Source organism: Sphaerodactylus townsendi, linkage group LG04 (assembly GCF_021028975.2).
Source record: "Sphaerodactylus townsendi isolate TG3544 linkage group LG04, MPM_Stown_v2.3, whole genome shotgun sequence".
In the NCBI taxonomy this organism is placed as follows: domain Eukaryota; kingdom Metazoa; phylum Chordata; class Lepidosauria; order Squamata; family Sphaerodactylidae; genus Sphaerodactylus; species Sphaerodactylus townsendi.
In genome coordinates, this window is record NC_059428.1 from 30945590 (window position 1) to 31089768 (window position 144179).

At 43.6% G+C, this 144179-nt stretch overlaps 2 protein-coding genes across 6 annotated transcripts; one reads left to right on the plus strand and one right to left on the minus strand.

The window, feature by feature from the left end:
- Positions 1-2235: 2235 nt before the first annotated feature.
- On the minus strand, positions 2236-91303 carry LNX2 (ligand of numb-protein X 2). Of its 5 annotated transcripts, none has more exons than XM_048493323.1 (10): positions 91178-91301; positions 25114-25600; positions 20125-20372; positions 17254-17453; positions 15827-16195; positions 13863-14003; positions 12650-12827; positions 7257-7488; positions 5110-5268; positions 2236-4220 (listed from the first exon to the last, which is right to left on the minus strand). In XM_048493323.1, the coding sequence occupies exons 2-10, from the start codon at positions 25506-25508 to the stop codon at positions 4085-4087; spliced, it is 2058 nt and encodes a 685-aa protein (XP_048349280.1). In that variant the 5' UTR covers positions 25509-25600; positions 91178-91301; the 3' UTR covers positions 2236-4084. The 5 variants fall into 5 exon arrangements, with proteins under 5 accessions (XP_048349280.1, XP_048349281.1, XP_048349282.1 ...); XM_048493324.1 differs by lacking the exon at positions 91178-91301 and adding an exon at positions 90991-91158; XM_048493325.1 differs by lacking the exon at positions 91178-91301 and adding an exon at positions 56418-56504.
- A 932-nt stretch (positions 91304-92235) lies between these two features.
- Positions 92236-99472, plus strand: POLR1D (RNA polymerase I and III subunit D). Its single transcript, XM_048493329.1, has 3 exons — positions 92236-92404; positions 95968-96042; positions 97976-99472. The coding sequence occupies exons 1-3, from the start codon at positions 92379-92381 to the stop codon at positions 98256-98258; spliced, it is 384 nt and encodes a 127-aa protein (XP_048349286.1). The 5' UTR covers positions 92236-92378; the 3' UTR covers positions 98259-99472.
- The last annotated feature ends 44707 nt before the right edge of the window (positions 99473-144179 follow it).

Consider the following 144179-nt stretch of genomic DNA (forward strand, 5'->3'; position numbering starts at 1 on the left):
GTGTTATTGTTTGTTACTGTTGTCAGCATTAAGCACTATGTTTATTCACCAAAAATGTGTTTTTGGTATGTTTTTTGGAGTGCCTAGAACAGATTAATTGGATTTACATTAATTCCTATGGAAAAGTTTGCCTCGGTTTTCATCGGTTTCGGTTTTCATCTATTCTTTTCGGATGGATTACCAACGAAAACCGAGGTTCCACTGTATATGCTTCAGTACAGAAGAAGTTCAGACTCAAAATCTCAGAATATTTGCATTACTGCACTTGCTTATACTGGTGAATCATGGAACAGTACTGGCACCTCACATTTCTAGGTTCCACCTTAGCGCCAGCTCCCCCGTAACTGGGACATGCCGCATTCTGTGCTTGCAAGAGTCTGAGGATGACCCTGCCTTCAAGAAGATCCCATATCACATCCAAAGAGTGCCTATGCAAACTTGGGTTCTTTCAGTCTGCTCTTCCAGAACATGTGAAGCTAAATCTCCAAGTCTAATCCATGGGGGAATTTGGAGAAGTTCTTTTCTAAAGATTACCACCCTCCCCTGGGGGCCACGCTACAAGCTGCTTTTGAAAATCAGGAATTTTAAAAGCAGTTTAGCTGCAGGGGAGTCAGGTGTTCAAGACAAAATATCTAAGGGGCTCAATCTGTTCTGCAAGTTGTCGCTTTCTGGATTTGGGCATTTATATATGTCTGAGCATCTCTTCCACCAACTGAGCCTGGATTTGCATGGGTGTCTTCAGACTGGGCCAAAAATACTGGCTTGCAAGACAAAAATCTGACAGTAATATACTGTACGGAGCAACAGTATGAAAGCAAAAGGCTTCACATTATACAGAAAAGAAAACTTTGATACTGGCTGTGGACTTTTTTTAAATGCAAAGGATAGAAGCTTTATTTTCAACAAAGGTACTTGAAAACAGTGGCATGCTATAGTATCTCTATCACTTAAGTGTGTGTGGGGGCGGTGGGAAATGAAAACACACAAACCCCACAATTTATATATGTAGTGGTATTGAAATACATTCTCCGATCATTAATACTAGCATGATAATACATACTGTAGATTTTTCATCCAATTTGTTAACCACTCAGAAACATGGTTACATTTTTACGTAGGCAGGCCTTTTAAAACCGTGTGTAGGTTTGGATTCAGGTCAAAGCAGGCATTTGTGTGCCTCATAAAAGGGTGCCTGTCGTTTCAGGCCAACTGAAAACCTGCACAAAGCTGGTTCTGGTGGGTTTTCTGGGCTGTGTAGCTGTGGTCTGGTGGATCTTGTTCCTAATGTTTCACCTGCATCTGTGGCTGGCATCTTCAGAGGTGTATCACAGAGGGAAGCTGCCAGCCACAGATGCAGGTGAAACATTAGGTACAAGATCCACCAGACCATGGCCACACAGCCCGGAAAACCCACCAGAGCCAGTTGAATCCAGCCGTGAAAGCCTTCGACAATACACTGCACAAAGCTATCCGTTGATTTAGACATGTAAACACAATTCTGGGTATAAAATTAGCAAGTTAGCAATGCAACAATAGCTTGAGAAAAAGAAAATTATTCCGCATATGTGAACAGATTGTTTCGGCATCTAATGTGAAGGCATCTGGGCTTTTGTTAGCACATGACAGAAAAAATGTGCAATTCGCTCCATTTGGGAAAAAAAAAAGATAGAAAAGGTTTTTCCTTTGGGCTTCCTGAAACTATATTGTAGTATTCCTAACAACAGCGTGTCCCTTTTCTTAAAATACTCCTCTGATTCCACATCTGAGCCACACAAAAGAGCTTTAGACAGCTGCAATATAAACTGTAAAAAGTTTCCCCCCCTAGAAAAAAAAAAGGTTCATCAAAATTCTTATACAGTAAAACATTCATTGGATCAGTAACATCAGCAAAAGCTAACACTGTAGGTCAAAGGTCACCCCAGCTTTCTGTTGTTGTTGTTATCGTCGCCTGCATTGCGGGTCATCACGTCCTGTTTTCTCGCAGGGTACAAACCTATTTATACATTAAATAGTTTCCTAAGAAATAGTCCAATTATTGCACTTCATTTAGGAAAAAAAAAAGAAATCCAGGCTTTTGTCCTATTCAGTGAAGACTGGGGATGTGAAAATAAAAACTATGGGATGGAAAGGGTTTTGCATGAACACAGAATCCTTGACGAATATGAGAACACATGGCAGGTGAGAAGGAGGAGGATGTGCAGAAATGTTTGTCCCATTTAAGAGGGTTTTTTTAAAAAGTAAAATTAATTACAACATACTAAAAATGCTTCACTGCCATCAAAGCTCCTTTTCGGGGAAAGGAAAGCTGAACTGAGACGATCAATGTACTTTTGGCTTGGGAAAAAAATATTAAAGGGAAATTAAAATTAGGCAGTGAGCCGCATCTGTTGACTTTGCCAGGATACTAAAACCACTTAAACCCCTGCACCTCCAGCACAGGAAAGAGAACTAAGCTATACACTGTCACTCTTAAGGAGGGCACGGCATAGAATGAGTGCCACAGACTCAGTCTTTGAGCCAGAAAAGCCTCTCGTGTAGGGACACACGCCCACCTGCTATTCAAGCTGCTCGTTGGAAAAGATCCAGTCCACCGACAGCCAGGGCTGCGTGTATTCTGAACGCTCTATGGACATCATCACACAAGAACACAGGATCCAGCATCCTCAAAATCTCAGGTTTCATTCAAAGAAAAAAAAAGACATGTTTCTAGCCCTTATGGATGAAGAAGGAAACTGGGAAAGGTGCAGCTAATGGATAGTGAACTCTGGAAGAGGGGTAAGTGCTGAGCAGAGGCTGCGGCATTGTTGTGCTGCGTGATTTCTACGGCTATTGGAAGCAGAATAAATTATGCAAAATACAGAACCGTAGATGCATGTTTTCATAATTTATTCAGGTTACAGAATCTGGATTTCGTCAGCACGGAGGACACACAACCTTGTCCATAGCACAGTGCAGCATATGTGTGTAGGATGCATATGGGTGTCAATCTGATGCATAAACTGCCCATGAGATGTTACAGATCTTGGACTGGCAATGCACCAGCAGTGTGTCTGATGTAACCCTCACCTTGGGAGTCACGCTCGTGTTTACAACACCCTTGAATGACTGAAGGGCAAGGATGTTCTCACAAGCAAACACTGTGCTTGAAAATGCATATAGGGACTGTTGATTCTATGAGCAGATCCATATGCTACAATCCACTGGAGTAAATGCTGCAGCAAGTTAATATTGATTGCCCCCTTGCACAGAGAGTTTTCCGGTCAGTATAGTGTATTCCCATAGTGACTCTGTATCCAATGGGGCATTCCATGTGCTTTGCTATTTCACATAGCAGGATTATATTCTGTGGGACAGGCACTACATGAAGCTGTGCCCTGCTGCTTCTACATGACAGCCATAACATAAGAAACTGCCCTTGCTTGGAGAGACTACAAACACTTCCAAGGATAGAAGCAGCTTACAGGAGTACTCTATACTTTATTTTAGTAGTGACGACGGCGGCAAACTGAGAAGCAAAAAGAGGAAATGTCTCATGCCTGCTATTGGGAGATTTGATGCTACTCCCCACTGTAAGTTTGTTTGCAAGACAACTGCAATTTCCCCTGTACTGATTCTGTTTTGTGAACCAGGGGCGACCAACACAGGGGATAGTGTAGCTGGCATCAAGACTGGCAGGTGTCTGGCAAACTGGAACCTTAGCAGACTGGTCACCTGCATTAAAAAAGCACTACAATCGCCAAAGGGCAGACACCCTGAAAACACTCCTGGGATCCTACATGTGAATGCTTTGAGTGCCAATGTGGAAAAACACAAACCAAACCACAACATGGCGGGAATGGCGGTTTTGAGATGGAAAGATGCACACTGCGAGGTTGAGAATCTCCCTCCTGAACATCCAGTCTAAAATATGAATGTAGCGATTTTTGGCCCAGCTTATTACCAGCTGTATCAGTAGTAGGAAAGAAAGAAATCGGTCAAACAAACAAAAAACACAGCTTGAGGATTTTGAACCAGCCATCGAGAAAACAGGAAGCTGCTTGAAGCAAAAGTTTCTCTCTTCCTCTTCTTTTTTTTTTTTGCAGGTCTATACGAGACTTCCTGGCCAGCAAATAACTGTCAAAGTTACTTTGTTCCTCTGTTCCTTCAACATAGGAACCAGCGCTGAATGGCTCATGCCCACGGTTGAAAGTCCATTCACTGCAACTATCATATCACCGCACCTAAGAAGGGAAACGGAGAAGAGGGAGGGGTGTCAGTGAAGGATAGGAATCTGCTACAGCTACAATGTCCATGTACTTCAGAGCCCTAGAGTTTGGACTCAGACCCATAACTAAGATACTGGTTCATTTCTGGTGGGTTATACCAGGGACATGGTCACCATTTTCATCTTTCTTAATGCTTTTTATATATAGAGAGAGAGAGATGAGAAGAGATACGATAGTCTAGAACAGTGGTGGTGAACCTTTGGCACTCCAGATGTTATGGACTACAATTCCCATCAGCCCCTTCCAGCATGGCCAATTGGCCATGCTGGAAGGGGCTGATGGGAATTGTAGTCCATAACATCTAGAGTGCCAAAGGTTTGCCACCACGGGTCTAGAACTTCCACTTCCACTGGGTAGCAGGTAATCAGGTTTGTTGCTCTGCCTTGAAGGAATAGTGGCATGAAAAAATGTAACGAATCAGTAACTGAATTACTATATGAGGCATCCATCCATCCTCTTTCAAGCCTGTTATTCCCTGCCTTGCTCACTGGTCATCAGATCTTAAAGGTTATATTTGCTGAAATCTAATCTCAACAGAAAAGCAATTTACCTTTCCTTCAGATTTCCTTTTGGGCAGAACATCAGTTAAAATGTTAAGAGTGGGATCTTGGAGACCCAGGTTTGAATTCCCACTGTGCCATGCAAGCTTGCTAGGTGACCTTGTGCCAGTCACCAACCCAACCTAGCTCACAGGGTTATGAGGACAAAATGGAGGAACGCAGAATGATGTAAACCTCTTTGGGTCACTACTGAGGAGAAAGGTGAGGTGGAAATGAAGTAAAATAAATAAAAATGGTTGCCTCCTCTTTCAGGGAAGTGTAAAGGATGAAATGGCAAGGCTTACTTCAGTCTTCCGTCGAAGTATGCTGGTGTTCCCAGGACAATTGTTTTTATGAAGAAAGGCTGGTTTGTGTGGTTTTCCTCATAGCCACCCACAATGCTGAAGCCCCAGCTTGCTAAATTGCTTCTCCGTAGGACAACATCATGGCAGCTGTGCAGGCAGCTGTACAACAGAGAGCAAAGGATGGGGGTAGAACATTGATCCATCTCCCTGTGAGTTTCTAAAACATACAACCCTCTCTCTTTGTAAACTGGAGCCCCATCTGTTTAACAATATGGGCTGTCCCAAAAATCTCCCAAAGAACATTAAGAAAATACATAGAAAAATAATTACATTTAAAAAAATACATACAAACCCAGGAGGTCCCTGAAGCTGTGAGCAGTTTGGGAATATTGAGACAAGATAGTAGGTGCCACCACAAAATGAATACCAGGGGGGAATTGGTGGGATTAGTCACAAAATGGCTGTCCAGAATGTAACTACAAAAGGTTAGGAGGTTCCAGACCAAGAGTCCTCCTATGATGGGAGGTGGCACATTCTGGAAGGGCAGACACAAAAGTGATGCCTCCTGAAATCTTTTGAAGTGTCTCCTTCTATGAGGTGGAAGAAGGTCTTTGGTTTGAGGTAGTAGTGTCAGAAACCTACTTGATGAGTGCAATGGTAACGAAGGGTGCAATGCTGGGGGAAACCTCTGATGCTTAGAACATATTAATTAATTAGCTAGTTAGTTAGTTAATTAATTAATTAGTTTTTTTATACCGCCCTATCCCCAAGGGGCTCTGGGCGGTTTGCAACATAAAATCCAACACACTATCAACGAGGAGCAAACAATAAAAACAGATTACATGGCTCCAACAATTTAAATTACTAAAATAAGTACCGTATATACTCATGTATAAGTCGAATTTTTCAGCACATTTTTAATGCTGAAAAAGCTCCCCTCGACTTATATGCGGGTCATTAAAAAAAATTGTGTGTTTTTACTTTGCCGGCCAGCAGAGGGCGCAGTTTTTATGCTAGCGGCACCAAATTATCAGGGTACCCTCAGAAGACACTCCTGATGATACCAGCCAAGTTTGGTAAAGTTTGGTTCAGGGGGTCCAAAGTTATGGACCCCCAAATGAGGTGCCCCCATTCCCCATTGTTTTCAATGGGAACTATTAGTAGATGGGGCTACCTTTTTGAGGGTCCATAACTTTGGACCCTCTGAACCAAACTTCACCAAACCTGGCTGGTCTCATCAGGAGAGTCTCTTTATGATACCAGCCAGGTTTGGGTCAGGGGATCCAAAGTTATTGACCCCCAAAGGGGATGCCCCATCCCCCATTGTTTACAATGGAAGCTAATAGTAGATTTTCCATTTCTGATAATATCCCTCTTAAAATCTAAGTTGGGTTACATTTGGACATACAGATGATGATGAGGAATCCAGTTTTGGAGGATTGTAACTCTTGTGTTTTAGCTTGGTTGCTGGTTGAGCTAAGGTTTTTGTACTTTTAAAGTTATTGTTGATACCATATTGTTCTTGTTGACCCTCTTTTCCACTTACAGAGCCAGTTTACTGTTTTTCTTTGAAATAAATATTCAAAAACATTTAACCTACTGATGCCTCAATTGATGTAATTTTATTGGCATCTATTTTTATTTTTGAAATTTACCAGCAGCTGCTGCATTTCCCACCCTCGACTTATACGCGAGTCAATAAGTTTTCCCAGTTTTTTGTGGTAAAATTAGGTGCCTCGACTTATATGCGGGTCGACTTATACGCGAGTATATACGGTAATAAAATCCCATCTAAAACAGCGGCAATACAATAAAAGGCGCCCAATAAACCTAATAGATCCTCCCCTCAGAACAGAAAAAGGGGAGGACGGCGGGTCCCAAAAGGCGCCCAATAAACCTAATAGACTCTCCCCTCAGAACAGAAAAAGGGGAGGACGGCGGGTCCCAATGATATAGGTACCCCGATGTAAAAACAGAGCAGAGAGAGAAGAATGCTTGCCAGAAATGGAATGCTTATGGAATGCTTGCCAGAAAAAGTAGGCTACTGAAGCTAAATAAATTGCCCAGAGGGCCCTGCCATCACAAAAAAGGCTACTGCTACTGATGACAACACATATAAAGACAGGGTGTTCAGTGTCAAGCAGTACCTCGGAAGTCCCAGCCACATCACCCATGAAGGTGACCAACTGGCATCGTATTCATTCTCACTGATGGTGCTTGGCTGCTCATCAGTTGCCTGGGGCTGTTCTTCGGCAACCTGGACCTCCAGAGCTTTAAGGGAAACGACCGAGGAGGCAGCGCTGGCTTTGAGCATGGCCACTGCCTCGCTGTGACTTAAGTTGGTCAGATCGATGCCGTTGATATTCATCAGCACATCACCTGGATAAAAACGCAAGTGGACAAAAAACTTCTGTTAGGGGGGCTGACAGCCCGTAACTTCCCTGGGCAAATGGCAAGGCTGGGAATTTCTGCTCCTTGCTGGCACTTGGAGCCTATAGGGACACAGAAGGCATGAATAAGCAGTTGGTCGTGCTAGCGCTGTTGCTACAAGATTGTGAACAGCCACCCATGAAGTTTGTGGTGTCTTGCCAATGTTACCACAGCTGTGCTGCATGAGAGGTTCATCTCTAGTTCCATATAGTTTCATGCTCTTTTACTGTGATCACCAGAAGCAAGGAGAAGGAAATGCATGGGGAATATTTGGCCTGATGCAAATCACCTTGGATGTGCTTTATTTTTTTAAAGGAGGGGGGGGCTCTCCTTTCTGCCTGCAGGTATAAGGGCTGGGAGTGGCCAGAGGTACAAACTGATGGGCAAGGGTCACATGGGCCTGGGGCTACTGACCTATGGCTGACAACCTCAGGTCACACATCAGCCCCCCTAATAAAGAAGGACCCCATTCCAGATTGATGTTTTTGATTTTGACGGCATATCATTTACTTTGGAAATTCCTATAAGCCTCTTTGAGTCCTTTGGGGGGATAAACAGCAGAGAAGTGCTTACATAAATACAGAAAATGACCTCAGCAAAAGAAAGGCAGCTTTTTCTTAACTTGGCATGCAAGTTGAATGCAAGGTTTATTGTTTTGCTGCTTTGATTTCGCATACTGTAACATATGTCTTATTATTTTACTGCTCTGATTTTAAGCAATGAAATGCATGAAAATTTGGTTTTAGAAGAAGAGTTGGATTTATATCCCCCCCTTTCTCTCCTGTAAGGAGACTCAAAGGAGCTTACAAACTCCTTTCCCTTCCCCCCCTCACAACAATGTGAGGTAGGTGGGGCTGAGAGAGCTCAGAAGAACTGTGACTAGCCCAAGGTCACCCAGCTGGTGTGTGTTGGAGTGCACAGGCTAATCTGAATTCCCCAGATAAGCCTCCACAGCTCAAGCGGCACAGTGGGGAATCAAACCCAGTTCCTCTAGATTAGAGTACGCCTACTCTTAACCTTGGACTGTTGGAATTTATTCCAGTCAGCAGTTGACTTGCTTACAAAACACCCAAAGGTCACAACACAGTCTTTTCCTCAAGTTCCTGCAACATGATGTGAGGTACAGGAGGAATCAACCCCATTACTTTCATCTTCCATTTTGGAACACCGCTCTGTCTGTTAACATGGTGGGAAGGTGAAAGGAGCAAGTGGAAGTGAAAGGAACAAGTAATACAGCAATCTCAACCATATCAGACAGAACAATTCAAGAGGTTTGACATCAATTCTACTTTTTCAAAAACAAACCAAGAAACCCAAATTCTTCTATCTATGAATCCACTAGGATGGAACTGGCTCCTCAATGTCTTGACTGAATGGATCCAACTGGGACTTTTTCAACTCCACGGAACTGTCAACGTTATTTTCCCCCTTTGCAATATTTGCAAGGGATTCATGGCTTTTAAAGTCAGATTTGATGCTCCTCTGGGATGCTGACACCTCCATGATGGCACTATGTTTTGATTCCTCTTTGGGCACATTGACAGAGGCTGCCGAACTGGACTGTCTGAGGTTCACACTGGATGTCCTGCTCCCCTGCTTGCTAAGAGCAACCTCTTTTTCTGACTCACGCCTCGTCAAGAGGGGAACATGGCACGTGGGAGTGCCTACTCTTAACCACTATGCCACTGCTGCTCCCAGTAAAATTCCAGAAAGTGGTTTTTTTGTTTGTTTTAGGTGAAAATGTGCCCCTTCCCTCCCAAGTATACATCCACAAGAATAACAATGAATATAAACTTACTTAGGAAGATAAAATAAACCTCTAACAGTTGGCAGGGTTTGTGCTGAATAGTTTCCCCATTAGCAAGACTGACGTGTGTTTTCTAAAACCACTGTGAGAGATCAGGGCAACGACACCATTTATGGAGACCAGCAGGCAGTGTATGCAAAAACAGAGTTCAGACACACAGCCCATCATTGAAAGAATGCTTTGCAAACAATCTCCCTTCCCATTAAATGTCCTCCAAATAGCCAACTGCGCAAATGGCCAAAAGCAAGATGCATCCTTTTTTCGTGAAGCCACGAGAGAACAAATTCCCACATCCCAGTTGGATGATCGTCAGCTTGACAGAATTTGACAAATAACTTCCCATTTCTACCAGGAAGTGCTCTGCAACTCTCTGTATGAAAACAGCCATTTCCTTAGCATAGCTTTAGATGAACAGAATGAAGACCTCCATTAATAGGAGGATGATTTACTGCTCTGGAGTGTTCAAAACACTTCACCGTTTATTATCCTAGGAATCCTCCCAATAAAATCAACAGCAGCAGCTCTGCATTTATATATCTCCCCCAGTGTTTAAAGAGCTTCCACACACATTTATTTATTCATAACATTACGGCATTTAAGGTACCTCGAGGTTTTCCTTTTGTTTTTGTGGAAACAGGCTTTCACAGCTACCCACTGGAACACAATGGGTTGGATCCAGACTAAATGTTCCACTAGGAAGGAGAAGTGTAATTTCCGCTAATGGAAGGGGAGGTGTAATTTCTGCCAATTCCCCTTTTCTGCTGCAGCCCTCCCCCCCCCCAAAAAAAATTGCCCTTCTTGCCATTCCGAAGGGTCCTTTGTCCCCTAGGAGATATATTTTGGGGAGATCAATGGGCTACACAAGGAGCTGCAAGAGTTCTGTTTCAGATGATAGAAAAACCTTACGCTAGTGGAAAATGTAGTCTGGATCCAAGCTATTCTCTCATAACCTTCACACCGGTTGGGCAAGGCAGGCCAGTACTATTACCCACATGTTATGTATGGTGTATGGGTGGAAGAAAGTTATTTGCTTATTGGAAGAGAGTGATTTACTTATTGAGTGATTATTGCTTATTTGTGGCAGAGGCAAGATTTGAATCAAGGATCTCTTGGATCACCTCTCATCCACTGCACCAGATCAGCTCTGACTGTATTATTATTAAGAACTAGCGGGGCCCAGCCACGCGTTGCTGTGGCAATTGTCCTTCTCATCACAGTCTGCCACCCACACAGATGTCCATGCAGGTCCAATGATCCGCAGTATAGCCTTTTGGGATGGTCAAATGGAATCCCTCTTTCCCTTTTCAATTCACATTGTTATATGGTGGTGCCTTGTGTTTTTAGTATAAGGTAACCCTTTCCATTCCACAACGGAACTGTCCAGAGTGCGAATCCCACTGTCCATGAGGCTGGTTGACACACACAGTCCTGGCTTGGGTAAGGCAGAACTGGGGCAAGCAGGCTATCCCAGTCAGGCAGCAGAGGCAAGGTGGTGAGGCGCTCAGATTGAGGCCAGCTCCCTGCGTTCTTAAAGGGACATGTGCAAAAGAAGCGGAGCCAGTAGTGTTGGTTCGCCCCCACCCTGTGGATTTTCTTAGAGGAAAAAGGCAAACTCCAGCTCGCTTTTAGTAAAAGAGAGCTGTGGCGAATATGGGTGAGGAAGTGGGTAAGTGGTGGTTGGATGTGAGGGAGGGCAGAGTGAAGTGTGTGAGGATGAGCTGGATGTGTGTTGTATAGTAGCAGTGGGTGAGGCACAGAGAGTGACAGTTACCTGTGTGTAATGGGGGGGGAACCCCACCTGACGTCTCAAACGGCAAAGTGTGTATGTGTTTCACTTCCACTCGTATTACCTAACAGTATTACCTATTTACTGTTTTCACTGCTCATCTCTGGCCATCTGCGCGAACATTCTAAGCCCTCATACCAATCTCTCAGGCCACAGACAGACAGGCTGCACGAACATTCTAAGGGTGACAGTTGAACACAAACAGCTTCATGGCCTGGTGCGCCAGGAAAAAGACGTTTTACCTGGCTCAGGTATGGACTTTTGGTGATTTGAAGGTCCCATTACCTGCCCGCAACAGGGAGGAATGTCATGTGAAAATTTGGGGGCGATCCGTCCAGCCGTTTCGGCGTTAGGGAGTGACTAACAAAGTCACTGTTTGCTTTTTATATATATAGATGGTTGCAAGAGGTTGAATTATACATATTGCAAGAGGTATTGCACTATGCAATATTGCAATATTATGCATATTTCAAGAGGTCAGCTGAGGGTGCCAGAGGCATTGACCAATTCATGGCAGAGATGAGAACTTCCTGGTTCACCACTTGTGTTCTCAGCTGCTTATCTACAGCAGCTCTCCTGAACTATACAGGAAAGAAGATGCCAGGTGACAGATGTCTATTATTATTATTATTGAGTGATAGAAGTCAATTGTTGTAGAAAGGTTCAGCACAAAGGAACTCTGTGCTGAAAAGCAGAGGGGGGAAATGGTGCCCGGAGACAATTCCTTCTCCAGGCACCCCCCTGAGCACCGCCCCGCCCCCCCCCCCCATTCAGACCATGGGCAGGGGCTCAGCGGTGGGTGGCCCTGACGCGAGCACTGCCCCCCACGTCCGTGCAGGCCGGCTTTTGACCAAAAGCTGGCCTGCACAGAGGCCGGGGGGGGGGGGGGTAAGTGGTGCTCAGTGATGGCGGGCAGCCAGGTGGGCTCTGTGGCTATCCACCGCCAAGCTCTGCCCCCGCCTCCCTGAAAGCCGGCTCCTGAGCTGACCTGCAGGGAGGTGGGGGCCGCGGGGCTTGGTAGTGTACAGCTGGGGCGCATGGGAGCACTTGGTAGTGTACAGCTGGGGCACATGGGAGGGGGCACCTGGTGCCCTCCACGTGATCAAAAGACATGCACCTGGGGACATGGGTGACCCCTATAGGCTGTATGCCTCTGCTGAAATGTATGAAACCCATACAGTGATGTTGTTGTTTTACATGACAATAACGCTGTCACTTGTCACCTGTCATCTTTTCTTCTTTTTTAGTTTGCTGGCACACTGCTTGGGGTAGGCTCTATTTTTCCTTTTTCTCCAGTATAAGAAACATTTTCTAACAAATGCCTCCTGCGTTTGCATAGAAGCTACTGTGTTGCTAGGCAAGAGGCTTGCAATTCACTGCGAAGTTCTCCTGCGTAAGACACTCTATTGATATGAAAGGAAGCGCTTCTTCATTACAAAAGAACAAGACTTGTGGCAGAGAGCTTCCTCAGGGAATTGTGACCTTCCCTCATCATTAGGACCGTTTGGAGTTCCCACCTCTTTTAATCCTTCCGTCTCTCGCCAGGCAGCCATGGGGTTGCACACTTGTGACAAATATTGGTAATTCCCCACTTTTGCTGCCTCGGCCTCCGGCCACAGTCATGCCGAGGGATTCATGCGGCTCCTTCTTCACTGTGATGTGCTTCTCTTGACAAGTGACACACTGGGAAAGATCCTGCAATAAGATGGTGGACAGAGGGTTTTTTTTAAAGAAAAGGACATTCAAGTCAGTTGGATATTAACCCCGTGTTTAACCATTTATGGTTTGGCCTCCCCCCACCCCCTATCCCCACATGACATGCTTCCAGGACCATCCTTGGAAGTAAAAAAAGTGGTGTGTGGCAACAATCCTAAAAGGGCAGGTAATGCATTTCCTGTCACCAAGTGTATAGAGCTTGCCTGACTGACCTTGTACGGCTGTTCTTCATTTGTTCTTCATTTGTGATTATGTGGTGGAAAGGGCTGTCAAGTCAAAGGTGACTTATGGTGACCATGTAGGTTTTCAAGGCAAGATGTTCAGAAGTGGTTTGCCTAACTGCCTCTGCATGGGCTGAGAAAGTTCTGAGTGAACTGTGACTGGCCCAAGGTCACTCACCAGGCTTCATGTAGAGGAGGGGGGAATTGAAAACAGTTCTCCAGACCAGAGTCCGCTGCTCTTAACCACTACACCATATTATACACGGAAGCAGAAACTTATAGGAAGGAAAAGCTGCTGAGTAAGATTAAGAAGGGGGGGAAATGGCAGCGCAATCTCATGCAAAGTTACCCTAGTCCAGGGGTCTGCAACCTGCGGCTCTCCAGATGTTCATGGACTACAAATCCCATCAGCCCCTGCCAGCATGGCCATTGGCTGATAAGATTTGTAGTCCATGCACATCTGGAGAGCCGCAGGTTGCAGACCCCTGGCCTAGTCAGATGGGGTTAATTCTACATAGGAGGCCATTGTTCGTTTCTTCAGATTTTAAGTTTTGAATAATCTCATTCAAATCTGAATTTAGATGGAAGCTGCAGAGAGAGCTCCTGCCCCTGGGTCATTTAATACTAGAGTAAATGCTAGTCTTGGCAGGTATCTGATAAAGTACATTGTTTACATGAAGGTGCTGACCTGTGAGAGTGCGCTTTATTGACCACCCATACCCATGTCAGTAATTTATTGCATACCCCTTATCCAATGCTTGCAGTTGTAAAATTTGATCTCATTCAGACTCACCTTATGTGGGCTTGGCCTATTATGGTATAATTGATGAGACTGGTGTTGGCTGATGGGATGTGTCCCACCATCTCTGAGGATGCTCATGATCTGGGACTTGGCTGGCCTGGAAATAGCCAGACTCACCCTTTCACCACTGGCCTGGAGAATACATATGCAGGGAGGGAGGGAAAAATACCCAACATTATTGCTTGCACGTTGATTCATAAGAACCAAACACATCCCAGAGATTCTGCAATACGAAAAGGGTAATTTCATCAAACTGGACTAAAGTGTGCAATTTATATATTTAACTTTCAGATTTACACAATTATTGATGAAGACATATTTATGCTCAGGCCTGTATAACTACATTTGGGCATTGCTGGTATTTTCCATTTGTAAGTTATTGGATCTCTCTTAGGAAAGGTCTCTTGGCTGCCCAAATTATTTTCATTGGCCGACACTTCCAAGAGGGAAGGCCTTAGCATTGGCTAGGATCAGACCAGGATCTAGGAGGCCCAGGTTTGAATTTGCACTCTGCCACTGAAGCTCACTCGATGACTTTGAGCCAGTCACACCCTCTCAGCCTACCTCACGGGATTGTTAAAAAGACAAAATGGAGGAGGGGAGAATTATATGCTGCTCTGGCTTCCCACTAGGAAGAAAGGGAATGTACAAATCAGTGGTGTAGCTAGGGGGCATTGGGGGGGGGTGCTGGAGCCCAGGGCACCATTCTCCGGGATGCACAGCAGGGTAACAACCCCCACCCTCAAAAAAACCCGTGCCCCGTCCCAAACTCTGGGGAGTTCAGGACATGCAGTTGAATGCTGGCAAGCAGGGCTAGTTCCACCCCCAATCGCCATGGATGAAATGATGGCCCATGATGGGTCTTCCTCTTTTCCTACCGTCTTCAACATTTCTTAGAATTGTTATCTTTTCCAGTGAATCTTTTGCAGTGACTAACATACAATAGCTTCAGTTTAGGCATTTTAGCTTCTAGTAGCATAATTACCAGATAAAGCTTTCCTTGGGCTGTACTTAATCAAGCCGCGAAGGATTGTGAGGTATGACTGGTGTTTCCCATGTCAAAATTATGTGTGCTTCATTTTAAAAAATCATGCAAAAGGCTAGGCTAAAAAATGTTCTCCTTGGGTTGGGTTTTTACATATGCAAAGGGGTGGAGGGAATATTCAAACATTATAGATAGATAAAATAATGTACAGTGTAATTATTCATTAGAGTTGTTGATCATGCATGGTGATTATATATGTGTGTGTATGTGTATACATGTACATCTTTATATGTGTATATGTATATAATATGTGGGGGGTGTCATTTTGTACTCTCCCCCCCACCCAAAAATAAAAAATATAGATCTGGCCCCGAACCTGCCTTTGAGAATAAATTAGAAAACTTCCTTATATTGTCAATCTTGATTCAACTAGCTCAGTGTTGTTTGATATCACTGCCAGTAAGTAGCTCTTCAAAATCTCAGCCAGAGTAAAGGAACTGTGGCTACATAAGAGCCTTTCCTATTGGGAAAAGAGAGCCATAAAGATGAATGAGTAGCACTAAGCCAAAAAACGACATTGGTCTGTGAAGCCAGTAAAAAAAAAAAAAGGATGTCTATACATAGCCAGAGACTGTTCTGGCAAACCATTGCCCACCTCAGGATGTAGAAACAAACACACAAAAAATTGTCTTAACATGACAAGCAAATGATTTACAAGAAACCACTTTCATGTACAGTCTTATTATGGGAAGCAGCCTCATTGTTCAACAAAGTTCTGAGGAAAGGCATTGTTAAGGTTCAGCTCTCTGAAGATATGCCCTATTAGTCAGATATGCCCTATTAGTTACTGATGTCAACATGACATTCCTCCATTTATTCTCTTTCAGGTTTTAGTTTAATTGAAACTCACAACATTAACCACCTTGATTAGTTAGAGCACACCCACCCTATAGGATTGAATATAATTTACCTGGATAATCTGAGCCGCCAGTTCAGGTGTGCCATGCTTCAGGTCATGCCCATTGATAGCCAACACTTTGTCATTGCTGCAGAGTCGGCCATCTTGAGCAGCCAAGCCACCTTCCAAGAGGTCCAGGACAAAAACTCCTGGCTCGTCCGTTCTCCGCACCAGTTTAATGCCAAGCTGTTCATTGGAGTCTCTTTTATGCAAAGTCACGTGAAAACTGTCTTCACGCTGAGGAGGGCTGTCGCTGTGGTTGTGAGTTCGGCTTCCAAATCGCCTCTCTCGGAGGACAGTGAGGTGAAGGACCGTGCAAGGCTGGGAAAGGATGGCCCTTGCATGGTTGTGGGAGACGTTACTGATGTCAACGTTATTAACCTGAGAGGATTACCAAAAAAATAATAATAATCACATGTTGCTCGTTAAAATGCTCGTAGCAGAGACAGCCCACAATTTCCATAAATGTGTTAGGTGTTTCTACTTGTGAAAACAATAAGGCCAGCACTCAACTTTGGCTTTTGTCTGCACAGCTTCTGTAACACGTTCTGAACAGCTGCATATACTTGGTCGCTTGGGGAGGCTTCTAATTTTAGAGGTATTGTGCAGTAGGAATAAACCAAGACATGCACCCAATATCTTCTGTATTGTTTCAAAGAATGCTATATAATAATATGTCTCTTGGATTGCAGGTGGCAGCGTGTGGTGCAAGAAATGTGAAGTTGCAGCTTCTGTATGCGATTATTCTGCCATGCCCATTTTCTGGCATCTTCAAAACTGCTGCTGCTCCAAATGACCTTCCAATTACCAAATACACAAGCAAACTATTGCGTGTTCCCTCAAAAGGTGCTTCACTAGACTCCCCCATTGTACAAATATCCCATCTCCCGTTGTTCACACACAGACTCCAGAACACTTTTTTTTATATTTAGAAGGGCACGTTTACATTCATAAGAAGTAAGTAATTTTAAAATTCAACCTATCCTCTGTTGCTTTGGAGGTGAGGGGACCTCCTGGAAAAAAATTAGGTTAAAATGTAAAGTGATTTGTATAGGAAAAAAAGCTACACAAATGAACACCAGTGATTTTGTTCTGCACTAGATAAACTGTGTAAAAATCTAAAATAACCTCTTAGGGCTTATAAAGGTACAGGCAATGAAAGCATTTCCCTTTATTCACTAAAGAAAGAAAGAAACATTCTGCTTTTATATCCCAACTACAAGAAAACAGAAATATTTCTAGAGGGTAAAACAAGTACCACATAAACTATTGGTATGAAAACAGCAAATTCTACTTTTCCTGAATGATGTTTTCCGACTAGAACCTGATAAGGTAAAATCCACCCATAACCGAGAATTTCAACTGACTGCCATTATCTGATATAGCCTGTATAGTCTGGACAGATTCAAGTCAAGAAGAATATAAAATTAGATAATTGCCTGCAGTATTTGATCTCCAGCAAGGAGCCTTCCATCTCTGGCAATAATCCCATCTCGATAAACCTCTTGAATAACAATGTTGATCAAAGGTGTTTCGTTGCCACCCACGATGCTAATTCCCAGCTCGATATAAGGATTGGATCGATGGACTTCAATGGTTGTGATTTCGCCTTCCGGCAAACTTGGTGGCTGATGGGTTGCTGCCCAATTTCAACAAACAAACAAAAGCATGCACCTAAATATATTTGCAACAGAGCAAATTATTGAACAAACCAACAAAAGCAACCCCTGACATATCACAACGCAAGTAAATTAAACCAGGCGTGACCAACTGCTGAACTGCTGAATCAAATGCAGCCCAACTAGTGTTGGCTACCTACCAGCTACTGAGATTGGTAGGGACTTAACAGCCCCTTGTGTGTTTGCAGCCCCATGGAAACAACTGAGTCCTTGGCTGGCTACTGTTCCAGCATATGAAGCTGCAAAGTCGGACTACTGATCCATCAAGGTCAGAAAAGGAAGCAGAATTTTACTCTCCTCTTCTGCAAGCTCCCCTGTTGTTAAAATTATTAATTTTGTTCATTTGTACCCTGCCTTTCCATACCAATAGGGACCCAAAATGGCTTGCATCATTCCCTCCTCCAGTTTATCCTCATGAGAATCTTCTGAGGCTAGGAGCGTGTAACAGGCCCACGGTCGCCCAGCAAGCTTCCACGTTGGAGTGGGGATTCTCCCCGATCCTAGTCCAACAGAGTAACTACTACACAGCACTGGCTCTAGACACTCTGCCCTCTCTTGCTCAGTCTTTACATCTGAATAGGTGGGACTCTTGTACAAACAAAATAGGGTTCTCCTCTCCCTCTCATCACTTCTAGTTTGATCCACACATCTTGATAGAATTAGAAAGTCACTCTGGAAGTCAGGAGGACCACTGTCCTCTCTGCAGTTTGGAAATATTCATTTGGAAGCTTTGTTTTTAAACTCTGTTTGCAAAATGGAAGGATAGCTGGGAATTAATGAGTGGCGAGACACACACTGAACTCGGAAATAAGAGCGGAAAGGCCCTCTTCCTCTCTGATAAGGCATTTCTTCCTCTCTAAAATTCCATATGCTGGAAATGACACTGCCAGGTCGCCACATTACTCAGTCATTCCTACTGCAGCAGCTGGATAACATCCCATAGAGAGGAATTTGCATTAGCAGGGAATTGAATCTTTACAAACAGCTCGGTAAGAAAGAGGAATGCCTCTTCTCCGACAGTGTCTCCCATCCATAGACTTACAATAGAAATAAAGATTTTTTTTTTAAAAAATAAGCTTCTTCCTGCTTAATTAAGATGCCTTTTTAATTGGTTTAAATATTTCACAGCTATTAATGTAACTGATTGATTTACTAAAAGCTCCAGCCCCAGGAGTAATTTTTGTATTACTGTATTCAGTGGCGATGGGCTATCGTTTTGTTGTGGAGTATCTGCTTGAAGAGTATCTGCAGAAGGCCTCAGGACCTATCCCTGGCATCTCCGATTAAAACTGAGAGCCAGCGTGGTGTAGTAGTCAAAAGCTGGCGGACTTTAATCTGGAGAACTGGGTTTGATTCCCCACTCCTCCACATGAGCAGTGGAATATTATCTGGTGAACCAGATTTGTTTCCCCATTCCTACATTCCTGCTGGGTGACCTTGGGCTAGTACCAGTTCTCTCAGAACTCTCTCAGTCCCACCTACCTCACAAAGTGTCTGTTGTGAGGAGAGGAAGGGAAAGGAGTTTGTGAGCTGCCTTGAGTCTCATTACAGGAGAGAAAGGTGTGGTGGTGGTGGTGGTATAAATCCAAGCTGTTCTTCTTCAACGAAACTTCTTTCTCTTTTCACCCTGACTTGGGGAGAATATAATTGAGTATCCTCAGTGTTCTGTTTAAAAACCCCCAGGTCTGGACCCATTGTTCCTACTCCTTTCTATACAAACTACTTTATTGAAACGTCTAGGTTTTGAATGGCACATCCACAATTTTGCGATCACTAACCTGGCCCTTCTAAGGTCAAAAGAGTTACCTATAGACAACCTAAATAAATAAAAATAACAAAATGTGAGATTGGTGGGGATAAACAACTAGAGAAGGCCGTCTGCTGTATGCCCTGTTTGTGAGCTTCCAGAGGAACCTGGTTGGTTACCACAGGAAGACCCAGGCATGGACAAGATGGGCCCTTGTTCAATCTATCCAGTCTGTTCTTATATTCAATTGAGTGCGAGCAATTTATTGAAAGTGCTGATTGGAGGACAGATAACAAACTCTTCGGAAACTGCAGTGTGAAAGGTAATGTGAAAAATAAATGCAGAGGAGCTAAAATCGCTCCTATGCAAACAAATCTAAAGATAATTAGATGGTCACGTTCAAGCTGCTGCAGGAAAAGGCACTTCCCATATTGCCTATATATCAATCAGGAAGGATGGAAGATCTGTAACATGCTTCAGGTGTTCACAGGGAATCCAGCCAAAATAGGAATGAAAATCCATTGCCTTGCCAGGTTCACAATCAGTTTAAAAACTGGGTAACTGCACAGCTGAACAAGCATCACAGCAATTCATTTAATCATTTTATTCATAAGCAAATGAAGGATGGTTCTAATTGATTACTCAATTAAAATGCAAACAACAAATCAACTGTGATTTCTTTTAATAGCCCTAATGAGTTCACCAGATTGTACGAGCTAATGAGAGGAGGGTTTTTAATTTTAAAAAAAAAATAACTGAGGAAAAATTGGCTGCAGTCCTGATTTGCTTCTGTGGAAGAGAAAAAACCTAGCCTGAGACTTCCAAAAATCTAGGTTTTGATGCAGGCAGTTCAAACAGAATGACAAGAGAGAAACAGAACATACTGTCAGCCCCTGTGTTCTCCTCAAAGGCAGGGTTGTCAAGGCCGGACTCATCTGTCCACCCAGGAACAGTTGCTGCTGTAAAGTTCTGCTCCGCTGGCGCTGTGCCTGTCCCAGCATGCTCCGTGTCAGGCGACTGAGAACCTGGCCGATCTATCATACTGCTCTCATTCTCACTCTCCGCGTCTGCCTGCAATTTGCTATTTTTTCTCTTCTCCAAGGCTGCTCTGCGTTGGGAAGCCCCAGGACACCTAGAAAGGAAACACTATGATGCCTTCGCAGAAAAGAAGGAACATCTCATCGTGCTCAAACATAACAGGAAAGCAAAATTAATCTTTCTCCACTAGCATTATTACAATACAGTGATTTCAGAGGAAACACGTCAATGCCACACACTCATTCCAAATAGACATCTTTGCTAAACACTCACGCACGGCCACGTTTGCTTGTTTGAGTGGGTATCAACAAGTCATCCGTGAAATATGTTTGCTAAAAATTTGTCCACCTTAAATTTATTTAAGCTTGGAAAAGCATGACAGTCCCCCTAATTTGCTTGGTCCAGCCAAGGCAGAATCTTGCCTGATCAACGTTTCTTACTTGCTACCTTTTGAGTTATGTGCTTCCAACTCCCTGCTTTCCTCCTTCCTCACTGGTGCAACCCAAAGTAATCTACCATTACAATCCAGTCCAGTTTCTGAAGGGATTTTTGGATGTGGGAACAGGGAAAGAACTAGAATTTTTAAAAATCCTCAAGTTCTGTGAATTATGTGCATACATTAAGTTCTACACATGAGAAACAGCAGCTTGAAACTGGAAGAGGAAAACTGCTAAGTGAACTATACGAATATATGGAACCAGAATGTTCCTGCTAACTGGGCCATCCACACAATGACCCCAGACTCTTTATCCTTCAATACATCCACTCCCGCAATTTCCTCAATTTCCTCTTCTGCCCCTCCGACCACCACTGACAGATCTTTTCTGATATCACTGAGCAACCTACTGCATCCTTAGCAGGGGCTTGGGGCATTAATATTTTTAAATAATGTTTGTTTAAAAGTCCTGCATCATGGTTGATGTATTGCACTTCTGTTCCTCCATTGTTTCATCATGGGATTCAAGACACATTAAACCGTGTTGCCAGGAAGTGTCTCATCAAGGCACTGGCCAGATCCTGACCTACTTGACTTCAGCTAAATTGCCTTCCAACCTACTGTCATTATAGAATAAGGAGAAAGAAAAATAAAACAGAGACTAAGGGCCAGCTTCTGTGAAGCAGAATCCATTTGTGAGATTTATGAATGAAGACCTTAAAGCCAATTAAACAATATGTATAAAAAAAAAACAGCCCTGATCTGGTGGAAAAACAGACTGTACTGCTTCAGGATACAGGTGGAAAATCTCAATTTGGAGTGCTTCCCTAAGACTCCCAGAAGTAGGGAGCCAATGCACTGAGCGAAAAAAAAAAGCATCAGACCCTCTCTCCTCAAGTGTGCTAGTTTTCTATTTATGCAGAGGGTGGGTTTTTTTTTAATGCAAAGTAACATTCCAAGTTGGAATACACCAGCTGCAGTTTGAAGTAGTACAGTCTGTTCTGCCTTTTCACCCGACTCTCCTGCCCGCATGAACCAGGCTTTATTCCATGAAACAGAATCTCTTGGAGAACATCTTGTCATACATTAACTTGCTATCTTCTCTTTTGCAATTTTTGTGTGGGTGCGTGTCTCCTCTCCCTCCCCTTAAGGAGAATCAAATAAAAACGTAGCAAGGTTCAAATGAGTAATTTGGGACCTGTGTTCAATAAATGACTCTTGGTATAGAGTACATTTCTATTTATGCTTACAACTATTAAATATTAACAATGTTTCTCAATACCACCCGAGACTTGTGGCTATTGGTTACAGAAGAGCTTCCAAAGGTCTGTTGCTCTGAAGAGAATCTACTGAACCCGAAAAATCTGATAAATCAGGGGGATGCTAATGAAGCAACAGGGTAATATCAGGGCGGGGTTAGTGACCAGGAAATAATGACATTTTGTGCTTCATTCTTCTAATCGTCTTGTTAGCTCGCCCACAGATTTGCCACACTCTTCAAAGTTGCCTGCGGGGTTACGTTGACATTTTGTTCTGCTTTTATGCTCAAATGAAGCAGATTATTTCGTCAATGGAAACTACCCAGTCTGAGTCAGACTGTTTCAATGCTAAGGGTGGATGAGTCTATTTCAAGGTGGTGTGGTGTGGTCTGGAATAATAAGAGGATTGGCTGCCCTTGGACCTGGGAGGTGGACTTCAACCTTGAACTCAGACCTGGATACACTTGAATGAACTTGGACAAACCATGGTGTTTTCCAGCATTCATTCCCATATCTGCTTAGCTTTCGAGATCTGACAAGAGTGGGCGATACCATGCCATCTTCCCTCCCCGTAGGACTTTACACATTGAAAATGGGGTTGTAATGAGGACAATAGCATTGCATATCTTCAGTAAGACATTCAGCCCTGTCTAGGACAAATGGATGCAGGAAGAACAAATTTACCAAAATGGTGATTCTGATATCCCTGCAATCAGGCAAGCTTTACTGCTTCTTGCCCCAGAAAGTAGGGCTATCCCCATTGGGCATAGCGCAGTGATGGCGAACCTATGGCATGGGTGCCAGAGGTGGCACTCGGAGCCCTCTCTGTGGGCACGCACACACAGAGTTCATCATGTGGGGAGCAGAAAATCACACACACACACATCTAGACTGAGTACAACGTGTGTGCACCGCAGTGAGAAGGGAGGACTTGGCTGGCGGGCCTAGTGCCTGTGCTCCGGGTGGCTGCTGCCTGGGGGCGGGGTGTGTGCGCAGAGGAGGCAGAGATGCTAGAGAAGCACAGAGTGGTGCACGTGGGACTTGCAGGAGGCTAGAGCAGGCTGGCCCCTGCTTGAGTGGGTGGGGCGGAAAAAGAAGGAGCCAAATGTTTTTTTCTAAACTAAAACCTCAGCATTCAGGTTAAATTGCCAGATTGGCACCTTGGGATAAATAAGTGGGGTTTGGGTTGCAATTTGGGCACTCGGTCTCGAAAAGGTTTGCCCTGATTGTCACAAGCACTTATTGGACAGGGACTTATACCTCATTGCCAGATGTAGAATTGAACTTTCCTCCTGTCTTCTTATGCCATTTTGGGAACGTAAGGTTGGGGTTTTTTTGGTAATAGGAATATTTACAAAAACATAGATGACCTGTACCATCCTAGAAAAGTTATCCATGGACTACTTATGTACATATTAAATGGCCCTATACTAAATCAGACCACTGGTCTGTCAGGGTCAGCACTGTCTAGCTGGTAGAAGCTTTCTAGGATCTTAGGTAGAGGTCTTCCTATCTCCTACCTGATGTTTAAAATGGAGATGACAGGTCAGGGCAAACCACAGCTTGCCATTAAATCCCAAACATTAATGATCAGATCAGATCCCACAGATCTGCCCGCATCAGGAAAAGCGTTCCCATTTGCAGGAATGGGGGATCCAATCCTATGGTTCACAGTTACTCAAATCCTGGTATTCCCCAAGGTGCAAGTCACTGATTCCTGCTGCATAAGACCGAGAAAGAAAGGAATGTGTGAACAGAGTTGCCAACTCCAGCTTAGGAAATTTCTGGAGATTTGGGGGAAGTTTCTGGGGAGGGTGGAAGAGGTGGGCAGCTCATAGGGATGTGGTTCCTAACGTGGTGGTGCCCATGGGTAACGTGGTGCCTGCTGGCTCATTTCCTGAAACCTGCCAAGGTTTGTTTTGTTTTTTTAGAAAAAAAGGCAGAGCCAAGTGGGGGGTTTGCCCAACAGAACTTCCCATTGACTACTGATGGGCTGTACAGATTTTTTATAAGTTACTTCAGCAGAAGCTGAAACCATTGCATGAGGATCTCCACCATATGACTAAAAGTATGCTGTGTGTGTGCAAGAAAGTATTTGTAAACAATATGCTTGCAATGATCACTCTCTTATTTCTTTGTAAATTTATACGATGGTGCAAAATAATGCTTATTTTGTTTCTTTCCATATCTATATATCGCTGCCACAGGAACTTAATTCCAAACCTTTTTTAATTTGCTCCTAAAATAGTGTGTCCGAGCTTTATAGCAGTTTTAAAGGGCTATGCCAGTGATGGCGAACCTTTTCGAGACCGAGTGCCCAAACTGCAACCCAAAACCCACTTATTTATCGCAAAGTGCCAACACGGCAATTTAACCTGAATACTGAGGTTTTAGTTTAGAAAAAACGGTTGGCTCCGAGGCGTGCGTTACTCAGCAGAAAGCTTGGTGGTAGTCAGTGGCTTTGCTTTGAAGCAACCGCACAACTCTTCCAATGGGTGAATCATGACCGTTGGAGGGTTTGCTCAGAAGCAACTCCCATTGCCAGCAACCGAGCTTACTCCCAGGTAAAGGATCACGCTTTAGTTCTTTGCATGAAAATCAGTGGGGTTTAACAGCGCTTAACATGGTTACCTACACTGCTTCCCCAAAACTAGGTCTTAGGTTTAATGCTAATAATTGAGCCCAGGGGACCAGGCCAGCCTAGATGTGTGTGTGTGTGTGGGGGGGAACTCTGTTTGTGTGTGCCCACAAAGAGGGCTCTGAGTACCACCTCTGGCACCTGTGCCATAGGTTCGCCATCACTGGGCTATGCAATCCTGAGGAAATTACTAGTGTGGGATTCCAGGTTAAATTTAACAAATTAAAAGTTTATTTATAAACTTGCTTTAAAGGTTTCAAGAAATAAGTAATTAAAACAGTCTTAGGCAACAACTTCTGCTAAGGTGACTTTCACTTCCCATCAATTCACCTTTCACTGGTTTACATCCCCATTAGGATTTGATTCCATTTCTAGTCTTTCAGTTTTTCTACCTATTTCTTTGGGCAGTTCTACGCCATCCGCTCTTTCTGAGTCAGGAAGAAGAGGAGGATGCTTTGAAAGATTAGAGGCCTTCTAACATTGCCCCCTCACTGCCTCTCACCTGTTTTTGAGGTGCGCCTCCAGGTCACACCGTTGCATAACTTCCTCGCAAGCAGAGGAAAAGGGACATGACACAAAGAGTTTGTCAAGCAGCTTGTGAACGAGGATGCTGGATTTTTTGCACAACTTAAAGTGAAGCCTTTTGCGATCCAAAGGGCAGAAGTCCTTCTCCTGCAGGAAATTTCGTAGGCACTTATAGCAGAAAGTGTGACCACAAGGTGTGTCTAATGGCTGTAGCAAGGGTTGAAGGCAAATATGGCAGACCAAGTCATCGTCCACGTCATTCTGGTAATTGTACAAGTGGTTCTCTCTCGTCCAATGTTGCTGGCCACATTCAAAGCACAGAGGGTTCAAATTCTGCTCCACAGGAACCATCTCTTCATTTTTGGTGCCCATGATCAAGCAAGGGAAGGCAGGGCCGGTTTCCTCATCAGTGGAGGCCTGCTTGTAGGAGACTACTTCTTGTTCCTCAGCAAACGTTCATTGTTCTGAAACATAAATACAAACTATTGAAGTTCACTGAAGAAATGCATTATGATCAAAGAAGACCTGAAGGGTATCCCCAAACAAAACAACAAAGGAAAGTTTGTTGGGTATCCCCAAACCAAACAACAAAGGAAACTTTCTCACATGCTATGTCTAGCTCTGCAATGTAATAGCAACTAAAGCTCTGTTCCGTGAACAGTGCAAATTCTGCCCCAAGAAATGTTGATTTCGGCAACTTGAACTCATCATGCAACATGACACCATTTAAAGTGAGGGCTGTCATACATGCAAATGTATGTAAAAAAACTTTGATAGCCCCTTTAAAGAAAAGAAATGCTAGGGGAAGATGATTAGAACACCTTCCCAGAAAACTGCTTTTCTATAATAACCCTCTCACAGCACTACTTGTTCTAAGAAGAGGATGATGATGATGATGATAGTACTTTAGATTTATGCCCCATCTGTCTCTCCTGTAAGGAGACTCAAGGTGGCCTACAAACTCCTTTCCCTTCCTCTCCCCACAACAGACACCTTGTGAGGTGGGTGGGGCTGAGAGAGTTCTGAAGAACTGTGACTAGCCCAAGGTCACCCAGCAGGAATGTAGGAGTGCGGAAGCACATCTGGTTCCCCAGATAAGCCTCTGTCACTCAAATGGAGGAGTGGGGAATCAAACCCAGTTCTCCAGATTAGAATCCACCTGCTTTTAACCACTATACCACGCTGGCTGTCTTAGAAGAATGGGCCTTCAAGGGCCCATTACACATATCTGTGTAATGGAACAGTTCAATCATGGGGAATGTAGGCAACTGAACCTTCACAGACAACCCCTGGAAATCTCACTCAGTTGTTCCAAGATATTAAAGAAGGTTTTTATACCCCATTTTTCTCTACCTTTGAAGAGTCACAGAGTGACTTACAATCACCTTCTCTTCCTCTCCCCACAGCAAGCACCTTGGGAGGAAGGGGGGGGGGGGGCTGAGAGAGTTCTGAGAAAACTGGGACTAGCCCAAGGTCACCCAGCAGGCTTCTTGTGGAGTAGGGAAAACAAACCTGGTTTACGAGATTAGAGTCCACTGCTCATATGGAGGAGTGGAGAATCAAATCTGGTTCTCCAATTTAGAGTATGCTGCTCTTAACCACCATGCCACGCTGGCCCTCAGATCCAGAAACAGGCATCAGATCTAGAAATTTGCAAAATGTGAAGTATAGATTTTTGGGGAAGCTACATTCTGTACCTCGTATCACGTCTTGGATTTCTTCTATGCTCCCACAGAATCAGAGCACGTTCACAGTCTTGCTCATGGCAAAATTTTACATAGAAATACATGAACAACAGCCTCCATACAATGCAGTCATTTCCCCACATTTATGCACCAGTTATTTATATACTTATTGACAACAAAGGGTCATAAGGATAAAAACAGCTGGGGGATTCAAGCTCAGAAGAACACAATTCATCTTATCCGCTACCACAAAAGAAATGCTGTTTTTGTGCTGTAAAAACCAGAAGAGCCAATGAATCAAATCTGACCTTTAAAACAGGAGAAAATGTAAATACATAAGCATCAAAATGTACGTAGTTCCATTTTCCTCCATGCTTCCTTTTTCAGGTTTCTTATGCATATTGTGAAGTACAAAGACAATGTTCACGCAATTGCTAATCTTTTAAACAAATCATTAGTGCAGACCGCACAAAGGCCATCCTAATGTATATGGTGCTGATAGGTATTGCTGTTTTTTTTGAAAGAGTCAGTCATTCTGATACATGCATGCACCATTTGGGGAGCCAGGGCTGTGATAACAGTGACTCCCCATTAACCAAGGTTAGCAACCTGGAGGCCATTTTGCAAAGGTGCACATTCCTCCCTCCCAAAAATAAATATTCCTCTTAACTCACTGACATTACTGCCCTTAACCTAGAATTTATAACTTATATCAAACTGCTGTTTCACATCCTGTTTTAAAAGAAACCATGGTTAGCCTTAATTACGGACAATGTCAAACTAACACACACACACACACACACACACACACATGTCTGATCTGCAGAAGGACATGCAAGTCACATAGACAGGTTACTATTATAAATAGGTTTCATAATTAATAGCTGACATCCAATACTCCGACTTTTCAGTCTAATGAAGTCAAACAGTGTAACACAATGAGGCAGAAAGAAAGTCACACCAGTTGAGGATGATTAAAATGTCAATCCCAGACGGTGCTCAGTGTTTGCAGGTTTAATAAGGACGCCTCCCCCTGAACATGGTAAGCAAAGTAATCATTAACAAGACAAGCATTGCAGAAGACTAAACCGGCAAGGCCTTCAATTCAAGGAAGGAGGACATACATAGCTCAGTGTAAGAACACTTGTTTGGCCTGGGTATGGCTCAGACTTCAAGTCTAGCTACAAGAATCTCAGGTAGAATGCTGGGAGAGCATTTGGACATAGTATTCACATTACACTAGATGGGGTTTTCAGACTCCAGGTGGCAGCTGGAAACCTCCTACTGTTACAACTAATCACCAGGTGACGGAAATAAGTTCACCTGGAGAAAGTGGCCATTTTGGATGGTGTACTCAATGGCATTTATACCCCACTGAAGTTCCTCCCACCCCAAACCCCATCCCATAAGGCTCCACACCCAAAATCTCCAGGTATTTCCCAGTCCAGAGCTGGCACTCCTAGCACTAGGGAACAACAATGCCCACAGGTACTGTTTCTAGAAGGCTTCCGGAGAAAGGATTTGGTCACAAGTTATTTAAGACCTGTCTCATCATTCAAGTTATACTTGGGAAGCCACTATCACTCAAGGTCAAAATTACAGATCTGAACTTATGCCTGTTCCCTTAATCCAAGTGTTCCATTAGGTAAAGATAATCCCCTACGCAAGTACTGGGTCATTAATGACCCATGAGGTGACATCACATCATGATGTTTACTGGTAGACTTTGCTTATGGAAGGGGGGGGGGGAAGCTGGTTGCCATTGCCTTTCCCAATCATCTACACTTTGCTTTTAGGAAGGTGGGTGGTCATTTTACTGACCTTAGAGAATGGAAGGCTGAGTTAACCTTAAGATGGCTACCTGAAATGGACTTTTGTCGGGATTGAACTCAGGTTGTGAGCAGAGCTTTGACTGTTCTACAATTTACTACTCTGCCCCTTGGCATTCTTTTCACTCTGATTTTCATTCTATGATTATTATTTTCTTTAATCATTCTTGAGACTTTGATGACTGCTGTAAACATTTTCATTTGTAAAGTCTTTTACTTTCTCTGATCAGGCCTTTGGTTCTTTTCTGTTAATCGTGGCAACGGCACTCGTTGAAGCAAAATCAGGCACTTCCAAATGAGAGAATTCTCTTTATTTGTTCCATATAAAGATGCTGCATCATCCTTTTCAACCTAATGCGTGTTTTATTTTTATTTTTTTAAATAATAACAGCTTATAACACTTTTCAAGATTTGAGGCTCAGGGGGAAAATACAAAAATGAAAGGAAATCATTTTGTGTTATATTTGTGACAGTTCAAATTGCTTCACTTACATCCTTTTGGTAATTCTGACGGCTCAAATTGCTCCATTCATATTCTTTTGGTAATCCTTATATCAGTCTTATTGCCCACACATTGAAGGAGATGGGGAGAAATTGTGAAAATAGTGATTAGCCGAACACTACTTCATTTCAATGGGCTCTGACTGGCCTAATTCTGCATAGAAGTATACTGCAAATAAGAGCTCCAGATGGGTGATTTTGGGGGTTTTGAGGGTGGATCGTTGGGAGAGAAGAGTTTAGGGTGGGGAGTGTGGTATAATGCCATAGACACCGCCGCCCAAAAAGATTATTTTCTCCAAGTGAACTAATCTGTCAACTGAAGATCAGGGAGAGCTCCACCTACTACCTGGAGGTTGGCAGCCCTAACTGAAAGACTCTTAGAGAGCTGGCATGGTGTATGTTAAGAGAAGGTGCGCTCTAATCTGGAGAACCAGGTTTGATTCCCACTCTGGCACTTAAGCTGTGGAAGTTTATCTGGTGAACCAGATTAGCTTGTGCACTCCCACACATGCCAGCTGGGTGACCTTGGGCTAGTCACAGTTCTTCGGAGTTCTCTCAGCCCCACCCACATCACAGGGTGTTTGTTATAGGGCGGGAAAGGAGATTTTAAGCCACCTTGAGTCTCCTTACAGGAGAGAAAGGTGGGGGTGAGGGTATAAATCCAAACTCTTACTCCTCTTCCTTCTTCTTAAATGTAGTCATTAAAAAGAGAAAGACTGTAGCCTTCTTCCCAGGAAATTATTCATTTTACTTAAACGTCTGTCACTTTGATTGCTGGGTTGTTATAGATTATAACTTCATTTTGCTAAAGACAAGACTTTAGGTACATACCGCATGAATTTATGACATCCTTTGACGCAGAAAGGATTACAGAGCAAATGGTAATAATACAAAGTACCACACTGGTCTGGGAGCTGAGATTTCTCACTGCCCTACCTTGTTGCAAAGATAATGCCCTCCTTCCAGGAAGGATTACGTTGTGGAGATTCCTTGCGACTGACGACACAATTACGTAAAACTGACAGCATCAGTCATGTTTTCTCCCCAAGAGAGTGTATGGAAATTAGAAGGTATAAGAAGGAAGAGGCACCAGATATATCATTTCCTGCTCCATGCAAAATATACATCTATTACATCAAGTGATAATCTTAAAAATTTGCTATTGTTGTGTAGGATGTCATCCGTAAAAATCCATCAAACTCAGGCTGTTCCATTCAAATCAATGGAACACTAATGGTTTGGAAATTCTTTCTGTAAGAACAAGTACATGAAGAAAATCAATTAATTCAATTAATTTGCTGTATCCTTAAAATGTACATTCAAATATACGTTCAAATCTATACAGTTTATACGGCTGCTGAAGATTCCAGCCAGTACATGTGTTTATATTACCCCTTTTAAGGAATAGCAAAGCTTCTTAGTAAAAAAGCAAGACTTGCAGCAAAACCATTTTAAAAGGACCATGATCTGGAAGACATCAGCACCTCTCTTATTTATTCTGGCCTAGGCATGGGAGATCTAATGTGTGCAGCTAATTCCAATTCGATAGCACCTGCAATATAATGCTCATCTGGGCTCCAGTGAACGTGATGGATTCACCTTTGAAATGTGGAGAGAAATTCACGTGCCTATTTGGGGAACTGGTTATATGCTGCCAAGGTGGCCTGTACTCAGCAGTCTGGCCCAGTCAAGTTTCCCCAGGTGGTACCAGATCCTTGGCCCTGGGGCAGACCAGGTTTGGGGAGCTGGAGACGATAATGCAAAATGTGGACCCGGAAAGCAGGGCTTAAATAAACTAGGGCAGTGGTGGTGAACCTATGGCACGGGTGCCAGAAGTGGCACTCAGAGCCCTCTCTGTGGGCGTGCACAAACAGAGTGCCCCCCCCCCCCATCTAGGCTGGCCTGGGCCACTGGGCTCAATTATTAGCATTGAACCTAAGACCTAGTTTTGGGGAAGCAGTGCAGGTAACCCTGTTAAGTGCTGTTAAACCCCACTGATTTTCATGCGAAGAACTAAAGTGTGATCCTTTACCTGGGAGTAAGCTCGGTTGCTGGCAACGGGGCTTGCTTCTGAGTAAACCCTCCTAGGGTCGTGATTCACCCGTTCAAAGAGTTGCATGGTTGCTTCAAAGCAAAGCCAACGACTACCGCCAAGCTTACTCCCGAGTAACGCACGCCTTGGAGCCAACCATTTTTTTTAAACTAAAACCTCAGTATTCAGGTTAAATTGCCATGTTGGCACTTTGCGATAAATAAGTGGGTTTTGGGTTGCAGTTTGGGCACTCGGTCTCGAAAAGGTTCGTCATCGCTGAACTAGGGAGTAATATGGTCCAGCAGGTATTGGAGCTCCTGAGGCTGAGCTGTGCTCTGGCCAGGATCCTGTGAGGAAATACAACTCTCATTGTCCTGTAGATTCACAGTGGGTTTGCATGCAGCCAGTCGGGCACTTTGCCCCTTTTGTGCTACTTCATCCTGGGTCTTCTGCGGCAGCCATCCCTACATAGTAGGAGTGGTCCTTGGGGGTTACAGATCTGGGCTCATGACCTGTCTGGCAGAAGCCTGGTGGTTATTTCAGGGGCTGGTGGTGAGCTCTTCCTTGCAGTTTCTGGTAGGTTGGCCACTGGCACTGCTAGAATATTGTCAGGAGGTGCCTCTGCAGTGCCGGGCACTCCCGGGTGCCTCTGGTCCTCTTTGGCCACTGGACTTGGCACCTTGGTTTCTTCCCTTGAGAACTCTGAGTCTGAGTCACTGTGCAGTTCAGAGAGGGTCCTCACACAGGGCACCCTCACAGCATTCTAGACCCAACTCAATCGACATATGAAAACAAATCCTATCTATTACGCCACATAGCGTACGTATTGTATTGATTTCCATGGCCTTACTTTCTGATCCTGCAATCCCCCTGAGTCTGAACCATAAAGTCGGCCTATAAATCAAGTAAGAAAGTAAATGAATGGGCGTAGTCCCGATATGAAGGTAGTACATGGCTTTTGTTTTTGAATCTTTCTGAGGATAAAAGGAAAAGTAGTCAAGCTACTGTAAAGCTGGTACTGCCAAAGGTTCAAACAATCATGTATCTAAAAACAAAACTATTTGTGTCTGTGTGCATTTTTATGCATTCATCCAGTCAGAAATTTAGCCAGAATAGAATTCTTCCCTCCTAGGGTTGCCAGCTCCTAGTTGGGAAACTTCTGGAAATTTAGGAGTAGGGTCTGGGGAATGAAGAGGGGTTTTTTTTGGGGGGGGGGGGAGCTCAGCAGGGTATAATGTTCATACTCAAAAGCAGTTGTTTTTTTTCCAAGGGAACTTATCTCTGTAGCTTGAAGATGAGCTCTAATTTTGGCAGATCTCCAGGCCCGCCTGATGGTTGACAGCACTACCCTGTAGAAAAGCTCTGGATGAGGGGGATATAAACATGCCTTCCTCACATGCCTTACTTCACTGTCTCCTGTAGCTTTTAGCATACCCGCCCGCCCAGTCTGGCTCATTTTGAGTATTGAAATGTGTTGTCATGTCTAATTTGGCCTCAATTCTGTGCACATATGAGGACAAAATTAATTTTTTGCTTTCTTTCCTCCTCCTTGAGCTGCCAAAGCGTATTTGAAACTGAGAATTACCAAAATCAAACCAAACCAAGCCTTTTCTGCTTTCCAGGCACTGCTTGTATGTAATGGAATCTGCTTGGCAGCCCTTTTTTCATACGCCCCTATGGTTCAGCTACCCAGAGTATCTCATTACGCACATTAGCAACTTATTACAGGTATTCAAAAGAAAGATCAAATATGGAAGATGGGAAAGAATACTGAGATCAATTCCCTGCACAAGCAACACATTTTAGTTAAGGAAACCATTGTCGGAACAGGCTAAACAACAAAGACAATAATCTACTGAGGTAAAGGGCTTCAGCCTTATCTTGTCAATTAAAAGTAATTGCATGGGAAGGTGGGAAAGCAATTGTTTCGCTTAGTACAATGTGCTCTCTGCTCATTTACTGTCAGAGATCAGATTCCAGAGTAGCAGGTAGTTTACTGCAGCAAAGGAAATGAAAGGGGGGGGGGTGTCTTATGGCACCTTAAAGAAATAATTTATCGTAGCATAAGCTTTCATGGGCTACAGCTCACTTCACAGCATGCAAGAAGTGAATCCTCAGTCAGCAGACAGGGAAATATAAAACAAAAAACAAACCTGTGTGAACGATGGCACTGGAAAAGCGATGGGACAGAAGAGGTACAGGATGGGGTGTGTCTGTGCTAAGCCGACAAGTGTACCTGCTCGCATTTCTTTCTTTTTCTATGCCCTGTCCCCCAAATCAGTCATGCTATTTCCACGCAAGCTGATGCCACAATAAGCCTGTTATAGCTTTCAGATTCTGTAAAGGTCTGGGGGGGGGGGGGGGAAGGGGGGCAGGAATCAAGGAAAGCTTATTTAACAGATTACCCTTTCCTGCCCAGTGAAAGTGGAAAAGATTTTTAAAATTTGACCACTGCAGACTGTATTCTACCTGGGCACTACAATGCCTCCTCTTGTGCCATTACCTCAGTCCTGCACAATGCTATTATATATTATATTATGTTATGTTATATTGTATGCTGTGGAACACAGGATAGTGCTGCTGCAGCCATCTTGTTTGTGGGCTTCCTAGTGGTACCTGGTTGACCACTGTGTGGTAAGTACTCGTCACCAGAGGCGTTGAGGCGATTGCTGGAATTGCAGAAGACGGCCCAGAGGCAATTGGTCATTGTGATGTTGTCCTGCTCCTGGGTCTTGGTGCAGATGTCAATGTTTGCTGGGAGAGAGTGCAATTTCCTAGCATGCACACATTGAAGTTGGGCGGTGTGAAGGAGGACTTGATGGCACCAGCGTAGATGGCCAGGATGGAATCGATGACACAGGTGAGGAAGAGAGAGGCAAACTTGTTCACTTGGCGCACCCCCACAAACACTACCAGCACTATGAGCATGAGAAAGGCTGAGCCGTATACTCGCATGTTGTTCAGCATGGCCACCGGTGCCTTCAGAGGATCCTCACTGTAGAAGATCGCTGCCTCGGGGGCAATGTACATCAGGAAGATTTCAATGGCTCCCAGGAGATACATTGCAGCCACAAAAGTGGTGCCCAGGTAGAAACACAGTCCCACGACCCCTCCAAATTTATGCCTCCAGGGGTCATGAGATCATGAAGTATGCAAACAGGCTGCTAGACCTGATGGGCCTTGATCTCGACCAGAAAGGTGTTTTTTAATGGTGCGCACATAAAATCATGCAACAGGCTATTGCAGCAGAGGAGAGCAGAGCAAAGGCATTTGCAGAGGTCAATGAGTGAGGGAAGTCCACTTGGAACTAAGTCCTGAATCAACATGCCCAGTCTAATGCAGCTGACAACTGGGTCAACACAAGCATTGTGATTTGCTGGAAACCTGGGAATTCAGTGATGTGGGCTATTAAGCAGCTGAGAGGAGGAGAGAGATGATGGTGAAGTGTAGTGTATTTCATGCCATTTACTATTATGCTCCATGTTATCAGAGACCAGAAATGTCATTTCCTTCTTTCCTACCAGCTAGCTAAGGAAGGAAAACATATAAATATTAGAATTCATTTTAAAGAATTTGGAGGAAATGGAAGCGATGCTGTTAGTCACACGGGTGTTTCCACAATAGAGAACGCCCACTTAACACTCAAACAATTGGTGGAAAATACAGGGAGGCTCTAGCAAAACATTTCTAGGTTTTCCTCAATCTTTTGAATGGTTGTTTCTTGTCCTCTGTTTTGAAACCTATTCATTGAGCTATAGGGGAAAGACTTCAAAATATTACCTCTGATTTGGCTGTTTCCTTTTATTTCACTAAACTGGAATATATACGTATCTTATAAACGTACTAGCTTTTTTTTAGTATACCAGACATTTTAAGACAGCACAAAAAAACCCCTTTTGTAATTGCATACTCTTGTATAGCTCCCCTCTTGTCCTACCTCAACAGTAACGTAAAATTGCTAGAACCTCTGAAGTCATGATGTGGAGCTGGGAATGGAAATATGAAGAAAATGTTGAAATCTATGCAAACATAGCTTCTCATCATAAGAATGTAAGAACATAAGAACCTGCTGGATCTGACCAGAGTTCATCTAGTCCAGCACTCTGCTACTCACAGTGGCCCACCAGGTGCCTTTGGGAGCTCACATGCAGGATGTGAAAGCAATGGCCTTCTGCTGCTGCTGCTCCCGAGCACCTGGTCTGTTAAGGCATTTGCAATCTCAGATCAAGGAGGATCAAGATCGGTAGCCATAGATCAACTTCTCCTCCATAAATCTGTCCAAGCCCCTTTTAAAGCTATCCAGGCCAAACTTATTTGCTGCTTTAAACAACATATCACAACAGTCATCCAGGACGACAACTGCAAATATTAAACGGAGAGGTGCATACTTCTGTACCCTATGATGCCTTAGCACATGTACCTTAGCTTTTCCCACTGAAATGGGGAGGAGTTAAAAAATATAATCAGCGAAGAAACAGTAGTAATGATTCAACTAAAAAAGTAACAAAATTAGCAACAAGTGTATTGGAGAGTAACAAGTATGTGAAGGGGATGGCAAACAAAGATTTTTAATGGGACTGCGAGGCTTCTTGGAGATGCTTTACAGAAAGGGAAATGGTAGGGGTGAACAGTTACCAGTAACCTGAATGAGATCCATAAGCATGTTCATGCCATTGTACTAAAATAATTACACACTGTACGGCTGCCTATATTTATTACTTATTGCAAGACTTTGTACATGCTGCTTCCTAATAAATTACTCACAACCAGTGTTTGGCTGCAAAAATGTTATGGATTGTTAAGGTCAATTATCAGTAATGATACTTATAAAAGGATACTGACCCTTACTTTAAGTCCTGGTCAGTGGTTGGCAATGGGTCTTACTTTGGCCTGGACCCAGTTTATTGTTATCTCTGGAGGGGGAAAAAAAGGGGGGGGGGTCACATCTGAGCACAGAGACTTTCTTCCCCTTCAGAATTTGAAGCCCAAGCCTCCAAATGAACACAATTTGACATTGATACTTAAGAACATAAGAACATAAGAACTAGCCTGCTGGATCAGACCAGAGTCCATCTAGTCCAGCATTCTGCTACTCGCAGTGGCCCACCAGGTGCCTTTGGGAGCTCACATGCAGGATGTGAAAGCAATGGCCTTCTGCTGCTGCTGCTGCTGCTCCTGAGCACCTGGTCTGCTAAGGCATTTGCAATCTGAGATCAAGGAGGATCAAGATTGGTAGCCATAGATTGACTTCTCCTCCATAAATCTGTCCAAGCCCTTTTTAAAGCTATCCAGGTTAGTGGCCATCACCACCTCCTGTGGCAGCATATTCCAAACACCAATCACACGTTGAAGTGAAGAAGTGTTTCCTTACAGTGATCCTAATTCTTCCCCCCAGCATTTTCAATGAATGCCCCCTGGTTCTAGTATTGTGAGAAAGAGAGAAAAATTTCTCTCTGTCAACATTTTCTACCCCATGCATAATTTTGTAGACTTCAATCATATCCCCCCTCAGACGTCTCCTCTCCAAACTAAAGAGTCCCAATACTTGTCAGGACTACAACTCCCAGCATGCAACAGTTCCCGCCAACCTGGTCCCAAAGTGGGAACGCGACAGCCAATGAGAGCCAAGGGTGGGGAAAAGGGGAAAAGGTGATTGGACCACCGCTGTTTCGAACCTGCAATAAATGCTGGAACCGAGGATGGGATCCTTAGTTCCATTACCCTGTAGCTAGGGCGAGCCAAATCAATAAAGTTTTCCTTGTAAGTAAACTTTGTCCGAGTGATTTCAGACTTACAATCAATGTCAAGTTATATGAACTCCAATCTGTAAACTGGCCGTTTGGTCCAGTCACAAGCTTTATCAACTTCTGCTTTTCGAACCTGGACATTTATTTCACTAGTAATGGACCTTTGTTCTGTCATAAGGAGTCTTGCTGATGCCAGAGTTCTTGTATTAGAGGAAGGTTCCTATGTGGAGAAAAATGCCACCTCTAGTGGAACAGACTGAAGGATCTGGCTATAGGTCTGACAATCCAGTTTTGCTTATTTGTCTTGCAGAATTCCCAAGGACTACACAATAGCTAAGATAGCTTAATCACTACAAGAACAGTGTTGGCTGAAGAACTGCAAAGCAGATGGAAAACAAGAGTCAAGAGCAAAGGAAAAAGTGCTACAAGTCAGTCCTTCAAAACATATAATTCTCTTGGAAATAAGCCCCTTGGAATGTCAGAATGACAGTCAAACAGCGTAGGTGATGCCCTTGTCTGTCCTGCAAAATTATAGACCTTGGAAAGAACAGTCCATGATTGGATAGCTCAGTTGTGCAAAAAGTATTTCTCAGGTTTATTTTTCACCTAAACTTGTTTTTTGGCTTTCCATGACGTGCTCGTGATCCTACGTTTGCGTTCAACTACGTTAACAGACACATCACAGAGCAGACATGAATGTGGCTTCTAAATGTTCAAATCTTGCATTCCCCTCCCCTTTTGTCAGAAAAAGAAAAGAAAACAGAGGATCTAAGGGCACAACTGACTCATACGTTTCTTCCATGTAAATACCATATTTAGTGGGGTTGTACCAATAACTTCTGTGGAACCCCTCCCCCCCCATTAAAATGCCATGCATCACTTACAGCCTCAAACTGTTTCCACATGCCTTTACAGTGTTTGAATCTTTTGCATTTGATATCACTGGTGTGTGATATCACTGCTCAGTGGTTAAAGCATCAGACCAGGATTTAGAACAACCAGGTCTGAACTCCCACTCTGCCATGGAAGCTCATTAGACGAGCCGGACTTGACCCACCACAATGTCTCAGTCTAACCCACCTCACAGGGTTATTGCTATGAGGATAGCGTGGAAGTTAAAGAGAAGCGTGCTATGCTGCTTTGGGTCTCTACAGGGAGAAAAGCAGGATATAAATACAAAGAATGACCACTTCCGCAAATGGCTATTTACTTTGCACCTTAACTTTGACAAACATTCCATACATGTCCCATTCACTTCAAACACCATTTATGCCTAAATTATGTATCACAGCTGTAGGCTGTAAGTGATGTATTAGAGTCATAGGCAGGGGATTGAAGAATGTGGAGTGGGGAGTTATAGACTCCGAGCTTGAATGACCCCACAGGGGATATGAGCATGTGCACGCTGACAAACTCATATCCACTTTGCTGAATGCAATTGCCAAAAAAGAAGAGCTCACAAGAAGTGACCTTAAATTGGAAACTTGACAGACATGAGACAGGGATTTGGCCTGTATAGCATCACAAAGCCCTGGTCAAAACAGGAAACTACAGGGAGACTGGTTCCATCCACCCATAAGGCAGAATAAGTCAGGTAGTACTCTCTGGTCCCTATAAAGCTTCTAGATCAAGGCTTGCTTGCTGTTTTGACAGAAGCTGGGAGGATGTGCGGTGTGCCTTAGCCTTGCCCCCTCCCCCCCACAGGACCCTCACCTCTACAGCAACCTTGTCTGACAGAGAAAAATGAGAGCCACCTGACCTCAACCCGACTTACAGGTCAATCCTAAACAGAGTTACATCCTTTTAAGCCCACTGAAGGCGATGAACTTGAAAGGATGCAAGCTTGCTTAGGACTGAACTGTAAACCTACCAGCAGGATTGAGATTTAACTCTAATTAGTTCCTGGCTACCCAGCTCAGCCTAGCGTTCAGCAGAACTACAGTATCTAAAGTGGGGACTGAGCTCAGCAGAACTACAGCATCTAATGTGGGGATTTAGCCAGCTGTCTTAACTAGGCAGTGATGTAGCTGGATAATTAGAGATGACATAAACAGCTCCATATTTTGGTCTCGCCATATTTTTCATGACAAGCATCTGGCGCTATAAAGCAAAGTCTTTTACGTGCCATTTTTCAGATGACTTCACCCGCCATCAAACATGACCTGCCTCGAGGGGTATCTGCTCCAGTGACGAAAATGAAGTGTGTCGGGGTGGGTGAGACAAATAAATGACGTGAGACTACAGACAATTCTCCCCTCATTTTTTTTTTAAAAAAACCATTTTGGTTACATGTGTACAGCAATCCAGGGCTGCATACTTTGGCTTGGTTCTTTCTGCACTGTCATCAACCACAGTAATCTTTTCAGAGGGCAGGAAATTCTTACTCAGTCACTCTCTTAACCACATACCACTTACAAATGTGTTTCTTTACGTCAGAAAAAGGAAAACAAAAACAGCACCAGCCATCACAACTTGGGAAAATGCTGGTGTAAAGGGGCCTACTGATCAGTGCCAGTGACACTTGTAGAGACTAGTACAGTGGTTCTCAACCTGGGGGCCGGGAGCCCTTTGGGGGTCGAACGACCCTTTCACAGGGGTCGCCTGAGACTCTCTGCATCAGTGTTCTCCATCTGTAAAATGGATAAATATGAGGGTTGGGGGTCACCACAACAAGAGGAGCTGTATGAAAGGGTCGCGGCATTAGGAAGGTTGAGAACCACTGGACTAGTAAATATTCCTCCCCGTCCCTCTTGTGCATTTTGCAAAGTGTTATGTTTTAATTCATTTAATTTTCTTGTCTTAATGTTTTGTTTAAAGTTGAATGCCCCCCTGCTATGTCCTTTAGGCAGAAGTGCTTATCTGGCCCTCTGGAACAGGAAGCCCCCCAGCCTTCAGGTTATCAGTTCTGGGTTGGGAAATTCCTAGAAATTTAGGGGTGGAGTCTGGGGAATGCTGGGATTGGGGAGGGGCCTAATGCCCTGGAGGGTGGAGTCTGGAGAACGATTGTAGGATTTCTCTAGGCCAGGAGTGGCCAACCTATGATGCTCCAGATGTTCATGGACTACAATTCCCATCAGCCCCTGCCAGCATGGCCAATTGGGGCTGATGGGAATTGTAGTCCATGAACATCTGGAGCACCATAGGTTGGCCACCCCTACTCTAGGCTCTACCTGGGGTTGGCAACCCAACTTAATGAGCCTGTGGGCACTCTTAAGGATTCTGTGAATGGGAAATGGGATTTACTCTGCCATGACCTGGAAAGCCCCAGACTAGCTCAATCTTGTCAGCTCTGAGAAGCTAAGCAGGGTCAGCCCTGGCAATTTGGATGGGAGACCTCCAAGGACTATGAGAGTAACTACACAGAGGCAGGCTACAACAAACTCTGGACATCTCTTGCCTTGAAAACCCATTAGGGTCACCATAAATCAGCCATGATTTGATGGGATTTTTAAAATAAGAATCACCACAGGGCCAAGTACAGTCACGGGAGAAGCTTAGCACGATGGTAATACAGGGGAACCTGAAGTGCATTATCTTTTTTCTGTTTATTTCCAAAGCCTTTGGATTTTACTCCCAAGACTCAAGAAATGAGTAGGCACCAGAAAAGGCCCTATGATGGGAAATTTCTGGGAAACAAAGGGCGACATGGCAGTTCTCCCAGCTTGTGGGCATTTTTCTTTCCCCTGAATTATTGAGATATTTAAAGGTTAGACACTCAACACTGTTAATATACACACCACTCCATTCCTTTAAACACCAACAACAAACAGCAACAACAAACAAACAAGAGCAGTACAGGTCCAATCAGCAGCCTGAATGACCCAAACTATCATGAGTCTGTCAGAGCTCAGAAGCTAAGCATGTTTAGTTCTTGGATGGGATATCACCAAGGAAGACTGTGGTTGTTTTGCAGAGGAAGGCAACAACAAACCACCTCTGCTCATCTCTTGCTTTGAAAACACCCTGAGGGTGGCCAGAAATTGTGACTGAGTTATCAATGACAGATATGATCCAACTCCAAGTCTCTATCCTTGTGTTGCAATAGGGTATTTGCAGTGGGATCTTAAGTAGAGTGATACCTTTCTAAGGCCACTGACTTTCACAGACTTAGAAGGAGGCATTTCTGCTCAGTTTAATGCTTTTAAGGAAATATTTTTGCTTAGAATAGCAGCAGCAGAAGACAAGTTGCCATCTGAAAGCTGACCTCATTTTAACAGCATTCAAGAAAGCTGTACATCTTTCTTCACATATCATCATCTACTCTTCAAAAGAAGGACTCTACACAGCAGGTGAAGACAGTTCTGACGGTGAGCTATTCCTTCTGCCCTAAATTGCAAGCACAGAACCATTAGCTGGTCATCCTCGGCAGATTTTTTCCCTGGAATTAAATTAAACCTTCACGTTTTTTTCACCTTGTTCTTCTCCCCACATTCCACTCCTGTGACCCAAGAGTATCATGAAGACCCATTAATGTAATTCCAAAGTTCTTGTTAACCATCTCCAAATGCTCAGAATATAAGAACAAAATATAAAAACATGACATTTTGTGATTTTCTTTTCTTTTAAACCTTTGCACAAGTTGGGTTGGATCCCATGGAAGAGTTCCACATGCATGACATTTTTCATGGAAGTGGAAATGCTAATTGGGTTGGATCTCATGGAAGATTTCCACGAGCATGACATTTCTCGTGCAAGCGGAACTGCTAGGATTACTCCTCACAACCAGCTTGCGACCTTCCCCGCTATCTCTACCATCTTTTCAACATGTGCAAGACACAGCCCAATTATGCCATTTCAAAACTAAATTCAATAAAATCATCCTTGACATGCCATCTGTTGCCCTTTCAGCGGCCCCACATATGCACAATATTCAGGCTTTGTATGTCACCGCATGGGCAGTCTCCCTGCATTTGCGCCAGCCAGGGCCCGCACCAAGCAGATTCTCTGTCCTACTCATACACCGCTGGATTGAAGCCTTCATTCAACTCCAGACCTTTGCTTCATCTATGCTAATAAAACTGAACTTCTCTGGGCAGTAGCGGAGCTACAAGGGAACTGGGGTGCGCCGTGTACCGGGTGCACGCCTGGGGGCGGAAAATCGCCCCAGGCCCTCCCCCTTTCCCCCTTAGCACCCCCACCCCCTTTCCACACTTACCTTAGTTCCTTTCCTTTTCCTAGAACTTTTTCAGGCTGAAAAAAAGGCCTGTTCACAATACAGGCTAAAAATGACCTGAAGAACTACAGTTCCCAGGAGACCTTGGGCAGCAGAATCCACTGAGGTCTCACCAGGAAGATATAATTCCCATAGGAAAAGGAAAGGAACTGGGGCAGATATGGAAAGGCTCTGTGGAAGGGGGAATTGAGCAGGGTGAGGTGCCACTGGGAGACACTGGAGGCGGAAAATATAGACTGCGCACTGGGCGCAGTTTGGCCCAGCTATGCCTTTGTCTCTGGGGGGTGGGGTAGAAAGCACCATCATGTTGCAGTGAAGGGATGTCGAACTGATTTGTTATGAGGGCCGGATATGACATAAATGTGACTTGGCTGGGTCAGTTCTGAGGGGAGGGGGGTGACAGCCTTGCTTTGGTAGGCCCCGGCGGGCTTCTCCAAGCCCAGAGTCAACATGAGAGAATTAGGGTGGCTGCACTCAAGTTCATGGTGAGCCCTCTGTGGACACTGGGGGGGGGATGGTCAAGCCAAATTGGGAGTGGGGTGTGTGTGCCTCAGCTGGCTCACAAACCTGATAAGCCCTCTCAAGGAACCAAATCTGGCCCGCAGGCCACATGATTGACACCCCTGCCATAGGGTTTTCAAGGCAGGAGACATTCCGGAGGGTTTTGCATTGCCTGCCTCTGTGTAGTGACCCTGGAATTCCTTAGTGGTCCCATCCAAATACTCACCATAGCCCACCCTGCTGAGCTTCTGACATCTGACGAGATCGCACTAGTCTGGGCTATCCAGGTCAGGGCGAATTGCTCCGGCCCTTTAAAATTATCAGTTCACGGAAAGCACAGCAGTCATGTCTTCTTCCACCTAACTCTTCCAGCCCCTTTTCATCTTCCCTTTCATTCTGCCTGCTGCACACGAGTGCCTAGGATGCAATGTATTTCAGGAGGCACAGAAAGACCCCGACAAATGAAGTGCAGAATAAATGGGCAGGAGAAGTTGCAGCTGCTGTTCCTGCCACACCATCGGCAGTTTAAAATGGACACGCCAAAGCTCTGGATTTTGAGCCAAGAATGCCTTATAAGGCAGCGGCAGCTACATTTTGATATAGAGCCCAAACTTTCCGGAAGCCTAGGGCCATTTTTTCTCCAGTCGATTTGAAGTATTATAAATGTCCTTTCTGCAAGAAGCCCTTGTGCTCGCATCTGCAGCATAAGATAGTTAACCGCTGGGGGGACAAGGAAGCAAAGGATCATTTCAATCTCATGCACAGAGAGTATTAAGGCAGACTTAAGTACCGCACTGGAACTTGCATTTCATATTTGTGCAGCTTTAGGTTGCCATAGAAACAAGGAGCTTCAGGCTTTAATTACAGCAGTGACTTTTAAAAAAAAGAGTGGTAACTCTTCTCTCTCAAGGACACCTCTTGTACGGCATCTCGTGAAAAGCTAATATTGGGTTCTAGGATAAATTATATACAGAGCTTTGTGTGCGTCAGTAACAGGGGCGGTGGAAATTAACGCTGTGACCTCTCCAGCTCAAATTCTGCAGCCTGTATAAGACACGTGTTTCAAGCAAATGCATACATTTAACACTTGTTTTGTGAGGAGAGTGAGGTGGTGCCAGGGGAACCCGCAAGGCACTGAAATACTGCCTTGACCACTTGGCCATGCGTATCTGTGTAGCCATCACGACTAGCAACTTGTGGAATTCTCAAGTGAAGCGCAGTGCCCACGCTCGTACAGAATCGTAGGACATACACACATTTATTACGCTGATATACTAACCAGACAATCAGGCAGTATGGCAAACTGTAATTTGGTTACTTCCAGTTTCAGAATAGGCACATAACAAAACATTCCTATGGCAGTTTTGAGAGCCCCGTGATGCAGAGTGGTCAACTGGAGTACTGCGGTCAAAGCTCTCCTCAAAACCTGAGTTTGATGCCAACAGAAGTCGGTTCCAGGCAGCCGGCTCCAGGTTGACTCAGCCTTCCATCCTCCTGAAGTCGGTGAAATGAGTACCGAGCTTGCTGGGGGAAAAGATTAGATGATTGGGGAAGGCAATGGCAAACTACCTTGTAAACATAGTATGCCTAGTGAACACTGTGATGTGATGTCACCATATGGGTCACTAATGAGCTGGTGCTTGGACAGAGGACTAACTTTACCTTTATGACAGTTTCACTTTACAGTGCAGGGGGGAAATCATGAGACGGCCTGCTCTGCCCTCTTATACTTTTGAGATATCTGGATTTAGAAACCCAAGAGCTGGGCTTTTGGTGAGGGGGAAACTATTTGTGCTTGGAGCACTGTGGGCCCTGAGAGATAGAAAAGCAGCAAGAGAGTTGAGAAGAGGACTTGAGTCATCCCTCCTACTATTCCCAGCAACTCTTGATACCAGTAGAAGACACAGGAGATACTGACACATCTGCTGTGCTGTTCAAGGAAGACAGCAGAAGAAACACTTCCAAATTAAAAGGTATTAATTGTCCCATTTTACTGTCTAAAACTGCTTTAAGAACTTTTTCATCAAAAGCCGTATGTCAGTACTGCAAATAAATAATATCCACCCACATAAAAATCTCCTTGCATATTAAAAAAATTAGTAAGCCAGGAACAGTTGGGGGCTAGAACTCTGCTTCTTGATTTGTTACTTTGGATGGGGCAGAGAATTCAGTGATATAAATGAACAGGTCTTAGTCCTTCCCTCTTTTGCTTCTGGACACACACTCTCTCCCTCCCTCCCTCTTTAGGAACTGAACTTACAACGTTCTGCATGCAAATCACATGCTGTGTCACTAAGCTATATCACCTATCCCAATCTCAAGTGTTAGATGATACCATGGAAATACTACAGCTTGATTAGGCAAACAAAAAAAAGCCAAAGTAAATAGTATAGTTGGCACTGCAAGAAAGATGCCCTTAGGCTCTGGAAGGCTGAAGTTTTGGGAGATCACTTTGAAGCACTCCTGGATCACTCCAGCACTAGGATTTCTTCTTGCTTTGTGATCTCCTACACTCCCTTTGTGACATTCAGACCACTGTGCATAAGGAATCTACAGGTGAGTTAAGGAACCTACAGCTCAGTACAAGTAAAATGCCAAAATAAGACGTGAAGTGATCCCAGCTTCTACCTACGCACTGCAACTGACAGACGTATGTCAGCAATTCCAATGATGATTCAGTCATCAGCTTTATCTTTCTTTATCTTTCCCCTTTAAAGAGCCACGTAAGTGTTTATTTTTTAAGCCACAAACAACCAATCAATGTTGTAAAGCCATTTGGGACAGGGAGGGTTCATGATGCCATAAGCCCCAGCGGACCAGCTGAAACTCCAGGCTGGGAAATTCCTGAAAATTTGGGGGTAAAGCCTGGGGAAGGCAGGATTTGGGGAAAGGAGCTACCTCAACTGGGAATAATCCCATAGAGTCTACCCTTCAAAGCAGCCATTTTCTCTGGGGGAATTGATCTAATCCAGAAACCAGTTGTAACTCCAGGGCCCCATCCGCACATGCAGAATAATGCACTTTCAATTCACCTTCAATTAACTTTGCAGTTGGATTTTACTGTCCGGAATAGCAAAATCCACTTGCAAACAATTGCAAAAATGGATTGAAAGTGCATTATTCTGCATGTGCGGAAGGGGTCAGGGAGATCTCCAGACCCCCACCTACATCATTTCAAATGTAACAGGGAGTCTGTGTACTCCAGGCCCATGTCCCTCTTCTGGTATTGCAAAACAAGATACATGTTGGAAAAATTTGAGACTGTCTGAAGTTTCTGAAGGGAGGGGAGTGTTTGCTCAAAATGTTCACTCCAGAACTAGCAACTCCCCTCCTGTGCCTCTTCAACTGTCTCAGAAAGATGTTAGCTGCTTTTCTCCGTGTACTTTATTTCAGAACCACATTGCAGAAACACAACTGTGTTTCTGCAATGTGGTTCTGAAATAAAGTTATTTTTTTCTTCAAAATAAACATTGTATAATCCCTAACATTATAATGGGTCAACTGAAGGAGAAACAGAAGAGAGAGGAGGGCTGTAGATTTGTTAGTTGAGAAGTAAGAAGTCAGGGGTTTTGGAAGAGGGGATCCAATCCTGGTCAACCAGCTTTCATATTCAAGCTGTTTCTTCTTCACACACTTGTTTGCGAAACTATCAGTGGCTGACTGAAACGACCAGGCATAAACAAGGTATTATTAAAGAGACTGTCATTGGCACTCAGTGCCATAAAGCAGAAGATGCAGTGCACGGGTAATATGAGCAACAAATTTACCTCAGCGAAAAAGGGCTAGCCACAGCATTCCAGACACACTTCAGAGAGCAGAGAAATAAAAGACAGCTTGATGACAGGCAAATGCAGATGTGCTTCAAAGACCATCTTGTTTAAAAGCAGGAAGCAAATTGCATGAGGAGAGTCTAGCCCTGTTACTGAAATAACAAGCAATATCAAAATAGTGTAGTCGAATCTACAAACTTCATGGCATCTTCCAGTCACCCATGACAACATATTTATTTTCACACATGGATGAGTGATAAGGACTGTACATCCAGATCCCAACAACATTCTGAAATGTTTTCTAATACGTAGTCAGGTAAATCACATGTAGCTATACAAGATCTTTCAGTTATTAACAGAGCATCTTAGATCCTGCCTAGATTTCCATGAAAATGGAGGGGAGAATTTTCACTGCCCCCCCCCCCCCCCAGGACACCTCTAATTGCGCCCTTCCATAGCTATTCTGGGACTCCACTATTCCCCAGGAACAGCAGTTCAGAGTGAGTTTTGGGTTGCCAGAGGAAGGAGAAATCAGCAAAAATTACCATATATACTCAAGTATAAGCTGACATTTTTAGCACATTTTTAATGCTGAAAAGGCCCCCCCTGGCTTATATTTGAGTATATACGGTAATTCCAAGATGGTGGCCGGAGCTGGGGGTGCTGTGGAGATCCAGTAAGCATGTTGCTGCTTTTTTCTAACTCATCAGAGAGCTATAAAAACAAGCTGTAAGGACAGCCTGCATAGCATTACAACTAGGTTGTGTGTGTGTGTGTGTTAAAAGAAACCGAGGCATTTCTCTCCTAAGGGTTGTTGGTGTGTTGCATTCTAGATGAATACAGTTCCTCATACAGTAGTTTACTGCCAAATACTGATGTTGCTGAAGACAAAAACTTTCTTTGGAGCAAAGTTTAGGCAGGCATGGCTATGAATCCCAGAATTTTTCTACATTTGGAGGAAAAAAGTGGTTCATTTGCGTTCCTAGAGTGCTGGAAAGCTGCTCATCCCTAATGCAAACTCTGTTAAGCAACTCTATCTCATCTTGCTCCCAAATCTTCTGTTTTTAGTTGCTACTGAGTCAAGTTCGAAGGCTTATACTTGAGTCAATGAGTTTCCTAGTTTTTTGTGGTAAAATTAGGTGCCTCGGTTTATATTCGGGTCGGCTTATAATCAAGTATATATGGTAACCTCTTGATCAGTGATCGGTCATCAAACCGAACATCAATCTATACATGATCTTAAAAAAAAAGAATCAATATGTATATTTTTTTAAAAGGCAAAGATGGTGCTTTCCAGGATAGTATAACAGGAGTTATAACTGAAAAAGGAGCAAACCTTCTCAAGGCAGCCCATAACTAGCAAATTGAAAGCACTAATAAAAGCAAGTGTACCGAGCATCTAAATCAGCAGGGTGATGTCTCAGAAGGTCTACAGGTAGGGGCAATGGGGGCAAAACATAGTTGTGATCAACATTCCCACAAGAATGCCATACTGACTAAAGGGAAATTCCACATTGAGAGGCAGTAGATTGAAGGCAACATCAGAAGAAGGCCTTAGGCCAGGGGTCTTCAAACTATGGCCCTCCAGATGTTCAGGAACTACAATTCCCATCAGCCCTGCTACTTGGCCATGCTGGCAGAGGCTGATGGGAATTGTAGTTCCTGAACATCTGGAGGGCCATAGTTTGAAGACCTCTGTCTTAGGCTCTCTGGCCTGCTTGTTGGCCTTCAGGGACAACTTGCTGGCCATTGGATGAAACTGAACACTAGTCTATCACTGGTCTGATCCAGCAGAACTCTTCTCATTTTTTTTAAACAGGGGTGATTTGCTATTAGGATGGCCAGAAGTAAAGCAGGCTACCTCTCTTGTACTTTCAACAATTACATAGAAGAGGGAATTGCAGTTTGTGCAGGTTCAGTGTCTGCCGAAATTTCCTCTTCCACACCACAGTTGAAGGCCTTGTCCCCTTGTCACTTTATTTTGATACACTGAACAAACTTCCAATGACAGGAACATTCTTTTCTCTTAATATTTTTCTCAATGTTTAAAAAATGGTTTCTGTGTAATCGCCAAAAGCCAATTTATAACACAGGCATAATCTGGAATGGTTTATTAAGAGGGAGAAATATGCATTTCAGAAGGTGGAGGATGGATTTCAGTAGATGGGGATAGATTTCAGTATGATTTGACAGATACTTTCATTGAAACCTTATAATGCATTTCATGGATATGGAATTATAAAGACTGAATAAGGCAATGCATTGTGCTCTGCTATTGACTTGTACAAATGCTGCATTATCTTAACTTGTCTGTTCTATTTCTGTCTTGAACACAGACATAAGTTTACATAATCACTTAATATCTATTTGTCTTTGCGACTCCTACCTGCAGGGTATATTTAAAATCCTGAGTCTACAGTTGATAATGTAGCTGTATAAAGAGTTATTAATCTTTCCAGAAACAATTTAAAAGGACATTTCAGGAATGTCTCAAGGGCCTTGTTCATATACTGCTTTTGCACCCAGGGAGCTATTTCAGTTTATTATTTTTAACTCACGCAATCCTAGTGATGCATGTCTAAATGTTCATGCTCTTCTGTCATATTTTATTTAGCATAAACATATTGCTCAATTCTGTAACAGCGCGGGGCTTTTTTCTCCTAGGAATTTTTGATCCAATAAGGCATTTTTGTTTTATAAAAGGGTGGGGAGGAATTTACTGTTAAACTTCCTCTCTGGCTCATTTATCTTCTTAGAGTAATGATCAGTGCTAACCTACGCAGAATCGCACCTCTGTAAGCCTAAGGGAAGGGGAAAGTTGGTGCTCCACAGCAAGCGGCATCCCTAAGTTGTGTGCATTTGTATGTATCCTACCATACTTTGGAGCAGGGGTTCCCAACGGAGGGCCAGTCCACTTTTCTGGTGCTCACCAAGTGTTTTTAGGAAGTTGGCAGGGCCAGGAAGGGTTTTGCCCAGCAAGGCTTTTGACTGACTGTTGGAGATTTGATTGGCGAGCAGATTTTTCAGTGTTGCTGTGGCAGCAGCTGCCACCCCCAGCACAAGGTTCCATAGTGTTACTGAACCTAAGCTGTCACAACCGTTCTATTTTATTTATTTTTATTCTTTATTCTTTATACTTATAACCAGACCTCCCCTGAAGGGCTCAGGGCGGCGTACAACAATATAAAACAACATAAAATCCATAAAACCAGTAAGACATTCCAATCGATACAAACAGATGGCAACAAGACCCACCCCATCCCCTCTGTACTCATAGGGAAGCTGAGATGGTCTTACTTATTTTCCTGGCTGGCCAGGTGGGAATGCTTGGTGGAAGAAGGTCGTCTTGCAGGCCCTGCGAAAATCTTGACAATCTCGCAGGGCCCTAACCACTTTGGGTAGCCTGTTCCACCACACAGGGGCCAAGGCCGTAAAGGCCCTGGCCCTCTCAGAGGGCAGCTGGATGCTTCTGGTTTTGTGGCGGACCCCATTTCCAGGATCAGACATTTTGTGTCAGCCATTATGTTTATGTTTATTTGTTTATTTATTTATTCAATTTGATAAACCGCCCTTCCCCCGAAGGGCTCAGGGCGGTGTACAGCAAAACAACAACAAACACGGTAAAAACAAATCGAATAATCCCAGTTAAAAATAATACAAAACCTTAAAACTATAGCAGCAGTAACCTTCAATAGTTAATAGCAAGAGACGTCTGGCATCACACCCCAATGATCAAACCCTGGGAGGGGGCTGGCAGATGGTCAAATACACAGCCAGTGCACAGGGCAATGAGAGGGGTGGGCTCAGCGGCCAGCCCTCCCCAAAGCCCGGTGAAACAGCACAGTTTTACAGGCCCTGCGGAACTCTCCAAGGTCCCGCATGGCCCTAACTGCTGGAGGAAGGGCGTTCCAACAGGCAGGAGCCAGGGCAGTAAACGCCCTGGCTTGCGTAGAGGCTAGCCGCATCATAGAACGACGGGGGCCACCAGCAAATTCGCCTCCGCTGAGCGGAGGACACGACTCGGGACGTATGGGGTGAGACGGTCCCGTAGGTCTGAGGGCCCCAGGCCATAAAGGGCCTTAAAGGGCAAAACCAACACCTTGAAGACAATCCGGAATTCCACTGGGAGCCAGTGTTGCTGAGCTTACCATGCTTTGCCAGAACTCCAAATGTGCCCGAGGCTCAAAAAAGTCGAGAACTCTGGCCTGGAGGAACTCTATACAGTCTGAGGAGCTTTCCTCCAACAGTAAGAGCCATTTTAGTTGGCAGAAGGTACTTTAGACTGGAAGAAGCTTTGGACTTTGTGTAGCGAAGTGGTGGAATACTTGCCATTCACTGAAGTTTAGTTGCGCAGAGTTCTTACATGTATACATTTTTAAAGAGTATCCTCCCAATATTGAGAACTCTCCTTTGTCAAGGTTTCCAGCTGCATGGAGAAGTGCTTATGTAAATACACTAGTATGTTTGTAGGACATATACACACACCTTTCATGAACATGTGTAGGCTAGAGTTGCCAACCTCCAGGTGGGGTCTGGAGTCTTCTTGGGATGACATTTGATAGACAACATAAATTGGTTCCCCTGAAGAAAATGGCAGCTTCAGACTGTATGACATCACATCCCTGCTGAGTTCCGTCCCCAGACACTGACCCCCCCGCTGCACCACCCCCAAATCTTCAAGAATTTCCCAAGCCAGAGTTGGCAACCCTAGAAAATCAAGACATGCTTGTCGCTACTATTCTTCTCCCTCTGCTATTATTCCCCAGGTCCCTTTCTGAAAAAGTTAAGTTTTGTTTCTACTTGTATTGTCCAGCCATTCAGTGACTAGCAAACCTCTTGACATGTACAGATTAACTTGGAAAAGTTCTACATTTTAGGGATGCATTTCAATGCTGACCTTTCTATCCTGGATCTCCAGCGTGCTGCAGAAATTCTAGATGCATATTCAAGGGCACCCACAAAGACATACATGCAGTTTATGTCAACAAGGGCCCTTCAGTGGCATCCTTTGTGAGCTGATAGTGAATACTAGAATATACTGGACAGGACCAAGCAGTTGAACAGGACTAGTAAGTCAGCAATCTCTCAGAGAAGTTTCACTGCTGTAACTGACAGACCCTGAGGAACCCACCACACGCCTTGGAACACAGGTTGTGACTAGGCCATGAAGTCGTGACGTGCGACCCAAGGAATAGGCGAGACACAGCGATATCATCCGGTGGAGAGAAGCCAGTGGAGGGGTTGACCTAGCTAATCTAGCTAATCTGCCGAGCTCTGGTCCCTGGCACCTTTTATTAGGGTTTTCGGGAGGCAGGTTGGGAGGCGGGAGAATATTGCGCAATACATGAATCGTAGGGGCTGTGTACGCGCAGGAGGAAACGCTCCTGTCTGGGCCTAATCCATACCTGGGGGTATGCACCTTTTGTCCCTTTGTCCAGGGCATCCCATGACCGTGAGTCATGGGGGTCTTGTGACAGGTGAGCTCACCTGCCCAGAGGGCAACAGATGGAGCAGGCATCCCTGTGCTCTGTCTAAGGCCCTGCTGGGTTAAGCTGGCTCACGCAGGGCAACCCACCCACCAACAACAACAACCACCAGTCTTCTCTGAATGCCAGTTCCTGATGGGCAGTAACAGGGAGGTTCTTCTTAAACTTCCCAGCACACAGATTGCCAGAATTTAGAAGATGAGGAGGCAGGAAGAAGTTGATCATTTTCAACAGAGGGCCCCGTAGCACTTCCTCACCTTAGGAACCAGTGCTTCTCTTCAAGCCCAGCACTGCAACCATGTGCCATCCAAAGGCTTCATGCCAGTGTTGATGCCATAGGGCGAGATCCCTTTTGTCACTCTGCTGCACACCTATTTATTTTTATTCACTTTGCCAATGTAGAAATATTTCAACCATAAACAAAACTCTATGTAAACACAGTTCATGCAGAAGCACAAGTAAAGGCACAGAGCGAACTACTGGATCAAGAATTTTAGCAATCGAAGAATATAGCCAAATAAAGCTGCACACAGGCAAACACAATTTCAGCAGTGAACTGAATCTCTGACAAGTAGACACTCTTGTGTGTTCACTCCTATCTATTGGACGAGGGCAGGAGGAATCTGTTCTGGTTTGAAGCAGAAGCTGGATTTGCATAGTGCTGCCTAAGCTGGCCAGCGTATTAAATCCTGAATCCTGAAACAGGACTGAGTGGAGAACTTACTGGCTATTCCTTGTGTCAGTCACACATCACAGCAGTTTTCCAAATTATGTAAATACAGTGGAACCTCGGTTTCCATTGCCTTCGGTTTTCATTGGTTTCAGTTTTCATCGATTTTTTCAGTGAAAAATTTGTTTCGGTTTTCATCGATTTGCCTCGGTTTTCATCGATTTGCAGTAAGGTGCAGGGGTTTGTGGAGAAAAATCGCCCGGATAATGCTGTTGCAGGTCATGTCTGCAACTTGTTTAATGACAATGTCTTGCCCCATTTCAGACAAATCTTAAAGAGAAACAGAAACAGACCTCTTTGGACAGCTTTCTGGTGCGACATTGGTCCACTGGCTCTGAAGCTGGTCCTAGTGTTATTGTTTGTTACTGTTTTCACATCAAACACTATGTTTATTCACCAAAAAATGTGTGTTTGGTATGTTTTTTGGAGTGCCTAGAACGGATTAATTGGATTTACATTGATTCCTATGGAATAGTTTGCCTCGGTTTTCATCAGTTTTGGTTTTCATCGATTCTTTCCGGACGGATTATCAACGAAAACCAAGGTTCCACTGTAATTTTAAAGCTTTTTTTAAAAAATCCAGCATACCGACATGCAGATACTTGGAATAAACACCAGAAAGCCCATCAGAAGTAAACGGAGAAGGAACAACCACTAATACTGTACCCGGAGCCAGATACACAAGTCAGTCCAGGGATAAAGGCAGACAGAGCTCATCCTTTAGTAACACGAAACAAAAACCCTTCACATATGCTTTTGTTTGCAGGCCTGGTTTTGCACAAAGTCAAATGTGCAAGGGTTGGTGTTGTGGCCCCTCCAGACAATTAGGAGAACCCAAAATAGCTGCGCAAAACAGACAGAATTTCCAAAGATGATCCCTTTAAAACGTCACATAATACCTTATTAAATATAAATTTAATACCAAAGACAGCCAAACACAAAAATGTAACCCCCAATAATAAACAGCAATGATACGCTACTTCAACACCTTCTAGCTCTCTCCTCACTCCCCTTTTTCAAAATTTAACAGGTGTTAATTTGAGTAACAATTGTGCAAATGGAGTACAGGCTGGCAACACAGAAATACCACTGAAAGATTCCTGCAGCAATAAAACTACACTGTAGCTGTTTCTGTGTTTGTTACAGCCAAGAATCCTAAGGGATGACTGTAGTATGATTACTGAATATGTAACCTAGGAGATCACAGAATCATAGGCTCTTTCTGCACGGGCGCAAGCAGGGGTGCGTCGGCATAAACAATGCCGATGCACCCCCTGGGACCGTTCGCACGGACAGTCCAGGTAGGGGTGCAGGCGGCGGCACGGCCTTCGCACAGGCTGCGCCATCCCTGAACGCCATCCCTTGTCTCCTGGCTTCCGGCGCGTTGCAGAGGCCAGGGGACACATACCCCCCCCCCCCCCCACAGGCTGGAGCGGCGGCTATGGAGTCGCAGGCCAGGGGGCGTGTCCCCTGGCCTCTGTGATGCGCCGGAAGCCAGGAGACAAGGTATGGCATTCAGGGGCTTGGGGGGAGGGCGGGGGGAGAAATGGCGTCTTCCAGACGCTGCTTCCGAAAAACCTCACTCAGGGAGTGAAGTTCGGAAGCAGTGTCTTCGCACCGCTTGGGGTGGCGAGGCCGGCGCTGCTGCGATGCAGTGTTGGCAGCCGTGCGAATCCCTCCCCAGGGATGGCAAAAATGCCGTCCCTGGGGAGCTCTATTCCGCCCGTGCAGAAAGAGCCATAGAGTTGGAAGAGATCACAGGGGCCATCAAGTCTAACCCCCTAACATGCAGGAATATACAATCAAAGCACTCCTGACAGATGGCCTGTTTAAAAACCTCCGAAGGAGACTCTACCACACTCCGAGATAATGTATTCCACTGTTGAACAGCCCTTACTGTCAGTAAGTTCTTCCTAATGTTTAGGTAGAATCTCTTTTCCTTTTACTTGAATCCATTACTCCTTGTCCTAGTCTCTGGAGCAACAGAAAACAAAACTTGCTCCATCTTCAACATGACATCTCTTCAGATATTTAAACATGGTATCATGTCACCCCTTAACCTTCTCCTCAGAGTAAACATACCTAGCTCCCTAAGTCTCTCCTCACAGGGCATGGATTCCCGACCTTTTATCATTTTGGTCGCCCTCCTCTGGACCTGTTCCAGCTTGTCAATATCCTCCTTGAACTGTGGTGCCCAGAACTGGACACAGTATTCCGGATGAGGTTTGACCAGTGCAGAATAGAGAGGTACTATTATGTGCCTTGATCTAGACACTATACTCTTATTGATGCAGCCAAGAATTGCATTGGCTTTCCTGGCTGTCGCATCACAGTGCTGACTCATGTTCAGTTTGTGATCTACTAAGACTCTCAGGTCCCTTTCACATGTACTGTTTTCCAGTCAGGTGTCACCCATCCTGTTTCTCTGCATTTCATTTTCTCTGCCAAAATGCAGAATCTTACATTTATCTCTATTGACATTCATTTTGTTAGTTTTGGCCCAGCTCTCTAATCTATCCAGGTCTATTCCATCACCCAAGTCATTGATAAAAATATTGATTAGCACTGGGCCTTTGGCTCCCCACAAGTCACTTCTCTGCAGGATGAAAGAGAGCCATTGGTGAACAAACTTTGGGTTCGGTCAGTCAGCCAATTACAAATTCATCTAATAGTAGCATTGTCTAGCCCACATTTTACTAGCATGCTTGCAAGAATATCATGAAGCATCTTGTCAAAGGCCTTACTAAAATCAAGGTATACTACATCCACAGAATTCCTTTTGTCTACCAAGCTTCAAGATCTCACTTTTAAGAAACTTTCATCCATCACACACTCCCTTCTTTTTCAGTATTCTTAACCATGGGATCACACTTTGTAGTTTCCTAAGTTTACTGAAATCAGCTTTCTTAAAGTCTAGTATATCTTTAAACCTTGTATTTAAAGGCACAATTCTTTCCCTCCCTTCCAATTCAAAAGTACACAGTTCTATAAATATAAGAAATGTAGGCTTGACTAATGAAGTTGTCATCTTATTTTGGGACACATTAAATATGTACTTCATCTTGTCACCAATTCATTTCCATTCATACCACACAGCCTCTTTCTCTATTCCCTTCAGGCAAGTTAACTATGGAAGAGTACTGTACAACCCCTGAACAGAGTTAACTCTGGTCTTAACGACTCAAAATCAATTGTCTTAGACTGGAGTAACTCTATACAGGATTACACTGTTACAATTCTCTATTTGAGCTTAATTTGAAAAGACTGAATACGGAGAGGCAGCTTTGAAATGGTAGCAAGGGATGACTGGGATCTTGGAAATAAACCTTTACAAAACCAAGTACATTCAAGTAGACTTTTCCAGCAGTAAAATTTTAAGAAAGTGACGAAAACTGCCAGTCAGTACACAACACAGAAAGCCAAATGAATACAAAACAAGCAATCCGTCAATCAAAAGCCATGAGCGCTATCAACAGAATAAGGGAGAAACAGTTTAATGCAGGCGGCTGGCTTTGTGCAGACTCTGCATTTTCAACAGAATAGCCATTTTCCAAATGTCAGGATTACTGGTCCTAGCAATATGCTTTCTCCCAAGTTCTAAAACAGTCCACCAATATAAAAGCAACCTCTATTGTGTGAAATTCTGCCTCACAATTCATGGGAAAACGTATTAGGAAGACAAGACAGATGCCTTTAAGGCAGAAAAGTAGGCAGCCAGCACAGAGAACCTAAGACAGAAACTGCTAGTGGAATTTAAGGAGCCTGCATTCAGCACTGCTCCACGCTCTCATCCTTTGTCTTGCAAATTAAATGGCAGCGCAACATACCTGCACAATGTGTAAAGGACAGGAGAGTATGCATTGTTCTTCCCAGTGGAGATCACATGATAACACCGGACTTCCAAGGTGTGAGCCTGCTGCTGTGCCGGGAATGAGCAAAATACACCAGTGGAATCACTAAAGAGTGCCTGCCGGCCCCCTCGCGATCCACAGCGACCTATCACATGCGTTGCTTTATCATAGCACATTCGTTCTCTTTCCTAATGCCACATAAATGTGAGCTTAGCCTTGACAACCACAGTTAAATAAATGCACCTGTCATAGTTTAAAGGATGCATGGCTTTAGCGTTTAAACTGTTTTCCCCGGGGGGCATGTTAAATAAATCACGCTCCAGAGTGGCTCCCGGCTTAGATTAATCACACAAATGATTCTCCAGGTGTAGCAAGACAGCTCCATCAAATAAATCAGAATTTTAAAGTCCTTCTTGAGAGCACAGCAATTCTAGTAAGTGCTATACCACCACACCGTACAAAGCCACTAGTTTTTAAATCTTAATCACATCACTAAGTCAAACTATCCTCTCTATTTACAATGCAAATGAAATGGATAAAGCCGGAAGACTAAAATATATTCACAAGAAAAAAAAGGGGGACTCAGATATTCCTTTCTTGAGCCTTCCTACATTTTAGCTCATTCCGCACATCCAGAATAATGCACTTTCAAACTGCTTTCAGTGCTCTTTAAAGCTGTGTGGAATAGCAAAATCCACTTGCAAACAGTTGTGAAAGTGGTTTGAAAACGCATTATTTTGCGTGTGCGGAAGGGGCCTTTATTAGCAGCAACTGTGTCCAGAAATCCAAAAAAGTTACTAGTCCTCAAGAATCTGCCAACACATTGCTATGTACTACTGGCACATAACATTCTGTCAAGAAACACATAATTTTTTCCAGTTTAATAAAACAGCCCAGCAGTACCTTTACAGGCTTCTGAGAATCAGAATTCACTTCTTCAGATATGATGGAGAGAAAGAGGAAAAGATATCAGTGGGGAGAAGAGATGTTACAGGGACAAAATCTAATTCACAAAGAAATCAGTTCACTCAGAGTGGGTGTGAGACGCTCCCCACTGAAGTAAACTAGGCAAAAATGTAAATCTAGTGCAAGACAAAATGAGATAAGAAGATACAATAGGAAGTTAGAGAGGTTTTGTATTTTGCCTATCTTAACAACAATTGGGAGTATCTCACAACTACTCTTAGTGAACTTTTTGGATTGGATCTCATATCAAATCTGCCTCTCTTCATAAAATCCTCCCCCTTCTTGCTGCATATATAAACCGAAACGATGGACCCTATTCTTGTGACGAAACAAGACCCGACTCACAATATTCTGTGCCACTGGACTGCTGTTTTATTCTGCTCCTATGGACTAACTCATCTGGAATTTTCCACTTCACTGATTTTTTACTTGCCCCAGATGACCAGCAGGTAAATAGATACTTATAAGTCATTGCTTGAGAACAGGAAGATATTGTCAACGGTGGTCCACAATTTTTGGTAACAGGAAGGAAAGCAAACCATGGAATAGGTAGAACATCTGGAAGATGGAACTAGGTTTGCCAGCTGCTGGCTCAACTGACTGGACTGAATGGGAGACTGGGGGGGGGAGCATAAGAGAGCTGGTGTTGTGTACAGTGTGACATCACTTCCAGGGAAAACAAAAAGTGACATCATATTGCTCTAGGAATTGCTGGAAACTATAAAGGTTCTGGTGATTTTCTACAGAAATGTCACCTCACCTTTGGGTTTTTCCCAGAAGTAAAATGCATGAAGTCTATAATTCTTTTTTTTTTTATCTACCTGAAAGAGGAGAAGCAGCAGCAGCAGGAACAGAGACTTGTGGAGTGAAGGGAGAGAGGGGCTAGATGCTGCCATTCGCTCCCAGGTGTTCAATATTTCTTCAGACTGCTCGTTTGCAAATTGTCACATACTGGAGCAAGAAATCATTCTCCTGATGTCGGAGTTAGACTGAGAACTTTCCTCAGGAGTTTACCTTAAGGAGTTTCTTTAAGTCTTCTTCCTCCTAGGCAGAGGTTCAGTGCAGTGCACCGTTAGATGGTTTGAAAAGGATCCAAGAGAACCAGAATCAAATCCCCACTTTGCCACAGAACCTCACTTGATGGCTAGTCACTCTCCCTCAGATTAATGTAACTCATACGGGTTACAAGGATTCCAGAACAATGTTGTAAATTGGTAGAAAAGTAGAATACACATACCTAAATAAATGAATATAAGCTGCAGCTCCCCTACGGCACCAATTTCTTTTTTCCTGTCTTCTTGCTACCACTCCCTTCAGCCAGCATTTTACCTCAGAGCTCTCATGTTTTAGAGGGAAGATCTTTAAGTGCTTCTGTTCTGAATAATGCACAAACAACAGCTGGGAAATGGTATGTGTAGCCCACTATGGAGGCTGTTCATACTTTCTCCGGTAATGCTGCTTTTGGAAGTCAGACAACTCTTTGCTCCAACAGAAACTTTAAAATTCGCCATTTCAAAGGTTTCCTACAAACGTCTTGCTGAAGGCTTCCACGGCCGGATTCAAGGGGCTATTGTGGGTTTTCTGGGCTGTGTGGCCGTCTGGTAGTTTTTGCTTCTAACATTTTGCCCACATCTCCATCTGGCATCTTCGGAGGCATGTCATGGTAAGATGCGTTTCTCTCCGTGACATCTTACTGTGACATGCCTCTGAAGCTGCCAGCCAGAGATGCAGCCAAAAAGTCAGGAGCAAAAACTACCAGACCATGGCAACACAGCCCAAAAGCCCCACAACAGCCAGTTTCCTATAATCCCGTGGTGGCGAACCTTTGGCACTCCAGATGTTATGGACTACAATTCCCATCAGCCCCTTCCAGCATGGCCAATTGGCCATGCTGGAAGGGGCTCCCCCCCCCACCGCCCCCCCCGCCCCACCCCCCCCCCCCACCCCCCCCCCCCCCACCCCACCCCCCCCCCCCCCCCCCCCCACCCCCCCCACCCCCCCCCCCCCCCACCCCCCCCCCCCCCCACCCCCCCCCCCCCCCACCCCCCCCCCCCCCCACCCCCCCCCCCCCCCACCCCCCCCCCCCCCCACCCCCCCCCCCCCCCACCCCCCCCCCCCCCCACCCCCCCCCCCCCCCACCCCCCCCCCCCCCCACCCCCCCCCCCCCCCACCCCCCCCCCCCCCCACCCCCCCCCCCCCCCACCCCCCCCCCCCCCCACCCCCCCCCCCCCCCACCCCCCCCCCCCCCCACCCCCCCCCCCCCCCACCCCCCCCCCCCCCCACCCCCCCCCCCCCCCACCCCCACCTGCGGCTCTCCAGATGTTCAGGAACTACAATTCCCATCAGCCCCTACCAGCATGGCCAATTGGCCATGCTGACAGAGGCTGATGGGAATTGTAGTTTCTGAAGATCTGGAGAGCCGCAGGTTCCCTACCCCTGGTTTAGAAAAAATGGTTGGCTTCAAGGCGTTTATTACTCAGGAGTAAGCTTAGTGGTAGTCGGTGGCTTTGCTTTGGAGCAACCATGCAACTCTTCCAATGGGTGAATCACGACCCTAGGAGGGTTTACTCAGAAGCAAGCCGCATTTCCAGCAACTGAGCTTACTCCCAGGTAAAGGATCGTGCTTTAGTTCTTCGCATGAAAATCAGTGGGGTTTAACAGTGCTTAACAGGGCTACCTACACTGTTTCCCCAAAACTAGGTCTTAGGTTTAATGCTGATAATCGAGCCCAGCGGCCCAGGTTTAGCCTAGATGTGGGGGCGGGGGGCACTCTGTTTGCACGTGTCCACAGAGAGGGCTCCGAGTGCCACCTCTGGCACCCGTGCCATAGGTTCGCCACCACTGCGCTAAGCATTATTCACAACCCCATAAGGAATGGCAGAGGAAGGAACAAGCTTAAAATCCTCTCTTCCATCTTCCAAGATCTCTCAGCCTGAATTTGTTCAAGCTGCAGCAGTGTTCTTGTTACCAGGGGGTGGGGTGGGGGATATTATGTGCATGGGACCCCAATGCTTCAATCATCACATGGTTGATCATTTGCTCTTGTGTTCTCAGACCTACCACAGGTTCTCAGGCCTACTACAGGTGGTAAGATCTACTTTAGCTGGCACCCAGAGTTTTCTTATTGTTGCTCTGGCACTTTCAGACAGATTGCCAAAAGAAGTGAGGCAGATTTCTAACTTATCACAGTTCAGGAAATTCTGCAAAGAACAACTGTTTAAATGAGCTTTTTGACAGTTTTTAATTGTTCACACTCAGAGTTACTAGCAGCTTGTTAGATCTGATGGTGAATTTGCAGGGGCTGTTTGTTCCTTTTTCATCACCTGTGTTTTTTTAACTTGGATGGACAGTTTTAATTTTTTATATGTAGGCCACATAGGCCAGAATCAGAAAAGGTGGGATATAAGTATGTATTTTAGACAGATGGCAGGGGTGGCCATTCTCCAGAAGTTCGAGAAGAACTATATTGTAAACCATGCTTTTTCTGACAAGTAGCTTAATTCTAAATATTTGCTATACCATCAGCTAATGTTATTGTATCTACAGGAGGTCCACAGCTGAATTTCTGCATATGGATTCCATCTTTGAGAAAGAACTGTTCTTTAGAGTTCAGATTGAGTTATTTCTCAGATCTTGAATATGGAGAACTTCCTACATACCTACGTGTCATCCAATCACAACTGACTTAAGGTGATCCCAGTAAGGGGATTTCAAGGCAAATGAAGAGCAGAGATGATTTGCTATAGCCTCCCTTGGCAGATTTCCTGTCCAAGTATGGACTCGGCTTATACTATTCTATATTCCTTGCAGAGCTTCCTACCAATACTGAAAATGTTCTGAAATCATTAAGAAGGTAACCATTGGAATCTCATGGGTTAATCACCATAGGTTCATCACAAGGGTTTGAGAATATTTTTCAGGGGTTGGCTTTGTTACCTCAAACAGGCTTCTATAGCTCTCTCAAATGTGTACCTATTAGTTCCTCAGAAATGTGTACCTATTAGTTCCTTAGAAGTATAAGATCCAAAGACAAATATACTACAGAGTGAGGACTGGATGAAGGAAGTTCAGCTGGCTACAGTTGGTTAGAATTGGTGCTACCTGGCAGTATACTTTTGGGAGGGGGACTAATTCACCTATACCAGGAGTCTGAAAACCAGTGTGGCAAGAACAGGCCAGAGGTTTTAACATGCCATATACCATGTGCCTGTCTTACCCCCAAGAGATGAACCAGGGACCACATCCCATTTAAAAGGTCTCATGTAGTTTGGCTCTTGTTTAAATCCATTCTAAGCTACTTTGGAGATCATTCAATCAAAAGGCACTGTATAAAGCTTATGGTAATTAAGTAAACAAAGGATAAGACGCTCGCACACATCCCCCTACCAATCTTGTCTATTCCTGTCGCTGTTGAAGGCAATCAAATCAACTCTGATGTAACTGGAGATTTGTAGCTATAATTCTCTATACTTTGGTTTCTTTATTGTAGCGGAGACAAGGCACATAAAAAATGTTAAGCACCTGGTCCTCTTTCTTTCCCAGACTTCAGTTATAAAAACTGATCTGTTGATTGATATTCCTTTCAGAATTCTCAGACTTCAAACTATGGCCACACTGAACAATCCAAGTCAATTTAGTTGCATATAAAAGAGAACAACTTGGTTTATAAGCTGTCCAGTTTCTTGACAGCTTCATGATGTAAATATTTCTTTTTATACTTGGGCTCAGGGGCACGCCAAGTCTGATGGAGGGAGAAAGAAGTAACAGGCACAGGTAATTTCCCCTGAAAATTGGCAACGAGGCTGTAAGTGTTTCCCTCAGGCCACAGATATCGACTGAGCCCCCGCTGGCAGGTCACTGTACTAATATTCGATGCCAGGACATCTGCTGCTGCCATGTAAACTGCAGTCTATGGATCTCTGATCCCACCTGTCCCCCTCCATCAGAAATCATGGCTGATATAAACTACTTTAGTTAACAGCCATAGCACCAGAGGAATTTCCCTCAAACAACATACAATCCATGATTGCTGTTTCCAAACATAGCCCCTGTATTTATTTTTTATTAGCACATTTGTCTACCATTCTTTCTCAAAGGAGTCTAATAAGAGTGATTTTCCATTTTAAAGCCAAACAACAAAATATTTTTTTTTACAATTTCAGGTCAGGGTCCCTTGGACCCAACTTGCTTCTCTTGCAGTCATACATCAGCTGTGGGGCATGTTGTCTGAAGAGTCTGAAGAGGCCCAATTGAGCTCCAGACTGTGGTGCAAGAGAAGGAATCTCAGACTTCCCCCTTAGCCATTTTTCTGAGCCCGAAAGACCCTTGGAGGAGTTATTTCCCCCACTTTGGAACTGGTTCTGGGAAACATGAGTTAGCTCTGGGAAACCTGGACCTGACATTTAAAAGGTCTCATGTAGTTTGGCTCTTACCCTCTTAAAAACTATGTACTGTGGGCCAGGCTGAGAGAATAATGAGGACCCTCATTTACCCTTTCAGCATAAGGTTCTATCACCAACCCCCTCCTGCTGCATGTATAGGTAAGGCCTACATTTCATGATTGAGCAGGGAGATGAATCTGGGTCAACTCCAACCATTGATTAGTTACATCCTATTACTTCCATCTTCTAAACTGAATAAACACTGCTTATATTCTACACTGCTTATATTCTAGGACAGTGTGTGTCTGTGTGTGTTCTGCTGCTTTGATTATTGTAGGCCCCTATTATTCCTAAATAAAATGGTTAAACTTTATTTTGCTCTCCTGCAGAATTTCTTGCAAAAGCTGACCTTGGTATTCACAGGCAACACAGACCCTGAGCTTGCTCTCACTAATTCTACCACTCTAAAAGGAGCAGACTCCCATCGTTTCGGGTAACAACTCAACTGCAGCTACAAAGAAAAATTGCCTGCCTATGATGAGGATTGTGGCTTTATACTTGTACTGTATGTTTTTTGCTATTTTCTCCTTTTAAAACAATTTGGGATGAAAACAAGTTTACTTCTCAAAAGCTTATCTGACAGCTTAACTGACAACCTGGTTATTACCTACCACTCTAAGAAGAGCCAGCATGGTGTAATGTAGAGCAGCAGACTCTAATCTGGAAAACCAGGTTCAGTTCCCCTTGGGCCTGTCACAGTTCTCTCAGAACTCAGCCCATCCAGAGGCAAGCAATGGCAAACCAACTCTGAAGGTCCCTTGCCTCAAAAACCTTACAGGGTCATCCTAAGTCAGCTGTGACTTGATGGCATGTGCACACACGCACACACGCACGCACACGCACACACACTAACAAATGACATGTTTGATCTTTGCTTTGCTTCCTTCTGCATCAGCAGGGTTTCAAAAGAATCTCACCATGTCAGGCTCACCAACATGATAGAGGTTGCAGAAGCTCCACTGCTTGGTGGGCAAACTGCACGAGGAAGGGCTCACACTCTCAGCCCCTGGAAGGCTTTGATGCCATTTCCATGGAAACAGAAGTTGGCAGCAGGAACAAACAGGAGACAACATACTTGGGTGTTCAAAATCTGTACAGTCACTTTCCTTCCTTCCTTCGATGCAACACATGGAAAAGAGCATTTAATGCCTGTTTTGTTACAGTGACTATGTTTTTGGAAACATCCACATCAAAATGGTACAATTCAAGGACAGTTAGAAACACACCTATTTTTTTCCAGACTATTAATCCATCAACTGCTGTGCTCCCCTGTTGTGCTTAGCACACCACTCCATGGCCTTCAACGCTGTGGACCATCAGATAACAATTCAACAGCTACAGAACTGCTCTGAGTGGGTTCCAGTCTTTTCTAGACAGGTCCTCACTGACAGTAGCAACTTGTGACTCTCCAACTCAGCAGGAACTGGGCTGGATTTTGTGAAGGGAAGCGAAGTACAAAATGATGCCCTCCATGTATCGTATTAGCAATTCTGGAATTGTTTCCCCACTCTTCCACATGAACCGTGCTGGGTGACCTTGGGCCAATCATTCAGAACTCTCTCAGCCCCACCTACCTCACAAGGTGTCTATTATGGGGAGAGGAGAAAGGAGTTTGTAAGCTGCTTTGAAACTCCTTACAGCTTAGAAAAGTGGGATATAAGTCCACTCTTCTTTTTCTTCATATGCAAGCAACAGCTCTTTTAAATGATATACTACATTGTGTAGACCTCTATGGATTGTTAACGAATAATTACAATTTTTTTTAAAAAGGTAAAGCTATCCCTTCAGTCGTGCTTGACCCTAGGGTACCACTGCAAGCAGTGATTTCATAGTCAAGCCATTTTTGTGGGGTAGTTTGCTGCTGCTTTCCCCAGCTATTCTTTACCCCCTAGCTCAGGGGTAGGGAACCTGCGGCTCGAGAGCCGCATGTGGCTCTTCTGCCCCTGCACTGCGGCTCCACAAGCCGAGCCACCGGCATCATCCTTGCCCGCCCTGCAGGCAGCAGGGCGGGCGCACCAATTGCCCGCAGTCGGCTGGGCCGCGCCACGGACTTCCCCTCTCGCCCGCCCCGTTGGAGCGGGGCGGGCGCTTTCCTGGCGGCCGGCAAGGCCAAGCCGCTGGCCCCATCCTTGCCCGCCCTGCAGGCAGCAGGGCGGGTGCATCCATGCGCTTCTCAGAATGAGTGGAGTAAAAGGTAAAAAGCCCAATATATACAGTGTTATCTTTATTTTAAATGTCAAAAATTATTTGCGGCTCCAAGTGTTTTCTTTTCCCGTGGAAAACGGGTCCAAACGGCTCTTTGAGTGTTAAAGGTTCCCTACCCCTGCCCTAGCTGTATGCTAGGTACTTATTTACCGACCAAGGAATGGATGGATGGCTGAATTGACCATGAGCCAGCTGCCAGGATATCTGACCCACAGGGGGCTCGAACTCCTGACCGTGTGAGTGGCAGTGCAAGCACTTAACCACTACACCACGCGGCTCCTAATTACAATTTACCATTCCATCTATTATCTAACTATACTGGACTTAAGGAATAAGTCCAGCACCCTCATTTCTGCTCCATTTGACCTTCGTGCTTTCTTTTAATGGTCTGTGCCCCCTCTGCAAGGGTTAAGAATCTAAATTTAAATAAATAAATAGAAAGTCAGGGATGAATTATTCTGTGCAAGGGTTGGTTGGGGGTCATGTCCCATTCCACAGATTATGAGAGCCCAACGATGTGGCAAAATGTTTCTGCATACTCGTCTGTAGAATGCTTGGATGGACACACAAAGCTACCCTAGACTGAATCAGATCCTTGGTTCAACAAAGTCAGAACTATCAACTCAGCTCTCCAGAGTTTCAGGCAGAGTTCTTTCTCATCTTCTAGGACCTGAGCCTTAACTGGAGGTGCTGAGGATTGAATTTTGGACCTCCTGAAAACCAAGCTAATGCTCTACTGCAGAGCCATGGCCTTTCCCTGCTTTCAGGCAACATTGACTGTGATTGAATTTGGGGGGCAAGACATTGAAAGTGGATTGAAAGTGCATTATTCTGCATGTACGAAAGTGCCCTTAGAGCAGTGGTTCTCAACCTGTGGGTCGCGAACCCTTTAGGGGTCCAACGGCCCTTTCACAGGGGTCGTCTAAGACTCTCTGCATCAGTGTTCTCCATCTGTAAAATGGATAAATGCTAGGGTTGGGGGTCACCACAACATGAGGAACTGTATTAAAGGGTCGGGGCATTAGGAAGGTTGAGAACCACTGCCTTAGAGGTACATCTCTTCTTAGGATGTCACTGCTAGTGACTTCATTACCTGAGATTTAAGAACTGACTTTATTGTATATTTTACATACAAAACACAAGATTGTTTTAACTGATCAATATTGTATAATGTTTTGAATTTATAACATACAATACTGTTTAATCTTATTGCAAGAATTAATACCCTCTCTTCTTTTTGCAATATTCAGAAAAAGTGGAACAAAAGCATCCTTAAAATATCTGAAACTATTGATGGTAGAATAACATTACTATACATTTTTGTTTTTAAAAGGATCCACTTCACATATTTAATAAAGTAGCATAAAATCCTCGCTACTGAGAACCAAACCGCTTCAGCCAGACTAGCGCTGGTAAATTGTTTAGCGGTTATTTGCCCTAAAGCGTTTGGAGATTACAAACCACTTAGGACCAAATGAAACTCCGTCAAAGGAGCTCCCTAGAATGCATAACAGTATTAACAATTACAGTGTCTGGTCAAAAGTAGCTTACGTAGCAACATTAAAATGGAAAAAGAATGAGCTATTTGTTTTATAAAATTGCACTGGATTTAATAAAAGCTGAATGCATTACTAGATTAATTTAAGTATCACAAAACAAACTGATGGATGCAACCCGAATCAAAAAATTTTTTTTGAAGAGACAAATGTATTCAAAATTAAAATTACTGTCTGCATACTAAAGGCTTTGGAGAAAGGGTTTTCAAAATGTGTCATTAATGAGCTTCCCCAAATCCAAACATTAAACACACTTAGTATATCTTTAAATGTGCATTTACTGCACTAAAGTCCACCCCTATGCTGAAACACAACCCACCTATTTAATTAATTCATTTGACCACTTCTCCCATTGGGGACTGAAAGCAATTTGCATCACTCTCCTGTCCTCCATTTTTATCCTCACAGCAACCCTGTGAGGTAGCTTAGGCTAGGCTGAATGAGTGTAACTATCCCATCATCACACAGCGAGCTTCCATGGCATGAGTGAGGATTTGAATCTGGGTCTTCCAGATTACTAAAAATAAAAGTGCAGGTGGGTACAGTATAAACAGTCTAAAACCAGGAAAGCCACTGCATCCTGGCTGCAAAAATTCGGTCAGATACAGAAAAGCCCCTTCCGAACATGAAGAATAATCCATTTTCAATTCACTTTCAGTGTACTTCGCAGCAGGATTTTACTGTGAGAAATGGCAAAATCCACTTGCAAACACTTGTGTAAGTGGATTGAAAGTGAATTATTCTGTATGTGCGGAAGGTGCCTGATCCAATGCAAGTGTTTTACTCAAAGAGTAAGAACAAAAAATGTGAAGCAATGCAAGCTACATGCGCAATATCCCTTAACAGGTACAAATGTATCCAAAGTGCATTTTCCCAGTAATTTCCAGTAACACACATAATATGCAGATACAAACCTGGGGCTTGCCAACAGCTAGCCACAAAAAAGGCATCTTCCATCATGGATGTGCGGGATTAATACTCTCGGGTTGGACCTGTGCACTTTAAACACCTCTGGTGGAGCCCCACAAAATGACACAGAAATGTCCCTTGGAAAGAAAAGGCAATTGTTTTTATTGCCATTAAAAGGCAATTGTTTTTATGGGAAACAAGCATTTTGCTGTTATGTTGGGGTGCTTACTACTAATTGAGTGTCCCCACAGCAGCCGTATTGATGATGCAGTAAAACACATGCCTCAAGGTGACTTTTCCTGAAGGTGACCCCATCAGTTTCAACAGCCCCTGCCTTGGACAGAAATGTTTCTAGAATCAGTGTGCCAAGCATCAACTGCTCGAGCTCCCTCTAAAGCAATTAGCGATGCATTCCTACTTAGAAGTCATTTCCCCTGAAATCAAGGGAACTTAATTCCAAATAGATCTATTAAACACAGGGAGATAAGACAATGAGGCAGATGGCCTGCTGGACAAATGTTTAGTCTAACTCTCAACCCAAAGGAAAAAGGAAATGTTTTAAGGCTCCTTGGGAAGTTGGAAGCTTATAGAAAACAGATTTACGATTACTTCTTTAATTGATTTAGAATAGTCGGTACAGTGGTTTAGGTGTGGGACGAAGACCTGGGAAACCCAGGTTCAAATAGCCGCTTGCATCGTGGAAGTCTGCAGGGTGATTTTGGGTGAGTTACATCCTCTCATCCCTGATCCTGGCTAATATTTGGAAGGGATGCCAAGGAATACTTGGGTTGTGACATGAAGACAGGCAAAGACAAACCACCTCTGAACATCTCTTGTCTTGAAAACCCAACAGGGTTGCCAGAAGGTAGATGTGACTTGATAGCAAAAATAATAATACTTACTTCATTTAAACCCCACCTTTCTTCCCACTGCGGACCCAAAGCAGCTCATGTAATTATCCTTAGTCTCTATTTTATGCTCACAACAACCCTTAGTGGGGTGCTGTGTGGTTTCCGGGCTGCATGGCCCTGCTGCTAGAACACGGCCATACACCCCAGAAACCACACAGCACCCCAGTGATTCAATTGGCCATGCTGGCAGGGGCTGATGGGAATTGTAGTCCATAACATCTGGAGCGCCAAAGGTTTGCCACCATAGTCCTATACCCTAAACGGACACTCTAAGCCAGGGATCTTCAAACTATGGCCCTCCAGATGTTCATGGACTACAATTCCCATCAGTCCCTGCCAGCATGGCCAAGTGGCAGGGCTGATGGGAATTGTAGTTCATGAACATCTGGGGGGCCATAGTTTGAAGACCCCTGCTCTAAGCCTTTCACCACACTGGCTCTCAAATGTTTCATGAAAATGGAACAACAGAAATCCCTCTACTGAATTCTAAATTGTTCTGATTGCAAAAGGAGAGGTTCATCTTGTCTTCAGATCTTCCTTCATTATCTGAAGAAAATGAAAGCACAATCATAACAGAAACCTACGTGCCCTGTTGAAGTGCACTGGGCCTTCTTGTAACTGCAGGCATTTTAGCTGTGATTGACTCTACAAGGAAGTCAAAGCCCATTTTCAGGAACTTAGCAAGTCTGTTAACGATAGGATGTTTTCGAGGACACTGATTCATAGGGTCCCCATGAATTGGAAGCAACTTGACTGCACATAACACACACACACACACACACACACACACACACACACACACAGAATAGTGGGCAAAGGACACAAGAAGCCTCCTCCCCCCACAGTTCACATCTCCCTTCAGCTGTATGCCTACTCATTGGTGTTATGCAATCTACTGGTCTTCTAGTCTCTGGTCTAATTGTGGGGCTGCTTTAAGGATTAGGGCCTGGAGAACAATGACAACAAATAGGGTTTCCTCACCCAATTTGGAAGAGAAGCTTCTACATGTAGTTTTGAGCAACAATGAATCAATGAACATTCCCCTTTACCTCTGGCAATCAAAACTCGCTGCCACAGGCTACCAGTAGTTACCAAATTCATCTGGTATGTTATTTATACTCTGCCTTTCTCACTTGGACTCAAGGAGGATTAGACAGAATGAGTCAGTACAACAGGATGGGGCATTCAATAAACAATGAATTAGGATTTGGGTTGTAGACCCAATCAGAAATCTAAAAACAGAAAAAAAGCAAAGCATAAATATTAACATGATGCATGACGATAAAACAAACTTAAGCTCTCCAGGTGTTCACATCACTTTATTCTTAAAGAAACTCCTGCTAGCATGGCCAATTGGCCCTGCTGGCATGGGTTGATGGGAATCGTAGTCCATGAACACCTGGAGGGCCTGAGTTTGACACAACGATCCAAGAATGACATAGTAGGATCCTAGTTCCAGCAAGCTAAACACAGTAGAATAGACCACAATCCCCAATGATTCATCAATAATAATAATAATGTATGTGAATACACCATGTCAAGCCACCTCGGTTTCTGTTTTAAATACTGTCTCCAGATTTTGAAAATGTATGCAAAGCACTTGAGATGCTATTACAAAACCCTCAACACAACCAGTGTGGCAGTTCTTTCGCTGCTGCCGCGGTGGCATTTTGCTCTCTAGTAGTACAAGCTATTTCCCACTCATTATTACCACTTAGCAAGCAATCCAAGGAATGTTGCCGTTGACAGTGAGATCACATGGTGCTCCATATCTCTGGCACATGCTGCTGCACAGCAGTCAATCCGTAATTGCTCCATAATATAGTCTATTGTTGTTTAAAATTCATTTTATTCTTCAATTACTCAGCTAGTTTGACTCTAATTTATTACATTTTTCTGGTACATTTCATTTTGGATGTTATGACACCCTGGCTCATGCCATTAGAGAGGAAACAAAAGTAATGGCCATATGGGTGGATAAAAGAGGATAGAAACCCAACAGGCAGGAAAATAAAAGCTATCGCTGCCTGTCTCGCTTCCTGTGGAAGTCTTTCTCAGCACTAGACTTCAAATGTAAATAATGTTTAAACAACAACAAGAACCCAATGCTGCATCCTCTTAAAGCTCTTGGGGTTCAGTAGGGAAATATGACTGTCTGTGATGAGGGAACTTTTTGTCTTGAGGCATTAAATGAAATAAGAATTACATAGTAGAATCCTAGTTCCAGCAAGCTAAACCACGATCCTCAATGATTCATCAATAATAATAATGTATGTGAATATACCGTGTCAGGCCACCTCTGTTTCTGTTTTAAATATTGTCTTTAAATACTTTCAGAAGGGTTTAGCCGAATGGACAGGGGCGTACCGCCCAGGGGAATATATGGGGTCAAATGTCCCCAGGCTGCGGCCATTTAGTCACATGGGGTGTGGAAAATCGCCCCCACACCCCTACTGCTTCAAGAGAGAGGCTTGTTTTTAAAGATAGAAGCTTCTCTGAAAGAAAGTTTTAAAAATGCCCTCTAGATCATCAGTAGAGTGGGGGAGGTGGGGTGGAGCCAGAAAGAGCCCTGCTTGATATCAATGTAACGATACAAGCATTTAGAGAGATGAGAAGGAATCTGCAACAGGGAGCAGGGTGAGGGGTAAGCATGCAAAGTAGTGAGAGAGAATGTGTGGGAGGGGACTAGGCGTGCTGGCTGTGGGCAGAGGGAAGAGGTCCATTGCAAACCTGTGTCCACTGGCAAATCTGCCTACTCTTGACTGCAGAGCAACATTAAATTTGGCTTGCCGCAGGGAGAATGGAAAGTGAAAGCGGAGCTTGAGGAAATATATCTATACAGGAAATCTTGCAACAACACATATTTGCTCCCATTATGCAGCAGATACCTTGTGCGTAACAGACCAGACCTTGTGCGTAACAGAACCCTGCTCCCCACCATCCAGGCATGGGCCACCTCACTACAGAGAATACATGTCCATGCATAACTCACAGGGTCCAATCCAGTCCTGCTCCATTTCATCAAGGGAAGGAATGAAACTCATGAAATAAAGGAAACAGAAAGGTGATTCCTAAAACCTGACATATTCCAGTTTCAAGCGTGTAAATTCTTCACCTGTTCTAAATGCTGAGAACAGTCTCAGTTGTAAACAAACTGAAAATATATTGTTTAAAATCAACATCTGTCATTTCCATATATAAAATGTTCATCAGCACCTTAGAAAATGCAGTATAAACTGACAAGGTAAACTGCTAATCTATCATTTCCTGTGGGAGGAACAGACAGATAGGCATATGCTATAGATCTGCAATCCAAAATGTTGTAGCCCAAAAAAATTGCCATCAAATGGATTTCTAAAAACCACTTGAATTTTGTTATACGCTCTTGCCAGCACTATTAATTATAACCTAATCAAGGGCAGTTAAGATGTGCTTCACAAGCCTTGCTCTCTATGATCCAACTTCAAAGGTGAAGAAGGATGATGACCAAAGACAGTCTTTTTTAGCAGAGACATCTCATCTGTGCCTGACCTGCACAGCCCCAGGCTCTCCTCATATCTCAGAACATTATCAGGGTTGGGCCTGGTTAGTATGTAGCTGGACAACTTCCAAAGAACACCAGGGATGTGATGTGGATACAGGCAATGGCAAACTATCCCTGAACGTCCCTTGCCTTAAAAACCCTGTAGGGTCACCATAAGTCACGCAAAAAGAAAACTCTCATCTGTAAAACTCCCTCCCGCTCAGGATCATTCACCAAGAGAGGCAACATAATAATTCCCTAAATAAATAAATGGTGAAAAGCAACACACATGAAAACTTTGGAAAGGTCTCCTAAAACCTTGAAAGCAATAGTGGTTCTGTAAAGGCTAGCTGTAAAGGCTAGCTACATTGGCACTAAAATAATAGTGGTTCTGTAAAGGCTAGCTACATTGGCACTAAAATAATCACTTTCTTCCAGTAGCTTCTAAAAGGTATAATTGGTTTATTCAATTTATCACCCTGTTGCTCCATCTTCTAGAATACAGGATCTCAGACAGATTTTAGTCAAGGTACACCCAGTTGTGATAAATAAAGAAATATTGCTTTTTCAATATATATAATTAAGAATGAAATATGGGTTTATATGTAGTCCTATAACTTAGTATGTGGCTTTTTCAGTATCTATATATGTATATCAATTAAGCATGAAATATAAATTTATATGTATCCCTATAACCTAGTGTGTTAGAGGTAAATTGTATTTTACTTTCTTGCTTGTCTTATAGAAGAAGCTAAATAGACTAATGTTGAGAGGTCAAACGGGCAAAGAGTGGGTTGTGCAGTAGGAAACGCCAAACCGCATAGCCAGCTTATCTAGTAGGTATATCAGAAAAATGAACAAAGAAGTCTCAAGACGTTAACCACAAAAGTATAAAAAACAAGTCTTAGACTAGTAGAGCAGAAGCTGTGTGCTGGGGAAAGGGGTATGAAAGGAGTTTTTGAGTAGGTGCTAGAAAAGAACAAAGGTGACCTTTCCAACAGACAAATAGAAGAGGTAATAAGTAGAAAGTTGAGAACAATTCTTGGAAGTGGAAGGCCAAATATGGTATCAAGAGGGGATAGAGACAATGTCTTAAACAAAGGAATGTAATTGGACCATGCCTTAGTCTGTAAACCCTTGGTTCTCCCAATGGGAGTCAAGGGGAGGGAGAACGCCCACTCATCTGAAGGGAATATATGCATGATGCTTGTGACTGTTAGGTGCGCCTCTCTCTGTTGACAGACGCCCGTTGCTTGCAAGAAACGTATCTTAAATAAACTTTGCTGATTCTTCACCAAGCTTTGCCCAAATTCTTTAAAGGTCTTAGACAAATGTTTTAAAGTCTTAGACATGTGTTTCTGACACAGTCAGGCTTTAAAAGGGAACTAGAAACATTCATCGTTTATAGGCTAATTGTTCACTGGAATACTGTACAGTGTTTTTCAAATGATAATTACCACAGTGATGCAGGGTGCCAAGGTGCAAGATAGCCTATTATGCACAGCATGCGAAGGCACCTGGCAGCATACCAAAGTGTGTAGTAGAATTAATGAAAGAAATTTCATATTCCTCAAGACAGGCCTTCTTAAACAATTGTACATTATTTTAAAAAGAAATTTCAAACATGCTACCAGCAGCTTGTTCTGCCTCCGAGCTATTCTTCTCGATGTACCCAAGACTGAGCATTATCTAAAGTTGTGCACATAGAGGTAAGAAGTAGGACTTCTCCCCCTGCTAAGGGGTGCCACAAAGGCTTGGACTAGCACAAAGATTGGCACAAGAGCAAGATACTGCTCCTCACAAAATAAATACCTCTCAGAGAGTTTTGGGCACCATCTTTTATGTCAAGCCTGGGCAGGAAGGCGGTTGACCATTGAACTTTTCCTCTGCCTGGCTGGACAATGGGATCAGCTGATTCCCACTGTGTCACCCTACAGTGATTTAATGAGTCAAACAGACCATTACTTCACCCCTCCTATTAATCAATCAGTATTCAAGAGAATAGTCCAGGCATTCTCTTCTGACTACTCATCCAGCCTCACCTATCTCTTTGTTGGTACTTTGGAAAAGCAATCAGCCCCACCCACCTCGCAGGGTGTTTGTTGTGAGGGGGGGAGGGAAAGGAGATTGTAAGCCCCTTTGAGCCTCCTCACAAGAGAGAAAGGGGGATATAAACCCAAACTCTTCTTCTTCGGCTTTCCTGCCAGCTTACCTTCCAAGAAGACTCTTAACTTGCAGACAGATTAAGACTGGAGCTCAGTGATTAATCAGATGACGTTTTACTTTGGTATTAAGCTGACCCGTCCATTAAGCTAAACGTTTCATTTGCCTTGGCTCTCTGTCAAATCAGGAATTAAGGGGTTAATCTGCAGGGCTGGGCTATGGATTCGGTTACACATGGAGAATCCAGAGATGAATTCCAGATACATGTCAGCACAGCCCAAGGAGCAATTCCCTGCAGAAGTCGCCTTGAAATAAACCGGAGCCCTGAAGAGCACAGCCACAACCTTGCACTAGTCACAAAGTTTTATTTAAACTGATGTGAATCCAGTCTAAACCAACAATTTCCACCAATTCTCCCTTCCCACTGCATTGGGTCCTCCCCCATGCATTGTCCTTGAGTAGGGATGGCAGCCTCCAGGTGAGGTCTGGGGATCCTCCAAAATGACAGCTCATCTCCAAACTACAGAGATTAGCTCCCCTGGAGAAAATGGATGCTCTGGAAGGTGGACTCTATGGCACTGTGTCTCAACTCTCCACAGGTTCCATCATCAAATCTCTAGGAATCCCCCAACCTAGAACTAGCAAAACTACCCCCCACCCCCTACTGACTGCCAGGGGGACCTGGAAATCTTGAGGGTCTTCTTTTCCCTCAGAAAGCATCATTTCAAGAAGGCTTGTAGACAGGGAGTAGGCAGCAAAATTCTGTTCTGCTGAAGAAATTCTTAGTCTGAATTTATTTGTATTTATTTATATCCTGCCTTGCCAGTTTAGCCCAAGGCATCTTACAAATAGGCCATGCAACATTTTTTTTTAAATCTGCACTATAAAATCCCAATACTCTCAAATAACAAAACAGCAGCTTGATCATCTACTGTACTCCGTCTCACCAGAAAGAAAAAGCCAAAATTGTATCTTTATTCACTAGGACCCAAATGGAGCGTTCTAAAACAAAAATGGTCCCGCATGTGGCGAATGAAGTTACAATTTCGGTTTTTCCTTTTGGTGGGACACAGTATAAATATCTTCAGTTTTAAAATCTCAGAAGAAAGGCTTCTAAGGCTCTATTTACAAGATATGGTGCATTCATGACATAGGTCCAATCGATAGACATGCTGTTTGCGTTCTGCTCTTAGAACTTAGCTGTTCCAGATGTGGAACCTTCCACAGTATGTCTGTGGACCAGGAATACACAATCATGTACTTAGGCCTGAAAGGAAATGACATTTCAGGTCTTAAGGAAGCCCTTTAATATAGATACTTCCCAACTGCCTCTAGTAAGTCACAATAAATAAACAAAGCATCGAATGTGCCACACTGATATATAGCCTGAACCAGAACTCTGGACTGAGCTTCAGAGCAAATGCGCCAAGGTTACTGCTATATGGGCATAGCAGTTAAATTTTCCAAGAAGTAGCTACATTTTGCACTAATGGAAGTTTCTGGGTTGTCAAGGGCAGCCCTCTAAACAGCACTAATTGAATACAGAAGCAGCGATCAGGCTATTTATTTGTTTAGGAGATTTCTACACTGCCTTCTCAGAGTCCTGCATGAACTGGTCAGTATATAGGACAGGGTCAGGGCTGACAGGTGTAAGAGTGAAAGCATTCCTGGCAACTATTTGTTGAATTAGTTTATACAGTATATTTTCACAGTGGATTGTAACCCTGTGATAATTATGGTTCACACAGTGAGGATTTCACTCATAATGTGAAAGTCCAGTATCTATAACTTAGGGGAACACCATCAATTAATATTTTTATAATTGATATGCTTTTTTAATAATTGCAATGAGACCTTTAAAAACTTACTATTTCTAATTGTGGGGAAAGAGAAAGAAATGCTGTTTTAAGTACCTGATTCTAGCTGAAATGCTTAGGAAACATTGTATTGGAAGAGTTTTTGGACACATTTCATAATGAAGCAGTAAAAATGCGATCCACATACATTAAAACAACGTCAATAGCCCAAAGGTAGAACACTACAATCTCTTTCTTGAAGCAATGTTACTGAACATAATATTACTTAGGTAAGCATTATTCTCCCCGCAGAGATATGATGAAATGCATCAAACAGACATCCTGACATTGATTTAAATAGATTTTTGCCACTCTTGGGATATAATACTACAGTTTAATGCACTAGCAACTATTGTCAAAAAAAATGCATGTTAGGCTGCAGTCTTAAGAATTAGTACCTAGAAGTAAGTCAATGTCACTTATATCATGCTTAATATCAGATTATACAAGCATGGAACAATGGACTTCTATACACTCTTGAGAATTCTCTGAATCAGTGTGCGGTATCCAATTTCCGCCCCATCCATCCAAACGTTTCATTTAACAAAGGATAGCAAGATGGGACACGTTAGTCTGAATGCGGGGGGGGGGGGGGGGGGGGGGAAGCTGCTCATGGCCAACATACTATCCTATGAGTAACACTCCATAAACACAGCAGGACACCATCAAGTAAACATGCACACTCCAGGGCTCCAAATATTTTCCTTCTGAACCAGCCCATAGATGAGGCAAAGGTTGTTTTTCACCTGGATTCTGTTCCTGCCAGAATGTCTAGCAGTCACTTCCTAGGAATCCCTATCCATTATTGACTCTTCTTAATAAATCCAAACTTGGCCATTTCGCCATGCACACGGGTGTAATGAGTAGACTAGAACAGATATACACTATGCACCTAGGCAAGGGTAACTAAATACCTTTGAGGATGTCAAATTAGAGCCTAAAGTAAGGATAAAGTGACAAGTCCTATAAATGAAAATATTTATTCTCTGAAAGACAGCACATCCAACTGGGACACAAGAATGAGAGATAAAACAAAATGTCTTCTCTCTTTTCTCATAGCTGTGGTGGTGAACCTTTGGCACTCCAGATGTTATGGACTACAATTCCCATCAGCCCCTGCCAATTGGCCCTGCTGGCAGGGGCTGATGGGAATTGTAGTCCATAACATCTGGAGTGCCAAAGGTTCACCACCACTGTCTTATAGGAATGAAGAAATAACAGCGCTTGGGGATTAATATAGGTCAGAGTCCTCAGTGGGGTGCCCATGATGCCCGCTGCTACCTTTTCTAACCATCAGGAAGTAGGTGGGGCCTTTTGCCTGTCAAGGTGTCTGACTGGCTGGGCAGATTTTCTTAAAGGATGCTTTGCCACCACAGCACAAGGTTCTGCATTGCATTACTGAAGTTAAGTTGTGACAATCATTTTGTGGCTGGCTTTCACTTCCCGCAGCAGCCCTTTCGTGGCAGCCATGCTGTTGTTGCTCCTACCATGCCGTGTCAGGATTCCAAATGTGCCTGCAGGCTCAAAAAGGATGGTCATTCTTGTAGGTTATTCATAGGTAATAATAGTTATGTTCTACCTTAATAATTATATTCTACCTTACCTTATTCGGTATACCACTCATAATAAACTTCATGAAAGATTAAGGCAGCCTCTACTCTAGAGACTGCAGCTAGGCTCCAAAGAATTACTCTAGATACATCCTGAAAAGATCAACTCAGACAGTTCCCTGTCCTGTCATAACACTTTAGTCTTAGGGAAAAAAATTATGGGAAGGAAAGGAGAGGCAGAACAGAATTTTATTAAATCAGGCATGGCAGTGGTGGCGAACCTTTGGCACTCCAGATGTTCTGGACTAAAATTCCCATCAGCATGCTGGCAGGGGCTGATGGGAATTGTAGTCCAGAACATCTGGAGTGCCAAAGGTTCGCCACCACAGACCTTTCTGCTTTTTCTCCCATAATGCAAGAAGCCAGGGTCACCCAATGAAACTGATTGCTAATAGAGTCAAGAAAGGACAGCATATAATTAATTTATGGAACAAGATGCAGTAAGGGCCATTAGCTCAGATAGATCTGAAAGCAGATTAGACAAATTCATGAGAGGCAGATGTATCAATGGCTATTTAAAGATGCTGACTAAAGGAAACCTCCAACAACTTCCAGTTGCTGACCTCTCATTTAATGTTTTATTGTGCAAAAGCCTATAGGTAAAATACTTAAAAGCAGAACAGAATTTCAATACATGGCTCTGTCATTAAATACATGTGTTCAGTTTCCTCTCCGGAAATGAATTTTCTCTGAGATGTGAACATTTAAAAAAAACCAACCCAAATTATAACATTTAGGACATCAAGTTACCCCTTACCGTTTCTAGCTATAGCTATACCCTTACCGTTTCTAGCTATAGTTTCATGAACCCTTAATAAGGACGTAAAATTGTAGATAATGCTCAACGGCTACAATGAAATATAATCTCAGTTCAGAAGCAATCTGCAACTTCATGTGAAAAATTCAGCTTTGTCTTTAGTTGTCAGCAGACCCGTCAGCCACAAAACCTTAGCAATATGATTGTCTCAAAATGAAAAAAATTAACCTGTCAAAAAAACATTTGATCTCCTCCTCCTAAATTAAACTAGCTTCCTCCATTGGAAAAAAGAGCAATTGGACATGGCACAATAACTACAAGCATGACGTTTGTACTGGTATCGAGAGCCGATGCACAACACAAATATTTGGATTGGGATGCCAGATGTCTTCCCATTTACGTCAGCCCATTTCTTCTATTCTAGAGAGGATTACTGTTTGAATGAGGATGGATTGGATTGCCTTCTTAGGACACAATCCACCAAATGCTGCCACGCACCGGGGAAGGAGGGGCTCCTAAGCAGCTGGCACTCCCATTGAAATCCCCAAGCAGATTCAGAACCAATTCCCATAACTCAAATGGCAAGCTGCAGTTGTGGGGCAAAGAAGCAGTCACAGCTGGCACTGATGACTCTGAACACAACTGGATTCATTCACACTACTCAAATTAAGCGTGGTTGTGACTAATCAAGGGCAAAGTGAACAGCATACATAAATTGTTCTTAATGCCATATGCTACGTATTACTCAATTCTTTGTATCTGTTAACTCAGTGCACTTATTTCCCATGACTCTTGTCCTATGCTCCAGGCAGCTTACAACACCAAAAGATAAACACAATGTCAGCCATGGTATCTACAAACAAAACCATGTTAAAAAGCCAGTTTTAAGATCACAGATACTACAACATCCCCAAGGGCAAAACTAAAAAAGATGCATTTTCACACGTTGCTCCAAATTTAAAAAGAAGTGAACTGATGGTATCTCCGCCGGAAGTTAGCTACAAAGCTATGGCTCTGTGGCAGACTTTCTGCTTTGCACACACAGGTTCAACTCCTGGAATCTCCATTTAAAAGGAAACAGTTAAAAGTAGGTGATAGAAAATACCTCCGACTGAGATTATGGAGACCCACTGCCAGTAGCAGGGGCAGAGTGAGGGGGAACTGCGCCTGAGACACGCGTGTGCCCCATGCCCTGTCACGCCCCTGTCAGTCCCTGATCCAACCTGGAACGCCCCTGCCACGCCCCCAGAGGGATGCGCCCCAGGTGCATCACACTCCTGCCCCCTTGGTGCTACGCCACTGGACAGTAGTGACCATGAAGGCCTGACTCACCATAAGGAATCCGCATGTGTTCAAAGTTTCAGGACAGGCAAAAATCCTGCTTGTAGCTATTGCAGATTCTTCAACCCCATTAGAAGGGATCCAAAGCAGAACTTCATACTCACATTCAAGAGACAGAGACATATTAAAAGAGAGATCCTTTCCTAAGACATACAAGTATCTGTTCATACACCTTGAAATGATGTCCAGACATAAAGTAGACAGCATAACCAAAGTTTGGGATCATCATAACCAAAAACCCTTCCCAAAGAATCTATCTGTACAAATTACTGATGGTACTTTACCACCTGTAGACAGTGAGTGAGAGTAAGTTTCCCCTCCTTGAGCAGAGAGCACTTTTGTACGTACAAGGAAGAATTTGCAATTTTCGCATTTTTTTTTACTGACGCTGCTGTCTGTGCTTTCATTCACATGCATATACTGTTCCCATGATTCCCCCAACCCTCAAAAACAGATTTTTTCCCCTCTAGTAACCAGTATTTGGAGAACAAGAGAAGATAGGAAGGATTCACGTGTCTACCACTGAGATCACTGGGTGCTGAGACAAGCCTTTTTTCCTCCTCTCTACTGAGAGGAGCCTCCTAAGATTTGGGGGATCTAGGTTCTTTTTGAACTATAAACCTTCCCCTCAGTTTCAGGTGTTCTACTGGTAGGCTTTCATGTCCGGATTCAACTGGTTGTGTGATTGTGATGGGTTTTCTGGGCTGTGTGGCCATGGTCTGGTAGTTTTTGCTCCTAACATTTCTCCCATATGTGTGGTCGGCATGCCATAAATGCAGGTGAAACGCTAGGAACAAATGCATTGTCGAAGGCTTTCACGGCCGGATTCAACTGGTTGTCGTGGGTTTTCCGGGCTGTGTGGCCGTGGTCTGGTAGATCTTGTTCCTAACGTTTCGCCTGCATCTGTGGCTGGCATCTTCAGAGGTATATCACAGAGAGAATAAAATATGTAGAACAGATCCAGCAGAATGAATTGGATGAAACCAGACAAAGTTATTTCACATCTTAATGATAAATGAAAGATAATAAAGCAACCAAACTCTGACCATGGAGGTTTCATCTTTGAAACATGTATATAAAGATTTAACTGAATTACAGCTTAACTCATGGAAATGTTCCCATTTGGTGTTAATTATACGAGTGCCTGGAAGAATGCATCCAAAAACCAGCACGCATTAAAATATTACTATTCCATTTTATATTGTGACCCAACATTTATAGCATATAATTAATGACATTTGAAATGATTTAATTTTCAAATTTACAAGGGGCAATAATTTATACACAACAAATACCAGCCATTTAATAAGGGACTCAAGAGGCATGAACATCAATTACATTTTTCTAAACTGCTGCAAATCGAATTCAGAGAGAGCTTCAAAAAGCCAAGCGAACGGTTGCTATGCTGACTTTGGACTCTACTTTCCACACCTTTCTGGGCGACTCCACTCTGCATATCAGGTTACATATTAGCCTGTAATGGAACCTAAATAGCTGCAGGCTCCTGTAATGCAGCAGGCTACATGATTTCCCAGAACTCCCAAGATGATCTGGTGGTAATCCACCTTATTGTGCCAACCTTCTACTATGGCTGAGATCACAATACACTGAGCCGTTCATTTCAAAGGTGAGGAGGTAAACTCTGGTTCCGCCATAACCTGCTAGTCTTTCCAGTGCTGCAACTGACTAACATGGCTATCCTTCCAGAACTGATTTCAATGATCTCCCAACCACTTTTGAAAAACAGCATCTGAAAACAGGGCAGAAATTGTTTTGATCAACAAACAAATGTAACTGGCTGTTGTGGTTTTTTTGGGCTGTGTGGCCATGGTCTTGTAGATCTTGTTCCTAATGTTTCGCCTGCATCTGTGGCTGGCATCTTCAGAGGTGTATCACAGAGAGAAACAACTCTGAAGATGCCAGCCACAGATGCAGGCGAAACATTAGGAACAAGATCTACCAGACCATGGCCACACAGCCCGGAAAACCCATCACAATCACTAGGATCAAAAATCACCAGTCAAACAGCTTGGAAAAACCACAATACCCAGTGGATTCCAGCTGTGAAAGCCTTTGACAGTATATCAAACAAATGTAAATTGGTAACAGAGGAAGTGTAAGAAAATTCTGATCTATGGGCACATGTATGTAGAAGTTTGAGACTGTGCCTCAGCAGACAGTATATCAGTGCCAGGATGAAATATCAGTAGGCCTTGGCCTCTATGTCTTGTTGTTGGCCCTCCAGAGTAACTGGCTGGCCATTGCACGAGACAGGGCACTGGACTAGAGGGGCAACAGCAGGGCTCTTCTAATGTTCTTATGTATGGAGAAATGGGAGAGGCTATCTGGTTCAGGTAGGCCCTATGAATATTTCTATCCTGAGGCAGGCTAACCCAGCATACTTGGACTATGCATTGGAAAAAGCCACAATTTCCATTTCAGGTAGTTATAAACCTGTGATTTAACTGCTGCCATAACATCTCACATTTCTACACTTATTCCATTTCTATACTACTTTACAAGAAACCTTTTCGCACCCCACCCCTACCCTGGTTGTGTCTGTTAAAAAATCTTTGATGAATTTATTCCAAGAGATGAATCTCGGGGCTTGTTCTGACACAGCATCCCTGGCATACAACACCAGCATCCACAGCTTAAAAGCAAAGGCATCACCCTGCAGCACAAAGAGTAACTCAGTAGACACAAGGCTGCTCAACATGGTATTCGAGCCAGATACTGAATGGCAACATCAAGGCAATATTTATCAGGGGCACTCATCTCAGGTATAACTATCTGAATCAAAGCGAAGTACCTACAGCCACCAGTGTTTGGGCTGTGAAAATATCATGGGTTATTAGTCAACACGTCAAGTATCTAAAGTTAAGGTATGTGTTCTCAAGAAGGGTTGTACCAGTTCTATGGATGATCTTTTGCTCTGAATGTTGACATTGTTTGGTTATAAAAGGTTTCTGTACTCTGGGCAGGGATATAAATCTATTTGAGAGCCCTCCTTCCCCACAGAGAATCATGTTATCAGGGAGATCGCAGAGAAAATCGCTGAGCCCTTCGGGGGAGGGCGGTATATAAATGTAATGAATGAATGAATGAATGAATGAATGAATAAATAAATAAATAAATAAATATGCTATCTCCAGTCAAAACTCCCTTCCCGCTATCTTCCAAGTGCCATTGTAAGCCTACCAGAGATAAGGGGAATCCTCAGTCAGGTATGCCTGCATAAAGGCAGATGCCCCACCCCACCAGATGCCCCAGAAACTGACAATGACTTGCAGCCAAGTGCAAGGAAACCTATTTGCTGAGGGGGGGGGGGGGTTGCCCATGGAGAGGACTTTGTGGGTGTGAATGTATGAACACTGTGAAACAGCAAATCTGTTGCATTTTTAAATTAGTGTTGGAAGTTATGAAAACCATGGAAAGAAGAGGAATCTCGACATGCATGAGTATAGTTTTCATTAGTAAGCATAAAGAAATCCATCTCTAATGGATTTTAGAGCCACATTCTTCAAATCACATAGAATTAAGCATCCCCACAGATCACTAAAGGGTAAGCCGTTTGTACACTGCAAGTCAACTTTGCTTATGAGTAACACACTCTGTTGTGACTAAGTTCCAAGACGTCGGCATAGCTTATACGCTGTATTTCCATTGGAAGAAAATGTGTTTCAACAAAATCAAAGCAACATATGGTACTGGCATCTTTCCTGGGACATCAGCTCAAAACAACTGACGTTGACTTCCTAAGTCTCCTTGATCTCTTGTCTGATTTTATACTTAGGAAGCGTAAAACATCGACAAGTCAAAAAGAAGTAGGAAGAAGAACAGAATTCACGCTGGCCACATTTAATGAGATAGAAAGAGAAGCTGGGACCAATTTTTATTCCCCTCATGAACAAAAAGGCTATCTGTGTTCTGCATTTCCTTCAGAGCCCATTTTCACAGACTGTCAAACATAACTTCAAGCTAATCTGTAACTGATATTTATATTCTGTACCAAACACAAGTTTGTATCAAGGTTGACTCAGACTTCCATCATGGTTGGCAAAATGAATACCCAGCTTGCTGGAGGTAAAGTGTAGACAACAGGGGAAGACAATGGCAAACCACCGCATAAACACAGTCTGCCTAGTAAACACTGTCTCCCCATTGGTGATGTCTCCCCATTGGTTAGCAATGCTCGATACATGCAACTACCCTTACCTACCAAAGCCACAAAATTAACCCAAATTAAATAAAGCTCATAAGTACATAACAGTGGAGGGTGGGGGTGGGGGATGCACAAAAAACAACCCAGTAGCCCTGAGCATGAATTAGCAACATATATGCCATTAAAGGTTAAACTGAAATTGAAATTGAATTGAATTAGCAACAAGGAAAAAGGGGAAGTCCAAAGAGATAAGCCAGCTAAGCGCACGCTGCATCTCCAAACACTGATTCTACCAGTGTAACTTACGTTAACTTGCTAGTTAACTAAGTTTATTTTTCCTGCTATTCCCTGTGGACAGAAACTTACAAAATAAAAACAGAATCCGGGGATAACAGCACCAAAAAACAGAATCCGGGGATAACAGCACCAAAAAACAGAATCCGGGGATAACAGCACCAAAAAAAGGTTAATGTGCCAGAGGAAAAAAGGAAAGCTGTACATTTATCAGCCAAGTAGGCATTTCCAAAAACACAATCAAGTTCCTAGAGAACTGACTGCTTGATGCACACAAGGAAAACTTTACGCACAGCCCTGCTTGCCTTTGGTAGGAAGGCTGTAAACTACAAAATCTAAAGCTAGCTCCTGTAACAGGGGCTTACATGCAGCTGTTCTTTCTTCCTCCCACACATTTAGTAATTTAATTCCTTTTCACATGTTGGTGCCCTTTTATAGCACAACATCAAGGGGAATGAAGTTGCGTTGCAGAAAGAGGGGCAGGGGGGATGATGCCTCTGTATCCAAGACTTCTGCACACAGAACGATGGCCACAAACAGGGTGCTGGCTGCAAACAGGCAATTTAGGCTTAATAACCATCTTTCGTGTCTAATGATGACAGGTGAACACTGTGCTCTTTGGAACACAGTCAGAAAACAAAATTCTGCTCCTTTGGAGTCAAGGAGAGGAGGGACATTCATTTCTTCTCTTCAGTCCCAAACTCACGTTAGTTGTGTAACAGTAACGCAAAGACCGGGGGGAAGGGCACCTGCACGAAAGAAGCAGCAGATGGGAGGGGCTGTTTCCCGCTCTTTCCATCTATCAAGTCTACATGTTGACCCTGGTTTTCCTTAGCAGAACTCTAAGATCAGAAGTAAACTCATCAGTGGCCTGGGGAGGTGGCAGGAAGGTTGTAGGGGAAGATTTATCTGGATGCACACACTGCACTCCAGGTAGAATAACAACTGTTCTTCGGATTACAGAGTCAGTTCCCCCGGAGAAAATGGTTCCTCTATACACCATTTCCCCTCTGCAAGCTTTCCTTTCCCCAGCCCCCATTCCCAAATCTCCAAGAATGTACTAACCCAGAGTTGGTAAGCCTTAGCTGCACACATGGTGGTTCTCCTCTGCCAATACCCTTGGAAAAGGTAGTCCTCTGGACAAGCATGGGGTGACATCACATCACAACCGATTATGTTTACAGGTAAGTTCGCCATTGTTTTCCCCAGCAAATACCCCCGAGTTTACCACTAACTGAATTTACCACTACCTGTGCTAAGTGACAGGTTAAAGGGAAAGAGGCATGGAAATGAGATACAAAAAAAGGTATAAGTGAGGTTTAAAAGCATCAGTTTTTCTTGTGGGGCGTCAAAACAGAGTCATCCACAATTACAGGATATACGACAAAATGGGAGTACTTTTTTGAATAAAGCCTATGGAATTCATAGTCATATTGCAACCGCCCTGGCAGAAAGGGCCGTCAAAGTGCAGCCCATTTATGGCAACCTTGTAAATTTGAAAAAGCAAGGGACAAACAGAGGTGGTTTGCCATTACTTGCCTCTGCATAACAACCCTGGACTTCCTCAGTGTTCTCCCATCCAAGTGATAACCAGGGCTGACCCTGCTTAGCTTCCATGATCTGACCAGATAGGACTAGCCTGGGCCACACAGGCAAAGGACTTCAAACAGTGAGTGCATGGATTCATTGGCTATTGAGCAGCCAACAGCACAGGCTTCTTTTATAGGTAGCATATCTCAGAACATCAGCTGTCAGAGATTAACAAGAAGGTAACATGGCAATGAAATTCCCTGAAGCATTACAACACAGCAAGTTAAAATGGGCCATTATGCTGATGTGCACGGCAATTCTTGCATTCAGAAAGTCAGTCTTTCAACTTAGGATAAATGAATGCAAAGCAAGAAAGGTTGGAATGGAATTGTAAATCCTTGCATGGCTCACAATCTATTTGGAAATACATGTTTGCTTTTTTGCATGCAGTCAGTGAGATAAAGACAATCAGTAAGAAAAGCACTTTAACAGGGCCATCCTAAATGGAGTTACACCCTTCCAAGTCCATCTACATGAGACCCTAGAGAAAACAGGATACACACGTTTCTCGTGGATCCTTTATTATTCACTATTCATTTGTTTCCTCAATGTCACTGGTGAGACAGAAAAAGGATGTAAGTTATACAGGATAAATGTAGAAAGAGAGAGTGAGAGAAAGGTTCACTCATAAACAGAAAGGACAGAAGGAGAAAGGTGTCCGGGGATCTTGATCAATCACCAGAAAGGGACATGATGCACCTCTGCAGCAGATAAATTACCATTCTTGGGTGTATCCGGCGGGACATTTTTGGCAGGGCTAAAGAATTTAATACCACTGCACAAGGCACCTTTGGGAACACTGTGTCCAGATCCATTTGTGTATATATACAAGAATATGGATTCAAATAAAAACAAAAATGAAAATAAAGTGTCTGCGTGAAGAACCTATTGTACAGATAAAGATTAAAAGAATATGGGCTGTTCCCGTTAGAGGAGGAGGAGCCTGAAGAGGAACAGAGCTGCAATTTGCTCTACAATAGGGGTGGCCAACTATGGTGCTCCAGATGTTCATGGACTACAATTCCCATCAGCCCCTGCCAGCATGGCCAATTGGCCATGCTGACAGGGGTTGATGGGAATTGTAGTTCACGAATATCTGGAGCACCATAGATTGGCAACCCATGCTCTATAAATTCCAGGAAGGACATAGCTTAGAGGTGCAGCACATGTTTTGCATTGCAGAAGGTTCCAGGTTGAAGGCCTGACTTCTATAGGCAGCCCTGAAAACGGCCTGCAGTCAGGGTTTAGCTACAATATCAGCCAGTGGTCTGACGCAGAACAGATGATCTGGTTACTTTTCAGACTAAAAACACTATTGACATGACAGTAAAGAATATAAACCCACTCATTAAAAGCCAAAGTAAACAGAATTGTTTTACGTTGACTCTAGAAGAGAATAATAATAAAAACACCACAAAGAGGAAAGACATTCCACAGGCGAGGTGCCACCACAGAAAACGCCCTGTCTCTAGTCTCTACCTACCTAACAGTTGAAGGCAGAAGCACAGAGAGCAGGTATTGAGAGGCTAATCTTAACTGGCAGGTTGAATGGCATGGGAGAAGATGGTCCTTCAAGTACCTTATCCTCAAGACATTAAAAATAAGAACCAGCTCTTTGAATTGTGCCTGGAAACAAATAGATAGTGCAGATCTTTCAGCACTGGATTGATGCAAACCCCGTATCCCACCCTGGGAGTACCCTGGCTGGTACATTGTGAGTCAGTTTAAGAATCACTATTCTCTTCAAAGGCAGCCCCATGTATAGTGAATTACAGCTCCATGTACAGTTAGTAATCTAACCTAGATGTAATCAGAGCATAGGTCACTGCGGCCAGATTACAATTTAAGAGGAACAGTTGGTGTATCAGCCAGAGCTCATAAAAAGGTACCATGTGCTATGGAGGAGACCTGAGTCTCCACCTCCAGGTACATATCCAGCAGCTACAAACCTGCTCCTTAAGAAAGAGTGCAACCCCCTTCCGGGGCAGGCAGACCCATTAATGCTTGAACAGCTTTATCACTGACCAAGAGTACCTCAGTCTTATCTGGATTAAGCATCAATTTATTGGCCCTCAATCAACTCAATACCTTAAGGACTTCCACTGTCCCACCTGACTCAGCTGTTAAGGAGAAATAGAGCTGTGTGTTAACCAGATTATGGTGACACCTTACTCCAAATCCAGATGGTCACCTGGTGCCCCACCTTACTCCAAATCCAGATGGTCACCAGATACCCCACCTTGTGGGGCAAGATGGAACTCTGCAGGACCCGACAGGACAAAGACTGGGCAGGTATCACCCGGTATTTCCTTCTGGAACTGGTCAATCAAGTAAGAGTATAACCACTGAAGCAAAGGGTTCCCTACTCCCAACCCAGCCAGCTTCTCGAAGACAATAACGTTAGATGGTATCAAACACCACCAAGAGGTGCAGGAGAACCACCAGAAATATATCCCACTGTCACTCTCCCAGGGGAGATCATAAGTCAGGGTGACCAAGCCTGTTTCCATCCCACTGACATAGCCGTAGAGTTATTTTCAGTGTTTTGATTCTGACATGACAATATATTACCACCATAACTTTGCATTCCTTTTATCACAGGCACTGCTCCTGCAAGCTAAGCCATGTGAGAGATTAATTGCAGGTTTCATATACTTTTAATACAATTCAACACTCCTACTGCTCAATCCAGAAATGGGGAACACTGTCAGCAAGTAGCGCAGGCTGCTCTGGTGGATTTGTCCTCCCTGGGGCACTTACCTTGATGGAGGAGCAAATCTGCTGGGAGGCAGCTGCCGCAGCATGCTAATACGCACACACAGGGCACAGAGCACCATGTCAGCTGCCCTGCCAATGTAGCAGGGGCATACTAGAGGCATGACTGGGGGCGGAGCCAACCTTAGTTGGTTTCCATCCTGCTTTGTCACTTGATATGTGGTGGCTTGGGTTTAGACCCATGCTGCCCTTTTGGGTGGTGTGCATCCACTGAGCCCAACTGAGGACTTTTCAATGGCAGGGAGGTTTGTTTGTTTTTTTAGTTTTTTCCTTCCCCACACTGACAAAAATATCTCTGGAGGCAACAGGCACTGCCAAAACAGCACCGTCCCCGTCAGCTCCAGGGCTCTGGATTGGACTGCCCTACAGTTAGATCTTATTCCATCAGTGGCCTCAAACCACATGCCACTTGGGGCTGATTCAGTGTGAACAGTGGGCCAAGTATCTGACAGCCTCTCAGTGTCACCACAGTAAAACTGTTGTTTCTAAACTTCCTTTAAAACACACACACACACACACACCCAAACCCAGCAACAGACTCCTTTGCTTTTCCTAAATGGCTGAATCTCATCCGCCATCCTGAGCTGTCTCTCCAGGACTCCCATCCCACAGAAGGGCTGAAATGCAGGAGTTTCTCAAACTCTCTCACCTTATAGGGGGAGGGGGAAAGCCCTTCCAGACATTCAATCAGCAAAGACAAAGCTTAGGTCACAGGCGTCAAACTCGCAGCCCTCCAGATGTTACGGACTACAGTTCCCATCATCCCCTGCCAGCATCATGCTGGCAGGGGATGATGGGAACTGTAGTCTATAACATCTGGAGGGCCGCGAGTTTGACACTTATGGCTTAGGCAGTTCAGGTAGAGCAGGGGTAGGGAACCTGCGGCTCTCCAGATGTTCAGGAACTACAATTCCCATCAGCCCCTACCAGCATGGCCAATTGGACATGCTGACAGAGGCTGATGGGAATTGTAGTTCCTGAACATCTGGAGAGCCGCAGGTTCCCTACCCCTGAGGTAGAGTCTCACACTTCCCAATCACAACTGACGACTGGCAGGGATAACATTTACATAGGCCTACTAACATTAAAAAAAAGATTCCCCTTAATGTATTGTCGAAGGCTTTCACGGCCGGAATCACGGGGGTGCTGTGTGGTTTCCGGGCTGTACGGCCGTGTTCTAGCAGCATTCTCTCCTGATGTTTCGCCTGCCACTGTAGTTGGCATCTGTGGCTTCAGATCCTCTGAAGATGCCAGCCACAGATGCAGGCGAAACGTCAGGAGAACACGGCCATACAGCCTGGAATCCACACATTCCCCTTAATGATGGTAATATATGGAGGCAAAATAGCCCCTTTTGCCATGCAGCCATGCAATCACATAGGATTTTCAAGGCAATAGCCATTCAGAGGTGGTATGCCATTGCCTGCCTCTGCACAGTAACCCTGGTATTCCCTGGTGGTCTCCCATCCAAATACTGAGGATGGCTGACCCTGTTTAGCTTCCAAGACCTGACAAAATTGGGCTAATCTGGGCCATCCAGGACAAGGCACTAAACAGCCATATATAAGCATGACATAGAAGATGTCCCGTTAGCCTAGCACCACAAATCAATACTCCTATCAGCATAGGAGCCCATAGCAGCCTCCATCTCTTATTCCATCAGCGCCAAGATAAAACGAGGTTGGGGGTATCTGTGCTCCTGTCTTGCCTCTTTTGGAGAGGCCCACCCCACACATTTTCAGGAACCACCATCGATGCATCAAATTGGCCCTATGGAGGTCACCGTAACAATTACGGTTTGGAGAATTTTGCAGCACACCTTTCCGCAACACTTAAAAGAAAATCAATATTAATATCACTTCCAAGCCATCTACTGAAAAGAATCTAGAAGAATGACTTGCAGAAAAGAATCATTAGCTCCTGTCCCCTTTCCAAGCATCCATCACTGAAAAGAAGGTCCCTTGATCCCCTCCCCCAACCAGATATACACTCGTAACTGGGGAGGGGGAGGCGGGGAATCATGCACCGCCACCAATAGAAATTAATCAGCATCAACTTCTTCCTTGGGGTGGGGGTGGATCTGCTAAACTGTGTAATGTGACTTATATGAAACTGGGGACTGGGAATAGAAACATCCCAACAAAGACGGGGGGCCAGAGGTAGCTGTAGCCAACCTATATAGGCAAAGCGGTGGCTGGATGCGCCATCCCGAACCTGGAGAAAGGTATGAACCCGCAGGCTCAGTGGTCAAAGGGCAGCACCCACTGCAGAGAGCTGTCAGATAAAAAAAAAAAATCCCCAGGAAGGAATCTGCTGGAACCGCAGTGCCTTGCCGAGGGGGGCGGGCGGGCGACAGCGGGGTGGATCTATTCTGAACCAAGCTAACCCCCTTGGAAAGAAAGCGACAGAAGGCGGACAAGCGCCTCCAGGCTGCAGCTGGCCGGCCAGGTCTACCTTGCAGGCGGCTTGTCCGTTGAAGTGACTCACCCTGGTGGGCAGCAGATCCCTTCGCATTGCACCGCGCTCCAAAGGACGGCAGGGAGATGCAAAGGGCAACGGGGCAGGCAGCCTCCCCAGCCCTCCCTCTGCAAGCGCCGCAGCCGGAGCAAGAAGCTGCGGACTCCACCTCCTCCCTGCACCGCCTGGGAAGAGACAAACTCCAGGCAGGACTTACCAAGCGCGTCTCCCGGGGTTGCTCTCGGGCTCCTCCTCCCCGGGGCAGCCACGGTGGCTCTAGTGACCGCCCCGCGCCGCGAGAGGAAGCGCTGCGACCTATGGGAGGTGGGACGGGGCGGGATCCGGGTGAGTCCCGGCTTTCTCTGGGGTTGTCCCTGCCACTCGCCTGATTGCAATGGAAAGCTGCCTGGCCGGAGGAGGGGAAAGGAAAAGGGGTGTGCGAGTAAGGGCCAAAGGAATGAATGGAGTGGATGCGTAAAACTTGAGTCATGGGGGGAAAGGCCATCGACGACTGGCATAGCAAGGTGTATGACGCGAGGAAAGTCTGTATCCTAACTAGAGTCAGGACACTTTTCAGTGCAGCCCGTTGAAGTCAATGTGCTTAGAAGGGCATATATAAATCTTTGTAGGATTTACGCTGTTTGCATCGCAAAGCAAGCCCAGGTGCAGAAAACAAACGGGGCGGGAGGGAGGATGTCGGCCCTTCACTTTTGTTTGCCGTGAAGCATCCGGCCAACTGCTGCTGGGCACAGAATACTGGACTGGATGGATCCAGAAAGTTAAACAGCCATCCAGCCCAAACCGTTCAGGTTTGCCTGCCTGAACATTAGGAAAGTTGTCAAATATGTAACCACTCCTGCCACTTGAAAGCGTGCTATCCAGGAACAGTCTTTCCTGTTTGCTTCTGCTGAATGTAGAAGCCTGCAGGAGGAACTATAACTGGTGGAGGCTTTCCCTTCTATGCAGTTCCCTGTTTGTTTTTGAGGACCTGGTTTGTTTTGCAACTTAACGTTGAGATAATACGAGGATTTCCTTTAAAAGGACCCTTGCAAGTACTCCCTCTCTCTCGGGGGCTGATTTGCACCCAAAAACAGGCACTTCCGAGTGAAGCAACGGGAGGCAACCTGAGCCTACCCATCTTAAACAGGTATCGTTCCTCGTGAGGTTCATTCTGCAACGTCTGAAGACACCTCCGAGCCCCCCAGTGACACCAGGGAAGGTGGCACTGCTGCATGCCCGGGCGAGGAGGCTCCGCCCGTCCGGGGTCCTTGCGAATGGTGGGCGGGCTTGTTGACGCTCCTGCGCGGCCTTCTTTTCCCTCCTTCCTGTGATGGCTGCGAGGCTGCAGGGATGATGATGGAGGTTGACGACGCTTGAGAAGAGGGCCCGGGCGGTTGACAGAGCGGCCGTTGCCCGCCATGGCGGAAGATCTGGAGCTAGAAAGGTGAGGAGTTGGAAAGGGGAGGCAAGGACATGAAAGGCGAGGAGCTGCATAGGGAAGCTGCAACACGGAATAGCTGAAGGCGGAGTTGGGAGCCCCCTCTGGGGTTTCTGCTTTCCAACATTTAGTAGCCCCTTTTTGAGTAGTGGGGTCAATCAGAAATAATTTTGGAGCAGAAAAGAAGTCATATATCCGGTATTACAAACAAGACGTCAAGTTTCTGGTCCCTGTGGCTTGATGAAGAGGACTCCTTTAAAGGTTATGCTGGGACCAGTATTCGTCCCAGCATAACCTTTAATGATTATAAATTACGTTGGAATAAACGTTGGTAAAGTGGCAATGGGCTCCTGTTTTTACTTATTCACTTCATTTCTATCCAAAGTGACTTTAATTCTCTATATTTCCTTGCAACATCCCTATGGGGTGGGTTAGGCTGATTTTTGTGTATGTTTGTCTGGCTCAAGGTCACCTAGAAAGCTTCCACGGGAAGGTGGGGATTCAAAAATAGGTATAAATAGTGACGAGAAATTGAAATACTTTGCATAAACGCTCAAGGAAAGAATCTTTCTCATTGAAGCATGGAAGGAGAAGACTTTGAAGACACTCGACATTCTAAATATCAGTATTTTTGTAATAAGATGAACTGTTTTTTAAAATAATGTTCATGCTCTTTTTATTTTTCCCCCCTAACCTTTCTCTCTAATACTTCTCTTTTTTCTTTCTTTTCTATTTTTTGTTTTTATATTTTAATATTCCATATATTGTTTTATCATTGGATCATATCCCTGTACAATGGGAAATGATATTATTATTTTTATTGCTTTTGGTTTAAATTTAATAAAATTTAACAAAAAAATAGGTATCCCAGATCCTGTTTTAGCCACAATGCTGCAGTGACCCTTTGCCACTACAGAGTAAACCCATCTGGAATTATTTTAGGTGGAGAAACCTGACTTTGCCCAAAAGGTTAAGGTTTCTTATTAGTGCCTCCTTTTTCCCTCATGCCATGAGCTGGGAACTAGTTGTAGTAAATGGTGTCCATTTTATTAAAATGCTCCCTTTTGTCATAAGTACCCATAATGCTTTTAAAGAGGATAGTGAAGTCATTTTGATTTCTCCATTGCCCATGGGGGTGGAAGATACCATATTTACTTTCCGTGGGGTTCCTGGATAAGTTGGTATTTTGGTTCCTGTATGTTGCTGTTAGTATAGAAAAGATAATGTGATAGTGATGTCCTTTTAGTACACATGCATTTTTTAAAAAAATATTTCAGCCCTGTTTCACAAAATCTCTTGCAGAAAAGGGAAGGGATAATGATGACCTGGGGAGAATAAGATTTAAGCTGCTTAAAGTGAATGGAGTTTGGGAGAAAAAGAATTTTAAAGACCCATCCTGGAAGAATTAAATCGGCAAATGAAGTTGATTTCAAATAATTCTGAGCATTTATGAGCTGAATTCAGAAACATGCTCATGGGCTTTCCAGTTGATCTTGACAGTCTCCTTACCTGGGGATCTCTAATCTGAATTTCAGCAACATCACTAAGCAGAATAGCTGATACGTTAGCAACTGAAGGCTTTTGCAAACAAGGTGGACTGAATTAGTTTCTCTGAATGCTCACAGATATAACTTGTCAGGATGAAGGCCAACCATTAGAGCAGTGGTTCTCAACCTTCCTAATGCCTCGACCCTTTAATACAGTTCCTCATGTTGTGGTGACCCCCAACCCTAACATTTATCCATTTTACAGATGGAGAACACTGATGCAGAGAGACTTAGGCGACCCCTGTGAAAGGGTAATTTGACCCCCAGGTTGAGAACCACTGCATTAGAGTCATGGCAGATAAGCCCCATTCCCTTTCAAAAACCTCATACAGTGACTATAGGCAGGAGTATTGAATTGGCAGAAGTCATGAAATGGGAAACAGAGACTGACCAGCTCTAAAACAAGAGGTCTGAAAGAAGGGAGGAATAAGTGGGCTGAGAAATAGAAGAATTAGGAGAGTAATAGGTGGTTGTCTTTGGAAGAGAAGGGTAGGGGGGAAAGAGAAGCAGTAAGATTTTCTCCTATCCCCCAAGGGAAAGGTCTCAGTTAAGACCTGTAATCAGGGGAAACTTGTTTATGGTATGAAGAGGCAGTGGGAAAAAATACAGCCAAGAAAGGTGGGAAATAGGACGCTGAATTGCAGAGGTCCTATGAATCAACATGGCCCAAGAATGTGGAACAGATTATGCAACGTTACTGTATTTATAGCTCTGCCTTAGTCAGGTGGGACAAAAATCTGATAAAATGAAATCAGGATGAAATGCAGGAACTGAGGAAGTGTAGAGTAACAGTCAAATAGAAAATATGGCTGGAAGAAGGCAATCTCACTGATGGGCTCTTAGTGGAATAGATCTGTTTCTTGTTATCTGTTCAGAGGCTAGAAGGTTATTTTCTAGACAGATCAAACAGGTGAGAGGAAGAGATAGACTGAGTTTCACATAGATTTTAGCTGATTAGCTTTTTAACTGGAAGTCTCTAGCCCTGTACTGCTCTGTATCACAGAGACTACTGCTTATGTCAGCATGCAAAAAGAATTCTGAATATCTCATTTCTCCACAAAATGTCTTTGAATTGCTGTAACGTGAACTTTTCTGTGTTAGTAATTTCAATGCAGTGATGTCACATCTATAGAAATTGTTACATAACTACATCACAGACAACATAAATCACTAATGAGAAAATAAAAAACCAAACACAGAAAAGTGCCAGATTGTATTTTTGGGTTGTCCTTATGAATTCACTCAAGTTTAAGCTACTTATGTTGCCTATACACAATTGTTAATGTTGGTTATGTAACTAGAATGAAAGATTTTTTTCACTGGAAATGCTTAGTGTTAGAACATCTGGAATTATTGTATATTCAGTGCAAGAGCAGAATGAAGTTAAGGCATCACCAGAATTATGTGGAAACGAAGTGTTCCTTTCCCTCTTAAGTCTTTATTGAAACATTACTTACTGAACGATGATTAGTAGCCAGTATCTCTCATGTTATATTACAGTCCATGTGATATATCACATTATTGAAACATTTCTAACTGTGCCATTGTTGGTTGTCTGTACGTATCATATAAATATATAGCTTGCATTGGATTTCATAATTTAAATGAAGATAGTGGAGCTGGACTTAATAGCAATTTGAGATAATATAATCCTGAGATACTTCAGTATAGACGTCAGTTACTGAAATTCCAATAGACTGACACTGTTTTTTACTGGTACTAGAAATTCATCCATCTTAGTGTAGTTTTCCCCTTTCTACCATAAATAGACTATTGATAGAATGATCTTCCAAAAAAAGTTGCTAAGCTTTTATCTTGCGTGCCTGTACAGTGGCTTGTGTTTAAGCTGTTAATCATTGCAATCAGTGCATGAGCATTTTGAAGTTGAATTAAAATCTCAGTTCTCCATTCCACTGCAGACACCAATTAACCATCTACACTGTTTCTGACAACCCCTTATCTGCCAGAAACAGCATTTGAGAGCACTTTGATGAAATTTTCTTTGTTTGCTCTAATATTTAGGAAGGCAGTGGAAGAACTTTTAAAGGAAGCCAAGCGTGGAAAAACCAGAGCAGAAACTATGGGGCCCATGGGCTGGTAAGTTGTTCTTAAACAAAATTTGTTTCCCACACACACAAAAACAAATAGTTCACACATTTTAAACAAATTAAGCTATAACATTTTGCTATTAAGGCTACCAGTTGAGTGGCCTTGGACCCAGAGGCGGAGCGCTCACAGGGACATGTGGGGTCATATATCCCAGGTGCACGCCAGCTGATCATGTGGGGGGTGGAGTCCCTGGCTCCGCCAGGCTGCTCCTCAGGCCGGCGGAGCCTCTGGCAGCCCAGCAAGGAGTGTGTGTGTGTGTGTGGGGGGGGGGGGGGCAGGTTTTGTCCCAAGTGCCATTCCCCTCCCCCCCACCTCTGCTTGGACCCAAATGCAGCATCACAAGGACAGATCTATGAATTACATACTGAATTACATACTGAATTACATACTGCTACCCACTGACCTATCATATAGGAAAATGGATGGAGAGTATCCCAGGACTTCAAGGTTCAGTTAACATTTTTAATCTGTCAAATGCATTTTCTAGTGTATTCAAGCCATTGTCTATCTAGATATCAAAACGAGTCTTAAATACTTTGTCCCATTCAGGAAAAAAATAGTATAAGACATTTTTATCATTCTGAAACTGATACTATTACAATGTGTGATAAGAGCTGAAAGAAAACTGCCTGTCCTGCTGTTTGCAAAACTTGACTGCCTGGTCTTGAAGGGTGTATGTCTTAATCTTGGCATTTCCTATTGTCAGTGACGTATAGCACTATTTGAAATATGTTTTTAATGAGGACCTTAAGTTTGCACCTCTTCTTTTACTGTTTGAATGCGCAAAGCTATGAAATTACTTTTAATTTTAATCACATTGCTTGGTTCAACTAGATAATATTTGACCAGTATAGTTTTTATCTTGTCCTTTTACAAAAGGGCTCAGAGATACGTACACAGCTTTCCCTGTCTTGATTTTATCCTCTCAACAACCTTGGGAGGTAGGCTAGGCTGAGACTGTGTGACTGGCCCAAGGTCACACACCAAACTTCGAAGACAGAGTGAGATTTGAACCTGGGTCTCCCAGACCCTAGTCCTGCACCCTAACCATTATATTATACAGGCTCCGTAAATTCACTATGAAAGTGTGTTGACTTGTAACCTTGTTTTTTATCAGTCTTTATGTATTTTGGAAACAATCCTCTTTGAACACAGTGGGACTTACATTGGACTGTTTATTTGCATACCTTCTAAAATCCAACTTTTCTTCTTCTAAAAGATCAAATGTCTGTCATTCAGATCTGCATCTTCTGGTATGATGGCAAGTTTTCACGTAGTCTTCACAAAAGTGATTAACAGCTATTTTTAAATAAAGAAAAATAGGTATGTGGTCTTTGGTTTAAAGCCTTTGTTCAAAGACCCACACCTTGACATGATTACAAGCTTAAGTAGGTTTATTCAGTGAGGATTATTCACAAGAAAGTATTCTTAAGGTTGCACTGTTAGCCCATTGAAACAAAAATAAACTTGAATTCTGTGGAACCACGAAAGTAAAATTCTATTGTCGTATAAGCTTTTATGAACTACAGCCTTCTTCAGTGCAGTGCATGGGTCATCTCAGAGCAGAATTAAAGGGCTGAGAAATATAGTTACATAACATTTAAATCTAATCAATAAAAACATAATGACCAGTAAGTGTTTATGCTAATAGTTAGCACCTGTAAAGGAAAAAATCATCTAAGACAATAGACTCCCAGGAAAGCTTATGCTGGAGTAAATTGCTGTTAGCCTTTCAGGTGTTAGACTGGTGTTGACTTTGACTCATCTTGATTCTTTCTTTACTCCAAGTTTACACTAGGTGGCATACAAGGAGAGCCCAAAGCAGGCAAAGTTGAGCTGGTTAAATTAATGCTGGTATTCGCTGTGTTTGACTTCCTTTAGATCTAGGTATTTATGTGTTTGCTTTCTTATGTCTGTACAGGATGAAATGCCCTCTGGCCAGCACAAACAAAAGATTTCTTATCAATACTATTAAGAACACATTACAGTCTGCAAAAGAGCCAGACCAGGATGAGAAGCATACGGAAAATGACAAGGAATCTGAGCCAAGTCTGAGCAGGGAAGAAACAAAACCAAAGAAATACAGAATGCACCCTTACACGCCTAGTTTCCGGGCCAGGAAAAGAGTTAGCTATTCGCCTCCTAGACGTCAGAATGGGAACCGGCACACACGGGAGAAGTATGAAAAGCAGTCAGGCAAATGATGAAGAACATGTACTATGTTAAGGCAGGAGTGTCATTAAAGACTGAGTGATAGACATGTTCATCTGAAGCTGACATGTAAAAAGAAAGTGAGAGTGTGTATTTACTGTTTTTTCTCCCTTCCTAATAACACTCTCCTTTGGTGGCTGTATCGCAAGTATGTGTGAACAATACCATCCTAAGTAAAATTAACACATTTCTACGTTCTTAGAAGTTAAGGAGCTTTAGGAGGAACTAACTAATAGGATTGCACTGTTAAGAAACGTCACCTTTCGATTAACATAGATAAATTAGCAGTGTGTATATACCAAGTTGTTTTGCAACATCTTTTAAAATTTTTTTCCTAAACCCTCTTTGGTTTTAAAGAGTTTCTGTTCTATGGGTAAAGAAAGCTGAAAGCCTTTGTATAACTGAGCAGGGGAGAGAAAACTGCCTGAAAATGGATGATGTAAGTGTCAAAGTTTCCAAATTAATTTAACTTGCTATAGATTTGTTTAATTTCTAGTATTTGTTTATAGCTGAAGGCATTTGTCCTAATCCAGTTCATTAGCTTGGATCCTACTGAACACTAACACTGGTGGAAGGTATTTGGTCAGTGGAGGATGGCATTTTTGCCTCCCACCACAGTCCAAAATCCCCCCTGGGACAGGTTCTGCCATGGAGATGAGAAATCAACAAAAATCAGCTCCTCCTTTGCATCAGCAGACATCTCTGTGGGATCGAGCCCACTATTTCGTGAGCATAGAATATTCCCTAACATTGTGGTGAATGAAGGCAACCTCTGTTTGACTTAAGGTTCTGTTTGCTCATTACAACTTCGTAAAACTTTGGATCACAGACACCGTATAGACCTGGAATATGAACCTGGCTCTTCCCGTTGTGCAATAAATGAACCATCTTGTAAAAGCAACAACTGTATGGCTTTTTTCTCTGCCGAAAAGCTATTTGGTGAAGAATGCCAGTTTTGAAAATTAAGGTTTGCCAATCAAACATCTGATTACGAAATAACAGGAAGTTGCCTCTTGCGTTTAGATTGCTGTTACGATAGAGTTGTATCGTCGAGTTATAAATGCTTCTCTTCTGGTAATTAATGTTTGTTATTCCTTTGCTCTGTGGAACCATCCATTGATATTTACAGACTTTAGACATGGTTATCTGGTGAGTGTGTGATTATTTTCAGTGAGTTAACATTAAATTTGAACTGTGCAACTGAAAATGTGTCTAGTATCTTTCCGCAAATTAGACAGGTTTGGAGGAGTGGCTGACACAATCTCTTACCAACAAAAATGCACATGGTTTTGGGTTACTAAATATCCAGTGGAGGTACAGCAGATAGCTGTTTTGTAAATCCTTCCAGGAGATGTGGGGGCTTTGCTTCAAAATTCTTGATTAAAAATTTTTTTTTTACATATAGATGTGATGTGAATCGTTAATCTGGTACTGGTAACAAATGGACCGCCGTGACGTCTCTTTTAAAAAAGCCTGGTGTCTTGCACTGATTACATTTAATTGTAAGAATTGTATTTTTGAATGACTATATATATCATATGGGGGTACAAATACATTAGTTATTTTATGGTGAATTTTACGTTCTTTATATCTTCCTGATCTCGGCACTGATTAAGAGAAGACAGTGCCATCCTCAGCCAGTCTTCTTGGTTTCCTGTAATACGGCCTTCTTTCAGGAAACGGTTCTTAGGTTTTCATTGAGTATCTCTTATATGCTGGTTACATAATTAATTGCTCAAAGGCAGTGTGAGAGCCAGCATGTTGTGGTGGTTGAAGTGTTGTACTAACTAGGATCTTGGAGATCCAGGTTCAAAATTATACTCTGACAGGGCAGCTTGCTGGATTACCTTGTTTCAGTTGCAATCACTCAGCCTAACTCATCTGAAAGGGTGGTTGACAGGATAAAAGGGAGGAGAGGAGAGGTTCCTATTGTCAGGACTGCGTCTCCCAGAATCCACCAGTCCCTGCTGATACTCTGGGGCGGGAAAACAGACTGCACACACTTACACGAACTCGGATTTACAGAAAAGGAACGAACTTTATTGATTTGTGTCACTCTAGCTACAGGGTGCTGGAACTGAGGGTTCTCGCCCTCAGTTCCAGTAGATATGCGGTTTTCAAATGGGCAGTCTGTGACTGCAATTGGTCCGTTTTCCCACCCTTTAGTATCGGCGAGGACTGGTGGAGTCTGGGAGACGTAGTCCTGACACCTATTTGGAGGGGGGGGGGGATGTAAATGAAGTAAAATACAATACTTATCTTGTTTCTTCCTTATGCCTTAACCTTTGGTTTAGCTTCTCTATATGAATAGCCCATCATTATTACTTTTTTCCCTTTTATGCTTTGATTTCTTCAAGCAGCAGAATTTTGGGGTGGGACGGGTCAGTGGTACAGCCCTATTAATACAGGCACCTGCCATTCCTATCTATAATGAATCTATGGATGTAGATGACTTTTGGTGTTGATTCTGTAGTTTTAAGTTTACTTTAACTAATTCACCCGTTAAAATATAAAATACCTTAAGTGGGACCAAAAGTTGGGCTCATAGATAACCCAGATAATTTTTTAACCAAATCATCTTCCTCTGCTCTGAAATGCAGATTCACTCAACATCCATGCTACTGAATCATCCCAATCACATGACGTTTCCCCTGTATCCAAAGAAGATGCTGATTGAAGTCATGGGACATCATACTTTGTGTGGAGGAGGGAAGGAGAACTATTACACTTTACCAAGGAACTTCCTAATATGTTGTTTAAATGTTGAGGTGGGCAGCAATATATTGGCACCCCACAACTGGCAGCACCTCCCTCAAAATTACTAGCAGTGGCAGGGACCTCCAGGAAGCAGAAGCTGGGAGAAACTGCAGAGAAATGACAGGAAAGTCTGAGTGGCAAGAGCAAATCTCAACAGTTCCAGGCAAAACAGGAGATTGCATAGCTCTAGCCAGGCTGAAATCAGCAGTCTTTTGCAGCCTTAGATAATGGGGTGTGGTAACACAGCCTCAACCAGGCTGTAATCAAGGAGGAGGGCCAGGAAAGCTGAACAGCCAGTCCCAGGCCGGCAAGGCATGACAGACAGCTCACCAGCTACTAGAAGGCAGGGATCTCCCAGGAGAGAGGGAACCTCCTGAGAGGGATAAAAGGAGGAAGAGGTTGATGTGGTGCTGGGATTCAAATTTGCACAAGTGCTATTAACTGCCTGGTAAAAGTAAACAGCTTATGAACAGAATCCAGTTCGTGTTTTGTTTGATCCAAAAGGGTATCCAAGCACCCATGAGGCGAAGGTGGCCTACCCTGCAAAGGTGGCTGGCAGAGGAGGGACTCACAAACATCTAAAATTCTCAGTCAATAACAAGAATCAAATCAGCCTATATTGTCATCTGATAGGAAAGGTCGAGTTTTGTTTAAAGGGATGGTAGGAAAACGATTAGGATAAATTCAATATGTATATGCAGGGGCTGATAGAGTTTTGACTCCCAAGCAGGTTGCTTACATGGGATTATTTCCCGCCTTCTCAGCAACAGGCCATTTTGGAGATGTTGGCGTGGCCATGGGATTCTGGAGATGTTGGCGTGGCCATGGGATCATTTAATCAGTGAGGACTGATTCCATCTTTTGCATACAGCCTGAGTCAGCCTGGCTTCCAGGAAACATGCATTCCCTTGCGTGTCTTTTATGCCCTGTGGCAAAAATGATGGCCAAAGAATTGTACACATTATTTTAATATTTCTCCCCACCTTTCTGCCCTTTCCCCCACCTTTCTGGCCTCATAAAACCGCTGAAGCGGTTATAAGAAATATAAAATATACAAATTGAAATCTTTTCTTAACTATAAGCTAAGATATAATACCAATCGATCAACAACAGAAGTTAAATCAAATTATATAACCGTAAGTACTGCTTTAACTCAGCTCATGAAAAGTGAGCTCTAGAAAATGATAGAAAGCTCTAGAAAATGATAGAAAGGAAGAAAAGCAAAACTATATATTACATTATTTATTTATTTATTTATTATAACTTGAATCTACAGACGCTATCAGAAAAAAAAAACACTTTAATTTCCTTTTGTCCTTTTAAGATATTGGTCAAATGATCTCCATGTTGCTTCATTTCGTGATACCGGTAGATCTTTTAGGTAGGTAGGAAGTTTGTCAGCGTTTCTGAATTCTATTAGCGAGTCCAATCAGTCTCTGCAGTTTGGTACCTCCTTATATTTCCACTTTTTTGCCAGCTGGATTCTTCCTGCCATAGAAAGATATAAAAACAGATTAACATTTTTTTCCTGGTAGGTTGCCCTGAAAACCAGAGTGTAAAATGAATACAAAAGCTAGAACAATCATTAAAACATTGGAGGAGAAAGAAGTAATCACTGTGTTAAAACATTGGGGGAGGAAGGAGAAATCTTCCTCTGATGTTGAAGACAGCACCAAAAGAGGACAGGTAAATCTCCCTAGGAACAGTTCCAGAGTTTTGGTGCCACTACTGAGAAAACCATCTCCAGGTTTGCCACACACCTATTCTCAAAAGGTGTGAGCACCCAAAGTGGTGTGAGCACCCAAAAGGTGTGAGCACCCAAAGATGATAGCAGTTGCTGAGTAGTCTCAGGAGGGAGTAAGCAGCTTTTCCAATATGTTGGTCCCAAACAATTTAGGAGCTTAGGTAAATGTCAGCACCTTGAATTGTGCCCTAAAATAAGTCAGAAGCCAGTGTAGATGAAGTAATATGGTCCTAATGATCCACTCCAGTCAGCATCCTGGCTGCAGCATTCTGTATCAACTGAAGGTTTGAAACACTTTTGAAGGGCAGCCTCATGTAGAGCACATTAAGAATTCCACAATCAAAACTGTCAACAGGATTATTAAAAAGCATTCCACAAGCATTCCACAAAAGAATTCCACAATCAAAACTGTCAACATTGTCAGGATTATTAAAAAGCAGCCATCGGAGGAATGATGTATTTGAATTAAATCCATAGCACTGGGGAAGGGAAGTTAATTCCTTTATGCCTTTTCTATTAGAAAAAACCCTCCTCAAACTGCTTTGAATGGTAGGAAAGAAATAAGATGGCGACCTGTACTGTGTCAGCTGTTTAGGCCTTCCGCAGCTAAGAGCACTTTTTTGGGGGGAAAGAGGAAAAGAAGAAGAACCCTCCCCTCCGCCACTCGTGCTGGGACCTTGATCCAAATAACTGCCTTGTCCTCTCCTGCACTTTCTTTTTAATATTAAAGAAAACATTGGGAAATGGAATCCAGTATCTTCTACTGAATTAGTAGTTTGGCCCACTATGGGGAATTACATAATTTTAAGGTGGATGAAATTGTTCAAGACTGCTATAAAATTATGCTTGGGGTAGAAACTGTTGACAGAGAGAATTTTTTCTCTCTTTCTCACAATACTAGAACCAGGGGGCATTCATTGAAAATGCTGGGGGGAAGAATTAGGACTAATAAAAGGAAACACTTCTTCACGCAACGTGTGATTGGTGTTTGGAATATGCTGCCACAGGAGATGGTGATGGCCATTCACCTGGATAGCTTTAAAAGGGGCTTGGACAGATTTATGGAGGAGAAGTCGATCTATGGCTACCAATCTTGATCCTCCTTGATCTGAGATTGCAAATGCCTTAGCAGACCAGGTGCTCGGGAGCAGCAGCAGCAGAAGGCCATTGCTTTCACATCCTGCATGTGAGCTCCCAAAGGTACCTGGTGGGCCACTGCGAGTAGCAGAGTGCTGGACCAGGTGGACTCTGGTCTGATCCAGCAGGGTCTTTCTTATGTTCCATCATCAACAAAAGGGAGACTGCAACCAAGAAATCAGGAGATTGATACTGGGAAGGGCTACCATGAAAGAGCTAGAAAAGATTCTCAAGTGTAAAGATGTGTTGCCATCAAGATCAAGTTAATTCATGCCACAGTATTTTCCATTACCATTTATGGGTGTGGAAACTAGTCAGTGTTAAAGCTGGACAGGAAGAAAGTTGATTAATTTGAAGTGTGGTGTTGGAGAAAAGATTTAAGGATACCATGGATGGCCAAAAAGACAAATAACTCATAAATTGATCGCTCCTAAATTGTTTGGGACCAAATAAGTGGGTTCTAGATCAAATCAAGCATGACCAGCCCCTTGAAGCTAAAATGACTGTTATAAAATGACTATTATACTTTGGTCACGTTATGAGAAAGTAAGACTCACTGGAACAGACAGTAATGCTAGGAAAAGTTGAAGGCAGCATTAAAAGAGGAACACATGAGTTGGATTGACTTGTTCAAGGAAGCCACGGCCTTCGGTTTGCAAGATCTGAGCCAGGTTGTTAACCACTGGATGTTTTGGAAGTCATTAATTCATAGGGTTGCCATTAATTCATAGAGTTGAAAGGAAATTAATGGCCTTTAACATATTGCAATTTTATTCAAAATCCACACATATCTAACCATTATCTCAAACAGAGAATGGACTGATGTTTCCAGTTCTGGTTGGAGTTCTAACCAGTTTCTTCTCAAGGTGGTACGGGTGTGCAACATCTTATAGCTACCACTCATAAAATGCCCTCAATATCCCTTCTTGCCCTCAATGTCCCTTCTTGCCACTAATGACCACTGAGGATGGGAAAATAATTTCCACCAGTAGTATGTCCCTTCTTGCCATTAATGACCACTGAGGATGGGAAAATAATTTCCACCAGGAGTATGTCCCTTCTTGTCATTAATGACCACTGAGGATAGGAAAATAATTTCCACCAGCAGTATGTCCCTTCTTGCCATTAATGACCACTGAGGATGGGAAAATAATTTCTACCAGTAGTATGTCCCTTCTTGCCATTAATGACCACTGAGGATGGGAAAATAATTTCCACCAGCAGTATGTCCCTTCTTGCCATTAATGACCACTGAGGATGGGAAAATAATTTCCACCAGTAGTATGTCCCTTCTTGTCATTAATGACCACTGAGGATGGCAAAATAATTTCCACCAGTAGTATGTTTGTGTATCACGTTCAAAATGAGCAAGACTCGCAATGTGGTGAAAATTTTTGTTTGCTAAATCAGGAATACATATTATTCATAAACCACAATCCATTGACTCCAGAGACAATTTGGTAAGATTCAAGAAGCATAAATTGGTTGCAGCCATTGAATTTAATTATTATTGTTGATTCCATAACTTTTTCATATACTTAGGAATGGAATAAGTAGCATTAGAGTTCACAAAGGTACATGTTCAGAACTAAAGATCTATTGTGTGAAGAAACACGGCTGCATTGAAAACAGAAGAGGCCATTAAAGATAAAAAAATATCCTCATCAAGTTGCCATTTCCCATTCCTTCTATAAATATATTTCATCTTATCCATGGATTTGTATGTAGAGAGACGGGAGGAAGTCGGGAGGGCCAAGGGGGAAAACAGAGAGTGGAGAAAACTGTGTCTCAAAGCAAATAGAATATCGTTCCATTTGTATGTGTCTGTCCGGGCCGTCAAAAAGAATCTCCAGGCAGGTGGTTGAATTCACAGACTTTTGAGAAGGGGTGCGTTGGTTCTAGGAATACACTAGTTAAGGAAGGGGGGAGGCTGTCGGTGAAACCCTGACAACATCAGCTGCTTGCAGAAAGGCAAGCTAATCACAGTGACTTTTTTGCAGCTGTCAAAGCAATAAGTTAAATGAGTCTCGGAGCGAAACGGTCTCCGCAGTGGAACTCTAAATAGAAGAGACTGAACTATAGAACTATCCTCCTCGCCCTGGGTAATGCACCGTTTGGGGGCTGACTGGGTGGTCTTAAGTCCATTGCCTCAGTGGCTAGGAGGGGTGATACCAATCAAGGCCTCCGCAGCTGAGACCCCGAGTGACCTGCATGGGCGGGTTTTTTTTTCCTGGCAGGCCCCCCGATTCGCTCATTTGTGTGTGGGATGCTTTTTCTGCCACTTTATTTATGGGATTACATAAATGAGCCATTAAAAATGTAAATCTTCAGATGGGCTGAATGAGAAAGATTTAAACAATCAAGCGCAGGGCGGTACAGTACAAGAAACTGCCCCCTGAACCGGTTGTGCCGCACAGCGATGGGTATAATGGGAGGTTAAGGGAAAGAGTAAGAGACGAAGTCGGGAGGAAAACAAACCATCTCGCCATTGTATCTCTTGCTGGCACTAGGGAAAGATTAGGGTTTGGTGGGTTTTCCCCTTTCTTTTAAAAATGTGTTCGAACAACAATGATGAGCTATTATAAGGGACAAAAGGAAGCCCTTCCTTTCCTCCCCCTCTGCCCAGTGCAGGTGTCAATACAATCAAGCTCCAACACAGAACAGAGTTGGGAAAAAAATGAAGATTATTCCATTTCCCCCCACAAAGCATTTAACTCTTTAATATTTATTGCAAGTGACAGCATTCCCATCTATAGGCGCAAAATAAACACAGCTATTTCAAAGCGGCTCTGCTCTCTGTTACTCTCACCTTTGATACAGGGCGTTGCTTAGGTTTTTCCCAACTACATCCAGCTCCTGAATCCATTACTGGGACTAATTTCAGTAGTTTGATTTTATTAAAACCAAGTTTAATAGCCAAATGTTGAATAGCCGGAAAGTACTCATGGTCTCTGTCGCCTCTGGACAGTGCATATAGATTTATACGTATACATTTTGCACCACACTTTAACCAAGCATGGATAATATTTAAAACATATGAAAAAGTTTGTTCTTGTTCTTGCAACTGGTTCTCAAGGGATTAGATATTTACATACACACCTGCTATTATATTCGTGCATATGCATCCTGAAGAATGCAGATATTTGCAGCCGTCAATTTCATAGGCAATAAGTAGGACCCATAAGTAGAACTTCAAGCCCAAAGTAAGCGTACCGCAATGTGTTCTCAAAGCGAGTAATTCTGGATATGCTGTACTTGTTGCACAAGGCCCGCAAGAACAAATTGCCATTTAACACCACTGCAACATCTGCAAAGTTGAATGCCAGTGTGGAACAGCTAGCATGCAGCCAGTGGCAAAGAGAAACAAACAAATTCTAAAATAAATAGACATCTTCCAGGTTTGTTGGAATCAGTGGGTTTAACTGCTCAAGATTGCACAGTTAGTCCCCTAACTATGAATATGAGTGGTTTTCCATAGGGCCATTTGAATCAGAGGATGTGTGTACCGTAATCTCATCATAACACCTGTTACCAACCCTCCCCCCCACCCCGGAATATACACACACACACACACACACACACACACACACACACACACATGTTAACGCAGCAGGGACATTACTGCAATTCCCTCATTTCATACATCTTTGGTGAAGAGAGATTTCCACACTCCTTCTATTAGCTTTTGAATACTGAAGAAGTTCCTGATGGGTGGGTGACTGGCCAAGACCAAGCCAAATTTCAGCAGCACCACACAGAGATAGCAACAGGTGATTAACAACAGGCTGTCTCTTCCCAGGCTGCTGTTGCTCAAGCCAGAAACATGCAGTCCCTGCAACACAGTTTGAAACCAGAAGAGGCAGTGGACAAGTCTCTGCCATTCATGCTGTTGTCACTGGCTCAACTTCCTCCTGGGCTACTTTCAACCGTCCCATCAATCTTGATAACCATCTCTTCCCCACTTATGAAACACAAATAAAGATATTGCACAATTTAACTTCCATGACCATTGCAGCAGAAGAAAGTAATGTATATTGTCATCCTCTGAAGACATGGCAGAAAATTGGGGAGGGGGTATTTATTTATCTATTTATAACTCACTTTTCCCCTTGGTTGGACATCCAGAGTGGCTTACAATAAATCTATCCTGAACCACATGAGAAGAATCAACTCCATTTCATTTGCAGTGTGAAAGTTTTGCTACATTGCTAGCAGAATACAGAGATCTTTGGTGTTATGTAAAATAGCTGATTAACTACTTGTTAACAACAACAACAGCAGCAAAATCCTTATTAGGCATTAAATGGAATAAATATAAAATGAGTTTGAAATTAGCTGCATTAAAACAAGATACAGAGTGAACATGAAGTAGAAATTGGTATCACTAGAGTAACATGTCACGCATCTTAAGAACTTGCTATAAGAAAATTGCAATGGTTTCTATGTCCTTGTGATGGCCATAATCCAGCAATTGTACCATCTTTAAATTACAAAAATTCATTTGCTTAGAGTCAGACTCAAGGGCAGGAACATTGAATATTGGAGGCAAATAAAGAGGATATGTACAAGAGTTTCAGGCGTTTTTGGACAATATTCTATAATCGGCCCTAGAACAGAGCGGAGGGGAGTGCATTACATCTGGCCCTACTACTACTTGCTAACATTATTACTGTATTTGCAGTTCAGTGTTCTTTGTTGGTCTATGACTGTATCTAATAAAGTTCATTAACCCTTTGGACCAAATTCCACCACTTGCACCCTGTACAATTCTAGCCATGTTTCTAAATTCAGGGCCTGATCGGTAAACCCCTAAACTGACATTGCATCAATATGATATGGATGTTATATTTAGCCATGATGGGGAAAAATGTCTACATATAATGCTTCCATATAAGATATGCTTCCATATAAGAAATGTGCTTCTCAATAATAATAATATGGGTAGAACAGATTAACAAATTGCACTGTTCATTCTGTCAAGTTCAGTAATAGCTGATTTACCCATTTAGCTACTTAACTTATAAATTCAGATCTGTCAATCATCAAACTAAAAGTAAAGTTTAAAAATACAACTAGTTTAATTGCAATAATTACATTATAAGTATTTTTAGACTTAGGTGGAAGTTCACCTATACTTTTAAAAGGAGCTGAACTATGGAGTTCTGCTTCAGAAAGGGGTCAGCAACGTTTGCATCCAGATTACCATTTGTCTTCTAGGACAAATTCAAGAATTTGTATTTCAGAATGGCATCCTGTTACTTATGGATGGAAATTTCAGGTATCATTCATGCCAATTATATTGTGATATTTTCAGCCTACACAATGGCACTGTCGTCCTACACAAGGTATGTACAAGTCGCCCCTATCCATAGAACTACAACATGACCTTGGAAACTGGATTCCAGTTTCCTTTGAATTCAATTTCCTAGGGCTCCAGTGGTTAAAGGCACTTTGCGCTCTGCATCATAGCAATATGTGCACACATGTATTTATCCATGTACTTATCCATATATATATACTTGAATTAGCTGAGGTTTGTTTTGAGTCAATGGGAGTCGGGGAGACAGTGGGCCAATAGCACGCTACCATCAGGGTTGTAACATTATGCCACCGCCTCCCTTATCATACCTCCATGAGTAACACAATCTAGTCGTGATCTTGATCGCATGTACTTGAACATTTCCAAAAGCAATTGGGACCAGCCAAAACAGTTATTGCTTATAATTTTTTTAAAGAACAAATGGCAGCCAATATGTACATGCATGTCAGAATTTCAAAAGAGGAGAAGAAGAAGAAGAGGAGGAGGAGGAGGAGGAGTGTGGATTTATGTCCCCCCTTTCTCTCCTGTAGGAGACTCAAAAGGGCTTACAATCTCCTTGCCCTTCCCCCCTCACAACAAACACCCTATGAGGTAGGTGGGGCTGAGAGAGTTCTGAAAAGCTGTGACTAGCCCAAGGTCACCCAGCTGGCGTGTGTGGGAGTGCACAGGCTAATCTGAATTCCTCAGATAAGCTTCCACAGCTCAGGCGGCAGAGCGGGGAATCAAACCCGGTTCCTCCTGCTCTTAACCACTACGCCAGTGGAATGAAGAACGATTGCTCTGTGAGATCAGCAGACTTTATTTCAACTGGGTATCGGTGCCCATGTGAATCCTGAAAGTGTAAATGATGGCATAACCTCTGCTTCTCAAGCATCTGCCTGTGAATTTGGTCCGAAGCAGATGAAAGCCTAGAGGCCCAGCCATGGGGTTAATATGGCCATGTTTGAATTCCATCAAGCTGAAAACATCTAGCGTTCAAAGTCATCTCTGCCATGTTTTGAAGGAGGAAAAAAAGCAGTCCTTTATCATAGGACATACAGTTGCAGAACTTGAGAATGCTAGTGGGACTAAGGAGTACGAAGCCATGCAGAACAAGGCATTTCAGAGCAAACATATATGTAAATATGATAGTTAATTAATATTGACAATTAAAGCATTTTCAGTGCAATTATATTCACAGTTTCTCCAGTTTAAACTGACTGAAAGTCCTACAACCTTTCGCTTTACTGTTTGGGCTTCTCTGTACTTTTTCCAGTGCTACAACATCCCTTTTTATATTTAGCAACCTGTGAGACTGTACACATGCAACAAATGGTATAGCAGCAGCAGCAGAGAGGGCCACTTTCTTTCACATCCCTACTGCGTGAGTCTCCACCAAAGAGGCACCCCTGGTGGAGCCACTCGCGAGTAGCAGAGTGCTGGACTAGATGGACTCTGGTCTGATCCAGCAGGCTAGTTCTTATGTTCTTATATATATATATATATGGCTTGTGCTTGAGGACATGGGATACCCCATATCCCCATTAGCGGTACGCCACTGGCAAAATATTAAAAACAAAACCTGCCAGACGGTTGCCACACAGCCCAGAAAACCCACAACAGCCAGCACTCACACAGAATTTCATTTACCACATTGTCACTCTCATACACAGTTCAAAAAGATTTTTTGAAACTCTTCATGGTCTATTTTGATGCTTACCACTCTGAATGGTCCAAAATGGATCAAAAAATTTTAGTAACAGGTTCCCATGGTGGTGGGATTCAAACTGTGGCGTAGTGCCAATGGGGCTGGGCGGGACACGACGGGGGCATGGCTGGGCATTCCGGGGGCGGGGCATTCCTGGGCGGGGCTGTGGCAAGGACGCAGCCGCTGCGCCAGGTCCTTGGGCAGGAAACGAATGCACACAGGTGCAGGCTGCCAAGCACGCCGGTGCACCTCCTGCTAGACTACTTCAAGTTCTGTGCGCTACTGCTGAGAGGAGGGACGTAACTAAGGCAAAAATCACGTGGTAAAATCACCAATTAGTAACCCCCTCTCGGCACACACAAATAATTAGTAACCTACTCTCGGGAACCTGTGAGAACCTGCTGGATCCCACCTTTGCACCCATCCCTAATTGACTTGTGAACAAATTAAATTTGTTCATAACTCACAGTTGCTTATGGTATCTAGAAATGTGATCCCTTTTTCATGACCTGAATGCATATTTATCCCTTTGTGGGGAGGGTAATTGCCCATCTATATACAACAATCTCCTCTTTCCATATCAAGATCATCTGCAGAATTCTGGCCAGTATATTCCTTAATGCCTTTCAGGCCTGGCATTTCCACCCATAGCAGATTGCTGGAAGATTGTGTTCTACTTTCTAATTTATTGGACTTTGTGCCCTATTTTGACACACAGCATCACTTAATTACTGTCGTTTATAGCTGGGGCACTGTGGGGTGGGGGTTATCCTATCCTACTGGTTTCCTCATCCTGCTAGTTTTCTAGAATGCCCCCAGTATCTGTGTTCTCATTTGACTAACATAAGCACTACAGCTCCCTCATCATAGCCCAGATGCATCTACCAATTGAGTCTCCTTATATAGCTGTCATTTCCTGGCACACTCCAACAATACTAGTGTCAATGGATGTCCCATGAGAATGCATTCCAAAGGCATCGCACATCCACCAAGAAGGCCCTTTCACTGTACTTCAGATGATGGAAATGCATGGAGAAATATATGTAGAAGACTCCCAATAATGATCTAAGTACCTGGGCAGGCCTCTGTAGTCTATCTTGGGTCTCAAAGAGGAAGGCAGACAAAATTGAAGTGAATACATAAAAGGGAAAGGGCAGTCCCTCGACATCTTTTTAGGGCTTTGAAGGCAGCAAACAACACTTTCAATTGAGCCTGGAAACAGGCAGCCAATGATGAGGATATCCACAGTAGCCCTTATGTACATAAGTGCCATCAAGTGACAACTGTTTCATGGTGACCCCAGCAAGGGGCTTTCAAAGCAAGTTGGAAGCAGAGGTGGTTTGCTGTTGGCATCTTTTGCAGATCCTTCCTTGGTAGCCTCCCAGCCAAGTACACTGTCCCTAATAATTCTTAGAGGTGAGTAGTATTGTATAGAAGTTATATAGAAGCTTTATGATTAACTTGTGGTGGCTTCCCCACAGTTATTGCCTGAAGTTCCTATCAATTAGGGATTATCATTTAGCTGTGAACCAAATAATAATTACCTCTGTGTAGGCTGATTTCTTCTAATGACTGATTGCCTTTTGCTTTCCTCTGTTGTATAAACCTCAGATAAAGCATGCTTTCTATTTTGTTGGAAGGTGGTATGTATAATTCATTTGATTATTCCATGCTTAGTTGCAGATATCCTGTCAAGCTTTGAGAAACTAGGTACTTACTGTAGCCCAAGCTTAAAGTGCCAGAACCAGTTTGCAAGTATTTAAAACAGTATGTTCCAAATTCCAATATATTATGTCATTCACCCATGATAAGACGATGCTGTGTAAGCAGATAAACCCCAAGCAAATAGTGGAGATTAGCTTCTTTCTTTCTTTCTTTCTTTCTTTCTTTCTTTCTTTCTTTCTTTCTTTCTTTCTTTCTTTCTTTCTTCTCTATCTGATTCCGAACACCTTTAAATACAGACTGCTTTACATTTGACAGCATAATAACAGCCTTTACAACTTTACAATTTCGACTCCAGTTAAAATAACAATACTTTTAAAAATTTAGCCAATCACTCCAACAGCCTCGTAGTTGTGGCTGTTTAAAAAGATATATAACCTTTCTGTTTATCTGTACGCTCTCACTTCCATGCAGGAAGGGATTATGTGCTTCTTCCTACCTATCTCATAAAAGGGACAATCCAACAGCATATGAGATACTGTTTCCACAGAACCCATGCCACACGGGCATTTCCTTTCTTTATGTGGGATTCCAAGGTGGCGTTCTTTCTTTCTTTCTTTCTTTCTTTCTTTCTTTCTTTCTTTCTTTCTTTCTTTCTTTCTTTCTTTCTTTCTTTCTTTCTTTCTTTCTTTCTTTCTTTCTTTCTTTCTTTCTTTCTTTCTTTCAACTACTTATCATCAAATTCTCTTTTTTAAAAAGGCCCCATTTCCTATCATAAAAATTGTGGTCTTGAATATCACGCATAAGCCTTCAAAAAAAAAAAGGCAAGATAGAGACTGAGAAATAACCAAACAACAACCCAAAATAATGACTGTGAATTCAAAGTGAAAATGAATAGGGTCTGCCTCATTCATAAAAGTCATATGAGACTTTGGTTTAAAAGGCAGGGCTGTCATCCCAGGGACAGCAGCTGTTGTTACGTTGAACAAAATGGATACAAATGGGTATTATTTTAAACTGAAATGCTTTAATTTCAGACCTAACAAGCACACTGTCCTCTTGGTAACCCGGTGTCAGGCAAGCCAGGATCTCCAGTAGAGGGCTTGATTGCACAGGAAATCAAATTCACTGGCTCAGGCCTAGCAAACCAAACCAAAAAAAAAAAAAAAACCCTCTCAAAAACAAAACAAAACAAAAAAGTGGCAATGTTTGAGTTACTATGGCAATCACAAAATAGGAAGGCCTTTTCTTCTTTCCCCATCTCTGCATGCAGCCACAGACTGCTCTTGAATGGCTCACATCTGCAAAAAGTTTTAACACGGTCCTCAAATAAAGAAAAGGGTTCCAAAAATGGGCATTGACCCGTCTCAAAAAATGTTGCAAATTTTACATGCGGGAATCAGGGAGCTGTTGCCACTCTGCTCAGGTTATGTCATAATGCGAACAAAAAGCTATAAAAGCAGACGAGGGCTTTTTTGCTGTCAAATATTGAGGGGGGGGGGAAGGAGAAGTAAATGACAGCTTTTAATGCAGTTGTAAGGAGGGAAGTCAAAGATGGGTGACAGAAAGTTGCTGGTCGATGAATGAAGGGGGAAAAATTCAAACACAAAAACTAGACAAAAGGGTAAAATACAATAAAATCTAGCTGTAGAGAATGAAAAAAGAAACCCTCCCAAAAGCACAGTGGCCAGGACCTCAGCGCTCATGAAAGCATGTGAAATCAACATTTGGTTCTCTGGAGTGGTCCATCCGAAACATAAATAAAAGATCAGCCTCATCTTTGACCTGGCAAAGCCGCCCCCCCCCCCACAACTCCATTTTTATTGCTCAGCTCTCAGAAAGCATACTAGATCTGAATGTTTACACATTTGCTCTGAGAAGTTTTCCTCTAGAGTCAACAAGAACTTTTTAATAGGAACTAGCATCTCCAACCCACTGAAATATCCTGTTTCCCCCCAAAATCTTTAACACATTTACTTTATATAAAACTATATTGTTTAAAACTCCTATTGACAAAAAAGAATTGTTTAAAACTCCTATTGACCATCAACTCCCCCCCCCCCTCAGCAGCAACAACAAAAGACTGCTTAAATGTTAAATATGAATCTCCACTGGGTTTTTCCTTCATTTTTTTCCAGCTGCACCTAACACTGTTGTATCTAAGCAACTTGGCATCGCTGGAATTTTTTTCCCCTATCCATTTTGTGAGAAAGGCAGAGGATTCCTAATTTAAATCTTCATTTTTATTAAACTAAGTGTGTCCCAACCCACCATAGTTTCCCTAGCATAATTAAAGGTTTGTACTGACATGGGTGACTCCACATTTGAGAAAGATTTTAATGTGTGGCGAGGGATTTAAATAGATGGAACAGCCCACAAGAAAAGTCCAAAGAAACCCAGTAAAAAGTGAGACTGAATTATACATTCATTGACTCTTGTCCTTTTTTGGGGGTGTTTTAGTATGAAGAGAAAGGGATAATGCAAGACAATGGCGCTACCTTATCAAAGTTCATTCATGCAGCCATTTCAAATACTTTTAACTGCTTGTCAATGGGGCTTGCAAGTCTCAGATTCTAAGCATTCTGTCACATTTGTGTACTAACCACTTAAAGTTCTGCTAAAGCTTTTTGACCTAGACTGACTCTCCTTTATCTGGGTCAAAATGCAAGGCAAAGCTATTGTGCTAAATGGCCTTCATTAAATTCATTGATTTGACCTGTATTTTAAAGACCAAAAGTCAAATGGGATGGGAAGTTAAAAGTTCCCATACAAAACCTTCTTTGGGGTACTTTTCTCCCTCCTTGAACTATATAACATTCAGAAAAAAGGACATCTTCTGGCCATTTGAATTGTGAGTTATGTAGGGCAGAGGCTGGTTTTTGTCCAACTCCTCCTGGCATTAAGGTGGAAATGATAGTTCTTTCTTTCACCCTCTTCAGTGTGAACAACAAAAAGGTTACGTTTGAAGACACTCTCTCTTGACTTTGAGTCTCTTTCTCCCTCCTCCCTAGTACAACTACCAAATCACCTTCTCTGATGCACAGTTGCCCTCAAGGGATTTGTCCGTTAACTCCACTGGATTTTAAAAAAAGTCCTACGGAAGCGCAGAAGAGAATCAGTCTCGAGTGTCTGCATTTTGCTTTATCATTCACACAAAATGGTGGCTGCCTTTAAATGAAAGGCAGAATACACTTCTATCCATTTAATATTTCACATTCCTTTTTTTTCTTCTTCAGCAACTTGGCACAGACCCCCCCACCCCCAAAGGCTTCGAGTTTGAAGTTTGACAGTGGTGAAAAAACCCAAACAATAGAGAGAGGTAAAATGGAAGCAAGGCAAGAGCAACATGTGGGGAAAATGATCGCTACAGATACTTAGATTTGTAACTGTGGAGAAAGACTGACTTATTAAACAGGTTATTCAGAGAAAAGAAGGGATCTGAAAGAACAGTAGTCCAATATTGATTAACAAGTCTGTACAATCCAGAAAGAGAGCCAGTATAGTGTAGCTGTTGAAGTCTTGAGCTAAGATCTGGGAAATGCAGGTTCAAATCCCCACTCTGCCATGGAAACTTTGCTGCGTGGTCTTGGGCCAGTCACACATTCTCAGCCTCAACCCTGGCAGGTGTTTGGATGGGAGGTCTTCAAAGAATACTAGGGGTGTGACATGGAAGCAGGCAATGGCAGGCCCCCTCTGAGGGTCTCTCGCCTTAAAAACCCCACCACAGGTCCTTCTTAGTCAGCTGTGACTCGACGGCAAACACACACACACACACAACCCAGAAAAATGTCCCTACATATTACATACACACAAAACACACAAATCGCACCGTGTCCTGAAGCAGGCACTCAGAACGTGCCAGTGAGGAGACAATTTGTCAACAGTGGCGTAGTGGTAAGAGCAGTGGCTAAGACCAGATGCACTCTGATCTGGAGGAACCGGGTTTGATTCCCAGCTCTGCCTCTTGAGTTGTGGAGGCTTATCTGAGGAATTCAGATTAGCCTGTACACTCCCACACACGCCAGCTGGGTGACCTTGGGCTAGTCACAGCTTTTCGGAGCTCTCTCAGCCCCACCCACCTCACAGGGTGTTTGTTGTGAGGGGGGGGAAGGGCAAGGAGATTGTAAGCCCCTTTGAGCCTCCTACAGGAGAGAAAGGGGGGATATAAATCCAAACTCTTCTTCTTTTTATACTGGAACCGTTTAGAACAGTAAACCGTTTGTGGTTGATAACGTTGCAAAGCATACATTTGAATATCAGATTTGTCCCTTCATGATGCTTGTTATTCCTCAAGCCATGTGATCACGTTGATGATTTGTGGACAATTCCAGATGAGCAAAATTTTGAGAAGCTTTCACTCAGGTGCCAGCATTCAGGTTAGTGGCTGGCCAGGAAACTGCTCTTGGCCCATGTCCTCAATATACTAGCTTGTCTGGATTATCTGTGAATCAGGGCTTTCCTGGGCCATTTCCACATGGGTCATCTGCCCGAGGGTCAATCACCTCAACAAGTCCCTGTGTGGAAACTCTGGGCAGGTTGTGGATCATTAAAAAACAGCCATATTTCTAGTGCATGTGCTATTCTAAAACCTGTGTAGCATTCATTGGTCAGTGACACACATCATGTTGGTGCACTTGCAGAACATTCCAGATCGAATTCCAGTTCTCAGACAACAGTGAGATACTGCCAGAGGGAAATGGCACCTGGGGACATATAGGCTAGAGGGGTAAGTTCAGTACTGACAATCACTTCACCCACGCCATGGATGGGGTGTGTTTATTCCAGGGAATCCGACACTGACCGTGGATTTGCTCCCCCCTGCCCCCCTGCCACCACATGTTGAGAGCCAAGGATGATTCCTCCTGCCATTCCCTTCTATCTGAAGCTTGAAATGCGGGGGGAATAGGCTCCCCGTGCCCTATGGTCGGTCGCTGCATGTTTACAGCTGAGGGTCTCCCCCCTGCTGTTCCCCTCTGTCCGAGGTGTGAAACACAGGGGGAATAGGCTCCACTCCCCCCAGGTCCCCCCCCCCCGTGCACCAAAGACCATGGCAAGAACTGGCCCCTCTCCCATGCCCTGAGATCAGTGAATGTGCCAAGAAGTGCTCTTCCAGGGCCAGCCTTGCGCAATGGTGGCTATGTTGGGACACCTTGGGGAGACACATGGAGGGACCCTCTCCTGCAAATTCTGCTTACCTGAGTCCAGGGAGCTTGGAGGAGGCTGAATGTCCACCTCGTTTATTGTCGTGAAGAGCTCCTCCAATTCTGGGGTGGGAGAGCTGGGGGCAACAGCCGCTTGTCCACTCCAAACCATGTGGCTCTCATGATCAGTGGGAGGGCCTGATGCTCCTGTCTTCCCTGACAAACCTTTCGAGCTCCTCACAGAAGGGGCAGGTTGCCCTGTTGTTACCCAACACCCTGTTGTGTCCCACAACACGCTTGTATTCTCGCTGCAGTTTCTTGGACTTGGTGCGGCATTCGATGGCAGTCTTTCTGTGACCCCCTGATCCTCATCTCTGCAGCCACCTTCTTGAAAACATCAATGTTCCTATGACTCTTGGTAAGGGCCTGCTGGACCGCCTGCTCACCCCAGATCCTGAGTGGGTCCCTGGTTTCTGCCTCCTTCCAGGCAACAGATAAGGAAACAGGGATATTTCATGACTTTCCTCCTGATTAACCCAGGCAAAATGGCACCCGGTTGATACCATGAGCAGAAAATGTGCTTGGGAAAATGTTTCGAAAAGGGTGGGCTGCAACGGTCAGTGCCTCAGCAGAGTTGAAAACTGACAACGCCAGGTGGAGAGATCAGGGGGGCAGGTGGCAGGGTGGGAAAAATAAACTGTTTCTGCTCCTGTGGTGTTTGCATGGTAGCGGGTTCAACACGGGATTTTTTGAAAAGAATCACCAAATGGCAAATTTTGAAAATCCCGGGTTGAGGGAAATATTGTAGGGCAAACCCATTTCAGGACTGGGAACCATGCAAACTTTTGGGCCCAACCAGGATATTTCCCTTGCTCAACCCAGGATATTTGGACTGTGCAGAAACGATCTAAGAAGACTCAGGTGTTGGAAGCTGAGTGTAGCCGGACACAGCAGATCAAGGTAGAATCTGGGTTGGAAACAGGCTCTGTCAAGCTGCATGAGTTGTTGTATCAAGCAGCACCCCTGAGTCAGGGAGGCCAGCCTCCAGGAGGACCTGGGGATCCCCCAGAATTATTGCTCATTTCCAGACTACAGAGATCAGTTCCTTGGAGAAAATGGATGCTTTCGAGGGGTGGCACTGTCTATGGCACTGTATCCCACGGTGGTCCCTGCCCTCCTCAGGCTCCATCTCTGCAGGAGTTTCCCCACTCCACCCCCATGCTGGCCAGATTTGGCAACCCTACTTTGAGTTGAGCATCTTCACCTTGTTGCTCAACTAATGCCTATTCAAAGTCTCACCTTCAGTGAACAATGAATGGGGCTCAAAGAGGCTGCCCTTTGGCTTGGAGACCGGCACACAAACAGCACTCTTTCATTTCTCTGCAGCTTTGTTGATACCTCAGGCCCAGCTTTACATGGGAACCTGGGGTTTGAATTAGTTTGGGAGATAATTCTCTGGGGAACAACTAGTTTCAGAGTGCAGAACACAACAGTGTAAGGGTCTGCTACTCTGGTCATTAAACGAGAATCAAGAAGATTTCAAGAGCTTTAGAACCAGCCCAAGGCTCAGGTAGCCGAGACTGAAATTTGGCTCTCTGACCTTGGTAAATACCTGTCAGTTACAGAAAGTTCAACCCACAATCCCCCCCCCCCACCCACCCCATTTTCACATTCCCATAATATCAGCATGCAAAAGGACAGTGGGAACAGAGGCATTGTTTGGGACAGACAGTTCACTCCCTCATAGAAAGGCAGATAAGAACGAACGTTCAAGCTCTCTTCACTAGTTACACGCAAGCAGGGGGAGGCCTCCTTAGCCTCAGGCGATGATAATAGCCAAGCCATCTGTGGCCTTGGTGTGGACGTGTGAGATGCCAGGCCGAGAATGGCGCAGGCCTGACAGACAGCCCTGTTCGTGTGTTAAGGTGAACACACATACATCCTGCATAAAGAAGAAGAAGAGTTTGGATTTATATCCCCCCTTTCTCTCCTGTAGGAGACTCAAAGGGGCTGATAATCTCCTTGCCCTTCCCCCCCCCCACAACAAACACCCTGTGAGGTAGGTGGGGCTGAGAGAGCTCCGAGAAGCTGTGACTAGCCCAAGGTCACCCAGCTGGCGTGTGTGCGAGTGTACAGGCTAATCTGAATTCCCCAGATAAGCCTCCACAGCTCAGGCGGCAGAGCTGGGAATCAAACCCGGTTCCTCCAGATTAGATACACGAGCTCTTAACCTCCTGCGCCACTGTGAACACACATATATCTGTCTGCAAGAAAGAGCCAAGGTGCATTCATTTTACAAATGAAACCAAGGACCAGTAGCTGGATAAATGTGCTGTTTCAATTGCCCGTTCAGCTGAACATGCGTGAAGTAACGTGAGAATTGTGTGTCATCCGTATGTTCAGCTATACATCCATTGGATGTGCCATGAGAATTATTCAAGGCATGTATAAAGAGAAACTAAGCATAGGTGAGCTCACTGTACCTTGTGCATGGGCTTCTGACAACAGTTTTGCTTTCATACAGGGATTCCTGAACAGCTTGTCAGATGAAACTGCTGTTTCCTTTGGAGTGAATGAGCTCCGGTGTTTCTTGGTCATTGCTTGAGACCAGAGCCCGAGCATTATTCCATTCCCATTCAAGACACTATGGCTAAAGATTCATTTTGAAAGTGATAGAAACCCCCCAAACCATTCTGCAGACTCAGGACAAGCATGTATTTACTGCTTGGGATGTGCAAAACCATGGAACGCTTGGTGTTTTTAAACAAAGCTGGACAAAGGGGTTTATCGGCTGTGTGTGTGTCAATGGGAACAATTCTGTGCAAAGCCTTCTGGGTCCTGCATCCCTGGGATGAAACGATGACCACACAGATATGTGTTTCATCCTCCCTCCAGCTCATCAGTAATGCATTGCTTGGCTATTACTTCGGCTAATGAAAAAATACCAGCTGCAGGGATATGGGAACAGGGGCGCCTTTCGCTTTGCAACAAATTTTTTCTTTAAAAAGAAGAAGAAAGTTTTATAAAAAATAGAATGCGCACTTTTAGAGGCTGTCAGTCAGGCCCCTCTCTGGGGGGTTTGGTTCACTTTGGGAAAACAATGGAATCGTGAAAGAAAAACAGTCTCACAACACTTCAGAGAGTTTTCTTTGCCATTTCCCCCCCTCCTGTTCAAAATACAGGCTATAAGCTGAGGCAGAGGTGGGGGGGACAGAAGAACTATTCAAAACCTAGTTTATTCAACCAATCGATCCCCTTTTATATTTGTGAGTCAGCTGGAAAAAGACTTCAATTTTCTACTAATCTGTTAATCATTCAGGGCTGTTGGACGAAAACATCACCAAGTCTACTCTTTGTAACTGTTGCCTTGAATGTTATCTGTGCATAGGTTTGCACTCTGAGACTGGCCCGTCGTTATATGTCACACACACACACACTTGTTTTTGACCATTTGTTGGGTATCTTGTGAAGCCCAGAAAACTTTTCAAGGTGGCCATGCCCACTTGCTATTTCTGACACAAGCAACACTGTAAAATGCTTTCCAGTTCTCCAGCGTGGAACGGTCATTTCATGGAATAAGAGATGACCATTTAAAGTCAAGCTGTGTCTGCCCCAAAGGTTCCTACTGTATAGTTCAGTGGTGGCGAACCTATGGCACGGGTGCCAGAAGTGGCACTCAGAGCCCTCTCTGTGGGCAGCACAAACAGAGTGCCCCCCCCCCCACATCTAGGCTGGCCTGGGCCGCTGGGCTCAATTATTAGCATTGAACCTAAGACCTAGTTTTGGGGAAGCAGTGTAGGTAACCCAGTTAAGTGCTGTTAAACCCCACTGATTTTCATGGGAAGAATTAAAGTGTGATCCTTTACCTGGGAGTAAGCTCGGTTGCTGGCAATGGGGCTTGCTTCTGAGCAAACCCTCCTAGGGTTGTGATTCACCCATTTGAAGAGTTGCACAGTTGCTTCAAAGCAAAGCCACCGGCTACCACCAAGCTTACTCCAAGTAACGCATGCCTCGGAGCCAATCTTTTTTTCTAAACTTAAACCTCAGTATTCAGGTTAAATTGCCATGTTGGCACTTTGCGATAAATAAGTGGGTTTTGGGTTGCAGTTTGGGCACTCGGTCTCGAAAAGGTTCGCCATCGCTTCTATAGTTCAAATCAAGGTGCCGGGTACCGGGGAAACAAAACCAAAATCACGTGGCACGGTGGCAGGGTGTTTCTTCCACCAATATTAATCCTTTCAGTTTGAGCCCACAGTGGTTGTCCACTCTGGTACGCTGTGCAGAATGAAAAGACAATCCCTCATGATTTACTGTTTTGAGTGGAAACAGTTCATTAGGCTGGGTTTGAGATTAAACAGGTGAACATGGTTGGTGCTCAGCAAGTGTTCTGGTTCTTGATGATGCAGCACAAACCCAGATGTGTGCCCTAATTCTATAATGATCTTATTAGCCCAGTGTATGGTGGCCAGCAAAATGAAAGCACGCTGTGCACGAGCACAGACATCAATGAGAATGTTGTGGGTTTTCCGGGTTGTATGGCTGTGTTTTAGTAGTATTTTCCCCTGATGTTTCACCGGCATCTGTGGCTGGCATCTTCAGAGGATCCAGCCACAGATGAAGGCGAAACGTGACGAGAAAATACTACTGGAACACAGCCATACAACCCGGAAACCCTACAACATTCTAGTGATTCTGGCCATGAAAGCCTTCAACAATACACAGACAGCAAGGACCGAAGGCAGGTGTATTCCTCACTTGCTGACTCTGAGACTGGTCCGTCATTATAAGTCACACAAACTTGTTTCTGATCTTTGGTTGGGTATCTTGTGAAACCACAGAGAACTTTGTCCATGCAAAGGAGAGATGCCCAGTCACCATTTCAGACACAACATGTTTGTGTCCCACATGTTGACTTGAGCATCAAGTGAAGAAGTGTATGTCTGAATGAACCCTCTCAGATCATTTGCTACCAAGCAGACTTGCTTAGGGCCGCTAACTCAAGTGCAATAGGGGCAGTTCACTCGAGGGGCTGAGGATCGCCAAAGGCCGAGTCGTTAGGTCACGAGCGAGTCAGAGTCACATCTGGATGTCAGTGTGTCCACTGGCCTGTCAGTGTGTCCTGTGCTTCCCCGTGAACAGGGGGCATGGTTTATAGCTATGTAAAAGAGCAGCCAGCCTCCTTGGCCAAAAGCGGTAGTCAAAGCAGAACAAAGCACGCCACATCCCAGTGATGTACTGCCTGTTTCCACACCCAAGGCTAATGGCGATGAAAGCCCGAAGCCCCAAATGACATTGCAATCAAAAGGGGAGCATCCATCACCTCCTCTGCTCCGGTTCAATGGGAAGCATTTAATGGCTGGTTTTGAAAAGGAGGACTGAGGCCAGGCAGAGGAGGAGGGGAAAGGCGTGGAGCCTTCACCTGCTGCAGATGTGGCAGGACTTCTTCCCCTCCCTGGAGTACAGCTGGAAATGGGCCTTGCTGCATTGGGAATCACTTTATGTTTCAAGTGTAACCCACCTGTCAGGCTATGAGGCTCATCAAGCACTTCCAACAATGAAAAAGTGGGATGTAAAGATTATGAAGCTGAATCTGCTGGAGCTTCCTTGGCTAAAAAAATGTTCAGCCTCATTTCATTTCATGGTGATAACCAGCATTTATTCCTTACCTGCCTTGTGGCTATTCCCATCTGTTATCAATGCATGTCATGATATTGTGACTCCATAACAAATAGGGCTGCTTGAGACATCGTTCTGGCCAGAACAGTCACTCTGAAAGTTCCTGGTTGCCCGGACTGCAGGTCTCTCTTTATGGTCATTCCCCCCCGCCTGCCCCCCCTCTTCAATGGGCCACATAGCTGCCTGCAATTTTTTGTTCATTATCAAATTTTATACACCATCCTGGATGACTGTTGACTTTTTCTGCAGTTTTGCTGGACTCTTCCGTATTCTGCAAAGAAAAGGTGTGCAGTGTTTAAACACAGACACTGGTGCCACCAGGGGCATGTATTTTGCATAAGGAGCCACACATATCATAAAGGGATTTTAATCATGTGCCTTCCATATGTATGGTTGAGCAGGAGGCTTTCCACAAACTGGCACTCTGGGTAGACCTCATTCAGGCAAGATATAGACACTGAACAGGAAGTATGAACCAGAATCTTTCATGATTGAGAAGAAGAAGAAGAAGAAGAAGAAGAAGAAGAAGAAGAAGAAGAAGAAGAAGAAGAAGAAGAAGAAGAAGAAGAAGAAGAAGAAGAAGAAGAAGAAGAAGAAGAGGAGGAGGAGGAGGAGGAGGAGGAGGAGAAGTAGAAGAAGAAGAAGAAGAAGAAGAAGAAGAAGAAGAAGAAGAAGAAGAAGAAGAGGAGGAGGAGGAGGAGGAGGAGGAGGAGGAGGAGGAGGAGGAGGAGGAGGAGTTTGGATTTATATCCCCCCTTTCTCTCCTGTAGGAGACTCAAAGGGACTTACAATCTCCTTGCCCTTCCCTCCTCACAACAAACACCCTGTGAGGTAGGTGGGGCTGAGAGAGCTCCGAGAAGCTGTGATTAGCCCAAGCTGGCGTGTGTGGGAGTGTACAGGCTAATCTGAATTCCCCAGATAAGCCTCCACAGCTCAGGTGGCAGTGTGGAGAATCAAACCCGGTTCCTCCAGATTAGATACACAAGCTCTTAACCTCCTACGCCACTGCGAAGGGACTCAAGGGAGCCTAGAAGAAGATGATGATGATTTTGGATTTTATATCCCACCTTTCTCTTCTGGAAGGAGACTAAAGGTTACCTTCAAGCTCCTTTCCCTTCCTCTCCCCACAACAGACACCTTGTGATGGAGGTGGTGCTGAGAGAGTTCTGAGAGAACTGTGACTAGCCCAAGGTCACCCAGCAGGAATGTAGGAGTGCAGAACAGAGGCGTAGCTGGGCCAAACTGCGTCCAGTGCACAGTCTATATTTTCCGCCCCCTCCCCATGGCTCACCCACGCTGCCCCCCTGCGGCACCCCCTCTTCCTCCCTTCCCACACTTACCTTAGTTCCTTTCCTTTTCCTAGAACTTTTTCAGGCTGAAAAAAAGGCCTGTTCATAGTACAGGCTAAAAACGGCCTGAGGAACTACAGTTCCCAGTAGACCTTGGGGCTCACACGGCCTTGGGGCTCAAACAGCCTGGGAAGTACAGTTCCCATCAGGCCGTTTTTAAGCCTGAACTGCGAATAGGCCTTTTTTTCAGCCTGAAAAAGTTCTAGGAAAAGGAAAGGAACTAAGGTAAGTGTGGGAGGGGGGGTGGCAGGGTGCTGCAAGGGGGCGCTGTGGGGAGCAGGGGGAAGGGGGAGGGGTCTGGAGGTGATTTTCCACCCCCTAGGCGTGCTCCCTGTGCATGGCACACTCCCTGTCCCCTTGTAGCTCCGCCACTGGTGTGGAAACCAGATAAGCCTCTGCCACTCAGGTGGAGGAGCGGGGAATCATATCCGGTTCTCCAGATTAGAATCCACCTGCTCTTAACCTCTACACCACGCTGGCTCTCTACAAACTTCTTCCACTTCCTCTTCCCACAAGTGATATCCTGTGAGGTTGAGGCGAAACACTGAGAAAGTTGGGGCTGAGAAAGTTCAGAAGAACTGTGAATAGCCCAAGGTCACCCACCAGGAATGTAGGAGCGCAGAAACAAATTTGGTTCACCAGATAAGACTCCACCGCTCGTGTGGAGGAATGGCGAATCAAACTTGGTTCTCCAGATTACAGTTCACCTGCTCTTAACCACTACACCACACTGGCTCTGAAGAGTTTAGATGAGTCAGACTAACAAGATTCAAATCCCCACTATGCCGCCGCACACACGCACCTCCAGTCCCTATTGGGCAGGGAGGTTGCTTTAGTAACCCCTTCTCGGCACTCAGAAAAAATTAGTGACCACTTCTAGAGAAGTGGTGAGAACTGGTTGGATCCCACCTCTGCTCTCAAGGTTGTTATAAGGATAAAATGGAGAAGAGGGGAATGATGTAAACTGCTGTTGGTTCCCATTGGAAAGAAAGGTAGGGGTATAAAAGGAGGAAACAGACAGAAATTTAACCCTTTTGCAGGCCGGAGTGAGGGGGAATTGTGCCTGGGGCACGGGTGTGCCCTGCGCCCCTGCCATGCCCCCGCCCCACCCCGGAACGCCCCTGCCCCGGAACACCCCCACCATGCCCCTGCCATGCCCCTGCACTACCGTGCGCTCGGTGCATCGTGCACCCCTTGCCTCCTTGGCACTACACCACTACCCTTTTGCCGCAGGGCATTTTTACAGCCCAAAAGTCTACCATCTCACCCATCTTTTAAAAAGTTTCTGTATGGGTGCCTGTAAAATGTTGGGAGCTTGATGGCAGTGATTTGTGTTTGGGTGGGGAGGGGGAGACTTGGAGGAAAGGGGTAAATATCTCCTCTTTGCCACCCACTGTGGTCTCTGCCTTTCAGGTATAACTCCAACAGCTACATCCTATAAAAAGATGGGGCAAAGGATCAGTGATTTAAACTAGTAGTTCTAACTCTGTTTACTTCTTTTTTTAACCTTAATATTTTTCGTTTTCAAACTGTTCTTGTAGTGCCTGAAACCTTGTCAGGTTTTTCAGAGCTTTCACCTGGCCAGTTCAGCACACCTGACTTGCTGATCACAAGGGCTGCCTTCACACTCACAATGGACTTAAAAGCAGTGGCCACAACAGCATGTTCTCCAAGGTCTGTGTTGATCACAGTAGACTTGTCAGTTCTATCTGAGTTGAACTCTCCAGCTCACCCTCTGATGCATTTTCTTATACAATCAACACCCATTTGTCACATTCGATTTCTATTTTGAATACCTTTAATGGCATATAAATAGTTTAACATTAACATTGCAAGATAATAATAGCCTTTACAACTTCTGACGAGTTAACATAACACCATTTTAAAATTTAGCCCCCGCTTCCAACAGCTCGTAGTTGTGTCTGTTTAAAAGATATATAACCTTCTGTTTATCTGTAATGCCTTCACTTCCATGCAGGAAGGGGATTATGTGCTTCTTCCTACCTATCTCATAAAAAAGATAATTTAACAGCATATGAGATACTGTTTCCACAGAACCCATGCCACATGGGCATTTCCTTTCTTTATGTGGAATTCCAAGGTGGCGTCCAAGGCTAAAGGAAGAAGGCAGGGCATTACACCTAGCTAAAGTGATTGCTCTACGCCACCGGGCCTCAACCAGGAGATAAAGGTACTGGGCTACAATCCACAGGTATTCCCAGAGAGATCGGGGGAACAGGTTTTATTAGCTTCCTCTAGCATCTGCATTTGTCACGTTCAAAGTTCGCATTTTTAGATAACAGAAACCTTAAGTGAATACCTAAAAAAGATTTGTGAGAAAAGAACTTTGAATACCAGTGCTTGGGGCAACATCATTGTAACCTACTATGCCCTGTTTGTTGACTGTCAGGTGTAATGTGTTGGGCCTTGTTTGAAACAGGATTGACCAGCGGTCTAACACAGCAGGGTCTTCTTATGTGAAGAGTCCATTATTCTTTGAAATCTAGAGAAGTTACCCCCAGGAAACTGGGTCAGTGCTTCAGCCAATGAAGGAACAACTAAATCAGTGAGATCAGACGATACAAAGCTCCTGCAGTGTTTATGCAGGAGATTTTCCCAGTAAACTGTGTCTATTGGAAGAGTTGCGTTGGCTCTCCCAATGAACGCTGCCTACTGGAAACATCTTGGGACCAAGCATCAGGAGGAACGAATGGAGCTAACCCAGGAATGTGTGACTTTGCACTTGTGCTGCATCTTGTTTTGTATGGAAGTGGGAAGGAGCATGAGGGCATTTGTGGTCCTTCCTCAATGTTCCTCTTACCTCCAATGAGGGAAGCTCAGATGATTGCAGCCCCTTTTCATTGTTCCTTAATTGAACAGAGAATCACAAAATCCTGGAAGGCTAGGGCACACATTCTTTCCACTTCAGTTGTGTTGCCTTAGGAGTAAGGGGGAACAATTCTGTTTTCCTTAGGATTTTCCTGATTAGTCCAGTACATTTTGCATTCTGTCACCATAGGTAGGGGTATGCATTGTCTGTTGGTCCTGGCCATTCTCTGCTCCTTTGTTTATGGATAGTTTGGATGAAGAAGAAGAGCTGATTTTTATACCACACTTTTCTTTCCTGTAAGGAGTCTCTAAGGCTCATTCCGCACATGCAGATTAATGCACTTTCAAACTGCTTTCAATGCTCTTTGAAGCTGTGCGGAATAGCAAAATCCACTGACAAACAGTTGTGAAAGTGGTTTGAAAATGCATTATTTTGCGTGTGCGGAAGGGGCCTAAGGCTTACAGTTGCCTTCCCTCCCTACAACAGGCACCTTGTGAGGTAAGTGGAGCTGAGATATTTTGGAAGGAACTGTGTTTAACCCAAGGTCAAACAGCAGGCTTCATGTGGAGGGGTGAGGAAACAAATCCAATTCACCAGATAAGAGTTCACAGCTCATGTGGAATAGTGGGAAAAACAAACCCAGTTCACCAGTTAAGAGTACACTGCTCATGTGGAGGAGTGGAGAACCAAACCCAGTTCTGCAGATTGGAGTCCACCACTCAACCATGAAACTACACTGATATGGAAACTACTTCTTGTGACTAATGAACCAAATATATTACCCCATGCTCTCATCATCATCATTTAGTTTGGTGAAGGGAAGGTTAAGAGGTGACATAATAGCCATGTTTAGATATTTGAAGGGTTGTCAGGTTGGTGAGGGAGCCAGCTTGTTTTCTGCTGCTCCAGAGACTAGGGCACGGAGTAATGGGCTCAAGGTGAAGGAAAAGAGATTCCACCTAAACATCAGGAAAAACATCCTGACAGTAAGGGCTGTTCAACAGTGGAATGCACTACCTCGGAGTGTGGTGGAATCTCCTTCTTTGGAGGTTTTTAAAGAAAGGCTTGATGGCCATCTGTTAGGAGTGCTTTGATTGTGTGTTCCTGCATTGCAGGGGGTTGGACTTGATGACCCTTGGGGTCCCTTCCAACTCTATGATTCTATGATCACCCCCTAAATTATGTTTTGTGACTGTGGGAAACATAGTGGCATCAGAAAAATTCTTCCTGTTCCATTAACATTCCACTTGCATGTATTCAGGTGACCACATCAATGAAAAAATGATAGGTAATGAGGATAGGGGAAGATTTAATGGTGGTTATGAAAGTATACAAACTCCTGCTAACGACGGCATGGATATTTGTCATCACCAGACAAACTTTTGGGCTATCATGAAGTACAATCAGCTGTTCGGGCAATCAATCATCTGAGCTGACCATGGCTCCGGGGGCTTTGCAATAAATGTTCATGGTTGTCTCTGTTAACATCATTTAGTTTTTAGACTTTTCCTAATCAAGAAAGGTTCCCACCAGCAACAGCAAAAATCCCTGCCACCTCTTTCATTAGCTTGCCTTTTCTTCCCTTTAATTACTATTGAGGTCCTGGCTGATTAAATTAGTTTTTCGAGGTCCTTTTTTGGGGGGGAAATCTTGGGGAAATTATCTTTTTAAAAAATCATGAAATCAATTCCTTTACGCTGTTTTAATCTTTTATGCCCGGGGCTTCCAAAGGGATGGGCAGACAAGAGCAAGCCCTTCGGAAAAGTGTGCAGCGCTGGATTGCTGGCCAGCCTTCTATTGCTTTTGTGGACCATCTGGGTCAATTTCCTTCCAACTAAATGAAATGCAAATAAAAATTCCAGCAGTTTTTCAGCTGCGAGTTGCCCAGCTAATTAGCATGATAGAAGCTGGGAGATCAGGCCTGACCCTGTGCACTTCCCCTCATCTCATTAAGTTGTAACTCTACCATGGCTGCATTCATGGTGTTTATTGACGCTGAAAGGCGTCTTTATCCAAAACTAGCTAAATTCACATTCAGACTTTTTTCTTTCCTTGGAAGGCTTCGCCTGCTGCAGCATCCACATGAAAGTGAACCTATTGTTGCTTGGCCATGGCATCCCGCTGATTCGGTAACCATCTAGACGTTCACCCGCGCCCCTCTGAAATGTTTGGCCTGTCGTTTTAAGTTCTCAAAATTTGCTAGACAATTTAGTTAGCTTCATCAAAGAAGGATAAATGTTTAGTTGAGGGGGAGGGGATTGTTGCAGCTGATAACTGAGTGGGTCAGACCAGTTTTTCCAACTGTGATAAAGGTGACCACCAAAAAAGGCTAAGTTTGGGATCACAAGGCCAGCATGGCCAAAAGCCAGTGGGAACCTGCACTGTAATATGAAGGTGAATTGGTCTAGAGACTGAATAAAAAACCTGGCTGGATCCAACTTAATTGCGGCATGGGGAGCAATATTATGAATGTTACCCATACAAGAATGTGCAGAAGAGAATTAGGGCTAGATTAATCAAAATGTTCTAGCTCAGGGACCCAGACTGGGTTTCCTCACAGTAATAAAATGGTGGGAGCTGGAAGTGACAATCTCTAATATGCAAAGGAACTGAGAAGAAGGCTTAGCAGGGAGCTGGTAAGTGGTCAGCTAGATAGAACTGTAAGGTTAGAGACCCTTCTGTCCTTTTGAGTCCCCTCTTGTCTCTCCTCAGACTGATAACTCTCAGGTCTATTTTCCTCCTTGTTCTTGCACATTCTCTCTCCCTCCTTCCTTAGCTAGCAAGGTAGCTGCTGCCTATCCCTGTCTGTCAGCTTTCCTATATGAAATGTAGTTTCCTAATGAACACTTACGTTTATTTTTAAATCAGTGGGTCTGCTGCTTTTTTGGTGCACCTAGCACCTTTGCTAATATGAATGAGCTCAGCAGCCTTTAAACAGACTCAGCAATACAGATTATAGGAACTTTTCCTTATGACATTAGGAACTAAAACTACTAGATCATGACCACACAGCCTGTAAAATCCACAATAGCCAATCCAAAGTAAAAAATAACAATCATGCATTTATTTTTGAAATATTAATTTCCATCCCCACAGCTATGGCAAGGATTCAACGAAGCCTGTCCATTGAGGTCAGTAGCTCCAGTACACTGCTGAAAGATGAGACAGCTAAATGTCTGCCCAGATATGAACGGGAGCATTCCACAGCACTCACTGTGTGTCATCTGGACTGAGTCCGTGTGAGAAAGCCAAACTATAAATAATATAAAAATGAATAAATCAGTACAGAAGAGGGAAGTGTCATGTCTGCTTAGAGCAGTGATGGCGAACCTATGGCACCTAGCACCTCTCTGTGGGCACGCGCAAACAGAGTTTATCGTGGGAGGGGGGAAATTGCCCCCCCCCAACACACACCTAGGCTGGCCTGAGCTGCTGGGCTCGATTATTAGCATTAAACCTAAGACCTAGTTTTGAGGAAGCAATACAGGTAACCCTGTTAAGCGCTGTTAAACCCCACTGATTTTCTTGCAAAGAAATAAAGCGTGATCCTTTACCTGGGAGTAAGCTCAGTTGCTGGCAATGGGGCTTGCTTCTGAGTAAACTCTCCTAGGGTCATGATTCACCCATTCGAAGAGTTGCATGGTTGCTTCAAAGCAAAGCCAACGACTACCACCAAACTTACTCCTGAGTCACATATGCCTCAGAGCCAACTGTTTTTTCTAAACGAAAACCTCAGTATTCAGGTTAAATTGCCGTGTTGGCACTTTGCGATAAATAAGTGGGTTTTGGGTTGCAGTTTGGGCACTCGGTCTCAAAAAGGTTTGCCATCATTGGCTTAGAGGAACTCTTGTAAGTTCTGTAGAGGGTTGGATCAAAACTAACTCTTGGGTTGCCACATGATTGGTAATGTTAGCTTAACTGTTGTTCCTTGTTTCCCTAAGGCATTTCTTCACCTTCTCCTGTGCTGCTGACCAGATTCAAGATAAAGTCCAGAGATGCTGTGCCTCTGCAGCTCACCTGAGCAGGAGCACTATGAGGGTGGAAGATTCAGTTTATACCCATTACCTCATTTGGGTTGCTTGGACAGTGCTGAATTCTGTCATGCCTATGGATGAAGAATGACCCCTGTAAGTGCTTTATGCCATGTGTACAGATCATTCTAAGATGTCACCCAGTTACTTCCCTTGAGCTATCTTGGTGCACAAGACTTTCACACAAGTAATGTAAAGAGTAGTTAAATCCATTCAATATAAACAGATTGGAAAAAGTGAACTAGCACATCCCATAATTTTCTGATTTTGGGGAAAGGAGGGGGGAGGTTCCCAATACTGAATAAATATTTCATGTATGAAAGCAAAGACTTCTTCTTAATCTCTCTTTTTCTTGCAACTCAGGGTGTGTGTGTGACTGGATAACTAGGGATTCAAACTGTGTCTTAGACTATCACTTGAACAACTGCACCTCTCACACACCAGAGTACATATCTCCAAATACATCTCAGAGTCCTCAATAAATATTGACTTTTCAGATGTCCTGACCTGAAAATATGGCTAAAGGGGTCTAGGATAGCAGAATCACCTCACTTTCCACAGTTGGGAAACCAGCTTTATCTCTTTCACACCTATGTACAGATGCACAGAAAAAACGAAATGGCTAAAGCAAGAAATATTATTATCCCTTCAATTTCTTTTTCTCTAAAGCTGCAAGTCCCAGGATACCAAAGTCAATAATTTGCACTTTTTGGGTCACAGACCTCTGCTCTCCCCCGCCCCCCTCCAACACTCATTGCTAAAGACAGAAATATTCTATTTGCTCTATTTCTTTTCCCCTGAAACTGCAAGTTCCAGGATGTCAAAATCACTGCAGCCTTTGGTAGTTTGTCTGTCTTGATGTTCCACAGTAGTAGGGGCTTTAGCAAGGACTTCCAAAGATCCCAAGAAAAAAATAAATAAAACAATGGAGGGGTGCTCGTGTATGGCAGGTAAATGCTCGTTGATATTTGCAAGTGTCTGTCACAACCTGTCATGAAAGTGTTAACTGTTTGTGTGGCATAATGCTCATTGGGCAAAGTGAGCAGTTTCCCAGGGCGCCCCCTTGTGGCGGGCACCAAAAATGTAGGGTTCATTTGTGGGTTTTTTGGTATTTTAGTGGGTTTTCCGGTTTTGGCCTGCAGGGGGCGTAGTTTTTAGGCTAGCAGCACCAAAATTTCAGGGATCTTTTGGGAGACTCTCCTGATGCTATCACCCAGGTTTTGTAAAGTTTGGTCCAGGGGGTCAAAAGCTATGGACTTCCAAAGGGGGTGCCCCATCACCCATTATTTCCAATGGGAGCTAATAGAAGATGGGGGCTACACCTTTGAGGGTCCATAACTTTGGACCCCCTGGACCAAACTTCACCAAACCTGGGTGGTATCATTAGGGGAGTCTCCTAAAGATACCCTGAAAGTTTGGTGCTGCTAGCTTAACAATTGCACCCCTGACAGCAGGCATCTCCTAAATTTCCCCAGATTTTCCTTTTAAAGCCACCCCCCTAGGCATGGATTTAAAGGGAGAATCTGAGGTCCCATCTGAGGTCCCCAGTTTAAACATTGAAAGTGATGCTGTTTCAGGGTGGGGGAGAATCAACCCCAAAGTAGCAACACTTTCAATGCTGTTTAAACTGGGAACTCCAGATTCTCCCTGTAAGATGTATTTAAAAGGAGAATCTCCCTAGTTTAAACACCATTGAAAATGATGCTGTTTGGGGGTGGATTCCAGCATCACTTGTTTAAACTAGGGAGCCCAGATTCTCCTTTTAAATTCACTTTAAAGGGAGAATCTGGGGTTCCCACTTTAAATAACAGTGAAAGTGATGCTGTTTTCCCCAATTTGGGGGGCTGGATACAACACCATAAAATGTTTTCATAGCAGTAATAAAACATTTTGAAAGCATTTTGAAAATGTTTTCAAAAATATTTCTACTGTGAGGCATGGCCTATTGCTGTGTTCAGATTTGTGAGTTGGGGCATGTTCTATAACCATGGTGGCGAACCTTTGGCACTCCAGATGTTATGGACTACAATTTCCAATTGGCCATGCTGGCAGGAGCTGATGGGAATTGTAGTCCTTAACATCTATGACAATCATTAAGTGCTGTACCTTATGATTCTTGACAAATGTATTTTCTTTTATGTACACTGAGAGCATATGCACCGGAGACAAATTCCTTGTGTGTCCAATCACACTTGGCCAATAAAGATTCTATTCTATTCTATTCTATTCTATTCTATCTGGAGTGCCAAAGGTTTGCCACCACTGCTCTATAATGTGATGGTGACTTTGAAACGACCTGGTGTAAAAAATCATTGCTTGGTCACGGTGGCAGAGGGCGGCTGCCCATGGTGGGCCCCAAACTCCAGTTTGCCTAGATACGCCACTGGGCATAGCTACAAGGGGGATGGGGGGTGCGTGTTGCACCGGGCACATGCCTGGCGGGGCATCAAACTCAGGTTTTGCCCAGGGCTCCAGTTTGCTTAGTTACGCCACTGAAACAGAATGTGCAGGTCACATTCTAATAAGCTCACCTATTGATTAGCTATTGGCTAGTTTGAAAGCCATTGCTTACATGTTTGTGAGCAGACAGACATGAAGTTATAAAGTTAACTTGTTTTCTTCGTTCACAGTCAGTCTGAGAGTCAGTCCTTGCCGTGTGCTGAGACAGCTGTAAATATGTAACAGTACAGTATAGTATTTATTGTTTTATCCCTATGTTACCCTTCTTTTTTAGCTAGTAAACTTTTATACTATGCAACTCACTAGTATCTGGGTTGTTGTTGGGGTCTGCTAAACTCTGCTAATAATGTATACCAACCAACAATGCCCCAAAGTCCCAGAAAAAGAAAAGTGAAGATGATGAGAGTTCCCAGTTTTGGCTGGCAAAACAGTAATTGTTATAGGAGCCAGCCCAAAAGAATTAAGAAAGAAGGTCCAGGAATTCAGGGTGAGTCCAGGATGAGCATCTATAGATTTCCTGGCTCTTTCTGAGTTAATCCAGGGAAGGGACTTCCCAGAAAGGTGGCAAAAGCAGATTACATCCAGACAGGGTGGACAAAAAGGCTTCAGATAAGGTCAGCAAAAGGTAATTGACTCACCTGGCTGCTTGATAGTAATTATATCATAATTTGCTCTGGAAGACTTGCATTTGCTGATGAAATTGCCTTGGTGGACCAGGGTGGGTGCTTGGCTTTGCAAGACCCTGTGGCTATGAGGGGACAGGCAGATGCCCCATCAGTGAATCAGTCTCCCATCTAAGGTTTAGGTCACTCATCAGCATAGCCTAAGGAGTGCCTTATGTTCACCTTCTCCAAAGCAAAGCATTGCTACCTCATACGATTGCTAGGTCCTAACATGGCAGCACTTCTATCCAATGTCAACGTTTGCACCCCTGTGCTGGCATTAGTGCCTCTGCAAGCAGCATTTGCACTGGTGCCAAAATCACCACCTCCATACCACTTTCATTGCCTCAACATATTCACTGCCTGACTATATTTCTACAATATTTTGACATTTCTCCTTTTCAGACTTAATTAATTCACACTAGTCATTAGTCTTTCCAAAATAAAATGGCAGATTATCTCTAGTCTTGCAAATTAGATCCAATTAATCTCTTTATATATCAATGCTACCCAAAGTTATTAGTTGATGTTTTCAGACAGCTGATAGCAAAAATTCTATAAAATATAGAAGTCAATTAATTGGAGCCTGTGGACTGAAACAACAGCAGACCTTATTATGGCTCACACTGGCATTCTTCCACAACAGCTATGGTATTTTCAGCATTTTAAAAGTACTCTTCCCCCATACTGATCACTGGAGTCCTCCTAATAATATAGAAGGGGAGGTGGGTTCTTTTCAACCCTGCCTGGCAATTAATGCCCTTGATATAGGAGAAGCATGAAAGCACATCCTAAATGTAATTTCAGACAGACCACATCTTGTCTCCCTCTACCTCCCATAAAGTGAGAAATACATAAACGAATAATTTTTTAAAAATAAATCTGTATACAAAAAGATGTTATAGCTGTGGAAGATACGGAGAAGTATATAACAGAAGTACCAATTGAAAGCTTTGCACCTGAGCACAGAAGAATTATAAACTAAGTAGTAACAATACAAGAAATTCATCATGGTATTTATAAACAAAACACCCTGGACCAGATGGTCTGACCCAACTTCTTACAAATACTTTGAAGAAATATTAGCAGTGTCCTAAACAAATGAATGAAATACAAGAGAGAAAGAATATACCAACTACTTGTCAAGAAGTGAACATAGTTCAATATATAAAGAAGGGAATGGCTCATTGTTATTATAATTACATAGACCAATCTCATTATTAAATATAAAATCTTCACAAGAATCATGGCTGAAATATGGGCAGCCCAATTCAGAGTCGTCGTTGAAAAGCCCAACACCTCCAGAGGGCTTTTCAACAGTGTAGGGAGGCAGAACAAAAAACCCTCCCTGCTGCCAAAAAAAATCCATTGGGCTCAATGGGTTCTAAAGGGTGGCATAAGTCCATGCTAGCATTGCTAGGTACTAGCGTTGTGGGAGGCAAAGCCAGGGAAGCTGGCTAAGGTTGGCTCCACCCCCGGCCGTGGCTCCATAACACCCTTACCCATGTCGGTGCATTTGCCCCTTGTGATGGCAGGGTCGGCACCTGCGCCAGCACAAGGCTGAACCAGCTTCAGAGGTGAGTTTGGCCTTCCCCTCTAGATTGGACTGTAAAATAATGTATTAAAGATTTAAGCCATGAAAATCAAACAGGATTCATCCCAGGGAGATGCATAAAATGTAATATAAAATATATCTGATATTATACATTTAGTGAATTCAATTGAATATTCAAAGAGAAAAGGAGAAAAAAATGGCACTTATGTTTTTGGGTGCAGAGAAAGCTTTTGACAATGTATCTTGGTTAATACTAATTAAAGTCTTACAAAATATGAATTGTGGAACAGATTTTTTTTAAAAAATATTTATACAGAGTATTTATACAAAACAGCAAGCTGGTATTTTAATAAATGGATCTTTAACAGAAAAAATGAAAAACAAAAGGAACATAATAAGGATGTTAACTTATTCTAGATGTAAACTGAATAAAAAGAAGACAATGTTATCAATGGCAACTAAAGTAGAAGAGACTGGAAAAAATAAAAGAATGTGTTGTTACTAAAAAGATCCAATAAAATGTTGAAATAGGACAAACGGACAATCTCAACCAAAAAAATTATCAAAAAGTTTAGGAAATATCAAAGAAGATCTTCAAAGATGGTTAGGAATAATTTCAACATTTAAAATGAATATATTACCTAAGTTGCTTTTTCATTCCAAATGATACCAACTCATGTAGATGAAAAGACTTTTTAAAATGGCAGAGAATGATAAAAAAAAAAGTATATGAAGTGGAAAGAAGTCAAGAGTAAGATTTAAAATATTACAAGATGAAAAAAGCAGTGCCAAATATTATACTGTACCGTCAAGATGCCGCACTAATCTGGGTGACAGATTGGATTATCAGTCCAAATCGAAGGAATGTAAAACTGGAAACAACTGATACTAGAGAAGGAATACTTAACTGTTTTTGGATTAAGAAGATATTAAGAACAATTCAAACTCAGACTGGAAGACACATTTTGAGAGATGGTTTGTCAGCAATATGGTTTCAGTGCAGAAGTGGAATTACAGCCCAATCCAGGGTGGTTGTGAATTCCCCTCTGGAGCCAGCGCACCTCTGCAGCAGCGTGGGTGCACACCCCGCTGGTGCAAGGGGAAAATGCGCCAGCAGAGGAGTACTTGCCCCAGTGCGCCAGCAGAGGAGTACTTGCCCCAGTGACTGGATCCCACGCAGTTCCACTGCGTTCAACCCTGAAGCCACCACTGTCACCCAGACCTGCTGGTGCAGAATACTGTGCCAGCATAGCTGGGGCAGGCCAGGGGGCGGGGCCAACATTATTAAGCTTTCACTGCCCAGCCAAACCCCATGCAGTAGCAGAGTTGCCAACGATTTTCTGGGTGTATCTCTATTCTCCCCTCTGGGAGAGTTTCAAGTTTTTTTTAAATAACCTTTTTGGGCTTCAATCACAGTGGGAAAGCCCTTTGGAGTGGGTGAGCCCCTCTGGATAGGGATGTTAGTCCTCCAACTTCACTACTGACATATTCAGTTGACATTTACTGTGATCACAGCAGAAAGAAGAAAATTGATTTTGAAATTTATGAAAATGGGATGGACAATCTAGGAAAAATAGGGTTCTGGCAAGGATGAAGGCAAGACAGACCTCTGGGGAAGATAGCGCTTTGAACAGATGGAACTTCCAGAGCTCTCTGCCACACATTACTGAAAGGAGCAACTGCTGGCATTAGCGCAGACAGAGGCCCCTTCCGCACACACAAAATAATGCGTTTTCAAACCACTTTCACAACTGTTTGCAAGTGGATTTTGCTATTCTGCACAGCTTCAAAGAGCACTGAAAGCAGTTTGAAAGTGCATTATTCTGCATGTGCGGAATGAGCCAGAGTCTGGTCCTAGCCTCTCCAACAGTTTTGGGAGAGCTTAATTTCAACAGGTGAACTGGCTTGGGTTTGGGGTTTTTTGACCCACCAGCTGTGATACAAACCAGGATCAGTAACCTGTAAGTCAGCTATTTGGCTTTTAGAAGTTGCCTTCTGCTTTTTCACTCCTCCCTTCTCTAGATTTTTGCTTTCACTTTTTCTAGGTGCTGCCTTTCTTGGGCATATTATTATTATTATTCTCTTCTTGTGTTCTTTTCCCCCCATTCTTTGTTGCTATGTTATTATGCTTTGTAAAAAAAAATGTTTAAAAGATAAAGAAAAGACTATTCGGTGGTTATTATTACATCAGATGGTATCAAAACTGAGAAAACAAATAGCCAAAGAAGGCAACCAATCAATCACTGAAGACTCAAGATATGTATTAGGAAAGATTTACCCAATGTTATTGTAATAGGATACTGAAAGAGAGCAAGTAAAAAGTTGCATGATAAAATTAATGAAAATTTTTGGAGAAAGCATACACACAAGTCAATGGGGATATCTTTGGATTAAAGAAATTAGTACTGTCAAAGGCTTTAAAGAAGTTAAGTTTACAGAATGTCAGCTAGTAAGAGAGAATTAGTAATTAAGAATAAAGTTAAATCAAATCAAAACCAAAGAAGAAAGATTTAGGCATTATTTCACAACCAATATGCTATTAAATATGAAGATATGTTGAAAATATAGAGTAACATAATTTTTTAAAGTGTAAATATAGATATTATTGTATGAATATGAATTGTATGATATGAAAATGAAGTGTATGATTATGAACTGTGTCTGATGTCTATGTTTTGAGTACTGAAATAAAATTTATAAAACTTAAAAAAGAAATGGATAGACAAACACAGGGAAGAAAAAAATAAGTGATTCCAGACTAAATATCATTAATTTGATCTAACGAGCAATTCTGATGCTCAAACATTACAAAGTCTTAAATTATCACATGAACAAATTTATTGTGCTATTTGCCTGTTGATATGTTGCTCTCCTATTCAATGAAAACTCAAAATGCTTCTTCCTAGGACATGCATGTTTGTTTTTAATCATCTATAGAAGTTCTGTAAGGCAATAAAATACAGAAGAAAAAGAAATTTTAAAACTATCATTAACTAGTGACTCAACTTTCTGCCATGGCCTGCAGAGGGCAGCAAAGACTCTCCTAAACTATGAGGGGAACTGCCAAAGCTTGGAAGAGGGTCTGGCCACTTCTTGCTATGCTGAATTCATTACTGGGGTGGAAGAAATTTCAAAGGGCAAACCTCCTTGTGACTATAAAGGTTTCATAATCTACTGATTTATTACTTATAGTTTAAGCAACACTAGTAATAGTTTTGGGGGAAAGAGTTAAGTGGCAAACCAGCCCAATTTCCCAGCAATAACCCTGCTCAAAGTCTTTTTAAAAAGTCTGTGGAATGGGGATGTTTTTCCAGGAAAGTTTGTTTTTTGCCATTTGTTGCCTGATGATGGTTGTTTTTGTTGAGTCAGTGGGTCAGGAGGTGCAAGCTAGTTGAAGCAAAAGAATCTTTGGCAATTGCCAACATGTGGGATGAATGGACATATATCAGACTGCTCTTCCCATTAGTTCAGTCAAGGCTAACCAACACCTGACTGTCTACAGAAGAAAATCTTTTTTCATTTTGATTAAAGATCACTTAAAAGAACTTTGGAAGACCCAGTAATATGGTAATATGGCTGGCATGTTTGATTGTTCCGCATTGGTTTCCACCACATCTTGAGGATGCATTCAACAAACTAATTCATAACTTTATTATTGACCCCCATAAAAGGATTTTCCAGATACCACCCCTAATCTGTGGAACTCTGTACTCCAAGAGTTAAGATTATTGCCTTTGCCACAGGCAGGTGAAAGACCTTGATATTTATTTACTTCTCATCTTGGCCTTCCTTCAAATAGCTCAGAGCAGCATATATGCTTCCTCCCTCTCCAGTTTCATGGTCTAAGGAGGATAGAGTTTCATGGGAAACGGCTTGTTAGGTTGGCTTGGATATTGGGGGAAGGGAACTCTGGTCTGTGTGACTCTGCTGTGTGAAACTACTATTCTGTTGCTTCTTGGCTCCTTATCTCTCCGCTAGCTAGTGAAGGCCACATACTTTGGGCTGTAGTCCTTTCCCTCCCCCCCCCTCACAACAAACACCCTGTGAGGTAGGTGGGGCTGAGGGAGCTCAGAAGAACTGTGACTAGCCCAAGGTCACCCAGCTGGTGTGTGTGGGAGTGACAGGCTAATTTGAATTCCCCAGATAAGCCTCCACAGCTCAAGCAGCAGTGTGAGGGAATCAAACCCGGTTCCTTTAGATTAGAGTACACTACACCATGACAGATAACTTGTCATTACTATTACTTTACTATTACTAATACTGCTTCTACTAATTTTCCAATCTCAGGCTTGCAGCAAAAATGAGGTAGTTTGAACTTCTGCTGGGAGTCCATAGCTCAGTATACCATAGTCAGTTTCATAGCCACAAAACAGGCAAGTTTGTGACTCCTTATGAGCTATCAGTTTTGCTATAGTGCTGACTGACTGCCTAGAAATAAAAAAATGTGGAAGGACAAATCCCTCCTCTTCTAAGTTATCTTCTGTGTTAGTAGAAGAAAGCAACAGGGTTAATAAACGTCAGCTGTTCTAAATGGCTTGAGGGCGCCTATGCCTATTGTTGAGATTCTATGGGATACTGCCCCACCTACAGGCAATTTTACATGTGATTATGTAACCTCATAGAGAGCCTTCTGACTGGGTTCCACAGTTGCAAATGTCCTCACGACTGTGTTTAACAGACTACTGAAGTAAATGGTTATCTCGGAACCAAAGTAAACCCAGAGGGTGGTGGATATATTTTCCTCTAGAGCTTTCAATCTATCTACACTGTAGCTGCTTCTCAGGAAATTATCACTTTTGACTTTATTGCTAACTTTCTTACAGACTGGTCTTTGTCTTAGTATTAAAAGAAACCCTATAGGAATTATTATTATTTTTTTAAGAATATATTTTCTGGGTTACCCAAGCTGGTATGTTTCAGCTGGAGGAGGATTTAAGGTTTTGTTAACTTTCACTGTCTGGTTTGCGTGTTTGCTTAAAATATTTGTGTTTTCCAGGGGAGCTTCCAATAGTGAATTCACAAATAAAATCCTCAATCAAAATAGAACAGCAAGATTAAGGGCAATGCCAGCAACTAAGTTAAAACAGCAGGAGTTAAAATAACAGAAAAGAGGCACTGGTGTAGTTAAAAGCTCAAGCCAGTAACGGGCAGTAAAGTGGTCACCAAGTGGATCTCTCAAGGGATTATACTGATTAAGACTTCTGTTAAGGATCTCTCACGCATTCTTTTACTGATCAGCAACCACATGGTGCTTGAGTTCGACAAGGGTTTTACCTTCTTTTAAAAAAATGGTTTTCAAAAATATTTAATATACAACACTTACTATAGAATGCCTGCTTCCCTTCCATAAACCTGCCCCCTTTCTTAGCTGAGGCTGCAGCTTTGAGAAGGAGATGTTAATTCCCCCATCGCATTTTCCAAACTACAAGTGACCTTGAAATGCTGCTCTTTTCTCCAGTGGGGGAAAGGGTAACATAAGGTTGTGGGCATCTTTCCCACAGTTTAGCAAATAGGAGATCCAAGGGGGCATTTAAGTTCAGGAAAACAGTGTAAAGCAGGAGTCTGCAACCTGTGGCTCTCCAGATGTTCATGTACTACAATTCCCATCAGCCCCTGCCAGCATGGCCAAGTGGCCCCTGCCAGCATGGCAGGGGTTGATGGGGATTGTAGTCCATGAGCATCTGGAGAGCCACAGGTTGCAGACCCCTGGTGTAAAGGAAGAGTTATATCCTCCTCAACCCTATACTGTAGCCCCTATCCAAAAAGTCTGGGAAGCAGAGTACAGACTGGTATTTAAGTTTTTTTAAATGCCCTGGAAATTCATTCACATTTCTTTCAGTATTACTTTAGTTCAATTAAGTATTTTTCATAAGGCAAATCTATCACATTTTATCCCTCCCCTTTCTCCAAGGAGCTCAGGCTATATATGATTTGCCTCTTGCCATGGTTTGCCTCTGCTCATTTCATCTTCACTTGTGGACCAAAATAGGTTAACAGGCAATAACTGGGCCAAGGTGACCCTCATGACTGAGTGTGAATGTTGACATCATTTGGTACAATGATTCTGCTTCAGTTCTCCAAATTCCTTCACATTCATTATTGGTTAGAGTCATTAAATATGAAATCCCTTCAAGAAGCATACGTATGAGAAAATTTTCAACTTTGGACATTAATCTGCGGAGCAGCAGTGGCGTAGTGGTGTACTCTAATCTGGAGGAACCGGGTTTGATTCCCCGCTCTGCCACCTGAGCTGTGGAGGCTTATCTGGGGAATTCAGATTAGCCTGTGCACTCCTACACACGCCAGCTGGGTGACCTTGGGCTAGTCACAGTTCTTCTGAGCTCTCTCAGCCCCACCCACCTCACAGGGTGTTTGTTGTGAGTGGGGAAGGGCAAGGAGATTGTAAGCCCCTTTGAGTCTCCTATAGGAGAGAAAGGGGGATATAAATCCAAACTCCTCCTTCTTCTTCCTCTTCTTCTTCCTCCTCCTCAGGTCTCCTGGGAAATGTAGTTCCCACCAGGCCGTTTGCAGCCTGGAAGGGAACACAGGCAGGCCTCTTCTCCAGCCTGCTCCGTTTGTTAAAGTAAGTGTGGGGGGGCATCACAGGGATGCGGGGCCGGGGGTGAGCTGAGTGGCCGACCGATGAGGGGGGAAGGGGTCGGGATCGGGGGGAATTTTCTGCCCCCCACATGACCCAAAGCCGTGCACCCTGTGCATGGCGCACTCCCCACCCCCTGGTAGCCCTGTCACTGTTGAAACCATATGGAAAATTGCCTTAGATGCCAAGGGCCTTTAGGGGACCATTGCTGACTACCTTGTATCAAAGGATATGGCAATAGACATTAATTTTATACACAACGGCTGTGCTTCAGATTGTACTGAGGAATGCTAGGGTGCAGTTTTGTCACATATATATTCAATGTAACAAATATCATAATACAGATAACAGGGTAGGATTATACTGAGGCCTTTGCTGTCAACTTCTCCATGACCCTCTCTGGTTAAACTACATCTCATGACTCTTTCTGCTCCAGCTGCCTTCAATTTAGAAAAACTTATTCCAATATAGAATGAGGGATATTTTTTTTTAAGTAACAAAGGATTTCTCTGATGGAGAAAAGTCTTCCTTTGTTTGAAGGAAGCTTTTTTTTCTGTTAGAAGAAAACTTGGTGAAAGGGAGACATAGGATTCAACTTCGCAAAAGGTAGTCACAGGCAGTGCTAGATTTACCTAGAGGTTTGGCAAGCTGAAACCAAGGTCTCAAAATCGGGAGGTGGGGGGGCTCTGGCCAAAGTGTGTAACATATGTTTACAAACTTTGGTTATGGCAAACGTTTTTCACAGTGTTAATTTTAACATCTATCCCCCCCCCCCCCATCACTTTGGTATTTAACAATAACATCTTATGACCTTTAGAGGAGGAATTGTGAATTGCGGAATTTTAAATCCCCCTCACCATTCTTGGCTTTACTAAGTTTTGTTTAAAACACTCTTCCATATTCCTTTTGTTGTGAAGGTGGGGGATTGAGGGAGGGTCTCACAAATGGAATAGCCTAGGGTTTCTCTTCATCTAAATCTGGCCCTGGTTGCAAGATCTAACCCTGTACATCTATTTGGAATGGGTTTTTCAAAAGGTGTTTCTGAAGGGCTGATGGTTGAGCAGTCTCTCAAACTTTCACTGAAAAGGGTTGAACAACATTTATAGGACAGGATAGGACAATCTATTCTTAAAAGTAAGAATGACTGCCATTCATCTAATTCATTTTATTTATTTTATTTATTTTAATTTATTTTAATTTATTTTTATATTTTTACCCCGCCCTTCCCCGAAGGGCTCCGGGCAGCAACAACATCATAAAACAAATAACAAAATCACAATAAATATGTTTAAAACAATTACATAA

Coding starts and splice junctions, on each gene's coding strand:
- POLR1D (XM_048493329.1), top strand. CDS start 92,379: ATGGCGGAAGATCTGGAGCTAGAAAG. Junction 92,405..95,967: donor GAAGATCTGGAGCTAGAAAG/GTGAGGAGTTGG, acceptor TCTAATATTTAG/GAAGGCAGTGGAAGAACTTT. Junction 96,043..97,975: donor ACTATGGGGCCCATGGGCTG/GTAAGTTGTTCT, acceptor ATGTCTGTACAG/GATGAAATGCCCTCTGGCCA.
- LNX2 (XM_048493323.1), bottom strand. CDS start 25,508: ATGGGCACCAAAAATGAAGAGATGGTTCCTGTGGAGCAGAATTTGAAC. Junction 20,373..25,113: donor GAGGCGCACCTCAAAAACAG/GTGAGAGGCAGT, acceptor TTTCCTTTCTAG/GTGTCCTGGGGCTTCCCAAC. Junction 14,004..15,826: donor TGGCGGCTCAGATTATCCAG/GTAAATTATATT, acceptor TGTATTCTCCAG/GCCAGTGGTGAAAGGGTGAG.